Raw genomic sequence first — 134,108 nt, forward strand, 5'->3', positions numbered from 1 at the left:
AGTCCGCCAGGGTTAAGTGCTGTTAACACTACTCTTTAATGTCTACAGTGGAGTGATATTTAAAGAAGCTCTCTCAGATTCACTAAAAGGTATATCTATTAATGGAGAAGTTTTGAATAACTTGTGTTTTGCAGACGATACAGTAATAATGACGGATAACAAAAATGATTTGCAGAACGTGATACACCGACTTCATGAATGCTGTGATAAATACGGACTAACGATGAATTTGAAAAAAAAACAAGTTATCTAGAACATATTTACAAAGGAAAAAAATACAACTTCCTGCGACTGATAATGGAAGGAAAAGTGGAAGGAAGAAGAGGTCCAAGAAGAAGAAAATGCTCCTGGCTGAAAAATGTAAGAGGCTGGAAAGGCGTGGATACACATTCGACCTTAAGAACAGCTCAAGATAGAGAGCAATTTGCTGTAGTTATAGCCAACCTTCAGTAATGGAGAGGGCACCTTAAGAAGAAGAAAAATCACTGGAGGAAAAAATTTGACATAGCAAACTGGAACATTAAAAAATTTGATCCAGATAAAACATTGTTCTGCTTATTTATTGGCGCTAGTCTTGTATTTACCGTACTTACCAATAGCTGAAATTAAATCATTTTCAGTACTTTTTATTAGTTTGTGTCCTGAAATAGTAGTAATCACTTTTGGTACATCTTTTTTACACGTGCCCTTTTTTACAACAAACGGATAATCTGCTTCGGAGCTGATACCATGGTCTTTGATAAATTGGTATGCGTATTCTTTGTATCCACCCAGATGGCCTTTTGGATGGCAGTCAATAATATTTTGTATACTCAAAGGAATTCTTTGTTTTTTATGAATTGCTATTTGTCCTTCTACTGATCCAAGCTGAAAAAAATAATTTTACATTTAATTTTAAATTTCCTGACGTAAATTGACAATGCAAAATTTTTAGGTTTATAGGTTTAGGATTAGTAAAACAATTTAATATTTTTCATATGGTTCGTATTTTGTTTATTGGCATATCTTAAAATATTTCTCAAAATTCCAAAAAATTAATTTAAAAACTGCACAAATCAGAATTCTTAACAAAAAAAGACACTTTCTTAAAATAAAATCTATTATATTGAACGGTAGAGTAAACTAGAGGGTGTCGCCAATAGCTCAATTCCGGCTTTACGATTGGTCAAATTGCAACCATAATTGCAGCCAATGGTATTGCCCGAAATTGAGTATTAGCTGTTGTGCAAGCTCCAATGGCAGAGCGCCATGGAGCAGTTGACCTAATTAATTTCGTATAAGTATAGGTGCACAACGGCCAAAAATTCGTTCTGGTCTGGACAGGGCTCCGCAGAACCAACCTTCTTGGCATCAGAGACCTTCTGGTTGATTCAATTTCCAGAAACTCTGCTTTTTATTCCACCTAACCGCTATCCTTTTATTTCATGATTTTTTTAAGTTTTCAGCCTTTAAGTCTCTAAGTTTAAGAACTTTCAAGGAATTAGCTGGACTAAATCCACTTTTTAATGGGAAAAAAATCAGACACGAAGCTAAATACAAAGATCTCCTGGCATTGCTTGATTACATTCCACCTGTTAATCATGGAAAAGTAGCCCATCCCACAATAAAACTCTCATTTGCAGTAAAAATTAGCAAATAAACTCATTTTAGTATGCCTTAGTACAGACATAGATATGCATAAAAAATATATTATAGTAAATCCAGTTTGAGCTGTTCAAATTAATGTTCAAAAAGTGCGAGAATTAAAATAGTAGATATTTAATAAAAAAACTTACACTAGAAAATATCCAACACGCTTTAGAGTCTTCTTGAGATCTTACAGGTAATACTGCACCCTCCTTTCTCCAATCAACGGACGCTGGCAATTTTTGATTTGGATCCGCTTGATAAATTCCTAAACTATCTTTAAACAATAGTTTTGTTGAATCTTGTCCATGATATAGAGAGTGGAACTCTTCCTCGGTCCGATCGGCAAATGGAGTAATACCTTTAAACCACTCTACCTCCCCTCGTTCGTATTTTGCGTTGTGATCTTCAATCTCACGAAGACTATTTTGAAAAATTTGGAATCTAAGTTTGTTCTCTTCGTGTCCATAATGTCTAGAATATTGATCCTAAAAGGAGGTCAGAAATAAGTAGATTATCGTTTTCTTACTTCATATAAATATAGGCAATCTAAACAGGGGCAGCTGGGTAGCTGTATGAAAACAGCACTGTACAAAAAATTAACGCTTGGTATTTCCAAATGGGTAAATAAAAGGCTTACCTTGAAAGAAATCCATTGCTCGTAATCATCTAGCTTAGCGGTGATTTCCACAATAAGGCATGTAATAAACACGATTACTTTCATTATGCTATTACTACAAAATAAATGTTATTTAGTTTTATTTAAATTGAACAAAAGAAAACGTTCCCTCTTCTCTCGTTCTTTTAAAGAGAGGAGCGTCCTGATAAATTTGTGGATCCGTGTTTACCATCACTCATCTTTTATCATTTTCTCCACCATTTCTCTCACGGAATCAAACATTCTGCAGTTACACTTTCTTTCAAACTTCTCTTTTATCCGCCCAATGCTCACACTCCAACAACGTGTGTGTCACAGTACCCAAGAGACCACAGTAAAGGCACTGATCGGACTGAGCCCTCCTTAACCTAAAAACTTAGCTGCGGAAGCAACCATGGCCTGTTAGCATTTGCACCAGATAATATTCCAGCTGCCTATGTCCACAGTTCACCCAGCTTCGCAGGTTGGAATTAGTGACTTCGTTCACTTCGCCATAGTACGTGCTGTCTCCCACTCTTGGTGCCACTAACCGCTGTGAGCACATGTAAAAGAGTACAGCCGGTGATCACCCACAGAGCAGCAGCTGACACAGTCCTGTGGGTACATGCAACCTGCATGTAACTACTTTAAAGTTTGATTATATCAAGTTTAAAAATAGATACAAATATTGATAAGAAACTAAAACAAAGCATGGAAACATTCATGTCACAAGAACTGCAGGGGCAAAGACTGTTTATAGTTTTGAACAAGTAAGAATTTGAATACTTAGGAGCAACCATAACGAACACAGGAAAAGAAGAAAAAGGGACAGACAAAAGATTAATGAAGGGAAACAGGACAAAAGGGTCACTAAATTTATTACTGAAAGCAAAAAATGTGTCAAGAAAAACTAAACTGAGAGTCTAGAAGACAGTATTCAGACCCACAGTGATGTATGCCACTGAAACGTGGATTATGAACCAGAAGGAAGAAAAGAAAGTAGAGATCTGGGAAAAAAGGTGCTCAGAAAAATCTTCGGAGGAATAAAGATGACAGAGAATATTTGGAGAAGACGAACGAATAAATAAATAATGGGGATGTATGAAAATCCAGCAATCACGGCAAAAATTCGAGCCCAAAGAGCTAGATGGCTTTTTCACATACGAATGCCAGAGAATCGAAATGTTAAAACAATACGGAAGAAGGAAGAAATGTGGAAAAAAAGAAGAGGGCGTCCAAAGAACAAATGGTTGAAAGCTGTACGGCAAAACTTGTCAGAAATAGGCGTGAGAAATTGGAGAGAGAAAGCAAGGGACCGAAAAAATCCAAGTTTTTAGAAGCCAGTGGCCTACAAGGCTATATATATATATATATATATATATATATATATATATATATATATATATATATATATATATATATATATATATATAATTATATATTTAATAAGTAAATTAATATTTAATTCGACACCAAAGTGAATTGATAATACTGAAAATTTTTACTACTAGAAAAATTATATTGCACACGAGTGACGAGAATACTACATAACTTTTCACTCAAGATTCACCAATATATAAATAATTAAAAATTAAACATAATTTTAAACTAGTTAACTTGTTCAAAATGCTTACCCTTAATCTTGACCAAGTTCACAAAAAACTTTAAATGCTGTAACAAATTTCTGTATACTTATACCCAAAAATCATTGACGTAATTGGGGTGAATCGTGAGTCTGAAAAATAATTTATTATTTTCATAAACCACGATCTGGTTAGCCCACGATTTTAGGTAGTCTAAAATGTTGTTGTTTTCGAATTAATTTTTACCTTAATTGTTTTTTACTGTTGCTGAGCTTAGTGATCTGGTTTAAATAATTTATTGTCCTTTTACCTATTCCATGTTTTACTTAAATTGTTTGTCAAAAATATTGATTTTTTCTTTCTTATTTTTTGTAGTAATACTAATAGCCTCAGTTCATTTACTTATTGGGGTTAGTACGTACTTAGTCATTTATGTCATGAATTTTTGGTCTGAACTGCAGTGAATTTGGATACACCAAGCATTTAACTTCTACTCTGAAATATTCATCAGATCTTATGGTGTCTGAGTGTTCTGAGCCCCGAGATCACTTTACTTGTGATCGCTGTTCACTGCTAAGACACTAATACTTTAGGAAGAACGTCAAAAGTCCGATCTACCCAAATGGCACTTGGTTTATTTCGAAAACGAGGTAAGTTCCTGTTTCTTCTTCTTATAAGACAATGTCTTGTTTTTTATAATTGTAGCATTTAGGGAATCCAACTTTCAACCAGCGTCTGGGAGGTCATCTGGGTAGCTGATGGAGGTCAGTTTCTCATCTTTTGCAATTTTTGTATGTCTATTATCACCCATTTAATCAACGTGGTGTCTCCATGCTCTTTTTCTGACTCTAGACTATTTTACAACGTCTTGGATATTACACAGGGTCCTGATATCGCTGATCCTTATCATATCTCTATATGTTTTGTCAGTGGTTGATCTCACTTCACTTCTATCATTCTTAGTTGTTACTTAGTAGTGATTCTTTCTGCTCGTATTTCTGTGGTTGGGGTTATAATATTAAAGCCTTTGGGAAAATTCTTTTAGAGGGTTGGAAAACATTCTACATATAGCCAGCTTGTCCATGATGAAAGGTTACAATATCATAGATCTAATTTATTTTTTGTTGAACAAGATATTGTAAGTATTGAAGACTTGCTTTTCGATGTGATATCAAATTCTGATTTTGATCAAATTATTTTTAGTTTACATATAGTATATGAAAATTCATATATTAAACAAAGAGATATACATTTAAATAAATTTAATATTCTATTAGAACAAAACGGTACAGACACTTTGTAGCATTTGAAATTTATTGGAATCCCCTCGTATATGTATTAAATTAAAATCCCCTTATGTATGCATTATAATATTGAACAATTTTTTCAATGTTTCTTAGTTCGTATCCTTCAATTTAAAACCCAAATAATCTTTCGTTCTTTTTAGGTCGCCGCCGTCGATAATAAATTATTTTATTGTTTGTTTATGTCACAGGCGCAAATTTCTTCAATATTTCTTTGTTTAAACCGCCCGATATTGCGTTTTCAAATTAAGAATTTACGTCTTAATTTCCGTTGTGTCTTGTTTATGTGTCTTAAACCCAAAGTGTTTTGTTTATTCCAACATATGCGATCAATTTTTTAAGATAATTTCGTCACTTTCGTTGGAGCCGCGGTGAAGAGCGGTGATCTCTAGCGTCATGTCCAAATTCACGTCGAATTTGTAGTTTTCTGTTTTTATCCCTTTTCAGGAAAATCTTCGTCTTACGTTATGGAAATCAATTTTAGTAGCAGTTAATCGTCTAATTTTACCTGTTCCGGTTATTTAAGAGGCGGAGTCATAATTTTTGTGCTCAGTGCCGGCTTCGGCCTCAAATGGTCGATCCAATTTGCAGTGTGAGATCCAGTCCCTTTTGTTCGTGTGCTCGTGTCCAGAATTCACCTTCAGTTTCCAACCTCAGGAACTTGTTTTTGTGTTACTATGAAATCCAGGTAACATTTTTTTGTGTAAATTTAAAGTAAAGCAGACATTTAAAAAAAAAAGTAATAATTGCTTTCATAACAAAAAAGTATTTTTGTAATAATTAATAAATTGTAAATTTTATGGTTTAACTTAGCTGTCATTTTAATTTAATGTTAACATATGACAGCTAGCTTGATTATTTTTGATATTGATTTGTTTTGTTTTCTTTAAAAGAAAGGTTAACTTACATGTAAATTTTGTAAGTTTTTGTAGTATCTCCAACTCCTGGAAATTGTAAACAGATGACACGTCTTTTTTGTATTTTGTATTTTGCAGCTATTGTTATTATATTTTTGTATTGTCTTAATTTTGTAACTGTTTGTGGTGACACAAAAATAAATGTTAAATTTTGTTTCTTAACATTTTGTTTATTCTTTTTTTTAACTAACCCTTTTTTTTCTCGAGTTTCATTGGAAAAGATATGTTTTTTATGTTTAATAATTATATCTCAAGTTACAACTAGTTGTTGCAATAGTTATAATTAGGCACCTTGAAGTGGCGCTCTTTATAAATTACTAGAGGTGTTTCCTCCTTCTTTTAATTTTGTCAGAAGAGATTCATGACCGTTTATTTCATTTTTTTGTAGTTGCCCCAATCCAACCCCTTTATCTTTTACTTATCCACGACCCCAGCTCTCCTACCAAACCCTGAGTGCCGTTCGCATATGTTTCGATTATTTTGCTTGCCCTTCTCGTGTCCCAGTAATTTCTATCCCCAATCTTCTACCCCTTACAATAATACCCCATGTGGTAGGCAAAATATATCATTACAACTTTAGATAACCTCAATAGAAATTATCATAGTAATTCTGTTACCCTAACTACTTTTATTGCTTCTGTTTTTATTTCTTGTTAAAGATTTTTATTGCTCATAATATTAACTTCTTGATGTTTAAAGGACTTAATTTAAATTGCTAACTGACCCCTTGTGAGTTCTCTTGATATTATCATAGACAGCACTATCTTCAGAGATAACCATTTTTTTGCTACAATTTCAAACCTGTATAGTAGTATCTGTAGATGGTCCTGATCTTCAGATATTATCATCGCGTGGTCATCGTGATGCTGTGTATTGTCCGTCTTCAAAAATATCTCTGTACCTCGGAAGAATACAACACTATATCCATTTTCATAACTTAACAAGAGAGCAGTTTTAAACTGTTTCTTACAAAAAAGTGTTATTGCTGCAGCTATTTATTAAGATATTGAAACAATATTTTAATATAACATTCTATTTATTGTTATGTACATAATGCATTTATTATAATTACAAAACAATTTTTTTTCTTTAATTTTTAACCGTTTTAATGGCCATGGTGTTGTATCCCTCTAATAAAGTTATTATAGTGTAAGACTTACTTACGTACAAACCACTTAGTCATTTCCTACATCTAACGGTTCGTGAGAAAAATTTCCACTTGGATGTCTGTATTTGCTGAAAATTTCGTGAAAATTAAAAGTGAATATTTTGTTTAAAATTTGAATTATTTCGATTAAGGGTGACTTGCTGATTAAAAATATATTAACATGTGGCTAGAAATTATGCACCGTTTTGCCGGAAAATCGAAAAAACTGTAGACCATTGGATTTTTTTCAAATTTGGTTAATTTGGAAAACACATTTCCTACATAAAATTGGCCGCTCGTTCTTCTGCCATACTCAGAATTTTCCTACATCTAACGGTTCGTGAGAAAGGTTTCCACTTGGATGTATGTATTGGCTGAAAATTTCGAAAAAATTAAAAGTGTATATTTTGTTTGAAATTTGAATTATTTCGATTAAGGGTGACTTGCTGATTAAAAAAATCTATACATGTGGCTAAAACATATGCACCGTTTTGCCGGAAAATCGAAAAAACTGTAGATTTTTTAATCAGATTTTTCCTCTTTTCCGGCAAACTGGGGGTAAGGGATCAGAAAAAACCACATGTTTGGAATAAGCTGGACCAAGTGCATGTACCAGAACATTAAACAAATTTTTTTTTTTTTGGAAAATTTGGAAAATTTTTTCCAAGGGGGTACCCTTGGATTTTTATCAAATTTAGTTAATCGGCTATATTGGCGTCAATTTTGGTCCGAGAGTCAAGCGAAAACACATTTCCTACATAAAATTGGCCGCTCGTTCTTCTGCCATACTCAGAATTTTCCTACACCTAACGGTTCGTGAGAAAAATTTCCACTTGGATGTCTGTATTTGCTGAAAATTAAAAGTGAATATTTTGTTTGAAATTTGAATTATTTTGATTAAGGGTGACTTGCTGTTTAAAAATATATTAACATATGGCTAGAAATTATGAACCGTTTTGCCGAAAAATCGAAAAAACTGTAGACCATTGGATTTTTATCAAATTTCGTTAATCGGCTATATTGGCGTCAATTTTGGTCCGAGAGTCAAGCGAAAACACATTTCCTACATAAAATTGGCCGCTCGTTCTTCTGCCATACTCAGAATTTTCCTACATCTAACGGTTCGTGAGAAAAGTTTCCACTTGGATGTCTGTATTTGCTGAAAATTTCGTGAAAATTAAAAGTGAATATTTTGTTTGAAATTTGAATTATTTTGATTAAGAGTGACTTGTTGTTTAAAAATATATTAACATGTGGCTAGAAATTATGCACCGTTTTGCCGAAAAATCGAAAAAACTGTAGACCATTGGATTTTTATCAAATTTCGTTAATCGGCTATATTGGCGTCAATTTTGGTCCGAGAGTCAAGCGAAAACACATTTCCTACATAAAATTGGCAGCTCGTTCTTCTGCCATACTCAGAATTTTCCTACATCTAACGGTTCGTGAGAAAAATTTCCACTTGGATGTCTGTATTTGCTGAAAATTTCGTGAAAATTAAAAGTGAATATTTTGTTTGAAATTTGAATTATTTTGATTAAGGGTGACTTGCTGTTTAAAAATATATTAACATATGGCTAGAAATTATGAACCGTTTTGCCGAAAAATCGAAAAAACTGTAGACCATTGGATTTTTATCAAATTTCGTTAATCGGCTATATTGGCGTCAATTTTGGTCCGAGAGTCAAGCGAATGGACATTTCCTACATAAAATTAGCCCCTCGTTCTTCTGCCACACTCAGAATTTTCCTACATCTAACGGTTCGTGAGAAAAATTTCCACTTGGATGTATGTATTGGCTGAAAATTTCGAAAAAATTAAAAGTGCATATTTTGTTTGAAATTTGAATTATTTCGATTAAGGGTGACTTGCTGATTAAAAAAATCTATACATGTGGCTAAAAATTATGCACCGTTTTGCCGGAAAATCGAAAAAACTGTAGATTTTTTAATCAGATTTTTCCTCTTTTCCGGCAAACTGGGGGTAAGAGATCAGAAAAAACCACATGTTTGGAATAAGCTGGACCAAGTGCATGTACCAAAACATTAAACAAAATTTTTTTTTTTTGGAAAATTTGGAAAAATTTTTCCAAGGGACCCTTGGATTTTTATCAAATTTAGTTAATCGGCTATATTGGCGTCAATTTTGATCCGAGAGTCAAGCGAAAACACATTTCCTACATAAAATTGGCCGCTCGTTCTTCTGCCATACTCAGAATTTTCCTACACCTAACGGTTCGTGAGAAAAATTTCCACTTGGATGTCTGTATTTGCTGAAAATTTCGTGAAAATTAAAAGTGAATATTTTGTTTGAAATTTGAATTATTTTAATTAAGGGTGACTTGCTGTTTAAAAATATATTAACATGTGGCTAGAAATTATGCACCGTTTTGCCGAAAAATCGAAAAAACTGTAGACCATTGGATTTTTATCAAATTTCGTTAATCGGCTATATTGGCGTCAATTTTGGTCCGAGAGTCAAGCGAATGGACATTTCCTACATAAAATTGGCCCCTTGTTCTTCTGCCACACTCAGAATTTTCCTACATCTAACGGTTCGTGAGAAAAATTTCTACTTGGATGTATGTATTGGCTGAAAATTTCGAAAAAATTAAAAGTGTATAATTTGTTTGAAATTTGAATTATTTCGATTAAGGGTGACTTGCTGATTAAAAAAATTTATACATGTGGCTAAAAATTATGCACTGTTTTGCCGGAAAATCGAAAAAACTGTAGATTTTTTAATCAGATTTTTCCTCTTTTCCGTCAAACTGGGGGTAAAGGATCAGCAAAAACCACATGTTTGGAATAAGCTGGACCAAGTGCATGTACCAAAACATTAAACAAAATTTTTTTTTTTGGAAAATTTGGAAAAAATTTTCCAAGGGGGTACCCTTGGATTTTTATCAAATTTAGTTAATCGGCTATATTGGCGTCAATTTTGGTCCGAGAGTCAAGAGAAAACACATTTCCTACATAAAATTGGCCGCTCGTTCTTCTGCCATACTCAGAATTTTCCTACACCTAACGGTTCGTGAGAAAAATTTCCACTTGGATGTCTGTATTTGCTGAAAATTTCGTGAAAATTAAAAGTGAATATTTTGTTTGAAATTTGAATTATTTTAATTAAGGGTGACTTGCTGTTTAAAAATATATTAACATGTGGCTAGAAATTATGCACCGTTTTGCCGAAAAATCGAAAAAACTGTAGACCATTGGATTTTTGTCAAATTTCGTTAATCGGCTATATTGGCGTCAATTTTGGTCCGAGAGTCAAGCGAATGGACATTTCCTACATAAAATTGGCCCCTTGTTCTTCTGCCACACTCAGAATTTTCCTACATCTAACGGTTCGTGAGAAAAATTTCTACTTGGATGTATGTATTGGCTGAAAATTTCGAAAAAATTAAAAGTGTATAATTTGTTTGAAATTTGAATTATTTCGATTAAGGGTGACTTGCTGATTAAAAAAATTTATACATGTGGCTAAAAATTATGCACTGTTTTGCCGGAAAATCGAAAAAACTGTAGACCATTGGATTTTTATCAAATTTCGTTAATCGGCTATATTGGCGTCAATTTTGGTCCGAGAGTCAAGCAAATGGACATTTCCTACATAGAATTGGCTACTCGTTCTTCTGCCACACTCAGAATTTTACTACATCTAACGGTTCGTGAGAAAAATTTCCACTTGGATGTATGTATTGGCTGAAAATTTCGAAAAATTAAAAGTGCATATTTTGTTTGAAATTCTAATTATTTCGATTAAGGGTGACTTGCTGATTAAAAATATCTATACATGTGGCTAAAAATTATGCACTGTTTTGCCGGAAAATCGAAAAAACTGTAGATTTTTTAATCAGATTTTTCCTCTTTTCCAGCAAACTGGGGGTAAGGGATCAGAAAAAACCACATGTTTGGAATAAGCTGGACCAAGTGCATGTACCAAAACATTAAACAAAATTTTTTTTTTTGGAAAATTTGGAAAAATTTTTCCAAGGGGGTACCCTTGGATTTTTATCAAATTTAGTTAATCGGCTATATTGGCGTCAATTTTGGTCCTAGAGTCAAGCGAAAACACATTTCCTACATAAAATTGGCCGCTCGTTCTTCTGCCATACTCAGAATTTTCCTACATCTAACGGTTCGTGAGAAAAATTTCCACTTGGATGTCTGTATTTGCTGAAAATTTCGTGAAAATTAAAAGTGAATATTTTGTTTGAAATTTGAATTATTTTGATTAAGAGTGACTTGTTGTTTAAAAATATATTAACATGTGGCTAGAAATTATGCACCGTTTTGCCGAAAAATCGAAAAACCTGTAGACCATTGGATTTTTATCAAATTTCGTTAATCGGCTATATTGGCGTCAATTTTGGTCCGAGAGTCAAGCGAAAACACATTTCCTACATAAAATTGGCCGCTCGTTCTTCTGCCATACTCAGAATTTTCCTAATCTAACGGTTCGTGAGAAAAATTTCCACTTGGATGTCTGTATTTGCTGAAAATTTCGTGAAAATTAAAAGTGAATATTTTGTTTGAAATTTGAATTATTTTGATTAAGGGTGACTTGCTGTTTAAAAATATATTAACATATGGCTAGAAATTATAAACCGTTTTGCCGAAAAATCGAAAAAACTGTAGACCATTGGATTTTTATCAAATTTCGTTAATCGGCTATATTGGCGTCAATTTTGGTCCGAGAGTCAAGCGAATGGACATTTCCTACATAAAATTAGCCCCTCGTTCTTCTGCCACACTCAGAATTTTCCTACATCTAACGGTTAGTGAGAAAAATTTCCACTTGGATGTATGTATTGGCTGAAAATTTCGAAAAAATTAAAAGTGCATATTTTTTTTGAAATTTGAATTATTTCGATTAAGGGTGACTTGCTGATTAAAAAAATCTATACATGTGGCTAAAAATTATGCACTGTTTTGCCGGAAAATCGAAAAAACTGTAGATTTTTTAATCAGATTTTTCCTCTTTTCCAGCAAACTGGGGGTAAGGGATCAGAAAAAACCACATGTTTGGAATAAGCTGGACAAAGTGCATGTACCAAAACATTAAACAAAATTTTTTTTTTTTGGAAAATTTGGAAAAATTTTTCCAAGGGGGTACCCTTGGATTTTTATCAAATTTAGTTAATCGGCTATATTGGCGTCAATTTTGGTCCGAGAGTCAAGCGAAAACACATTTCCTACATAAAATTGGCCGCTCGTTCTTCTGCCATACTCAGAATTTTCCTACACCTAACGGTTCGTGAGAAAAATTTCCACTTGAATGTCTGTGCTGAAAATTTCGTGAAAATTAAAAGTGAATATTTTGTTTAAAATTTGAATTATTTTGACTAAGGGTGACTTGCTGTTTAAAAATATATTAACATGTGGCTAGAAATTATGCACCGTTTTGCCGAAAAATCGAAAAAACTGTAGACCATTGGATTTTTATCAAATTTCGTTAATCGGCTATATTGGCGTCAATTTTGGTCCGAGAGTCAAGCAAATGAACATTTCCTACATAAAATTGGCCCCTCGTTCTTCTGCCACACTCAGAATTTTCCTACATCTAACGGTTTGTGAGAAAAATTTCCACTTGGATGTATGTATTGGCTGAAAATTTCGAAAAAATTAAAAGTGTATATTTTGTTTGAAATTTGAATTATTTCGATTAAGGGTGACTTGCTGATTAAAAAAATCTATACATGTGGCTAAAAATTATGCACCGTTTTGCCGGAAAATCGAAAAAACTGTAGATTTTTTAATCAGATTTTTCCTCTTTTCCGGCAAACTGGGGGTAAGGGATCAGAAAAAACCACATGTTTGGAATAAGCTGGACCAAGTGCATGTACCAAAACATTAAACAAAATTTTTTTTTTTTGGAAAATTTGGAAAAATTTTTCCAAGGGGGTACCCTTGGATTTTTATCAAATTTAGTTAATCGGCTATATTGGCGTCAATTTTGGTCCGAGAGTCAAGCAAATGGACATTTCCTACATAGAATTGGCTACTCGTTCTTCTGCCGCACTCAGAATTTTACTACATCTAACGGTTCGTGAGAAAAATTTCCACTTGGATGTATGTATTGGCTGAAAATTTCGAAAAAATTAAAAGTGCATATTTTGTTTGAAATTTGAATTATTTCGATTAAGGGTGACTTGCTGATTAAAAAAATCTATACATGTGGCTGAAAATTATGCACTGTTTTGCCGGAAAATCGAAAAAACTGTAGATTTTTTAATCAGATTTTTCCTCTTTTCCAGCAAACTGGGGGTAAGGGATCAGAAAAAACCACATGTTTGGAATAAGCTGGACCAAGTGCATGTACCAAAACATTAAACAAAATTTTTTTTTTGGAAAATTTGGAAAAATTTTTCCAAGGGGGTACCCTTGGATTTTTATCAAATTTAGTTAATCGGCTATATTGGCGTCAATTTTGGTCCAAGAGTCAAGCGAAAACACATTTCCTACATAAAATTGGCCGATCGTTCTTCTGCCATACTCAGAATTTTCCTACACCTAACGGTTCGTGAGAAACATTTCCACTTGAATGTCTGTATTTGCTGAAAATTTCGTGAAAATTAAAAGTGAATATTTTGTTTGAAATTTGAATTATTTTGATTAAGGGTGACTTGCTGTTTAAAAATATATTAACATGTGGCTAGAAATTATGAACCGTTTTGCCGAAAAATCGAAAAAACTGTAGACCATTGGATTTTTATCAAATTTCGTTAATCGGCTATATTGGCGTCAATTTTGGTCCGAGAGTCAAGCGAATGGACATTTCCTACATAAAATTGGCCCCTCGTTCTTCTGCCACACTCAGAATTTTCCTACATCTAACGGTTTGTGAGAAAAATTTCCACTTGGATGTATGTATTGGCTGAAAATTTCAAAAAAATTAAAAGTGTATTTTGTTTGAAATTTGAATTATTTCGATTAAGGGTGACTTGCTAATTAAAAAAATCTATACATGTGGCTAAAAATTATGCACCGTTTTGCCGGAAAATCGAAAAAACTGTAGATTTTTTAATCAGATTTTTCCTCTTTTCCGGCAAACTGGGGGTAAGGGATCAGAAAAAACCACATGTTTGGAATACGCTGGACCAAGTGCATGTACCAAAACAATAAACAAAATTTTTTTTTTTGGAAAATTTGGAAAAATTTTTCCAAGGGGATGGGATGGGAAGGGGATTCCTTGGATTTTTATCAAATTTAGTTAATCGGCTATATTGGCGTCAATTTTGATCCGAGAGTCAAGCGAAAACACATTTCCTACATAAAATTGGCCGCTCGTTCTTCTGCCATACTCAGAATTTTCCTACATCTAACGGTTCGTGAGAAAAATTTCCACTTGGATGTCTGTATTTGCTGAAAATTTCGTGAAAATTAAAAGTGAATATTTTGTTTGAAATTTGAATTATTTTAATTAAGGGTGACTTGCTGTTTAAAAATATATTAACATGTGGCTAGAAATTATGCACCGTTTTGCCGAAAAATCGAAAAAACTGTAGACCATTGGATTTTTATCAAATTTCGTTAATCGGCTATATTGGCGTCAATTTTGGTCCGAGAGTCAAGCGAATGGACATTTCCTACATAAAATTGGCCCCTCGTTCTTCTGCCACACTCAGAAATTTCCTACATCTAACGGTTCGTGAGAAAAATTTCTACTTGGATGTATGTATTGGCTGAAAATTTCGAAAAAATTAAAAGTGTATATTTTGTTTGAAATTTGAATTATTTCGATTAAGGGTGACTTGCTAATTAAAAAAATCTATACATGTGGCTAAAAATTATGCACCGTTTTGCCGGAAAATCGAAAAAACTGTAGATTTTTTAATCAGATTTTTCCTCTTTTCCGGCAAACTGGGGGTAAGGGATCAGAAAAAACCACATGTTTGGAATACGCTGGACCAAGTGCATGTACCAAAACATTAAACAAAATTTTTTTTTTTGGAAAATTTGGAAAAATTTTTCCAAGGGGATACCCTTGGATTTTTATCAAATTTAGTTAATCGGCTATATTGGCGTCAATTTTGATCCGAGAGTCAAGCGAAAACACATTTCCTACATAAAATTGGCCGCTCGTTCTTCTGCCATACTCAGAATTTTCCTACACCTAACGGTTCGTGAGAAAAATTTCCACTTGGATGTCTGTATTTGCTGAAAATTTCGTGAAAATTAAAAGTGAATATTTTGTTTGAAATTTGAATTATTTTAATTAAGGGTGACTTGCTGTTTAAAAATATATTAACATGTGGCTAGAAATTATGCACCGTTTTGCCGAAAAATCGAAAAAACTGTAGACCATTGGATTTTTATCAAATTTCGTTAATCGGCTATATTGGCGTCAATTTTGGTCCGAGAGTCAAGCGAAAACACATTTCCTACATAAAATTGGCCGCTCGTTCTTCTGCCATACTCAGAATTTTCCTACATCTAACAATTCGTGAGAAAAATTTCCACTTGGATGTCTGTATTTGCTGAAAATTTCGTGAAAATTAAAAGTGAATATTTTGTTTGAAATTTGAATTATTTTGATTAAGGGTGACTTGCTCTTTAAAAATATATTAACATATGGCTAGAAATTATGAACCGTTTTGCCGAAAAATCGAAAAAACTGTAGACCATTGGATTTTTATCAAATTTCGTTAATCGGCTATATTGGCGTCAATTTTGGTCCGAGAGTCAAGCGAATGGACATTTCCTACATAAAATTAGCCCCTTGTTCTTCTGCCACACTCAGAATTTTCCTACATTTAACGGTTCGTGAGAAAAATTTCCACTTGGATGTATGTATTGGCTGAAAATTTCGAAAAAATTAAAAGTGCATATTTTGTTTGAAATTTGAATTATTTCGATTAAGGGTGACTTGCTGATTAAAAAAATCTATACATGTGGCTAAAAATTATGCACTGTTTTGCCGGAAAATCGAAAAAACTGTAGATTTTTTAATCAGATTTTTCCTCTTTTCCAGCAAACTGGGGGTAAGGGATCAGAAAAAACCACATGTTTGGAATAAGCTGGACCAAGTGCATGTACCAAAACATGAAACAAAATTTTTTTTTTTTGGAAAATTTGGAAAAATTTTTCCAAGGGGATACCCTTGGATTTTTATCAAATTTAGTTAATCGGCTATATTGGCGTCAATTTTGGTCCGAGAGTCAAGCGAAAACACATTTCCTACATAAAATTGGCCGCTCGTTCTTCTGCCATACCCAGAATTTTCCTACATCTAACGGTTCGTGAGAAAAGTTTCCACTTGGATGTCTGTATTTGCTGAAAATTTCGTGAAAATTAAAAGTGAATATTTTGTTTGAAATTTGAATTATTTTAATTAAGGGTGACTTGCTGTTTAAAAATATATTAACATGTGGCTAGAAATTATGCACCGTTTTGCCGAAAAATCGAAAAAACTGTAGACCATTGGATTTTTATCAAATGTCGTTAATCGGCTATATTGGCGTCAATTTTGGTCCGAGAGTCAAGCGAATGGACATTTCCTACATAAAATTGGCCCCTCGTTCTTCTGCCACACTCAGAATTTTCCTACATCTAACGGTTCGTGAGAAAAATTTCCACTTGGATGTATGTATTAGCTGAAAATTTCGAAAAAATTAAAAGTGTATATTTTGTTTGAAATTTGAATTATTTCGATTAAGGGTGACTTGCTGATTAAAAAAATCTATACATGTGGCTAAAAATTATGCACCGTTTTGCCGGAAAATCGAAAAAACTGTAGGATTTTTAATCCGATTTTACCTCTTTTCCGGCAAACTGGGGGTAAGGGATCAGAAAAAACCACATGTTTGGAATAAGCTGGACCAAGTGCATGTACCAAAACATTAAACAAAATTTTTTTTTTTTGGAAAATTTGGAAAAATATTTCCTAGGGGGTGCCCTTGGATTTTTATCAAATTTAGTTAATCGGCTATATTGGCGTCAATTTTGGTCCGAGAGTCAAGCGAAAACACATTTCCTACATAAAATTGGCCGCTCGTTCTTCTGCCATACTCAGAATTTTCTTACATCTAACGGTTCGTGAGAAAAGTTTCCACTTGGATGTCTGTATTTGCTGAAAATTTCGTGAAAATTAAAAGTGAATATTTTGTTTGAAATTTGAATTATTTTAATTAAGGGTGACTTGCTGTTTAAAAATATATTAACATGTGGCTAGAAATTATGCACCGTTTTGCCGAAAAATCGAAAAAACTGTAGACCATTGGATTTTTATCAAATTTCGTTAATCGGCTATATTGGTGTCAATTTTGGTCCGAGAGTCAAGCGAATGGACATTTCCTACATAAAATTGGCCCCTTGTTCTTCTGCCACACTCTGAATTTTCCTACATCTAACGGTTAGTGAGAAAAATTTCCACTTGGATGTATGTATTGGCTGAAAATTTCGAAAAAATTAAAAGTGTATATTTTGTTTGAAATTTGAATTATTTCGATTAAGGGTGACTTGCTGATTAAAAAAATCTATACATGTGGCTAAATTTATGCACCGTTTTGCCGGAAAATCGAAAAAACTGTAGATTTTTTAATCAGATTTTTCCTCTTTTCCGGCAAACTGGGGGTAAGGGATCAGAAAAAACCACATGTTTGAATAAGCTGGACCAAGTGCATGTACCAAAACATTAAACAAAATTTTTTTTTTGGAAAATTTGGAAAAATTTTTCCAAGGGGGTACCCTTGGATTTTTATCAAATTTAGTTAATCGGCTATATTGACGTCAATTTTGGTCCGAGAGTCAAGCGAAAACACATTTCCTACATAAAATTGGCCGCTCGTTCTTCTGCCATACTCAGAATTTTCTTACACCTAACGGTTCGTGAGAAAAATTTCCACTTGAATGTTTGTATTTGCTGAAAATTTCGTGAAAATTAAAAGTGAATATTTTGTTTGAAATTTGAATTATTTTGATTAAGGGTGACATGCTGTTTAAAAATATATTAACATGTGGCTAGAAATTATGCACCGTTTTGCCGAAAAATCGAAAAAACTGTAGACCATTGGATTCTTATTAAATTTCGTTAATCGGCTATATTGGCGTCAATTTTGGTCCGAGAGTCAAGCGAATGGACATTTCCTACATAAAATTGGCCCCTTGTTCTTCTGCCACACTCAGAATTTTCCTACATCTAACGGTTCGTGAGAAAAATTTCCACTTGGATGTATGTATTGGCTGAAAATTTCGAAAAAATTAAAAGTGTATATTTTGTTTGAAATTTGAATTATTTCGATTAAGGGTGACTTGCTGATTAAAAAAATCTATACATGTGGCTAAAAATTATGCACCGTTTTGCCGGAAAATCGAAAAAACTGTAGATTTTTTAATCAGATTTTTCCTCTTTTCCGGCAAACTGGGGGTAAGGGATCAGAAAAAACCACATGTTTGGAATAAGCTGGACCAAGTGCATGTACCAAAACATTAAACAAAATTTTTTTTTTTTGGAAAATTTGGAAAAATTTTTCCAAGGGGGTACCCTTGGATTTTTATCAAATTTAGTTAATCGGCTATATTGGCGTCAATTTTGGTCCGAGAGTCAAGCAAATGGACATTTCCTACATAGAATTGGCTACTCGTTCTTCTGCCGCACTCAGAATTTTACTACATCTAACGGTTCGTGAGAAAAATTTCCACTTGGATGTATGTATTGGCTGAAAATTTCGAAAAAATTAAAAGTGCATATTTTGTTTGAAATTTGAATTATTTCGATTAAGGGTGACTTGCTGATTAAAAAAATCTATACATGTGGCTGAAAATTATGCACTGTTTTGCCGGAAAATCGAAAAAACTGTAGATTTTTTAATCAGATTTTTCCTCTTTTCCAGCAAACTGGGGGTAAGGGATCAGAAAAAACCACATGTTTGGAATAAGCTGGACCAAGTGCATGTACCAAAACATTAAACAAAATTTTTTTTTTGGAAAATTTGGAAAAATTTTTCCAAGGGGGTACCCTTGGATTTTTATCAAATTTAGTTAATCGGCTATATTGGCGTCAATTTTGGTCCAAGAGTCAAGCGAAAACACATTTCCTACATAAAATTGGCCGATCGTTCTTCTGCCATACTCAGAATTTTCCTACACCTAACGGTTCGTGAGAAACATTTCCACTTGAATGTCTGTATTTGCTGAAAATTTCGTGAAAATTAAAAGTGAATATTTTGTTTGAAATTTGAATTATTTTGATTAAGGGTGACTTGCTGTTTAAAAATATATTAACATGTGGCTAGAAATTATGAACCGTTTTGCCGAAAAATCGAAAAAACTGTAGACCATTGGATTTTTATCAAATTTCGTTAATCGGCTATATTGGCGTCAATTTTGGTCCGAGAGTCAAGCGAATGGACATTTCCTACATAAAATTGGCCCCTCGTTCTTCTGCCACACTCAGAATTTTCCTACATCTAACGGTTTGTGAGAAAAATTTCCACTTGGATGTATGTATTGGCTGAAAATTTCAAAAAAATTAAAAGTGTATTTTGTTTGAAATTTGAATTATTTCGATTAAGGGTGACTTGCTAATTAAAAAAATCTATACATGTGGCTAAAAATTATGCACCGTTTTGCCGGAAAATCGAAAAAACTGTAGATTTTTTAATCAGATTTTTCCTCTTTTCCGGCAAACTGTGGGTAAGGGATCAGAAAAAACCACATGTTTGGAATACGCTGGACCAAGTGCATGTACCAAAACAATAAACAAAATTTTTTTTTTGGAAAATTTGGAAAGATTTTTCCAAGGGGATGGGATGGGAAGGGGATTCCCTTGGATTTTTATCAAATTTAGTTAATCGGCTATATTGGCGTCAATTTTGATCCGAGAGTCAAGCGAAAACACATTTCCTACATAAAATTGGCCGCTCGTTCTTCTGCCATACTCAGAATTTTCCTACATCTAACGGTTCGTGAGAAAAATTTCCACTTGGATGTCTGTATTTGCTGAAAATTTCGTGAAAATTAAAAGTGAATATTTTGTTTGAAATTTGAATTATTTTAATTAAGGGTGACTTGCTGTTTAAAAATATATTAACATGTGGCTAGAAATTATGCACCGTTTTGCCGAAAAATCGAAAAAACTGTAGACCATTGGATTTTTATCAAATTTCGTTAATCGGCTATATTGGCGTCAATTTTGGTCCGAGAGTCAAGCGAATGGACATTTCCTACATAAAATTGGCCCCTCGTTCTTCTGCCACACTCAGAAATTTCCTACATCTAACGGTTCGTGAGAAAAATTTCTACTTGGATGTATGTATTGGCTGAAAATTTCGAAAAAATTAAAAGTGTATATTTTGTTTGAAATTTGAATTATTTCGATTAAGGGTGACTTGCTAATTAAAAAAATCTATACATGTGGCTAAAAATTATGCACCGTTTTGCCGGAAAATCGAAAAAACTGTAGATTTTTTAATCAGATTTTTCCTCTTTTCCGGCAAACTGGGGGTAAGGGATCAGAAAAAACCACATGTTTGGAATACGCTGGACCAAGTGCATGTACCAAAACATTAAACAAAATTTTTTTTTTTGGAAAATTTGGAAAAATTTTTCCAAGGGGATACCCTTGGATTTTTATCAAATTTAGTTAATCGGCTATATTGGCGTCAATTTTGATCCGAGAGTCAAGCGAAAACACATTTCCTACATAAAATTGGCCGCTCGTTCTTCTGCCATACTCAGAATTTTCCTACACCTAACGGTTCGTGAGAAAAATTTCCACTTGGATGTCTGTATTTGCTGAAAATTTCGTGAAAATTAAAAGTGAATATTTTGTTTGAAATTTGAATTATTTTAATTAAGGGTGACTTGCTGTTTAAAAATATATTAACATGTGGCTAGAAATTATGCACCGTTTTGCCGAAAAATCGAAAAAACTGTAGACCATTGGATTTTTATCAAATTTCGTTAATCGGCTATATTGGCGTCAATTTTGGTCCGAGAGTCAAGCGAAAACACATTTCCTACATAAAATTGGCCGCTCGTTCTTCTGCCATACTCAGAATTTTCCTACATCTAACAATTCGTGAGAAAAATTTCCACTTGGATGTCTGTATTTGCTGAAAATTTCGTGAAAATTAAAAGTGAATATTTTGTTTGAAATTTGAATTATTTTGATTAAGGGTGACTTGCTCTTTAAAAATATATTAACATATGGCTAGAAATTATGAACCGTTTTGCCGAAAAATCGAAAAAAACTGTAGACCATTGGATTTTTATCAAATTTCGTTAATCGGCTATATTGGCGTCAATTTTGGTCCGAGAGTCAAGCGAATGGACATTTCCTACATAAAATTAGCCCCTTGTTCTTCTGCCACACTCAGAATTTTCCTACATCTAACGGTTCGTGAGAAAAATTTCCACTTGGATGTATGTATTGGCTGAAAATTTCGAAAAAATTAAAAGTGCATATTTTGTTTGAAATTTGAATTATTTCGATTAAGGGTGACTTGCTGATTAAAAAAATCTATACATGTGGCTAAAAATTATGCACTGTTTTGCCGGAAAATCGAAAAAACTGTAGATTTTTTAATCAGATTTTTCCTCTTTTCCAGCAAACTGGGGGTAAGGGATCAGAAAAAACCACATGTTTGGAATAAGCTGGACCAAGTGCATCTACCAAAACATGAAACAAAATTTTTTTTTTTTGGAAAATTTGGAAAAATTTTTCCAAGGGGATACCCTTGGATTTTTATCAAATTTAGTTAATCGGCTATATTGGCGTCAATTTTGGTCCGAGAGTCAAGCGAAAACACATTTCCTACATAAAATTGGCCGCTCGTTCTTCTGCCATACCCAGAATTTTCCTACATCTAACGGTTCGTGAGAAAAGTTTCCACTTGGATGTCTGTATTTGCTGAAAATTTCGTGAAAATTAAAAGTGAATATTTTGTTTGAAATTTGAATTATTTTAATTAAGGGTGACTTGCTGTTTAAAAATATATTAACATGTGGCTAGAAATTATGCACCGTTTTGCCGAAAAATCGAAAAAACTGTAGACCATTGGATTTTTATCAAATGTCGTTAATCGGCTATATTGGCGTCAATTTTGGTCCGAGAGTCAAGCGAATGGACATTTCCTACATAAAATTGGCCCCTCGTTCTTCTGCCACACTCAGAATTTTCCTACATCTAACGGTTCGTGAGAAAAATTTCCACTTGGATGTATGTATTGGCTGAAAATTTCGAAAAAATTAAAAGTGTATATTTTGTTTGAAATTTGAATTATTTCGATTAAGGGTGACTTGCTGATTAAAAAAATCTATACATGTGGCTAAAAATTATGCACCGTTTTGCGAAAATCGAAAAAACTGTAGATTTTTTAATCAGATTTTTCCTCTTTTCCGGCAAACTGGGGGTAAGGGATCAGAAAAAACCACATGTTTGGAATAAGCTGGACCAAGTGCATGTACCAAAACATTAAACAAAATTTTTTTTTTTGGAAAATTTGGAAAAATTTTTCCAAGGGGGTACCCTTGGATTTTTATCAAATTTAGTTAATCGGCTATATTGGCGTCAATTTTGGTCCGAGAGTCAAGCGAAAACACATTTCCTACATAAAATTGGCCGCTCGTTCTTCTGCCATACTCAGAATTTTCCTACACCTAACGGTTCGTGAGAAAAATTTCCACTTGAATGTCTGTATTTGCTGAAAATTTCGTGAAAATTAAAAGTGAATATTTTGTTTGAAATTTGAATTATTATGATTAAGGGTGACTTGCTGTTTAAAAATATATTAACATGTGGCTAGAAATTATGCACCGTTTTGCCGAAAAATCGAAAAAACTGTAGACCATTGGATTTTTATCAAATTTCGTTAATCGGCTATATTGGCGTCAATTTTGGTCGGAGAGTCAAGCGAATGGACATTTCCTACATAAAATTGGCCCCTCGTTCTTTTGCCACACTCAGAATTTTCCTACACCTAACGGTTCGTGAGAAAAATTTCCACTTGGATGTATGTATTGGCTGAAAATTTCGAAAAAATTAAAAGTGTATATTTTGTTTGAAATTTGAATTATTTCGATTAAGGGTGACTTGCTGTTTAAAAAAATTTATACATGTGGCTAAAAATTATGCACCGTTTTGCCGGAAAATCGAAAAAACTGTAGATTTTTTAATCAGATTTTTCCTCTTTTCCGGCAAACTGGGGGTAAGGGATCAGAAAAAACCACATGTTTGGAATAAGCTGGACCAAGTGCATGTACCGAAACATTAAACAAAATTTTTTTTTTTGGAAAATTTGGAAAAATTTTTCCAAGGGGGTACCCTTGGATTTTTATCAAATTTAGTTAATCGGCTATATTGGCGTCAATTTTGGTCCGAGAGTCAAGCGAAAACACATTTCCTACATAAAATTGGCCGCTCGTTCTTCTGCCATACTCAGAATTTTCTTACACCTAACGGTTCGTGAGAAAAATTTCCACTTGAATGTCTGTATTTGCTGAAAATTTCGTGAAAATTAAAAGTGAATATTTTGTTTGAAATTTGAATTATTTTGATTAAGGGTGACTTGCTGTTTAAAAATATATTAACATGTGGCTAGAAATTATGCACCGTTTTGCCGAAAAATCGAAAAAACTGTAGACCATTGGATTTTTATTAAATTTCGTTAATCGGCTATATTGGCGTCAATTTTGGTCCGAGAGTCAAGCGAATGGACATTTCCTACATAAAATTGGCCCCTTGTTCTTCTGCCTTACTCAGAATTTTCCTACATCTAACGGTTCGTGAGAAAAATTTCCACTTGGATGTATGTATTGGCTGAAAATTTCGAAAAAATTAAAAGTGTATATTTTGTTTGAAATTTGAATTATTTTGATTAAGGGTGACTTGCTGATTAAAAAAATCTATACATGTGGCTAAAAATTATGCACCGTTTTGCCGGAAAATCGAAAAAACTGTAGATTTTTTAATCAGATTTTTCCTCTTTTCCGGCAAACTGGGGGTAAGGGATCAGAAAAAACCACATGTTTGGAATAAGCTGGACCAAGTGCATGTACCAAAACATTAAACAAAATTTTTTTTTTGGAAAATTTGGAAAAATTTTTCCAAGGGGGTACCCTTGGATTTTTATCAAATTTAGTTAATCGGCTATATTGGCGTCAATTTTGGTCCGAGAGTCAAGCGAAAACACATTTCCTACATAAAATTGGCCGCTCGTTCTTCTGCCATACTCAGAATTTTCCTACACCTAACGGTTCGTGAGAAAAATTTCCACTTGAATGTCTGTATTTGCTGAAAATTTCGTGAAAATTAAAAGTGAATATTTTGTTTGAAATTTGAATTATTTTGATTAAGGGTGACTTGCTGTTTAAAAATATATTAACATGTGGCTAGAAATTATGCACCGTTTTGCCGAAAAATCGAAAAAACTGTAGACCATTGGATTTTTATCAAATTTCGTTAATCGGCTATATTGGCGTCAATTTTGGTCCGAGAGTCAAGCGAATGGACATTTCCTACATAAAATTGGCCCCTCGTTCTTCTGCCACACTCAGAATTTTCCTACATCTAACGGTTCGTGAGAAAAATTTCCACTTGGATGTATGTATTGGCTGAAAATTTCGAAAAAATTAAAAGTGTATATTTTGTTTGAAATTTGAATTATTTCGATTAAGGGTGACATGCTGATTAAAAAAATCTATACATGTGGCTAAAAATTATGCACCCTTTTGCCGGAAAATCGAAAAAACTGTAGATTTTTTAATCAGATTTTTCCTCTTTTCCGGCAAACTGGGGGTAAGGGATCAGAAAAAACCACATGTTTGGAATAAACTGGACCAAGTGCATGTACCAAAACATGAAACAAAATTTTTTTTTTTGGAAAATTTGGAAAAATTTTTCCAAGGGGGTACCCATGGATTTTTATCAAATTTAGTTAATCGGCTATATTAGCGTCAATTTTGGTCCGAGAGTCAAGCGAAAACACATTTCCTACATAAAATTGGCCGCTCGTTCTTCTGCCATACTTAGAATTTTCCTACGTCTATCGGTTCGTGAGAAAAGTTTCCACTTGGATGTCTGTATTTGCTGAAAATTTCGTGAAAATTAAAAGTGAATATTTTGTTTGAAATTTGAATTATTTTAATTAAGGGTGACTTGCTGTTTAAAAATATATTAACATGTGGCTAGAAATTATGCACCGTTTTGCCGAAAAATCGAAAAAACTGTAGACCATTGGATTTTTATCAAATTTCGTTAATCGGCTATATTGGCGTCAATTTTGGTCCGAGAGTCAAGCAAATGGACATTTCCTACATAAAATTGGCCCCTTGTTCTTCTGCCACACTCAGAATTTTCCTACATCTAACGGTTCGTGAGAAAAATTTCCACTTGGATGTATGTATTGGCTGAAAATTTCGAAAAAATTAAAAGTGTATATTTTGTTTGAAATTTGAATTATTTCGATTAAGGGTGACTTGCTGATTAAAAAAATCTATACATGTGGCTAAAAATTATGCACCGTTTTGCCGGAAAATCGAAAAAACTGTAGATTTTTTAATCAGATTTTTCCTCTTTTCCGGCAAACTGGGGGTAAGGGATCAGAAAAAACCACATGTTTGGAATAAGCTGGACCAAGTGCATGTACCAAAACATTAAACAAAATTTTTTTTTTGGAAAATTTGGAAAAATTTTTCCAAGAGGGTACCCTTGGATTTTTATCAAATTTAGTTAATCGGCTATATTGGCGTCAATTCTGGTCCGAGAGTCAAGCGAAAACACATTTCCCACATAAAATTGGCCGCTCGTTCTTCTGCCATACTCAGAATTTTCCTACACCTAACGGTTCGTGAGAAAAATTTCCACTTGGATGTATGTATTTGCTGAAAATTTCGTGAAAATTAAAAGTGAATATTTTGTTTAAAGTTTAAATTATTATGATTAAGGGTGACTTGCTGTTTAAAAATATATTAACATGTGGCTAGAAATTATGCACCGTTTTGCCGAAAAATCGAAAAAACTGTAGACCATTGGATTTTTATCAAATTTCGTTAATCGGCTATATTGGCGTCAATTTTGGTCGGAGAGTCAAGCGAATGGACATTTCCTACATAAAATTGGCCCCTCGTTCTTCTGCCACACTCAGAATTTTCCTACACCTAACGGTTCGTGAGAAAAATTTCCACTTGGATGTATGTATTGGCTGAAAATTTCGAAAAAATTAAAAGTGTATATTTTGTTTGAAATTTAAATTATTTCGATTAAGGGTGACTTGCTGATTAAAAAAATCTATACATGTGGCTAAAAATTATGCACCGTTTTGCCGGAAAATCGAAAAAACTGTAGATTTTTTAATCAGATTTTACCTCTTTTCCGGCAAACTGGGGGTAAGGGATCAGAAAAAACCACATGTTTGGAATAAGCTGGACCAAGTGCATGTACCAAAACATTAAACAAAATTTTTTTTTTTGGAAAATTTGGAAAAATATTTCCTAGGGGGTGCCCTTGGATTTTTATCAAATTTAGTTAATCGGCTATATTGGCGTCAATTTTGGTCCGAGAGTCAAGCGAAAACACATTTCCTACATAAAATTGGCCGCTCGTTCTTCTGCCATACTCAGAATTTTCCTACATCTATCGGTTCGTGAGAAAAGTTTCCACTTGCATGTCTGTATTTGCTGAAAATTTCGTGAAAATTAAAAGTGAATATTTTGTTTGAAATTTGAATTATTTTAATTAAGGGTGACTTGCTGTTTAAAAATATATTAACATGTGGCTAGAAATTATGCACCGTTTTGCCGAAAAATCGAAAAAACTGTAGACCATTGGAAATTTTATCAAATTTCGTTAATCGGCTATATTGGTGTCAATTTTGGTCCGAGAGTCAAGCGAATGGACATTTCCTACATAAAATTGGCCCCTTGTTCTTCTGCCACACTCTGAATTTTCCTACATCTAACGGTTCGTGAGAAAAATTTCCACTTGGATGTATGTATTGGCTGAAAATTTCGAAAAAATTAAAAGTGTATATTTTGTTTGAAATTTGAATTATTTCGATTAAGGATGACTTGCTGATTAAAAAAATCTATACATGTGGCTAAATTTATGCACCGTTTTGCCGGAAAATCGAAAAAACTGTAGATTTTTTAATCAGATTTTTCCTCTTTTCCGGCAAACTGGGGGTAAGGGATCAGAAAAAACCACATGTTTGGAATAAGCTGGACCAAGTGCATGTACCAAAACATTAAACAAAATTTTTTTTTTGGAAAATTTGGAAAAATTTTTCCAAGGGGGTACCCTTGGATTTTTATCAAATTTAGTTAATCGGCTATATTGGCGTCAATTTTGGTCCGAGAGTCAAGCGAAAACACATTTCCTACATAAAATTGGCCGCTCGTTCTTCTGCCATACTCAGAATTTTCCTACACCTAACGGTTCGTGAGAAAAATTTCCACTTGAATGTCTGTATTTGCTGAAAATTTCGTGAAAATTAAAAGTGAATATTTTGTTTGAAATTTGAATTATTATGATTAAGGGTGACTTGCTGTTTAAAAATATATTAACATGTGGCTAGAAATTATGCACCGTTTTGCCGAAAAATCGAAAAAACTGTAGACCATTGGATTTTTATCAAATTTCGTTAATCGGCTATATTGGCGTCAATTTTGGTCGGAGAGTCAAGCGAATGGACATTTCCTACATAAAATTGGCCCCTCGTTCTTTTGCCACACTCAGAATTTTCCTACACCTAACGGTTCGTGAGAAAAATTTCCACTTGGATGTATGTATTGGCTGAAAATTTCGAAAAAATTAAAAGTGTATATTTTGTTTGAAATTTGAATTATTTCGATTAAGGGTGACTTGCTGTTTAAAAAAATTTATACATGTGGCTAAAAATTATGCACCGTTTTGCCGGAAAATCGAAAAAACTGTAGATTTTTTAATCAGATTTTTCCTCTTTTCCGGCAAACTGGGGGTAAGGGATCAGAAAAAACCACATGTTTGGAATAAGCTGGACCAAGTGCATGTACCGAAACATTAAACAAAATTTTTTTTTTTGGAAAATTTGGAAAAATTTTTCCAAGGGGGTACCCTTGGATTTTTATCAAATTTAGTTAATCGGCTATATTGGCGTCAATTTTGGTCCGAGAGTCAAGCGAAAACACATTTCCTACATAAAATTGGCCGCTCGTTCTTCTGCCATACTCAGAATTTTCTTACACCTAACGGTTCGTGAGAAAAATTTCCACTTGAATGTCTGTATTTGCTGAAAATTTCGTGAAAATTAAAAGTGAATATTTTGTTTGAAATTTGAATTATTTTGATTAAGGGTGACTTGCTGTTTAAAAATATATTAACATGTGGCTAGAAATTATGCACCGTTTTGCCGAAAAATCGAAAAAACTGTAGACCATTGGATTTTTATTAAATTTCGTTAATCGGCTATATTGGCGTCAATTTTGGTCCGAGAGTCAAGCGAATGGACATTTCCTACATAAAATTGGCCCCTTGTTCTTCTGCCTTACTCAGAATTTTCCTACATCTAACGGTTCGTGAGAAAAATTTCCACTTGGATGTATGTATTGGCTGAAAATTTCGAAAAAATTAAAAGTGTATATTTTGTTTGAAATTTGAATTATTTTGATTAAGGGTGACTTGCTGATTAAAAAAATCTATACATGTGGCTAAAAATTATGCACCGTTTTGCCGGAAAATCGAAAAAACTGTAGATTTTTTAATCAGATTTTTCCTCTTTTCCGGCAAACTGGGGGTAAGGGATCAGAAAAAACCACATGTTTGGAATAAGCTGGACCAAGTGCATGTACCAAAACATTAAACAAAATTTTTTTTTTGGAAAATTTGGAAAAATTTTTCCAAGGGGGTACCCTTGGATTTTTATCAAATTTAGTTAATCGGCTATATTGGCGTCAATTTTGGTCCGAGAGTCAAGCGAAAACACATTTCCTACATAAAATTGGCCGCTCGTTCTTCTGCCATACTCAGAATTTTCCTACACCTAACGGTTCGTGAGAAAAATTTCCACTTGAATGTCTGTATTTGCTGAAAATTTCGTGAAAATTAAAAGTGAATATTTTGTTTGAAATTTGAATTATTTTGATTAAGGGTGACTTGCTGTTTAAAAATATATTAACATGTGGCTAGAAATTATGCACCGTTTTGCCGAAAAATCGAAAAAACTGTAGACCATTGGATTTTTATCAAATTTCGTTAATCGGCTATATTGGCGTCAATTTTGGTCCGAGAGTCAAGCGAATGGACATTTCCTACATAAAATTGGCCCCTCGTTCTTCTGCCACACTCAGAATTTTCCTACATCTAACGGTTCGTGAGAAAAATTTCCACTTGGATGTATGTATTGGCTGAAAATTTCGAAAAAATTAAAAGTGTATATTTTGTTTGAAATTTGAATTATTTCGATTAAGGGTGACATGCTGATTAAAAAAATCTATACATGTGGCTAAAAATTATGCACCCTTTTGCCGGAAAATCGAAAAAACTGTAGATTTTTTAATCAGATTTTTCCTCTTTTCCGGCAAACTGGGGGTAAGGGATCAGAAAAAACCACATGTTTGGAATAAACTGGACCAAGTGCATGTACCAAAACATGAAACAAAATTTTTTTTTTTGGAAAATTTGGAAAAATTTTTCCAAGGGGGTACCCATGGATTTTTATCAAATTTAGTTAATCGGCTATATTAGCGTCAATTTTGGTCCGAGAGTCAAGCGAAAACACATTTCCTACATAAAATTGGCCGCTCGTTCTTCTGCCATACTTAGAATTTTCCTACGTCTATCGGTTCGTGAGAAAAGTTTCCACTTGGATGTCTGTATTTGCTGAAAATTTCGTGAAAATTAAAAGTGAATATTTTGTTTGAAATTTGAATTATTTTAATTAAGGGTGACTTGCTGTTTAAAAATATATTAACATGTGGCTAGAAATTATGCACCGTTTTGCCGAAAAATCGAAAAAACTGTAGACCATTGGATTTTTATCAAATTTCGTTAATCGGCTATATTGGCGTCAATTTTGGTCCGAGAGTCAAGCAAATGGACATTTCCTACATAAAATTGGCCCCTTGTTCTTCTGCCACACTCAGAATTTTCCTACATCTAACGGTTAGTGAGAAAAATTTCCACTTGGATGTATGTATTGGCTGAAAATTTCGAAAAAATTAAAAGTGTATATTTTGTTTGAAATTTGAATTATTTCGATTAAGGGTGACTTGCTGATTAAAAAAATCTATACATGTGGCTAAAAATTATGCACCGTTTTGCCGGAAAATCGAAAAAACTGTAGATTTTTTAATCAGATTTTTCCTCTTTTCCGGCAAACTGGGGGTAAGGGATCAGAAAAAACCACATGTTTGGAATAAGCTGGACCAAGTGCATGTACCAAAACATTAAACAAAATTTTTTTTTTGGAAAATTTGGAAAAATTTTTCCAAGAGGGTACCCTTGGATTTTTATCAAATTTAGTTAATCGGCTATATTGGCGTCAATTCTGGTCCGAGAGTCAAGCGAAAACACATTTCCCACATAAAATTGGCCGCTCGTTCTTCTGCCATACTCAGAATTTTCCTACACCTAACGGTTCGTGAGAAAAATTTCCACTTGGATGTATGTATTTGCTGAAAATTTCGTGAAAATTAAAAGTGAATATTTTGTTTAAAGTTTAAATTATTATGATTAAGGGTGACTTGCTGTTTAAAAATATATTAACATGTGGCTAGAAATTATGCACCGTTTTGCCGAAAAATCGAAAAAACTGTAGACCATTGGATTTTTATCAAATTTCGTTAATCGGCTATATTGGCGTCAATTTTGGTCGGAGAGTCAAGCGAATGGACATTTCCTACATAAAATTGGCCCCTCGTTCTTCTGCCACACTCAGAATTTTCCTACACCTAACGGTTCGTGAGAAAAATTTCCACTTGGATGTATGTATTGGCTGAAAATTTCGAAAAAATTAAAAGTGTATATTTTGTTTGAAATTTAAATTATTTCGATTAAGGGTGACTTGCTGATTAAAAAAATCTATACATGTGGCTAAAAATTATGCACCGTTTTGCCGGAAAATCGAAAAAACTGTAGATTTTTTAATCAGATTTTACCTCTTTTCCGGCAAACTGGGGGTAAGGGATCAGAAAAAACCACATGTTTGGAATAAGCTGGACCAAGTGCATGTACCAAAACATTAAACAAGCATGTACCAAGCTTCGATTTACTGTTAAGGCTCTAATGCACAATTAATAATAAACAACAAATAGTATAGTTGTTATTGCCAGTTCCAACTATTCCAACTCCAACTATTTGAGTTCCTCTAGTACCTTGTATCACTATTTACCTTGTATTGCTATAATATACAGGTTAGTAGAAACTGAAATAAAAAGCTAACTACTAATGATAACTATATTTATTAATTTTTGTTAAACACAGTTTAAATAATTTACCTACATGTAAAAGAAAATTTAAAGATTATTTAAAAAACCGCATTAAATTTTCTACTTCCTTATTAAACAACCTATATAAACTTGAATTACCCCTTCCCTATTTATAAAAAAACTAGTAAGTTTACTTGATTATATGCATATAAGCAGTTTACACTGATTGTAAATCAAAACAAATATCAACAATTTAGGGTGCATTCATAACGGAAACCATCGCATGGTATCCTCGCCTAGATCATAGCACTGACACTGAATGCTCGCATTTAAAATAATGCATTTATTTTACCAGGCGATGATAATATATTAACATCCTATGGTCCGAGTAGCCAGAGGGCCATCATGTGGCACCGATCATCATTTGCTAAAAGTTAACACGATACTTCCAAACAGGTACGAAAAAGAAAAAGAGCACATCGAGTCAAATCAGTTAATAAAACAAGTACGCTACAACCTAGACAGTTTAAACCATGAGAGTGTAAAGCTACTGTATAAAAAACGATTAGACCAATAATTAGAAATGGGTAATTTCGAAAATACCGAAGAACACTACGAACACATCAAAAGGGCGATTCATTTAGCAGCAGAAGAAGCACTGAGGAAATGTGACGAAAATCATAAAGGAATAAAACCATACTGGTGGGATGAAGAAATAGAGAAGGAAATTAAAGATAAACGTCGGAAATACCAAACATTCTTAACAACAAAAACAGAAAACGATAAAACAATTTACAAAGAAGCACAAGCCAAAGTAAGAAAAAAGATCACTCAAAAAAAGAACGAATCATGGGAACAGAACTGCCAAAAGATCAACACCTACATAGGAGGTAGAAGAAGCACAGAGAGTTGGAGATTGATTAAAAGTATGAGAAATAATAAGAAAAAAGACGTTATATCACCAATAACAACAGAAAAATGGGAAGAATATTTCAAAAAATTACTAACAGAACAAAGACCAGAATTTGCTAACATGGAAGACAACACGATAGGTATACGTATAAATTCATCACCATTACAAATAAGTAAATCAGAGATGGAAGAAATAACCAAATCCCTGAAAAATGGAAAATCCCCTGGTCCTGGTGACATCCCTGCAGAATTAGTGAAAGCCGGTACAGACAAACTCCAGGAACAGTTAAGAAAATTCTTTCAAGACTGCTTGAATGGAGCCGAATTACCAAAAGAGTGGAAATTATCTATCATGTCAACTATCCACAAAAAGGGCAGCAAGGATCAGTGTGAAAATTACAGAGGAATTGCGGTAAACAGCACAACAAGTAGGAGGTATGGGAAACTTATTAAGAACAAAATAGAAAATGACTATAGAGATTACGAAGCAGAGGAAGAAGCTGGTTTTAGAGCTGGGCGATCCACAGTAGACCACCTGTACTCTATTACGCAAGTTATTGAAAAAAAAACAGCCGTCAATAAAGAAGTTCACCTGATGTACGTACACTTACAAAAAGCATATGACAGTGTACCCCTAAGTAAACTATGGTCAACCCTACAGCAAACCAACATTAAGTATGGTCTTATCAAAGCAGTCCAAAGTCTGTATAATGGAACGACTGCAAAAATTAAAACTGGATCAAGGATATCTGAAGGATTTAAGGTCACGAAGGGACTTAAGCAGGGTTGCTGTATTTCGCCTACCCTTTTCAAAATTTATCTGGAACAAGCACTCAAGCTGTGGAAAATAAAATGTAATGGCATGGGAATTCCTCTCAATGACGAGACTATACTGTACACCTTATGTTTCGCTGATGACCAAATACTGATTGCTCAGGATCATGACGACTTGAGTTACATGACTCGGAAGCTAATAGAAAAATATAACAAATGGGGTCTCGAAGTCAACATTAAGAAAACTGAAGCCATGTGTATTGGAGGGACAAAACTGTCCATTATATTAGACGATGGGGCAGAAATTAGAAACTGTGATGAATACAAGTACCTGGGTATGAAGATAACTCAAGATAGAACACTCGATGCTGCTATAAAAGACAGAAACATACAGGCTAGAAAAGCCATATCCATGATGAACGGAATTCTGTGAGACCAAACAATATCTAAAGCGAACAAACAACTCATATACAACACCATACTTAAAAGTGTAATCACATATGGCAGCGAAGTTTGGCAAATGAAACAAAGAACAGAGAAACTGTTACTAGCAACAGAAATGGACTTCTGGAGAAGAGCAGCAGGAAAATCAAGAAGAGATCGGATACCAAATGAGAGAATACGTGAAATGATGGGAGTCAAGCATACAATAGTTGATGACATAAAAACAAAACAGTTAATATGGTACGGCCATGTACAGAGAATGCCAGATGACAGGATTCCAAAACAGATTTTGACGTGGACACCACAAGGAAGAAGGAAAAGAGGAAGGCCGAGAAAAAGCTGGAGAGAGGGAATTGAAAAAGAACTAGAGGAAAGAGAAATCCCTCCAGGCCTATGGCTGAATAGAGAAGAATGGCGGTTAGGAGTCGGAAGGCGTCGGAGAACGCTGTAAACCGATAGTAGTAGTAGTGGTCCGAGCGAGGGTCGGCGCCTCGTTATAAGCGCACACTTAGAGATCTAAAACGATTAACAGGTATTTATATGAATTTAAAATTAATAAAAGCTTATCTGTTCCAACAGCTGGTTCCACAGAAAACAGGTCCACATAGGGTTTGACACTCTGGGTGCTACATCAAGAAAATTCCAATTGTTTCTAAGAATGGTTATACCAGTACATATTTACCCAGCTCGGACATTTTACCGTATTGGAAAAAAACTAGTGAATGAGGAACGATACATGTAACAATAAAAATGAAGGCCATATGAAATTATGTCATAAAAACGTTGATTCTATTTTGTTTCTTACAAAATGAATAACGATGTATATGGATAGTAATACAACCGATTTTATAAAATAAATAATTGAGATTGCTTACCTGAGACGAATACGTAGCTTTAGAACTTTAGAGCGACTGTCATGTGGCGTGGTTTGATATATAATTTATTAATTAAGTTTGAGTTGCTTTAATATTTAATGATGGTATTCACTAAAATTTCGACATATTTAAGAGACGCTCACTTCTCAAATTGGTCATAAATTCGCTACCAGAGATATGGAAAGTTGCTAAGCACTCTCCAGTCTTGACCCCAACTGACGACCAAACCAAAATTTCGCTTCTAGCTAACGACCTCTTACATTTTAATTTGGGCCATGGGCGTATCTAAAAATATTTTTAAGGGAACATCGTGGTAACTGCTACAAAGCCTTAACCTATCAAAAGCCCGCGTAAAGTCAATGAAACACATAAAGGCAGGTTTGTTATATTTAATAGCTTTTTTAGCTATTTGTTATTAATATCATTCATATTGCATGTGCACGGTGTTCTGGCAATGTCATTTAGAGGTTTAAAGAGTGTGAGGCCCAGCTATCTTCATTTTCTCCATCTTATTTACTTTAAATCATTTTTTGGTTGATTTGTTTCCATAAATTTTTATTCAAAATTCGATTAGGCCAAAATATAAGAAGGATTTTTCGTAAATTTCTATCGATGAAAATTTGTAATTGGTTTAATATGAGTGCTGATATCTTCCACGCTTCACAGCCATACAGTAATACAGATTTTACATTTGTGTTGAAGAATATTAATCCCGTTTAAGGCCGGGTAAAATTATTCTATGCATTACAAACCTTATTAATTTATTTTGGCCTGCACATTACACTCTTACCACCGTTGGAGTCAATTGCACTCCCCAGATATTCATCCAAATTCCACCAGTCTCTTGATTTCTTGGATGTTGATCACTTAATAGGCTAGTTTTTTTCGTGTCCAATCGTATTTCTTGTAATTGATTCTTGTAAATCAGCAAGTTCTTTTTTAACAAGTAAGGCTATAGGTTCTTAGTATACAGTTCACCAATTATGTTAACGAGTTTAGAAAATCTGTGATAATGACGGGGGTAGAATGGTTTTTACGTTTAATTTATGAATAAGGGCTTGGCTTGTAATAGTGCATATAATTCTGCTGTGTATATAGAAGTAACTGACATTAATTTAAATTGGAAAGAGAAATGTGGAGTGACAAATGCTGCTGCTAGGCCATTTTGCAGATTTGGAGGCATCTCTTTAAATGCAAAAGCTTTCCCCACAAGTTTCTTTTTCCACGAGTTCCTTTAAAAGTGACTGTCGGATTGTATTGGGTGCTGTCTCTGATTTGTGATATTGGAGTAGTGTCGTATTGATTTCGAGAATCATGATTAACCAGGAAGTGGGAGTTTTTACATTTGACGGAAAGGTCAGGAATTTGGAGTTACAGATCTTTTAAATTTCTTCGGACTCTTCCATAGAATGGTGAATCTAACTCACTTTTTTTATAAGTTTCTAGATAACGGTCCGTAAATGTATTTCAAAACACTCGGTGAAATTTGTTACTGGTGACTGAAGATACATGCGAGAGGCATAAATACTTACCTCGTAGGGTAAGAGGTGGTTCTCCTGTAAGACATTAGATATTCTTAACTGGTATGGTTCTCACTGTACCTGTGGCGATGCAAAGTTCTGTGTTTTGAATGATATTAAATTGCTTGGTAACATGTTTTTTGGAAAAAGTGTAAGACTTTTTTATTTCTAAATATGTTGTTTCTGTAGAGTTCTTTAATGAGACTCGTTATTTTTTTTGTATTCCTTTATCAAGCCATGAACGGCGATGACAAGTAATGTTTCATGGGGTCTCAGAAAACTGAAACGCCGACCTTAACAAGACTTCAGAGAGAAAGTCAAATATTACGGTTCAAACAGAAAATTTATTACATAATCGACTTACTACGTACTAAACCAAATAAGTAAATGAACTGAGGATATTATAAAACGATATTACAAATGGCAATTGTAGTTTTGGACTCTGCTGCGCGAAAGATTTCTGCGTATGAGCGGTCGAACCATCTCCTCAGGTCTTTCAGCAACGAGTTCTGGCGTCTTCCTACTGATTTTTTGCCCTGTACTTTTCCTTCCAGTATAACTTGAAGTAATTCATATCTTTCGCCTCTCAACACATGACCCAAGTATTGCATGTTCCTCTCTTTGATTATTCTTAGTAATTCTCTTTGTTTACACCCGCGACGAAGTACCTCAACATTAGTAACTCTTTGTACCCATGGAATTCTCGACATTTAATAATAATAATAATAATACTTTATTTCCTTTTTGACAAATACAATTTGTATAGGATCAGTCACAGTTTAGAAAACAAAATAAGTAAATATAAATGCAAATCTAAAATTACGCTAAACCTAACATTACAAGACAAACACAAATAGAAAATGTAAAATTACTAGTACATATATACTTAAAATAATGTCAACTACTAAAATATTCATCAACAGAATAAAACGTATTCTGCAATAAAAGTCTTTTAAAGTTAATTTAAATATTTTCATATTCTTACATTTTTTTATTGGCTCGGGTACCTAACTTATTATATATTCTTTGACCTATTATTGCAGGTGAGTAAAAATGCATATTTCCTTTAGAAAAAGGCACATGTAATTTTTGATTGTGCCTTGTACTTATATTGTGAATTTGACTATTAGTTTTAAATTTCTCAAGATTTGAATGAATAAAAACACAAACTTCAAAAATATATAAACACGGCACAGTTAAAAGTTTATATCTAGTAAAGTAACTCTTACAGCTAGTGATTCGAGAAATACCAGCAATACAACGGACTATTCTCTTTTGAGACAGAAAGACTTCACCGAATTTACAAGACCTACCCCAAAATACTATGCCATACCACAAACGAGACTCCACCTGAGCATAATACAGCATAATTAGCTGTTTTTCACTTAGTATATCTTTGAGGTTTCGAAGTAGGTAGCATGATGAGTTTATTTTGGAAATAATATCATCACATTGCCTTTTCCAATTGAGACATTCATCAACATACAAACCCAAAATCTTTAGGCAATGAACTTTTTCAATTTGTTTAGAATATATTGATAGTTCGATATCTAACAGATGTTTCTGTCTATTGTGGAAATGAATAGCATGCCTTTTATCCGCATTAAGATGTAAGTAATTCGAGGAAAACCAATTACTAAGATCACACAAAAGTTCGTTACATTTATTTAATCATCTGCATAAAGTGTAAACTGTACAACAGAATTTATTGAGACAATATCATTTAAGTAAATAAGAAATAATATTGGGCCAATTACAGAACCTTGTGGAACACCCATATGAATGTAAATGTAATCTGATCTGCAAATATTTACTGATTGTTGGGATACATCTGTTAAGGAGACATACTGACGACGTTCTGATAGGTAGGATTCTATCCATTTTAGAGAGAGATCTTTTATTCCAATATTTTCTAACTTATTAATGAGTAACGTATGATCGACACAGTCAAATGCCCTACTGGGATCACAAAAAATCCCGACAGGGCATTCATCCGCATCAATATAGTTAGTTAAAGTCTCATAAAATGAATGAACTGCTGTATTTGTAGACTTACCTGCCTGAAAGCCATGCTGATATTTACTAACAATACCTTTCTCCAATGAATAAGAGTTTAATCTGTTAAGATAACAGTATTCGAATATTTTTGAATACACTGAAGGGACAGTTATTGGGCGATAATTACTAATATTCTTTGGATCACCTTTCTTATGTACAGGAACGACTTTTCCCACCTTTAGATAATCCGGGAAAATACCATTTGTCTGTATATATACATCTCAAAGGCATCTATTCTTTTTTCTATTTCAGAGTCCATTGTCCAACTTTCACAGCCATACAGTAAGACAGAAAAACGTAACATCTGATTATTTGGATTCTAAGCTGTAGACTAAGGTCTGATCTTCTAAAAAATGTTTTCATGCTCATGAGTGTTTTCCTTGCTTGTTCGATTCTTGATAGGATTTCTTTTTTTGGATTACACTGACTATTAATATTTGCTCCCAAATATTTGACCCTTGGTATATACCTGTACGTTTATTGATGTCTTTGAAAATACTAAAGTTTTAGTTTTGGAAACGTTTAGATGTAAACCGAACATTTGGTTGTGGTGAACTACCGCATTTATTATATTTTGTAGTTCATATGCGTTGTTTGCTATTAAGACGGTATCATCAGCAAATCTGATGTTGTCTATGCTGATTCCGTTAATCTTAATTCCGCCTTGGACCTCGTCTAATGCTTCTCTGAATATAAACTCCGAATACAAATTAAACAGTAGCGGTGATAAGACGCAACTCTGTCTCACTCCTCGTCGGATGTGTATGTCTTCGGATGTTGTGTACTCTATTTCAATTGTTGCCGTTTGGTGCCAGTATAGATCTGAGATAATTTGCAAGTCTTGTTCATCAACACCAGTTGTTCTCAGAATTTCGATCATCTTTTGATGGTTAACGCAGTTAAATGCTTTTCGATAGTCAATAAAACATGCATATACATCTACATTTATGTCTCTGCATCGTTGCGTTAACACATTTAAAGCAAAAGAGCCTCTCGTGTTTTCAAACCTTTTCGAAATCCGAATTGAGTGTCACTCATCTGGAACTCGCACTTCTTGTAAATTCTTGTATGGATAATTTTTAGAAAAGTTTTAAAGACATGAGACATCAAGCTTAATATTTGATAATCATCGCATTGTGATGAATTCGATTTTTTTGGTAATGCTACGAATGTTGATTTTAGCCAGTCTATTGGTATTTTACCTGTGTCATATATCTTATTGAATAGTGCTGTTATTAAATCTAGGCTTTTACTTTAGTTATCTGCAATTAGTTTTAGTAATTGTTAAAGATTAAGTATTAAAGTAATTATAAAGATATTATTATACTAAAAGAAAATAGGAAAAAAATGAACATAAAATAGGTAAAAGAACAATAAATTATTTAAATCAGATCACTTATCTGGTTAACAGTAAAAAAAACAATTAAGATTAAAATTAATTCCCGAAGAATATAATTTAAATAAATTTTAAATTTTCTAATACCTAAAATCGTGCGCTAAGCAGATCGTGGCTCATAAAAATAGTTAATTATTTTTAAGGGGCACGATCCACCCCATTTACGTCATTGAGTTTAGGGTATAAGTGTACAGAAATTTGTTATAGCATTTAAAGTTTTTTGTGAACTTTTTGAGGATTAAAGGTAAGTGTCTCCTTGAACTCTTGAACACGTTGACTTGTATATATATATATATATATATATATATATATATATATATATATATATATATATATATATATATCAGTAGCTTGGTTCTAAAAGGGCCAAAGTCATAAAACGCTGTTTTTGGGAAACTGCTTTAGAAAATTCTTATACAAAATGATCTACAGTTATTGCTAATATTTTTTATATTGCAACACTGTTTTTTTGTCTTGTCATTCTTACATAGATTACGGAATGTTTGGCATCAGTAAAACTGACCCACATTTGTTTTTTTTTATTGGAAATATGACATTGGCCCTTTTAGAATAACAAAAAAATACTCCAAAATGTTACTTTGGCCCAATTAAGCAATAATAACATTGCAATAATTTGAAGAGATTAATGTTTATTTTATAAATACATAGTCACAATCAGTAGGTTTACAATGGTAATATTACTCTACGATCTTGATCGTACTCCCCATCTGCAATAAAATTATCCGTTGCAGATGGTGATGTAGTCAAAGTATTGAGAAACTGAAGGTAATATGGACGACTACTCTCCTCAACGTAAGGTAACATGTCTTTCAGATGTTGTGTTTTATTCGCTGGTATGCCCAATGGTTTATCAGAGATTGGTAACAAACGAGTAGTTCCAGAATTTCTAGTTCTTGTTCTTAATAAGCTCAATGTTTTATAAGGCTCATCGTCGGTAAAGGAGTTTTTGTATTTCATCACGCCAAGATTTTCACTTGAATAGTAAATAAGTCTTATTTTAGACCACACCACTGGTTGTCCTTGAGTATTGGTTTTTGCATGCTGAAATTTGCCAGATAATAAGATTTAAAACAAAGAAATTCTTCTTGTTTCATTTCTTGAACAAAAATTGGTGGTTTTCTGGGTATTAGACGAATAAGGTTAGCCCAGTCTCTAGGAATATCTATCCTGGCAGTAGTAGAATTTTTAGTTTTTTCTATTGCAGCATGTATAGTGTCTGCTTCCATGTGAGTGTGTCCGGGTACTAGAAATTTGTGATAAATATCAATCTTCCTTCCTTGGTGTTTGGAATGTTCAATAACGGTAAGAAGCATAACTGATAGTAAAATATTTCGATTTTGCCTAGGGCAGCAGTCGCTATACATAATGATTTTATTTATATGAGAGGGAATACTATTTAGGTAGGTGTATAGACAGGAAGCAATTTCTTGTCCACCTCTTTGAGCTATAGTTTCATTCCATAGGTAGCATTTAGCTGAGTTTGTAGTTCCTTGCGTCTCAAAAATGGTAAGGTTCAGAGTCCATAATTTTCTTTTATAGAATGAAATGCTGCTTTTTAAGTAGGGAGTGGGCAAACATTTTTGTAGGTCAAAACTGAATACCACCAAATTTGGATTAAGTTTGCAAGCCAGTCTATCTTTCTTTTTCTCTTCATAAGCAAACTCTGCTAAGTGTTGATGTTGTAATTTTTCACTTTCAAGTTGGGCTCTTTCATTTTCATCTGTAACGGATTTAAGGAGTAAAGAAAACTTATCGCAAGTAGTACACGTATCATTATACGGTTTTTTAAAACACAAGTTAAATTCTTTCACGAAAATTTGTCTGTACAGTGATTCGTTTCTAGGTGTTATGTTGTTTTCCTGGCAATACTCACAATATAGCCTATACATTTTTGAAATAGAAAGATCGGGAGGCAAATATTTCTTTGCAGTTTTCTCTCGAGCGTAGTGACTTTGAAACGAAGGAAACATCAGAATGTGTTGCCTTATCTTTCTCCTCTTCCTTTATTTTTGGATGGTTCGTATGTTTTCCACGACCATCGCTTGAGCAAATATTTGATGTTGAGGAACGCTTTTTGTTCATTATTACCCGAACTTTTTTTAAGGTTACATCTAACGTTGATAAAAACATAACTTGGCAAACCTCAATTCTCTCTGAGTTACAATCTAAATAATATTGCCTGCTATACTTTCTTCTACTTGTTTCATTACGGCCTCTTATTCTTTGTACTGCCTTCTCTCTTTCTTGAATGTGACTGGCAATAAACTGATTTTGAGCTTCCCAAGCAAGATTATAAAATTCACTAAAAATGGTCTGCCTTTCTTCATTTGATAATTTTTCAAAACATTTCTTTCGGCATTGACATGGATTTTTTAATGATTTCTCTGAAATCTTTTTACCTTGAATTGTAACATATTCTTTTCCAAGTGTTTTTAAGTTCTTTCTTTTATTCTTTTCCCAATTATTTGGATTACGCTTCCTTTTTCTAATTTGTTCTCCGTCCAGAACTTTTTTTCTTCCTCTTCTATAAGAAGTTTCATTCCAGACAGTCAGCGTATGTTCTGATTCTGCAGTAATATGATTGTCTTTTTGTATTTTACTAGGTTCTGAGTTGTCCGAGTCAGAAGAGTCACTATCATAAGGTTCAAATTCATCACTTGAACTTCCATCAAAAGTCTTAAATCGTTCTGAGTTATCATCTTCTTCTTTATATATCACAGAAGATTTCGATTTCAGTTTGTTCTTTATTGTATTTTTCGATGATGATTGTTCAGTTGTTATATCTTGTAATTTATTGTCTGAAACAAAGAGAGCAAAAAATTAATTATCTGAAACAAAGAACTATTTACATTGGTTTATCTACCTGGCGAAATGCTTAGTCCAGGATCATAGTTTTCTTGTAAAACAGTCGAATCATCCTGTTTTGGAGGCAGCGGCACATTATCTAAAATTTAAATAAAAATTGTTATTAAATTGCACTAAGTGATTTGAAAATAAGATTTATAGGACTGAAATGTCTTAGCATAAGTTACTAATATTCATACAGTCGGCCTAGTCACTAAATTTGTCCTACATGGTACATTTTTTGAGTATACAATTTTTTACTTAGTTATCATTTCGTCCTTACATCTAAATCTTGTAATATTACCAATTTTTAAAATAAAGTTAACCTATTTACTTACCGGCTTGTTTATTTGCTTCCATTTTGTCTAACTTACACAAGTTAACAAGTTTCTTTCCACGGTATAACTGCTCCATCACTTTTTGTATTTTAAAACACACACTCAGAGGCCTCAGAGCCACTGTCGATTTTTTAATACAAAGATTAGGTACTACATTTGCACTCACGATAATGTGTATAGACAGAAACCTAACCTAGAAATAAAGGGCCAATGTCAAATAAAATCGAAGAAGGTTTTGTTAAAAAAGGGCCAATGTCAACATTGGCCTGTATAGAAATAAAATTTTTAGAAGCATTGAGGCTGAAATCTACATTGGTCCTTTTTGCTTTAAAAATTAGTGTTGATTAGAGATTGACATTGGCCAAAAGTAATGCTGTAAGTCTGTTGTTACTCTATCTAGACATTGGCCCTTTTTACACAGTGTTGTTTATTTGAAATCTAAGACAAAAATGCACTTATGCCCAAACAGTCTAAAATTGACATTGGCCCTCTTAGAACCAAGCTACTGATATAAAAGTTGAGTAAAAGAATGTGAAAATTAATTTTATTAGTAGTAGAAGTAGTAGTATTATCAATTATGTTTGGTATTAAATTGAAGACTTTTTTTATTCAGTAAATGGCAATACATGGTACTACAAAACATTTAAAAAATATATAGGTACTGTGTAATTTTATGTTATATATTAAAATTAGATGATAAGTACATGAGCGTTTGGGCGTAGACTCCTCGACTAGATGCAAAATGAACTGGCTTGTAGCTCTACAGTGGCAGTTTCTGCGAGTACGGTTCAGGCTTTTGGAGAATGTAAGTGAAATCAAAACCGTTGGTCATTTCTGTTTGATCTACAGTACGTAACAGGGAGTGTTTTTGTTTCAAAATTCAAATTAAGCAGGGAGGACGTTCAGCGAGCCGTTTAGCAAGACGCCAGGTTTCGAGAGCCAGGTTGATAGACAGTTCATAATTTTAAAGTATTTGGTTATAAGTGCTTTCTGTATGCGCTTAGAGTGTGAAACTACATGGGTATGTTGGAAGATACCTGATACAAACTGTAATCATCCTCATTGTTCCATGTAGTTGTACGTTTATAAATTTATAACGGCGCCAATCAACCAAATTGATGCGCAGTGTTTAACTACGGAGTATACCAACTCATAGACAAAGTTTATAATGTATTTGGCAAAATTATCCAGAGCTTTTGAATAATGTAGGTGATTATTACCTTAAAAGAAGTATTTTCAATAAGATATTTGACAGATAGTTTTAAATTAAAAATAAAATGAAGCAAAAAAAAGAATTTTAATTAAAAAAAAACGGAGAGATCCCTTTCCTTAAATGTGATAATTGGGAAAAATTTAACAAAAACGAAAAGATGTTAAAATTTAAATGCATTAAAGCTAGGTAATAGTTTTAAAAAAGAAGAACTAGATTTTTTGGTAATAAATGTCAAGTAGAATTTAAACATATTCCTAAGCTAATCTATAAAAATTGAAAATTTGGAAATGATGCTGATGCTGCTGATGCTGCCTTATCAGCTATTGCCTTCAAGTAATCTGTTCGAAATTTCCATTGCACCAGAATGGAAAATGGGGGGAGCACGTGCGGGAGGTGGTGCGGAAGGCTGCGAATAGTGCGGCTGCGTTGGTGAGGGTAATGCCGAACATTGGAGGACCCAAATCCGAAAGGAGGAGGGTCTTACACGGTGTTGTACAATGGATCGTCCTCTACGCGGCACCAGTCTGGAGCAAGAAGGTAGAGATAACAACCTGTAGGAGTCTCATGACACGAGTAGACAGAACAAGTCTGTTGCGAGTGGCATACGCCTAGAGGATTGTGTCTGCGGCAGCCTTATGGACCATCACTGGATGTGTTCCGTTACATGTTTTTACGGTGGAAAGAAAAGAGCTTTATGAGAGAAGAAGTCCAAACCTTACTGTGGCCAAAAGAAGACAGGAAAGGGAAAGGTCAGTTGAAAGATGGCAAGAAGAATGGAACAAGACGGAAGATGTGGCACAGTGGACGAAAATGCTGATCCCAAACATAAGAGATTGGGTGGACTGTGGCCACAGGCGACTGGATTATTTCCTGACGCAGGTGCCCACAGGACACGTGTGTTTTAGGGCCTACCTCTATAGAATCGGAAAGGCTGATACAGATGAATCCCTATACTGAGGATACTCAGACACTGTGACACATACGATGTTAGATTGCAGCAGATGGATAGTGGAAAGGAACAGAATGAAGAGAGAGAGACAGGTGTCAATTTTGTTATAGTGAGAGAAATGATTGGGAGAATGATTAAAAATAAATTAGTTTGGACTAACATACACAGCTATATCCGTGCAGTGATCAAGAAAAGGAAAGAGAAAGAAAGACTGCTGGACCAACGCTAAAGGTAAGAGTGAATGATTCTGAAAGGTGAAGCTAGAAAAATGGGTCACACTGTATGAAAATGCGTGAGTCATACTGTGGGAAAGGAGGAAATGCCCATCTGGGAATGATGCCGAACTAGCAGCCATGAGTGTACGCTACCTGGAACGAGACAGGGAGCCTCCTTGCTGATTAATAGAATGTGGATGTGTATGATTGGAGAATGAATGAATAAAGGTACTGATTCGAAAGTAATGCCGGCCTTACAGCGGTCATTCCGCTTCCGGATCGCTGGATGACATAGAAGAGTCTGGTTTAGCAGGTAGGCGTTCGGCGTAGACTCGGCGACGAGAGAGCATTTTAAAGTACCTCGGGAACTATCGGCGAGAGTACGAAGAACTAATCCTGCACTAAAGTTAGTCAGGCAGCGTCCTGGACTGAGATGTCTTTTGAAGATTCCAGACCCCCCCTCTATAAAGACGAAAAAAAAATATATTCGAAAAAAGCCTAACAAGTGTACTTAATGCCTACTACAGAGTAGGAAACAATCTAATGTTTTCTAACCTCAGAAATAACGGTAATGATTATGATCTGCATGAAGTCAAAGCAATTGTTATAGAGGTGACTGGTCAACTTGTAGCAACATAAAAGTGTTTAGAGTGGGGAGCAAAAACAAAAAAACTTAATAAACTACAAAATAAACTTTTTCCCAATAAAACATAGCAAATAGTGTTAAGATCATACAGATCAGATCACAAGACCACAAGAAGGTAGCTTCAAAACAATATACAGTTATCTTATAAAAACATAGAAAGAACCTACGTTAAAACGATTCTCTTGATCATTTCCCAATATCCTTGGAAATTTTAAAGTAAAACCATTGTATTGTTTTAATAAAACTAATGATATTGATTTGATAATACCAGTAACATTGTACTATATGAACCACTAATTTTAAGATTCTCCATATGCAACAGACACAAAATGCATGCATCCACTCGCTTACTTCCTCTGAAATTGCAACTGATGTTCTTTTCAGATTAACTATTGCTACAATACTAATTTTGTATTACACAATTTAAATTAAGCTAAAAAAATATTTCTTTTGTAGGAACAGCATAATGAAAGTATTCGTTTTTATTGCATGTCTTATTATCACAATTACTGCAGAGCTGAATGATTACGAGCAATGGATATCTTTTAAGGTAAGCCTTGAAATAATGACTATACTATTTGGAAATAACAACCCGTGGTTCTTTGTAGAGAGCTTATACCCAGCTGTCCCTGTTCAGCTTGCCTGTATTTTTAATATGAAGTAAAAAAAAGATAACCTAGTGATTTTTTATCTATTTTTAGACTGAATATTCAAGACATTATGAACATACAGATGACAAATTAAGATTTGAAATTTTCCAAAACAGGCTTCGTGAGATTGAAGATCACAACGCAAAATACGAAAGAGGGGAGGTAGAATGGTTCACGGGTGTTAATCAATTTACTGATTGGACCGAGGAAGAGATCCAGTCTTTATCAAATGGACAAGCTTCAACAAAATCAATATTTAAAGATAGTTTAGGAATTTATCAAGCAGACTCAAATCAAAAATTGCCGGCGTCCGTTGATTGGAGAAAGAATGGCGCGGTTTTACCTGTAAGGCATCAGGGACAGACTTCAGCGTGTTGGATATTTGCTGGTGTAAGTGTATCACTATTTAAACATCTACTAACTTTGATTTTTATATATAGGTATATATATATATATATACAGATATGGCAAGTTTTCAGCTACCATATACGTTATTCAGTATGTGGAACAAAGATATCACTTAATTGTTTGAATACAAGTGAAACACAATCCACGAATGTGGGAGTCATCGAGCAAAAAGACAGAAGAAGGAATGTAAAAGGTAGTGAGTGGGGGCAAAAATATTGTTAGACGGGAAGTGCCATTTTGAGAGGCCACATTAAACAAAGAAAGAGAGTCTCTTTCCTTGTTTAAGAAATCAAATTTAGTTGGGTTATGTTATTGTTTGTCCCAACTATTTATATTGAAGTTTTTTAACAATTGTGTCTCATTTTAGACTATTATCGTTATTTATTTAAAACATTATTATGCTCTAGTGTTGGAAAAAGTATTTTAAGTGTTTGAAACATAGTGCATAAAATAATATTGGAACATAGTCTTAAATTTGGCGCCTTTGCATTTTCGGATATGACCGAAATATTAAGAGGTCACTTTTATGAATTTTGGTCTCCTTTTCCTAACGATTAGATTCCCTCTTCTGTCTTTTTGCTCGATGGTTGAAGTAGCGACTCTAACCTTTAAAGAGTGTTGCAAAATTTCTGTTACATCATTTCTTCTAAAATATCAGTCGAATACATGAGTGTAACATAATATTTAAATCCAGTACAGTTTATTGTAGAATGAAAATTAATATTGCCCCAAAAACACTTACATGACATAATCATGTAACTGTTATTTTTTAAACGATTATATTATTAATTAACAAAGAACAGTGAATTGAGAGATTGATATGTGACAACAGCGTGACTGACTAAATAACGCACTTCAGTAGACAGACAGATTATAGGACCATAAGCCTAATGAGCCATCTGCTGAAGATGTTTTTAAAAGTCTTCCACCAAAGAATTTACCGAAAATGCGAGAAGCCGTATTGTTTTATAAATTTAGAGATGTCAGCTATGATGGTTTTGCATGCCTGATCGACTATAAGAAGGAGTCAGGCATGAACAAATATTGGAAGTGCTGAAGAGGACAGGGATTGATGGAAAGACTTAAAAATAATAGCTAACTTGTATTGGAATCAATGAGCGGTGCTCCAAATAGATGTAGAATATACAGATCAGGTCAAAATCTTAAGGGGAGTGAGACAGGGGTGCATAATTTCACCACTAATATTTAATCTGTACTTGAAGCACATTTATGAAGAGGCTCTAAAAGATATTGATAAAGGCATCTTAATAAATGAAGTCAAGCTCAATAACCTGCGGTATGTAGATGATACAATAGTGTTTTTCACTACCATAGAAGGGCTGCAAAACTTAATGAACAAAATAACGGAAACAAGTAGAACCAAATAAAAATTAAACGTGTCTCGCAATACAACTACTTCAATGAGTCGTGGGACAATGCCCAAGAGATTAAATGTCGCATGGGAAAGGCAAAAGTGCATTCTTGACTATGAGCTCTATGTTCAAGAGCCATGACCTCACCCTAGAAACAAAAATAAGGCTCCTTAGATGTTACGTGTACTTAAAGCTTCTGTAGGGAGTAGAAACGTGGACATTGAAGGCAGAAACTCTTTCAAAACTTCAGGCTTTAGAGCTATGGTTATACAGCAGGATCCTGAAGATACCATGGATAGACAAAGTCAACAATGAACAAGTACTGCGGAGGATGAACACAACCGCGGATTTTGTCAACATCGTGAAGAGCCATAAGCTACAGTACTTGGAACATATAATGAGAAATCAAGGCAGATACGAGCTACTTCAATGCAATATGCAAGGTAAAATTGAAGGAAAAAGGGCCCCAGGACGAAGAAGAATATCCTGGCTTGCTAACCTGAGAGCACGGTATAGAAAGACCTCAACACAGCTATTCCGTATAGCAACCCAGAAAGTCATCATAGCCGCAATGATCGCCAGCGTTCGCAATGGACAGGCACCCTAAGAAGAAGAAGTTGGAATAGTCCGATAGCGGATTCATTATTGGATAGTTTTTTAACGGCTATTTTTATACCTCTTATTCCGTGAGGTTTTTTAAATTTGTCTAACCAGCTCCGATTTGCATTAAACTCGATATTGGAGTTTCTAATCTAGCGATGAAAAACAGTAGCTTTGTCACAAATCATATCACCATTTACAGGAACATGTAGTTCAATAATTTTACGAGGGAGTGGCCGTTAGGTATACAAATAGTCAAAACTCACCCTAATTTGTTATTTTTATTTTTGAAATGTTTTATAATTTTTTATACAGGATTTGATTCAAAATATTATGACCATGTAAAGAAAATAGTAAAAACAGCAAGTTTGTTGATTAATACACTTCTCCAAGAAATTAACGCACCACTTCAATAAATCAATTTTATTTGTAAACAGGCAAAGAGTAAAACATAAAACTTCACCAGATTATTCTACAATTTATTAGTAATTATAGCAATTTGTTTAATCATCAGAAAATGTTGAAGTACAGGAGAAAAAAAAATAAAACGGAAAATTCTAAAAAAATAATGATAAGAAAAGTAAACTATAATATGAAAAAAGTCTTAATAAAGAGTGTTTTCACCTCTACTACGTATAACAGCTTCACATCGTTGGCCCATACTTAAAATTAATTGCCGTATTTCATTTTGGTCTAGTTCTCTCCAAATCTGGATCAGCCTCTCTCCCACTTCCTTTAAGTTGTTTGGTTGGATCGGTGTCGCTCTTAATCGCCTACCAAGGATATTCCAGAGATTTTCAATAGGATTTAAATCAGGACTATGTGCTGGCCATTCCATAGTGTTAATTTCTACCTCTTCTAGAAAATTTCGGACGATCTGTGCAGCGTGAGGTCTGGCATTATCTTGCATTAGTAAGAAATTTTTACCGATATAAGGAGCGAAGGTACTACATGTTGCTCCAGGATCTCCAATATGTACCTTTCAGCTGTAACACTTCCATTTTGTATGACCACTAGGTCCGTACGTGCGGTCAAAGAAATACCACCCCACACCATAAAGGATCCTCCACCAAAAAATGTGGTGTGTGAGAAGTTACAGTGAGCATATCGTTCGTTAGGTCGTCGCAACACACGAACACGTCTGTCGTTATTGTACAAACAAAATTGGGATTCATCAGTAAATAGCACTCGGTCCCAGTCAGCCTTTAACCAATTAACGTGTTCTCTGGCAAAATGTAGTCTCCCTCTTCGATGCTCTGCAGTTAATAGAGGACCCCGAGTGGCAATCCTAGGTGTTAAGTTGTATTCCCTAAGTTGCTGGCGAACAGTTTCAGTACTAATTTGTATAGCATGCACGTCTCGAAGCTGAATTTGTAGACTTCGATGTGTTACAAAACGTTGTCGAAGAGCAGAAATTCTTAAAAATCGATCTTAAATAGGGGTAGTTACCCAGTTTCCTCCTTGCCCTGGTCTGCGAGTAAGATCCTCTGTTTTGAGGAATCTTTCTAACACCCGTGAGACAGATGTGTGGGACACATTAAACCGACGACCAATTCTTCGGTAACTCCAACCTTCTGCCGACAATATCACTGCTTGGGCACATTCATCTCGGGTTAAATTACGTGATTGACGCTCCATAATAAACACAATTAACAATACTCAACAATTAAACAGTAGCCGAATAAAATTCGTGAACACTTGGAAATTAGTATATTTATAGAATTAGTACATTTTTTGCTTCTTTTTTGTTTTGTTGCAAAAAAAAACTATAGCGATAAAACACAGTCAATAAATATAGAGTGTACAAATAGCATATACAAGGTCTTGCAAAATATAACATTACAATGGAAATTTTTATTAACGCTAATAAAATATTTTAATATTTCAAAGTGGTGCGTTAATTTCTTGGAGAAGTGTATAAACCTTCGCGTTAGTCTGCAGTACTTGAACTGAACCGTTATACTGAACCTTTTTTTATTGCAGCTCGGAGCAGTGGAGGGACAAATAGCAATTCACAAAAAACAAAAAATTTCTTTGAGTCCACAAAATATTATTGACTGCTATCCTACCGGTGACCAGACTGGTTACTTCGAGAACGCATATCAATTTGTTAAAGACCATGGTATAAGCTCCGAAGCGGATTATCCATTCGTTGCCAAAAGGGGCACGTGTAAAAAAGATCTACCAAAAGTAATAACTACTCTTTCAGGATACAAACAAATAAAACAATCTGAATATGATTTAATTTCAGCTATCGGTAAGTACTGTAAGCGCAATAATTCTTCTTCGTCTTATGGTGCCCTATCAAATTAGTGGACGTTAGCGACAATTCTGGCATACTCCTCTCGGTCTTGTGTGGCTCTAAAGAGTGCATGGGCATCGAGGTTTGTCCAATCCCTTATGTCTTTAAGTCATGAGTATTTCTTTCTTCCGATGCCCCATTTTCCTTCTATCTTCCGTTCCTTAATAAGCTTTAAGAACGTACTTGGAATTTCGAAATATATGACCCAGATAAGCAGTTTTTTTTTCGTTTTATTATTGGCAGCAATTCTCGTTCTCTGTCCATTCGATTTAATACTTCGACATTTGTTGGGTGATCTGTCCAGGGAATTTTAAGTGGTCTTCTAAATACCCACATTTCAAAGGCCTCCAATCGGTTCATCTCATTGGCCTTTATGGTCCAGGTTTCTACACCATATAGCAGTATGGAGTCAATGTAACATTTTACAAAGCGATATCGAAGCGTTAAGTTCAGGCTGCTGTTGCTTAGCAAGATTTTCATATTAGTAAATGCTGTTCTGAACTTGGGGACCCTTTGGATATTCTTATTGTTTACTATAATATTTAATTGCATATTTCATTAACTTCGTCTTGTCTATATTAATCTTTAAGCCCAGTCGTTCTCCTTTAGTGTTTATTCTATCTATTAGTCGTTGCAGAGCTTCTTGAATATCAGATATTATGACTGTATCATTAGCATAGCAAAGATTACTTATAGTCTGTCCATTGATTTTGATTCCATCTTTAGTGTCACTTAAGGCTCTATCGGAAATCGTTTCAGAGTAAAGATTAAAAAGGAGGGGTGATAGAACACAACCCTGTCGTGCATCTTTTTCGATTGAGAAATATGATGTAGATTCCAGTCCTACTCTCACAGATGCCACTTGATTTATATAAAGGTTCTTTATGATTTTCAGGTCATTCTCATCTATCGAACGTTCCTGGAGCAATCTTACTAATTCTGAACGATTAACACAATCAAACGCTTTCTGGTAATCTATAAAGCATAGGAAGACATATTTTTGCTAACCTCTGCATTTCTGAAGTACGATATTTAAGCTATAAAGTGCTTCTCTTGCGCCAAATCCTTGTCTGAAACCGAACTGTGTGGGGCTAATGTCTCTTTTACATCTGTTGTATATTCTTGTGTGAATTATCTTTAAGAAAGGTTTTAGGACCTGGCTCAATAAGCTGATCATTCGGAATTGGTCGCAACTATTAGCGTTTGGCTTTTTTGAGATTGGTATAAAGGTTGATTGAAGCCAATCCTGTGGTATTTGACCGGACCCATAAATGTCATTAAAAAAATCTACCAAAGCGTCTATAATATCTTCCCTCAACATCGATACAACCTCTATGTATATGTCGTCTGGGCCTGGTGCTTTTCCCTATTTGCTCTGTTTACTTGCTACTTCTGATTTCAATATTTTGGGGGAGGGTTCACTTTTATATTCACTTTCAGAGTTTCTTCTAGTGTTGTCTGAGTATAGTTGCTGTGTGTAGTTTCTCCAATGTTGGAGTAGATTCTTGTAATTAGTAATCAATTTATTGTCTTCCACAAGCTTTTGTATGACCTGTCACTTCTTTAATGAGTTTATGTATGTTAAAGTGGTCATATTTTTCTTCCAACTCCTCCATTTCTACACATCTGCCTAGCAGCCACTGTTCTTTAACTTTGCGATACGCTTTTCGTATTTGTCGGTTAATCTGCTGATGTTTGGTTCGGTCTTTGTTTTTAAATGATCTGCGATCGTCCATAATTTATAATATTTCGTCAGTCATCCAATTCTGTCAGTCATCCAATTCTTCTTGTTGTTGTTTTGGGAAGCGATCAGAGACTTATTGATGGTTACGATAGCTTTTTTAATACAGTTTCATTTGTCTTCTATACTGGCCGGTTGTTTATATCTTGCCGTGATATCCGCTATTGCCTTATTTAATTTTCTGTGACTTTTAGTTTAACGTTATGTTGTTTTAAGCTGTTTATATCAATTTTCTTTATAAATTTTCTTAATTAATTCTTAATTTTCAATTTTCCTACTACGGTGATTGTGATCAGATCCTGTATCTGTTCCAGGGTACGTTTTTACTCCTTGCAATCCATTTGTGTATCTCTGATTAACCAATAAAAAAATCAATTTGATTGCTTACGATGTTGTCATGCGTATGTTGTGGAGACTGCCAGGTGTAGAGTCTCCGAGGTGGCAGTTTTTACCAGGTATTGGCCTGATTAGATTGACTATTGCAATGACTAATTTTTATTCTTGACAGTACTGGATTAGCATATCACCTCTCTCGTTTCGATCTCCTAAGCCAAAGTAATCACACAGCCAAAGTTCCTTACTGATTTGCTTGAGGCTGTGTTAACTAGAAATCCAACTCCGTTATAATGATGGGGTAGGTTATTTCCTGAGTATTATAGTGTGGCTTTTTCTTTAGTACATTTACCACTGTTAGGCCATCTGATTTCGCTAAGTCCTATGATGTCTAGGTCGCATCGATTATTATCACTGAGTAATTAGAATCATGTTATCTGAATGTTATCTGAATATTATCTGAATCAATTCCAAAAACTGGATATAACAACAAAATATACCAGGATCCGGATATTATAACATTATAACATCCTAACGAAAAAGGCGAAATACCAAACAAAATATTCAACCAGATGCCAGTAGGAAAAAGAACAAGAGGAAGACCGAAGCTGAGATACTTAGAACAAATAGAAAATGATATAACAACCTTAAAAATAAAAAACCAGAGAAAAAAGCACGAAATAGATTAGAATGGAGAAGAATCCTGGAACAGGCCAAGACCCAAAAATAGTTGTCGAGCCAGTGATGATGATGATGAATTCCAAAAATCAAAGGTTTTGACTTGCCAATTTTTTCAAAATGCATCGATTCAATTAATTATTATAAACATTTCTTTTATTGTCCAATTATGTGTGTCGACACATTTATGTTCTGTGGTGCCTGTATATAAAAATACATTATTCTTGATTGAAACAAGAACCATTTTATAAATCATAAAAGAAAAACATGCTAAATTTTGTATTGCTCTCAAACAAAATAGGTTTAAAAAACATTGAAAAATTCCATTCCTCTTTACTGTGTTATAAACCGATTAAGGTGACTACACGGAGGAATTAGTTTATTAAACACAACACTGAAATTAACAACCAAAGTGATAACATATAAACTGAATGAAATTATAACACTAACAAAAAGAACAAGGTTTCAGGTCGGAAAGATCATGCACCGACTCTGTATTTATAATAAGGCAAATTAGAAGGCATTAGAATACAACAAACCGCCATATCTGTTTAGTGGACCTTAAGAAGGCATTTGACTGGATCAAATTAAAGGACGTTATCCACTGATTGTACGCAAGGAAGATACCTCTAGGAACAATCAAAACTATCAAAAATATTTACCAAAATAACACAATAAGAGTAAAAGTGGAAGAAGAACCAACCTACCTTATTAAAACTGGCAGTGGGATAAGACAGGGAGAGATTTCTTGCAACCTCTATTGTTCAATCTGATTATAGATGAAATAACAAAGAAAGTAAAAACTAAAAAGGATACCAAATGGGAGAAAAACAAGTTAAAATAATGTGCTATGTAGACGACGCAATACTACTCTCTCAAAGTGAAGACGATTTACAACATATGCTGCACTAATTTAATATATACCAGATATATGCACCAGATAATAGAACAAGTGATGGAGTTTAAATATCTAGGCATCACCTTATCTAACAACGAAAAGCTCGAAACTGAAGTGGAAGAAGAAGTGAATAGAGCAAACTGAGCCGCAGGCTACCTGAATAAGATGAGAATAAAGAAATAAAAATATCGGGGCAGCATTTACACAAACCAGTCATCAGACCAATAATGACATACGCAGCAGAGACACGACCAAACACAAAGAGAACAAAAAGGATGTTAGAAACAGCAAAGATGAGAACATTTAGAAAAATTGATGGCAAGATACTATGGACAGAGCTAGAAGTACTGATATACGACGAAATATTCCACTTTAAATGTATTGGTGGTGTGTTGCCTGGTAAACCCATTTAGGTATAAAACGCCCACAAATCTTTTCTGGTCATATTAACGAAAAAACGTATATACATTCAGGGATTCTAGAGTATTCACTGCCTTCCCTCGCTCAATCGTTTCCATCTCTCCCTGTTGTCCCATGCTTCATCGATTAGGCTTACTTTGTTCCTCCAGGATCTTCGGGGTCATTCTGTTTTCCTCCTTCCTATGGGGCACCATTAGGTTATTCTCGTTATCCATCAGCTGTCGCTAGTTTTTTTTACATGTTCATACCGCTTTAGTCATTTTTATTCTATATATGTTAGTATATAATAATATATTTCTATTAATGTTCTTTGCTTTATTTCGTCATTACTGTTCCTATCCATTCTTGTTACTCTGAAGCATCTTTGCAGGCATTCCATCTCTGTTGCTACTATCTTACTGCTGTTTTTTTTGTTTATATATGTTTACCATATGTCATAATACATCGCACTAATGTTTTATTAATATATGTTTTTGTCTTCATATTTAGGTGTCTATCCCACCACACTGAGTTAAGTTGTCAGATTGCTGTTCATGTTTGTCCTAATCTTTGCTTAACTTCTTCCTCTGTTGTTGCCTTTCTCGTTATTATAAACCACAAGTATTAGAAGTTATCCTGTCCTTTGATTGTTACGTTGTCGTCAACCTATATGTCTCCTTCACTTGTAGTTAGGTACTCTGTTTTCGCGAGGTTAGTTTCTAGACTAGCCTTGATATATTCTGTTTGTAGTTTCTTTATCATTTAACTAAGGTCTTCTCGGTCTTGTGCAATCATTACTTGATCGTCTGCAAAGCTTAACGTATATAGGTATTCGTTCCGTACCGGTACTCCCATGCCTTCGCATTTTCTTTTCCATGTAGTCAAGGCTTTCTCTACGTATATTTTGAATAGGGTTGGAGATGTGGAACAACCCTGCAGAAGCCCTTTTGTTGTAGTATAGTCTCTTATGATTCTTGTTCTCATTTTAATGGACAATTTATTTTCTTTATACAGAGCTTTTGTAGCTTCTATGAGTTCCGTCTGTATTTCTAATTTATACATTGCCTCTCATAGTTTTGACCTTGGTCAGAGTCATACGCCATTCTCAGGTCCACAAATGCCAAATGTATATCTCTATTTTTTGCTTTTTTCTTTTCCAACAGTTGTTCCAGTATGTCTATGTGGTCTATGCATGATCTTCCTGCTGTAAAGCCTGCCTGATCCTCCCCGATTTTGAATATTATCGCTTGCTCTATCTTTTCTCGCAGTATCTTCCCATATAATCTTTCTATTCTTTGTCCTGTATATTTCTAAATTTAATTTTTTCGTAACAATAAAACACTGAAAACTTTGTTTTCAAAACTTCCACAAATTTTTATTTTAACTTCTTATCACTACAGCTGTTTCGGCTGATTGCCTTTCTCAAGTGATCTGTTTTTGGCATGGGTTAACACTTTATAGTCTCTAATGAAATAAGTTGAGGAGGGGAGAACTGTTTGTCTCAAGCTGGTCATTCAGAATTATATCTGTGTTTTTTAATTTGTTAATTTCCATAGATTCTAACAAAGATAGTTTAAGGCCTTTATTTTGAATGTGTAGAATTTTAAATTCGTCATCAAAAGAATGATTATGATCTAGAAGGTGAAGTGCATATGTAGAATCTGTTTTTCTATTATTGAAAGCCCTTTTATGTTCTGCTATTCGTTTATTAAAATTTCTACCTGTTTGACCAATGTAAGTTTTTGGGCAGTCGCCACATTTAAGTTTGTACACACCACTGTGTAAGTGTTTTTTATGTTGGCTCTTATTGTTTTTAATGTATAAGAGCCAACATAAAAAACACTTACACAGTGGTGTGTACAAACTTAAATGTGGCGACTGCCCAAAAACTTACATTGGTCAAACAGGTAGAAATTTTAATAAACGAATAGCAGAACATAAAAGGGCTTTCAATAATAGAAAAACAGATTCTACATATGCACTTCACCTTCTAGATCATAATCATTCTTTTGATGACGAATTTAAAATTCTACACATTCAAAATAAAGGCCTTAAGCTATCTTTGTTAGAATCTATGGAAATTAACAAATTAAAAAACACAGATATAATTCTGAATGACCAGCTTGAGACAAACAGTTCTCCCCTCCTCAACTTATTTCATTAGAGACTATAAAGTGTTAACCCATGCCAAAAACAGATCACTTGAGAAAGGCAATCAGCCGAAACAGCTGTAGTGATAAGAAGTTAAAATAAAAATTTGTGGAAGTTTTGAAAACAAAGTTTTCAGTGTTTTATTGTTACATAAAATGAATTTCCATCAAGTAACGGTCGAATCCATCAATTATTTAATTTTTTCTTTTGAGTTTTGTTTCAATCCTCTCCGTACATTCCATGACTCCGAAGTTCTTGTACCTTCTATGTATGTTTCAATATTTAAACAGGTTCTTTCCCATTCTTCATTTTTTTGTTGTGTTATTTGTTTTTTCGCTTCTCTATATTTTTCTCTATATTCTTTATAAACTTCATCGTTGTTTGTAGTCAGCCTTTTTGTGTATAGTTGCTTTTTTCTTCAATTATTCTTTTTGTTTGTTCATTTATTTCATTATATTGTTGTTTATTTGTTATATGTTCTTTCTCTCTATGGGATTCGAATGCTGCTTGTTTTATACTCGCCTTTATATACTCGTATATTTCTTCAATGTTGCTGTATCTGAATTCTAATAATTTTTGGTCTAGACGTTGTTTGTACAGTTCTCTTTTTGATTGTTCTTGGAGTATTTCTATATTGTATTGTTTTTCTGTTGAAGTCAGTTCTTTTGCAGAGGGGGTCTTGTTATGTTTCCAATTAACGCCCGTTTTTGCTGTCAGTAGTTTATGGTCAGTTCCACATTCTACTCCTCTTCTGGCTCTCACATCTTTTATCTTTACTGTGGTATCTGGTTTGACTATTATGTAGTCTATTGTCGATTTCAGCTTTGGTGTCTCTTTCGTTCATCTATATTTATGAAGATTTTTATGTCTGAAAAATCCATTGGTGATTTTTAGGTTGTTTAGGTCGCATAAGTCAATCAGATGTTCTTCGTTATCGTTTTGTTCAATTTTGTATCATTAATGTGGCTTCAGATTTATAATTTTTTTTTTACCCAGGAAAAACTTACCATTATATCTATATTATATTTTTATTTTGCAAAACAATCAGGATTATAATTAATAATTTAAAATGTTTTCCCTTTTAGCTAACATTGGTCCGGTCGCTGTCAGTGTTTCTGTAAGGGACTGGATAACATATAAAGGGGGTGTTTTTAATAAGACAGATTGTGCTACAGAATTGACTACTCATGCCGTACTCGCTGTAGGATATACTGAAGATTACATTACCATCAAAAATACTTGGGGAGCAGGTTGGGGAGACAAAGGATTTATGAATATAGCTAGAGGACAGAATATATGTCGAATTAATGATAGAGGTGCATATCCAATTTTATAAATTGAATTTTCTGATGCACATTTAACCATTCAAATATCGACTGCCGGAAAATTGGGGATATTTAAAAAATAAATAAACTCAACTGTAAAAAATATCAATATATTAATAACATGTATAAATAAATATGATAATTAATAATAACTTGTTTCTGTCTCATTAAGTGCACTTTACGAAAACAAAGCTTGGAATTGTTGAATAATTGTAGGTATATATTACGAGGATATTCACTGTCCGGTCTCTCTTTGTCAACCATTTTCCATCCACTCCTGAATGTAGGTCTCTCTTAATGGCTTTCATCTTTCTTTATTTTGCGCCAATCTAATCCACTGTTTGCCTGCCATTGCTCTTATGTCATCTATCCATATTTTTTGAGATGTTCCCATGCTTCTTGTTGTCGTCCTTGGTCTCCATTCTATATAGAATTCTTCGTGTCCACCTGTTGTCATTATATCGGGCTACGTAACCTGCCCAGCGCACGCTACTACTGTCCGGAATTTGAAATATTGCTAAAGTAATTAATATTTAAATGGGAATAAGCCACAATAATAAGTATTGCAATATCTTCCAAGTTCGGAAAATACTTGACTAAGCGTTTTCATTATTTGTCGCTTTATTTGTGAGATTATAAATTGAGGTTGAACGCTTTTTAGCACGTAGTCTAATAACTAAAATATCCACATCATAAAGAAGTTTGAGGAAACACGAGAGCTCTTTCCAGACGGCAGATGGCATGGTGTATGGAGAGATGAAGGGGCTGAGCGGGCCGTACCCTTTACCATGAATGAACTTGTCGAGCCATTGGGTTTACTCAACATGCGTAGGTCCCCCGAACTGGATCAGATACCACCTGAGGCGGTGAAGGGTCTATGACGGGCGGAGCCTGCGGCTTCTGAAACACATGAATTCACTGCTGGAAGCACAAACCTTTCCTGAATCTTGGAAGACATCGAGCTTAATACTGCTCCCCAAGGCTAGTAAAAAGTATCGCCCCATCTGTCTTCTTCCATGCATCAGTAAGCTGTATGAAAGGATGCTGTGAGTACGCATAGACGACATGATTGAAAGGTCAGGTGGTCTATCTCAGAAGCAATTTGGTTTTTGTAAAGAGAAAATCATGATTGATGTAATTGTGAGTGTACTAGAAGCATTGCGCAACAGAGGGGATAAACATCGCTGGGCGGCTCTGCTGTTGTTTGATGTTAAGAATGCATTTAATACGCTGCAGTGGAACGATGTAATGAAGGCAATGGAGGAGAGAGAATGTCCTGGTTACCTGATGAATGTGGTGGCGGAGTATCTGTCTGAGAGAAGCATTATGGTGGAAAAGATGGTCCGTGACAGCGGATAACCTCGTTGTACTGGTAGTGGCCCGGGATGAGCCAGATCTCAAATACTGGGTTTAAAACGCAGGCCGCGTCGTAAAGAAATGAATGACATAACACGGACTGAAACTTGCGGCAGTGAAAACCGAAGCTGGAAAGGAACAAGAAAACTGTTAAAATACAATGTGTGGGATCATGTCTAACATCTAAAAAACACGTACAAACAGTAACAAAGTACCCAGGAGTGACATTGCAACATAATGGAAAATGGGGAGAGCACGTGCGGGAGATGGCCCGGAAGGCTGCGAATAGTGCGGCTGCGTTGGAAAGGGTGATGCCCAACATTGTGGGACCCAAATCCGAAAGAAGGAGGGTCTTTTACGGTGTACAGTCGATCGTCCTTTACGCGGTACCATTTTGGAGCGGGACAGTAGAGATAACGGCCTATAGGAGACTCATGATACGAGTGGACAGAACAAGTCTGTTGCGAGTGGCATGCGCCAACAGGACTGTGTCTGCGGCAGCCTTGTAGACCAGCATTGGATGTGTTCCGTTGCATATTTTGGCGGTCTAAAGAAAAGAGCTCTATGAAAGAAGAGGCCCAAACCTTACTATGGCCGAGAGAAGATAGGAAAGGGAAAGGTGAATTGAAAGATGGCAAGAAGAGTAGAGCAGCACGGAGGATGTGGTATAGTGGACGAAACTGCTGATCCCAAACATGAAAGATTGGGTGGACTGTGGCCACAGGCGACTGGATTATTTCCTGACGCAGGTGCTCAAACACGGGTGTTAGAGGGAGGCCTACCTCTCTAGGTTTGGAAAGGCTGACATAGATGAATGCCTAAAGTGTGGATATTCGGACACTGAGACACATACGATGTTAGATTGCAACAGATGGATAATAGAAAGGAACAGAATGGAAAAAGGAAAAGGTGTGAATTTTGTTACAGTGAAAGAAATGATTGAGGAAACGATTGAAAATAAACCAGGTTGGACAAGCGTACACAACTATATCCGTGCAGTGATCAATAAAAAAGAAGAGGAAGAAAGACAGCTGGACCAACGGCAAAGATAAGAGGCAAAGATGCTGGAAGTTGAAGCTAGAAAAATGGTCAGACTGTATGAGTTAGAATGTGTGAGTCAGATTGTTGGGAAGGAGGAAATGCCCGTCTGGGAGTGATGCCGTACTAGGAGCGATGAGGGTCTTCTACGCGCCACCTACAAGACAGGGAGTCTCCTTGCTGATGAATGGAGTGTGGATGTATATGAATGGAGAATTAATGAATGAAGGTAGTGCTTCGGAAGTGATGCCGGCCTTACAGCGGCCATTCTGCTTTCGGATCGCTGGATGACAGAGGAATGTCTGGTTTAGCAGGTAGACATTCGGCGTAGACTCGGCGACGAGAGGCATTTTAAAGTACCTCGGGAACTATCGACGGGAGTACGAAGAACGAATCCTGCACTAAGGTCGGTCAGGCGGCGTCCTGGACTGAGATGTTATTGAAGATTCCAAACCACCTCTCTATAAATACGAAAAAAAAATCATCATAAAGAAATGATTGTTTGGAGTTCAGTTGAATATAATTATTATCATCATTTTGGCTGCACAACCGTACGTTCTAGCCTCCCCAAGTATTTCACTCCAGTCGTCCCTATTCATCACCTTTATTCGCCAATCACGTATTCCCATATTTCTCTTGTCTTCATCGTTATTATCAAGGAACTTGTTCTTGATCTCTCTTCTCTGACCAATGGGTCTATAAAGAGCGTTTTGTTACATCCGCATGACATGTTCTATCCACCTCAGACATCCTATCTTAATATGTTTTATGATATTTGGTTCCTGGTATATTCTATAAAGTTCGAAGTTATATCGTCTTCTCCACAATCCATTGTCATTCACTACTTCATAGATTCGCCTTAGTCCTATTCTTTTGAAACATCCTAACATGTTTTCTTTTTTTTTGTTAAAGTCCAGGTCTTTGAACCATATTTTAGGACTGCGGATTTATGGGGGAACACTTGTCCCATTGCATACCTAAGAACGGCCAGAGGGTTTTTTCTGACCATCTCAAGAAGCACTTTCTATAGAGACAGCGTACCGAAAGCATATCGAGTTTATCAGAACGTCCCTTCTTTTGTGCCTCGGATCACGCCGCGACGGACAACGCTACAAATCTACTCCACTGGCTATAATAATTAATAAACCAATATTTCAAAAGGTGATTCTATTCTTTGTACAGATAACAGTAATGAGTCTTCTTCTTCAAGTGCCATCTCCGCGGCGGAAGTCGGCAATCATCATAGCTATTCGGACTTTTGAGACGGCTGCTTTGAAAAGTTCATTTGATGTACATCCGTATCACTCTCTCAAGTTGTACAGCCATGACATTCTACGCCTCCTTATGCTTCTCTTTCCTTGGGTAAATAGTAATGAGTAAAGCCAGTCAATTCTCGTAAGTTATTCGCAATTAATATTTTTCGCTAGCTATTTTCGCTAATTTATTTACGTTAAAATGTTGCATTTTTTCTTCCATTATTATTTTAATTTCGTTTAAACAACGACCTCTAAGTTCTACACAAAACAACATCAATATTTTTCAAATTCTTCTCCGTGGCTCTTCAGAATTGCAGATGTCTGAGAATTTCAGAACATACCTTCTTTTTAAATCTTTTAAGACTTGAATATTAGGGTATTTTTGGTTATATGTTGTAACGAAATAAATACATACTATTTAGGAAATAAATATATTTTACAAAAGTTTAAAACATTATTAATTATAAAGTATTTCCAAGACCGTAGTGTGCATGAATAACAGTAATGTGTCGCATATAGTAAAAATTATTTTATGACTGAGTCGTCTTACTAAAAACATACATATATGTAGGTGCATTAATTATTTTTATGACGTAAATATGTAACATTTACATCAACAAAATGAAGCAGGCCCTGTTTACTAATAGGTAGGGGAAAATAGAGTAGGTACAGTGTAACAAAGGGAACAGTGAGATATTTGAAAATATTTGGTAAATTGAATTTCGATTGTTCAATCAAATTTGGTTAATTTGTCAGCAATAGAAAGAAATTAAGAATCTTACCAACATGACGGTAAGACACTCAATTAGTACCATGGCCAGTGGCTAATATCTGGTAGAAATATTTTATGGAAGATGAATGGAAAATAAAGATAAATAGCTTCCACTTTTTCCTGATTTATCGCATTCAGACTTCTTCATTGGGGGGTTTATTATACAAAGAAGGCACTATTCGAGTAGAAAGAATTAGGAATAAATTTTTGTTACTAAAACGGGTGCAGATAGGAGAAACTATATCAAAATGGGTAGTATTATACAGAGCGTTAGTTTAAAATAAGGAAGTTTTGGTCAACTTCCTGTATATCAGGAAGTGATAGTAGGCCCTAAATATTTTATTTTAATTAGGTATATCTAAAAACCCTCTCTCTAAATTGTCAAATATTAATTATGTCAATTTATTCTAAAATGTCTAATTAGAACTTCTAACGAATCACTCTGTATAAACATTTTATAAATTTTTAGCATATGCTGTAAATTTCGATGGTCTTCGAAGGTTACTCTATTTGTTTCAGAAGTTTATACAAAAAAGTTGATTTAATAAAATCGTTTTAATTGCAACAGCCTTGAAAATGAAAATATTTACATTGACCCTTAACTGTCAGTTTTGATAAAACAATCGTCCAAAAAACTTTCCAAAGTATGATAGAGATGTGGACGGACGGATCCTAAGCTGTGGTCTTCATCAGGATAGCTCTAAAAAAAAATAACACACTAGTTAGAATCAATTATCGTTACATTAATTTAATAATTATTTAAATAGTTTTCACATACATTCTTTCTTCTTGATGTGCCTATCCGTTACGAATGTTGGCGATCATCATGGCAATCTTTATCTTATCTGCAGCAGCGCGGGAAAGCTGCACCTATGTTGTATTGAACCAGATTCTAAGGTTCTTTAACCAAGATGTTCTTCTTCTTCCTGGACCTCGTTTTTTAAATATTTTTTCTTGCAGGATGGCTTGAAGAGCATATTTGGATTCATTTCGCATAATATGTCTGAAGAACTGTACCTTTCGAGATTTGATGGTGGTCAGTACCTCTCGCTTCTTATTCATTCTTCTGAGGACCTCCTTATTTGTGACCTGATCAGTCCACGGGATCTTAAGCATACTTCGATATAGCCACATCTTAAATGTTTCCAGTTTTCTGCACATATCTTCGTTCAAGGTCCACGATTCAACACCATAAAAAAGTGCTCCTCCCTACCGGATTATATAGATTTTGCACATATTCGGTCTTCTCCCGCTGTTTTCCCGTTTTTAAGTTTACATATTTTTTCTTTCACTTTTGTATAGGCCAATTCTTCTTCTTAATAATCTTGTTATTTGTTTGTTATCGTTTCTCTTTCTTCTTCTCTGTGGATGGCCGTAGCTCAGCGGCAAGATAGTGGCTTTTTAAAAATGATATGAGCTGTTCACCGTGCTTCGAAGGGCACGTAAAGCCGTCGGTTCCCCTGGGCTAGTGTGCATCGCCACTAGCTACTTGAAACAGGGTTAAAGATGCAATTGGCGCCGGAAAAAGCCGAAAGGATCTTCCCGGCAAAAAAAGCCATACGATATTATTATTATTATTTCTTCTTCTCTATCTATTTCTTGATATAGTTCTTCGAAATATTTATGCCATTTTTCTGCTTCTATACCTATATTAGCTGTCCGTTTTCGGTTACCTAGTTTTAAGTATTGGTCTTCTTCTTCTCGTGCCACTCCTAGCGGAGATTGGAAATCATCATGGCCACTGCGACTTTGTTAGCAGCGCGCCTAAAAAGTTCAATCGAACTACACCCGAACCATTCACGTAGATTACGAAGCCACGATATTTTTCTTCTTCCCACACTTCTTTTGCCCTTAATTTTGCCCTGCATGATATTTCTTAAAAGTTCGTACTTTTCACCTCTCACAATGTGCCCCAAGTATTCCATCTTTCTAGTTTTTATCTCATTTAGAATTTCGCATCTTTTGTCTAAAGTTTGGAGTACTTGCGTGTTAGTGACGCGGTCCATCCATGATATTCTGAGAATGCGCCTATAGCACCACATCTCGAAAGCTTCGATGTTTTTTGTGGTCAACTGTTTTAGTGTCCAAGCCTCTACTCCATACAACAGGGTAGAAAAGACATAACACCGCAGCATTCGTATTCGTAACTTTATATTGATATCACGATTGTAAAAGAGTTTGCGCATTCTATTAAAGACTGATCTAGCGATTTCTATTCTACATCTAATCTCTTTTGTTTGATCAGTATCGTCTGTGATCCAAGCACCTAGATATTTATAACAGGACACACGCTCAATCGTTGTATTGTCTAATACAAGATTAGCTCTGATGTTCTTTGATTTCGTGATTACCATAAATTTAGTTTTTTTCAAATTAATTTTCAAACCGTAACTGTTACAGTATATATTGAGACTTTGAACGAGATGTTGTAGTTCTACTAGCGTTCCCGTTAGGAGAACCGTATCGTCAGCATACCTTATATTGTTGATCGTCTCACCATTTATTATCAGACCAAGATCTTCTTCCTCGAGTGCTTGTTCACAAATAGCTTCACTATACAGATTAAATAAAAGTGGCGACAAGATGCATCCCTGCCGGACTCCTCGACGGATTTGAATTTCTTCTGTTAGCCTACCCTCAACCTTCACATTTGCTGTTTGATTCCAATATAGGTTGCATATAATTCGAATATCTCGGCTGTCTATATTTTTCTTTATTAGAATTTGTCTTAGTGGTTCATGTTGTACTTTGTCAAAGGCCTTTTCGAAATCAATAAAGCAGGTGTAAATTTCTTGGTTCATGTCTAAGCATCTCTGTGAGAGAACGTTCATTGCAAACAGAGCCTCCCTTGTACCCAGCCCTTTTCTGAATCCCATCTGAGTGATACTGATGTCTACGTCTAATTTCCTATAGATCCTATTATGGATTATTTTCAGTAACAGTTTTAGAGCATGACTCATCAAAGCTATCGTACGATATTCGCTGCATTCCCTTGTATTTGCCTTTTTTGGCAGTAGTATAAAGGTCGAACGGAGCCATTCCCTAGGTATTATTCCAGTTCTATATATTGTGTTAAATAGATCTAGGAGTATTTTAATAGATTCATCGTCCATAAGTTTGAGCAGTTCTATAGGAATTTCATCAGGACCGGGGGCCTTACCACTTTTCGCTTGTTTGATTGCATAATCTATTTCTTCTCTGATTATATCAGGCCCTGTATCATCTGTATAGTCGTTTGAGATTTCTTGTCTATCTTTGTCATCAAAAAGTTGTGATATGTATTCTGTCCATCGATTCATTTTTTGTTGTAAATCTGTTATGAGTAAACCATCTGTATCTTTGATCTGTCCTGTCTGTGTTGTTCTTCTCCTTCCTGTCATTTCTTTAATCTTTTTGTGTACATTAAAAAAGTCATATTTTCGCTCCAGTTGTTCCATCTCCTGGCATTGCTCACTTAGCCATCTTTCTCTAGCTTCTCTTATTTTCTTTTTTATCAGTTTATCTGTTTCTTTGTATCTTATCGGATTATTTGTTTTGTGTACCCTTCTTTCACACATCGACTGTAGTATTTCCTCATTCATCCATTCTTTATGTTTCCTTTCTTTCGGTGTTAAATTTTCTCTCCCTGCCAGCATTACGGCATGTTTAATATTCTTCCATTTTTGGTCTATGTTATCAGTATTTCTATTCAGTTTCTCTATATTTTGTAAATTTTCTTTGATGTTCACTATTGTTTTCTCTTTTATATGTTGTTCACTCAGTCTTCTCAGGTCAATTTGTTTCTGTATGTGTTTTTGAATGATCTTTAGTTTTATTCTTAATGTGACTACTACAGGATTGTGATCCGAGCCTATATCTGCTCCTGGGTAGGTTTTAGCTGAGAGTATAGAGTTGCGGAATCTTTGTCTAACAAGGACAAAGCCAATTTGATTTACACCAAGTATTGGTGCAATGGCTTTAATACAAAGATCTGGTTGACTGAATGATAAGTCCAAAAAACACTAGGTATTTATACAATTTAAGAAAATATGCACTTACTTGTTGCCTAAATAAAATATCATTGAATTCGAGTATTTTTGACCATAACATTGACTGTTGATAATGAACGTTATCGTCGTGAGTTCCATGTATAAGAAAATACTTCTTGTTTCTTATGCCTTCGTAGTTTCGAAGCAACTGTGCCTTTTGGTAGCCTTCGAGATTATCGGATAGTGTCGGAAGGCCCATGTATCTTTCAGTGTAAATTGAATCTGTAATATACCATAAAAGTTGCTAAATATTGAAAGTCAAACTCAAAGTTTATCTAATATATACTATATAATATACATTAATCTATTAAAAGAATTATTTTGTCATAGTTGTAGTCAAAATAATTATGGGAGATTTAAATACGAACGTAGTAAATAAAGAAATAGGTAATACAGGAAACAGAATAATATAATTTTTATACCATAAAAAAGCTTCCACACTTGCATTTCAATATCTTTAACAAAATATAAACAGTCTAACAGTGAGCGGAGCGATTCCAAACTGGAGCTAAATATTCCGCTTCAAAGAACCACAAAGCTATAGCTGATATTTCTATTATATAAGGCCCTGGTATACGGCCCTGTTATATGAGCGATAATATCGTCGTGTTAGTAGCGCCGCTTTTGCGTCGACCCAACCTCATAATGACACTACAGCTTAGTTCGCACTATGCTAGCATTTTAATCGATTTGCGAGTAATTTAGTAACTAATGCACACTAATATTCTTTAGTACTTTTGACCATTCGATTTCCCTTCGTATGTATTAAAACATCGAAAAATATTTTTAATCTTTTTGCGTCGCTGAGATTAGTAATATAAACATTTTTAGTTTGTATATAATTACGACACAGTTATTATCGGAAATGACTGCAACGAGCTTCAAAGACTCATGCAAAGCATACACACAGCAAGTTAAGAATATGGTTTAGAACTCAATACAACCAAAACTAAATGCATGCTCATCAGCAGAACAAAACAACCTCCGATGCAATTGACATTAAACAACCGAAAAATAGAACAAGTGGAGACATACACATACCTTGGAACCACAGTCAACACAAAATGGGACCAGTCAACAGAAATAAGATCACGAATTGAAAAAGCGCGAAACGCGTTCAACAATATGAAAAAGTGGTTCACAAGCAAAATCTCAATGGAACTAAAATTAAGACTGGTGTTATGTCTTCCCGGTCTTGTTCTATGGAGCAGAGGCATGGACCACAACGGAAGCCACCCTGAAGAAACTAGAATCCTTTGAGCTGCGGATATATCGCCGTATTCTTCGGATATCCTGGACAGACCACATCACTAACGTGGAAGTAATGCAGAGAATAGGCAAAAGCAAAGAAATAATCTTCACCGTAAAGAAACGGAAGCTTGAGTACTTTGGACATGTCATGAGGCATACTAAGTACCGGCTGCTACAGTTAATAGTCCAAGGAAGAATCGACAGTAGGAGGGGACGGGGAAGAAGACGACACTCATGGATGCATAACCTGCGACAATGGTTCGGACTAACATCGACCGAACTGTTCAGAGGTGCCGTAAACAAAGTCAAAATAGCCTTGTTAATAGCCAACGTCCGAAACGGATAGGGCAAAGGAAGAAGAATATACACAGATTGGTATTTGTTTGATCTTATTTCGCTTAATATTGCGCGTCAAATAAATATCCACTTGAGTTGGTGGGAAAGTGATGCGGGGAGATTATGATGTCACTCTAAGATGGAACGCCAAAGCGTTTAGTTTCATTTCAGTGCCCTTTTATTTCCTTTCCAAACTGTGTCTTTGAGCTTATTAGTTGGGAGAGGAACGCCTAGGGCGATGAGTTTTGGATTCGTCCGCCAGGTAACCTGTTGAATTTTTAAGGAAGATAAGCATTAGTTTTCGCCTTTTGTATAATATACTCTTCTTTTTTACTCTTGTTATCAGTAAGTTTGAAATTTGTGTACCAAGTTTAATTCGATTAGGTTTTAGAAATGTTTTACTGTTCAACTTCTACTGTTGTATGGTTGGTATGTGTTACATTCAACATCACGAATTTTTTTAATATTGACGACGGACTGTAATATTTTTCTGTTCCTTTTGGAAGATTATGATGATGTTTCTGTTCCTTTGGAGCAATGTTATAACTTGTTTGTTGCTTTTGGAAATATAAGTATGAGTCTTAACTGTTTGTGTATCGATTATGGCTTGTAGATCATATACCCTTTTTCTTTCTTCTTTTCCAAGATTGTGTATTAACGTTTTGGATTTATGTTCTTTTTTTGTGGTTCTGGGAGTTTCCTGACTTAAACTTTTCGCTGTGATCGATCCCGGAGAATATTCCTATGGAACTATTGGCCATCCTACGATTCTTCTTTTTCTGTTATGTTCTGTTCTTGTTTGCCTCCTGTCAAAGTCAGTTTTATTAGTGTTTGATGCTATCTTGGTTATCTATATAGTGAATAACCATGGCGAAGCTTGTTTAAGCTACTTTGTTGGCCACCCGCCTTTGTTGAGCTGTTGAGCTACCTTTTTGGTTAGGCTAGACCCATGTTAATAGAAATCTACCATTGGTCGTTGTGCCTAAGAGCTAACGAACTGTAGGGGAGAGGGGGGCAAGTTGTTACATAATTGATTCTATTATTTATTTGGGCAATAGTAGATCTTTTATATGAAAACTAAAATCTGATTAAGGTAGTTGATACATTTACCTACACAAATAATGTTAATTTTAATTTATTTAAAAAATCATATTTAACATTTTGTTATTATCAATTTAACTCAACTTGTAAATTGTAACAACATACCCCACTATGAGGCAAATTGTTACAGTCCATGGGGTAAGATGTTACAATAGAAAAAAAAATTGTAAAAACTTCCCACAACATTATTTAGTGGTCACAGAAAGAACCCTTGCTTAGCTACAAAAAATATTATAAACATAACACAAAATGAAATAAAATAAAAAATGAAAATCTGAACAAACCTGTTTACAAGAATGTTAAACTAGTCACTATCGGACGAGCAGTGAATACAAATATAAAAATCATCGTCTTTTCCACAAGCAATATGTGCCCACTTTTGACACACAATGCACCGAATCCATTCTTCGTTTTTGGACTTCGAAAATGGAGCTAAACATACCAGACACGTCGATTCCTCATCCTCTTCCGAGCTTTCAGAATCTGATTTTTTGAAGGTGTTTTTGGTAATGACGGTCCGTTTCTTACATTTTTAACAGTAGTTTTTACCTTGTTTCTTGATTCACCTGATATGTTTTTTTGGTTGCCCCCACATTTTTTTTTCTTTGTCTTGCCTTTTCTTCCTCCTCCAAAGCTGATTTAATGGGAGTATCAGTCAAAACAGCGGAAGTTCTTTTCTTCCGACCCCCTTTGGATTTCCTTGGCATTGCTTTTGGATAAGGCTTCAACTCCTGGGGCGTTATATGAGTAGGTGAATCGACAGGTTCATTTATCGCCAAGTTAAAATCTGTGCTTGTAGAAGGTTGCTGTTGGGAAGGAGTTCTATGTGTTTCGGTGCCAATAGGTGCCGGATCTATGACTACTGTTGCGTTTATATTTTCTGTTATTGGCCTATTTGTTACCTCTGCAGGCAAGAATTCATCATCATGAAAAATTTCTCTGTTGTATGGCCAAATTCCTGTCACACTAAATCCTTTTTGTATATTGAGAGGTGTAACAGCAAGAGGAAATGAATCTTTAAGAACGATAGGTATATCGTAAATGTTCATTACTTTACCGGGATTAGATCTTAACCATGCATCTGCAGCACTATTAAAATATCTTTTAAGTGGGCCAAATACCGTCCTATCAAGCGGCTGCAACTTGTGTGATGTATGTGGCGGGAAACTTAAAAGAACCACTCCATTTTCTTTGCAAAAATTCAACACCGGAATAGACAAATGAGACTCGTGATTATCTAATACCATCAAAACGGGTTTTTTTTTGCTACATCGTACAAACTGGACGAAATGTTTCATAAACAACAAAAAGTTATCACATGTCATCCATTCAGAGGAATGAGACGCACCTACACAACCAGGAGGTCCATTGGCTACCATAACATCTTTGAATTTCTTTCTCGGAAATATTAAAAATGGAGGTACAAAATTTCCAGTTGCGTTGACAGCTAATGCCAAAGTAACAAGTTGACCTCTTTCTCCAGATGTGATAGCACCTACCTGCTTAGTTCCCCTTTTTGCAATGATTTTTGTAGGCCTTTGGACAGTTGTAAGTCCAGTTTCGTCCATATTGTACACTTCTTGGAGCTCAAATTTATATTTATCATAAACTTCGCCGAGATTGTTAAAAAACTGTGACACATTATGACGATTAAACGCGGTAGCTCGACCCATACTAGTAGCTTCAGGTGTCCGGACTGATAAAGTTCGATGCTTCTTCAAAAATCCATATAGCCAGTCTCTGGAAGCTATTTCATTAGCCTTCCAATTTTCCGGAACAGATATTTGGTTGGCTGTTGCATATTGAAATGCAAATTTTCGCAAATCAGAAGTTGTAAGACCGTAATAAATTTTAGCAGAATGCTCAGTATATTCGGCAAGTTCCTCTTCTTCAGCATTGTTAAATATTTTTCTGGCCGTAGCGTAGCCGACTAAGTTCTTGTTACTGTTTTCAGCACCTAAGTTTGATTTTCTTTTCATATAGCGGTGCAATGTCATAAAATTAACTCCACAGCGAGTAGCAGCATCCCTAATTGACAAGTGTTCTTGTAAAACCGATTGCGCCGCCCTTTCAAATTGTTCGGTTGGAATAATACCCCTTGTGGTTTTCTTGGTATACGTTCGCACCATGTAAAGCTATCTGAAAACAACCAAAACAATTTCATGATAGAAAAATTTAATAAAACCTAATCTGTGTTTCTAACATGCTTATGCTATTCATTACAAACAAATTACTATCTACAAAATATGTCTGATCATAATATTGGATTTTTAGTGAAATCATAAATTATGGTAACCATATTGTAACCATTGTAGGTATTTCGATATATTCTTACATTAACGTGTTCGAGGCAAGTTGTTACAGTAACAACCTGGCCCCAGATTATTGTAATAACTGGCCTCACGTGTACGAAATGAGGTTAAGTCAACGTTTTTTGGTAAATATTGAGAATCAATTACTAACAATAGCATGCCAATAACGAGAAATATATACGCTTCAAAACTATATAATACACATATTTATACTACTTACCAATTTCTCACAAATAAAAACAAAAGCCACCTGACAACGGTACAGTCAAAGAATATAGACGCTTAGCGTCTATATTCTTTGGTACAGTTTTAGACCCGAAACCACATTCTAAGCAATAACACTATGATGGATGTCTGACTTGAGTATCAATATCCGTTCACAGATGACGGGTCGGTTGACCCAACTTTCCATATCCATAAAATATCGGCAACTCATGATACTTGCTGCGTTTTAAAATAATTGTGTAACAACTTGCCCGTGTAACAACTTGCCCCCCTCTCCCCTACCTGGTGCCTATTCATCAAGTTGAGCATCCAGTTTTATTTTGAATGTAAATATGTTAATAACATAGCAGTAATAACAAATAGTTTTTGGTTTTATAACAAATAGTTTTTTTTTGTTTGATTCACTGGAGTCGTGATGCACTGTTACAATAGTTAGAAAATTAGTAAATGCTACTGTTGTTCTTACCTGAATTCTGTTTACCCTAAACGAAAACTGTTCGTGTTTATCCAGTTTTCGCTCTTTTAAAATTCAAAAATCAAATTAAACCGTTACAAGTGGCGTAGACGGTCTCGTTACTAGTACAGCTCGTCAAGAATTGCAATGTCTCTGAGTTTTGATAAGAATATAAATTTGGAGGGGAGGATCCGTCAGTAGCCCGAATATACTCAGTTCAATTTTGTTAGCAGAAGCAAACAGATCAGACGCATATCAATTACACTGGTGTAGGACTTATTAATCCGGTTCCGTTACAATGGAATTTAAATCAAAAGTTCATCGTTAAGTTTTGAGTGGTCAATCTCATGAAATTATAGCAAATGTGATATATTTTATGAGACGAAAAGCGGAGGCTAAACATCCGACAATAGAACTAACGAAAATTCAAGAACGTATTTCGCGCGTAACTGGTGTTAGTGTTGGTTCTGTAAAGCAAATTTCAAATGAAATGAGATCAGTTGAAGACGGTGAAAGTGATTCGTTCCATACACCTAATATTAAAAGACAAAAAAGTGCGACCAAAACTAAGTTGAATAATATGGGTAAGGAAATTCTTCGGATATTTGTAATAAATTTTCACGTCCACGAAAAAAAAGTTCCTACGTTGAGAGGCATACACAGGAAATTTGTCAATAAAATTAATTACACAGGATCGTATGGAAGTTTACGAAAAGTATTACATAAAATTGGTTTCTGTTGACAAAGAAAAAATTTCTTATGGAAAAACCTGGCATCCAATAAAAAAGGATAGCTTTTTTGCGAAGTATTAAGAGTTACAGAAACGAAAATCGTCCTATAGTATACATGGACGAAACATACATCCACTCTTATCGCACATTCAATAAAAGTTGGAATGATGATTCTCACGATGGTTGGCGTAAGCCTATCTCTAAGGGACAGAGGTTAATAATAGTTCATGCAGGGGGAGAAATGGGGTTCATAAAAAATTCCTACTTAAAATTTAAATCAAATTTAAAAACTGGTGATTACCATAGTCAGATGAACTTTCAAAATTATAAAAAGTAGCTAGTGGAAATGTTGATACCGAATTTACCAGCACAAAGTGTATTAGTGATTAATAATGCCCCATACCATAATGTTCAAAGTGAAAAAATATAAAGGCTGCATCAAAAAAAGATGAAATAAAAGAGTGGCTAAGAAAGAGAAATATACCATTTACAGATGATATGTTAAGAGCCGAGCTATACACTTTAGCAAAATTTTATCAACGTCATCATAAATCATATGAAATAGATAAACTTCTAGAGGAAAATGGACATTCGGTATTAAGACTACCACCTTACCATTCCGAGTTAAACCCCATTGAGTTAGTTTAGGCATCCATAAAAAACTATGTTGCACAACGGAATGTAAGTTTTAACTTTAAAGATGTGGAGGTTTTATGTAATCAATTTTTTGAGACATTTTCAGAGGATGAATGGAAATCACGGTGTGAAAATGCCAAACAGACAGAACAGTTTTTTATGAAAAGCGCACCGGCAGTGGACTTAGTTACGGAGAAAGTGATAATTAACTTGGATGATGATGATGATGACAACGATGACGCTGATAGTGATAATAAGTGATTGTAAGTTAGAATACGGAGGTTTTAGAGGAAAAAAAGAACGATTAAACAATTTATTTTATTTTTATATTTCAATATGATGTATACAATGCTATAATGATTATATAAAAAAAAGATGATGGTCGACGGAGATGGTTTTTTAATTTAAAAATGAACTAGTTATGTTATTAATAAAATTCTGGTTTTGGAAGATTAACTTGATTATAAAATTAAATGACCATTTATATATTATAAACTTTCTAACAGTCAGTTTACTTTCTCTTGTTTTGTTAAGGACATACCTAGAATTACTTAGCTATGTATTTCTTTGCAATTTTGTGCAATATCTGTATGTGAACTTTTTTATTGCTTTTAGTTTTCAAACATGTTAAATTATGTTAAAATGATTTTATTAATAATTTGATATCTAAATATCAATTTTTTATAATATATTTCATCTTTAAAAACAATAAAAATCAATAATTTTTATCACATAATATTACGTGGAATAATTACTCCTAATTATTTAAATTTCAATACCTATTGAGTTCAATTGACCCTCCCCCAGTCGTAGTTCCATAATAAAATAATTTTAAAATCCGAACGCATTTGCTATCTTCTTTACTCCGAATGCGTTCTCTGTTTATTTTTCGCAGCGCTAGAGTTTAAACTGAAAGACAGAGCTAACTTTGACGAACGTACGTACGTGCGCAGTTCACGCTTTACACTTAGCACATATTAATTTATACGTAGCGCTGACAATGCGAACAAAGTAATCTCAATACGGCGTAACTGCAGTCACGTATAATTTGGAAATTATGCATCCTGCTTTCCACGGCATTAGCGCTCGTATACTAAGTATATATTTATTCAATTGTTACATGTTCTAGATGTAATTGACGCAATTTTTAATAACTCCGCGCTGAAGGGTTTGTGACTATTGAAAATCTTTAGTGCAATTTTACATCGAATTGTTTTTTAAGAACTTGAATTCCAAGAAGATCTATACAAATTAACTAAACTTTAATACATACTACACTATTACAATTAACATTATAAGATTATACAAACGCAAAAGCTTACCATAAAGAGTCCAATCAGTTACAGGAGCCACTGATATCGCGCATTTAAAAATACCTTCTGTATCCTTTGCTAGAGCCATACCTGAAGCATATCCTCCATAACTCCAGCCCCAAATGGCGGTTCTTGAGGAATCAACGTAAGGTAATGTTTTTTGTAACAGTCTAAAAGAATAGCATAACATGTAAAAGAGATGAGAACGCAATATAAAAATATACATGGAATTAGGGATATATTTAATTCAAAAATATATTTAAAATTTTGAATGAGTTTGAAAAGAAAAAAGCAAAAAATAGAAATATACGTTTGGCATTTGTAGACCTGAGAAAGGTGTATGACTCTGTACCAAGGTCAGAACTATGGAAGGCAATGTACAAATTAGAAATACAGATGGAACTCGTAGAAGCTACAAAAGCTCCAAGTATATAAAGAAAATAAAGTGTCCATTAATTAAAATGGGAACAAGAATCATAGGAGACTTTACCACGACAAAAGGGCTCCTGCATGGTTGTTCCACATCTCCAACTCTATTCAAAATATACTTAGAGAAAGCCTTGACCACATGGAAAAGAAAATGTGAAAGCATGGAAGCATGAAAGTAGAGTACCAGTACGAAACAAATACATATATATGTTAGGCTTTGCAGACTATCAAGTAGTGATTGCACAAGATCAAGAAAACGTCAGTTACATCATAAAGAAACAACAAGAAGAATCTACCAAGGCTGGCCTAGATATTAACCTCGCGAAAACAGATTACCTATCTACAAGTGAAGAAGACATAGAAGATCTACAGATTGACGACAACGTAACAATCAAAGGAAAGTATAAATTCAAATACTTGGGGTTTATAATCACGAAAAAGGCAACAACGGAGGAAGAAATTAAGCAAAGATTAGGACAAACAAGAACAGCAATCCGACAAGTTAACTCAGTATGGTGGAATAGACACCTAAATATGAAGACAAAAACACAGATTTATAAAACATTAGTGCGAAGTATTATGATATATGTGGCTGAAAATTGGATTATAAACAAGAAAAACAGCCTGCGATGAAATGCCTGCGAAGATGCTGCAGAGTAACAAGAATGGATAGGAGAAGTAATGACGAAATAAAGCAAAGAACATCAATAAAAACAGACATATTAACATATATAGAACAAAAAAGACCAAAGTGGTATGGACATGTATGAAAAATTAGCGACAGCAGATGCATAAAGTGAATAACCGAATGGAGCCCCATAGGAAGGAGGAAAAGACGACGGCCCCGAAGATCCTGGAGGAACGAAGTAGACGACACCAGTAAGAGAGGCCTAAGCGATGGAGAATGTCACAACAGAGAGATGGAAATGGTTGAGCGAGGGAAGGCAGTGAATACTATAGAATCACTGAAAAAATATATATATCAAGAGGCTTTTTAATTGTCATTCAATGCAATACAGACCGGACATTTCATGCGGATACTTTCTCCTTTCTGGTCATGCGCATCTGGCTAAAATTTGACCCACAAAGATTTAATAATAATAGGAAAATAGCAGACAAAAATTAGAAGGAACATAAAATTCTTTTTTTATTTACAAACACTCCCGCATTAACCTCTGAGGTTATTAGCAAGGAACATAAAATTGAATCCTAATACAATTAGGAGAAATATGGAGAAATATATAACATAATATAATAACAAGACAAAATTGTAAAGTACTGCAACTATTATCACTTACTTTGTAACATTAATTTGGTCAATAACTTCAACAGTTCCCAAGTTTCTATATCCTGCAAATAATAGATTATCGCCACGTAAACCAGAGCCTCGAGCATCTATAGCTGCATAGATCACGCTTTTATTTGCCGCTAAGTAACTACCCCAGTCTAAGACGAATTTATCCACAACTTGGTAGGTATCTGGTCCCCCGTATCTGGAAAGAAAAAAATATAAACCAAAAATTAGTTATACCACTTTATTTATATACAAAGATAAACTTGCTAAAACTGGTATCCTATTGAAGCAAGTGCCACAGGGAGTTCAGCATGCACAATGGTCTAAAATGTTTACACAGAAGATACTTAATGACAAAGAAAACGATGATTCTAGCATCTGTGTCGGTTCGTTTTCTTCCTCTTTTATCTCCTTTCCAGGAATCGCCGCGTATTTTATACCACAGCGTTTTTCTACATTCAAAGCGAAGAAAGCTTTATAAATAATAAAATACTCTTATAGTGTTTTATTCAGGAAACGTAAACAAGGACACTACTTCTACCAGTGACAAAATTAAAGAGGATAACAATAAATGAGCTTCCATGTTTGTTTTGCCATAAGCCAGTTGATTCTGTTAGGATAAAATCATCATCGTTTATACGTATTTAAAAACCAGCAGATTCAAAAATATACAAGATCTGGGTCAATGACTGCTTCATTATATGTTTAAAATCAATATTGACGAAGTTTTCTCTTCATATCTTGTCATAAAATCTGACTTGATACTCTTATGCTTTTTCTTTTCAGTCAGTTTGCAACTACTCCTGGACAAAGTCCTCCCCATGAGTTCTTCACTCTTCCCTGTTTTGTGCTATTTGATGCCAGTTTCTCCCGACTTTGGCTTTTTATGTCGTCTAGCGACTGTTTTTGTGGCCTTCCTGTACTACGACTGTGATCTCGTGGTCTTCTTTGCACAATGGTTCTCGTCTGTCTTTCGTTTTCTGGTTATGCCACGTATTTCACCCAGTTCTATTTCATTTGCTCAATTTTTCCAATTAGACTTTTCACTTACCACCTTATAACTCTATAAGTATCACGATCTCCATTTCTATATCAGAACGTCTTGTTTCCGTCTAGGTCCAATTCCAAATAAACTAGATATAATAAACATCTGTTCCACATTTTTAAGAAAAGCAAAGATTCACACAAATATTGAAATATACATAAAAAATATCGGCTGCTTGTTTTTAAATGAAACTGTTTTATTCGTAGGTAATAAAAATACCGCCTATTAAAACTAAACTGTAAAATAGGTGTTAAATACCCATAAAATATTTTATTTATTATAAATAGTTTTATCAGGTTATTTAATCTTTTTACACTAAACTGAAAGGTCTATTTTTTAGTGAGTTAAGTTGTTATCAATTTGTAACAGATAAAACAAACCAATAAAAACTAATTTAATGATAGTAATTAGTCATCGTAAATTTTAATTTATAAAAGGCTCTTTAATAGTCTAGTTAAAATAAAGAAATAAATAAAAGTGAACCGAGAATTACAACCGAATTTTGTCCGAGTCAGAAAAGGAGCAAAATGTGAAACTGACCATAAACTACTGACAGCAAAAATTGGCACTAATTGGAAAATAATAAGACCCCTTCTATGGAAGAACCGTTGAACACTATAAGAGAAAAACAATACAATATAGAACTACTCCAAGAACAATCAATAAGAGAACTATACAAACAACGTCTAGACCAAAAATTAATATAATTCAGACACGGCAACATCGAAGAAATATACGAGCATATAAAGGCGAGTATAAAACAAGCAGCATCGGAAGCCATTGGAGAGAAAACAAAATATAACAGATAATCAGCACTATTATGAAATAAAGGAACCAACAAAAAGAATAATTAAAGAAAAAAGCAGCTATACAGACAATGGCTGACTACAAACAACGATGAAGTTTATGAAGAATATAGAGAAAAAGATAGAGAAGTGAAAAACAAATAACACAACAAAAGAATGAAGAATAGGAAAAAACGTGCTTAAATATTATAACATACATAGGAGGTACAAGAGTTTGGAGTCGTGGAAAGTACTGAGAGGATTGAAACAAAACTCAAAAGAAAAAATTAAATTGGGAAATATACAGGACAAAGAATGGAAGGACTATTACAAGAAACTGTTAAGAAAACAAAGACCACAAAAGAAAACAGGCGAAGACAAAGCAGATCCCCACAACAAGAAATGGAAATAACAGATAGGGAAATGAAAAAAGCAATCAAAAATAAGAAAGCACCTGGAAGCGTCTCGCCTGAGCTTATAAAGTACGACTCAAAAAAATTACACCGGGTGATAAAATGGATATTTCAGAAAGCCACAAATGGAGAACAGTCCCCAAAGGAATGGACGGAGTCATTTATGATATCTATATTTAAGAGAGGAGATAGAAACGATGCAAAAACTACAGAGGAATAAGCGTAATATCATCAATAGGAAGATTATATGGGAAGATACTGCGAAAAAAGATAGAGCGGGGAGGATCAGGCAGGCTTCACGGCAGGAAGATCATGCATAGGCTACATACACACACTGGAACAACTGTTGGAAAAGAAAAAAGGAAAAAATAGATATATACATTTGGTATTTGTGGACCTGAGAAAGGTGTATGACTCTGTACCAAGATCAGAACTATGGGAGGCAATGTACAAATTAGAAATACAGACGGAACTAATAGAAGCTACAAAAGCTTTTTATAAAGAAAATAAAGTGTCCATTAAAATGGGAACAAGAATCATAGCAGACTTCACCACAACAAAAGGGCTCCAAAAATATACCAAGGCTGACCTAGATATTAATCTCGCGAAAACAGAGTACCTATATAGGAGTCAAGAAGACATAGAAGATCTACAGATTGACGACAACGTAAAAATCAAAGAAAAGGTTAATTCAAATACTTGGGATTTATAATCACGACAAAGGCAACAACAGAGGAAGAAATTTAGCAAAGATTAGGACAAACAAGAGCAGCAATCCGACAACTTAACTCAGTATGGTGGAATAAACACCTAAATATGAAGACAAAAACACAAATTTATTACATTAGTGCAAAGTATTAAAACATATGGGGCTGAAAATTGGATTATAAACAAGAAAAACAACAGTAAGATAGTAGCAACAGAGGTGGAATACCTGCGAAGATGCTGCAGAGTAACAAGAATGGATAGGAGAAGTAATGATGAAATAAAGCAAAGAACATCAATAGAAACAGACATACTAACATATATAAAACAAAAAAACTAAAGTGGTATGGACATGTAGGAGGAACTAGCGACAGCAAATGGATAAAGAGAACGGAGCCCCCCGAAAGGAGCCCCATAGGAAGGAGGAAAAGAGAACGATCCTGGAGGAACGAAGTAGACGACGCCATGAGTAAAAGAGGCCTAAACGATGGAGAATGGGACAACAGAGACGGATGAAAACGGTTGAGCAAGAAAAGGCAGTGAATACTGTAGAATCCCTGACTTTTACGACCGTTGCACCTCTCCATCGCCTGGTTACATGTAATATCCATTTAAGGCATGCTACCTTAATGAATTTTACAATGTCAGGTTCTCCGAAACTTCTTTATAACTTAAAGTTGCAACTACTGCGCCACAAACCTTTTTTTTTGTCATCCTAATCATCTTAGGATTTTTCGCATTTTCGATTTCAGAAGTAGAATGCTTAATTACAAAAAAGTTGGAAAACAGAGCCCTGCAGTGGTACGGGTATGTACAAAGAATTCCAGAGCACAGGTGGCCGAAAAGAATATGGGACTGGGACCTGGCGGAAAGAAGACAGAGGAAGACCTGTTACAAGATCGAGAACATACATAGGAAATGCTATGAAAGATCAACTCTGAGAAAGTGACTGGGAAAATAGAGTGCTGTAGAAGATGAAAACGGCGAACTCATAATGGGAAAAAGCCGAAGAAAAAGGATTTTTAGCTCGAAATATTTAGGCAGTTCTTGGTCCTTCTGTGTAAGTGACCACGTTTCTGTTATCGTTTCATATTATCACTTTTTGGTCTTATTAGGGTGGCCGCACACAGAAAGAGCAAAACTGTTTTAGTCAAAAACGGTTTTGACTAAACGAGTCTGATGCTGATGTTTCCATATAAATGAAATGAGCTGACGCACACTGATTAGTCGTGTGTCTAAAGCATGTTTAGGCTCATTTAGTTTTAGTCAGTCTGTTTGATGTTCATTACCGAATCGTCGTTTTGCATCGAAACATTTCAATGTACGCAGGCGCAACGTGTTTTTGGAATTTCTCTCTTGAAACCGCTCGAGTAGTCAACAAGAAACACATGTGGAAACAGCGATATTTTGCTTGTTTACATTGTGTGTATCATGGAAGTGGACGCAGAAAAATTAATTGTACTGATTGAGGCCAGATTCTTTTCTCATTTATAGGATGCACCCAAAATTATCTTTTATTTTGCGTTTTTTGTCCTGTAGAAGGAACCACTGCCAGAAAACTAGTGAAATTTCGTCGTTATCTGTTGACATCTTTAATAAAACTGATTGCAGTATGGTTTGTGCAAAAATTTTGTTTTTCTTGAAAACAAAGTGTTTCTTGTGGAAACAAAAACGTTTTCGTTTCAAACAAAAACGTTTTTGACTAAAACAGTTTTGCTCTTTCTGTGTGCGGCCACCCTTAGTGTTTTATAGAATGTTTAATTTGTTTAATTGAACTGTTTAATTTTTCTGTCTATTAATTAATATTCAATTCAGTCAATTATTATTCGTCTACGTATTTGGTTGCTTGGCCCAGTACAACCCACATTTTGGTCTTTTGGACATTTACGTTTTATTCCATTTTCTGTGCAGATGACTGGAATTCATCCATCAGAGACTCTGTGGACGTATTAATATCTGAGCCCTTATGTATAGAGCGTATCCACGCATGAGAAATACTGTATATTTTCTGTTATTTTTAACTAATTAATTTAATTAAAATCTACTTTCGGGTTTGTAGGTTTGTACTCCTCGAAAATTAGATGCCAAATTTGATGCCGAAACAATCAAGAAATGCCTAATCTCTGTAACGAAGAACAAGAAGAAGAGACTATTATAACAAAATAACATTCATATTTTTAATAACACACCACTTATTTATGAGTTTTCTACAAACTATTATTGTAATAAAAATACAATTGTCAACACCGCACAATCCTAAATGTTCAGTTAAGTTGATTGATCATAAATACTAGTTTTGCCATTTTATGTGTGTTTCAAATCTGAAATACCAATCACAGCGAAATATTGAAATAAACTGGAATTTTACGTTTAGAGCTGTGACTAATCAGAACAATTTTAATAAGGCGAACCCTAAAAGTGGGTGTAATATTTAACACTGATAAACCGATAGCAACTGCTGAAATACGTAGGCGGGTCGAAACAATTAGGTAGCACCTAAGAAACTTGTCTGGATTTTTTTGTTGACTGGTTGGTATTGCAAGATAATAAAATCGTATACAACAAATGAATTAGTTTTTATGTTTTAGGAACAAAAAAAAACTAGTTAATTGTCGAGTATATCGGCTTGTATAAATGTGTTTTGATAATTTATGCCTAAAATTGATATATTTTTATAAACAGGCTAATAAAATAAGGATATTATACCGTTCCTTTTAGTAGTAGTGTTAGCAATAGATACCATACAAGTTTATCTTGGAACGACAGTCACGGAAAATTGAGCGTTACATACTTCACTTGATCGAGTATATCAGAAAACAGGTGGTTGGTGCTTCTCTTCTTATAGTGCCGTGCACCTACAGTGCGTTGGCGAATTATCAGACGAATGGCCAGACGTCTGTCTTTTGCGGCATGCAAAAGATCGCCAGTGTTATTTATGCCTGTCCAGTTCTTTATGTTCCGTAGCCACGACATTTGTTTGCGACCTACTCCTCTCTTGCCATCAATCTTTCCCTGGATGATTAGTTGAGGGAATGCGTATTTTTTTCCACTCAGAATATGGCCGAGGTATCCAATTTTTCGTACCTTGATCAAACTAAGTAGTTCTCTCTCAGTATTTGCCTTTCTTAAGACTTCCTCGTTTCTCATTCTATCTGTCTATGGTATGCGGAACATTCTTCGCAACGCCACATTTCGAAGGCTTAATAGGCTTATTAGACTTAATAATGGAAGGTGCTCTTAACGTCCATGTTTCCATGGCCTATAACAATATGGACCATACATAGCATTTAACCATCCTGTAGCGGAGATTGAAGGAAAAATTGCGGTTACATAGTAGCGGTTTAAATTTAATAAAAGTTTGTCTTGCTTGTTCGGTACGGCATTTTATTTCTTGTTGAGGATCCCATTGGTCATTCATCATCATTCCCAAGTATTTAAATGTTTTCACTTGATAGATTGGAGCATTATCTACTTGCAGTTGTATTCTTAAAAGTTCGTTTTTTCTTACTGCCATGCAATTAGTTTTTCCAGCATTTATCTTCAAGCCATATATTTTTCCTGCCGTGTTTATTTTATTTATATCATGTTCGTTGTCTGTTATTATCACTGTGTCGTCGGCGTAACAAATGTTATTTATCGGGATTCCATTTACCTTTATTCCACACTCAGAGCCTTCCAGTGCCTCTGCAAAAATGTTCTCCACATAGAGATTGAAGAGCATAGGATACACCCCTGTCGCACCCCTCTTAAAATTTTAAATTCTTCTGTGTTGGTTGATTTGTTCAGTCTCACTCGTGCTTTTTGATTCCAATAGAGATTCTGGATAACTTTTATTTATATATTTCTCGTCAATGTTAGCGTTGTGTAGCATTTTTATCATTGCGTCATATTTTACGGTGTCAAACGCTTTTTCATGATTGACGAATGTTATGACTATATCCTTTCGTTGATCCATGCAGTTTTGTACAAGCGTATTCAAGCAAAAAGCTGTTTCACGTCTACCCAGTCCGCTCTTGAAACCAAATTGTGTCTTACCGCTTAGATCTTCCAGCTTTCTAAACATTCTTGTGTGAAGGATGCGAAGAAACACCTTAAGCAAATGGCCCATTAAACTTATCAGCCTGTGGTCTTTGCATTTTGTCGCTCTTTGTAATTTAGGGATCATTATAAAGGTTGAATAAAGCCAATCCGTTGGAATGTGGCCGGTGTTATATATGGCATTGAAACTTGTTACCAGCATTCGATGTTATCATCTTCCAACATTTTTATGACTTCCGTAGTAATTCCATCCGGTCCAGGGGCCTTACTTAGTTTTGCTACTTTTATAGCGTACTCCGCCTCGTCGCGAATAATGGGAGGGCCGGATAAATTTTTCGTGGGTAAGTTAGTAGTTGGCAGATTTGGTCTATTATCCGCAAAGAGGGACGAAGCATAGTTTGCCCAGATTTTAGCTAGTTCTTCCTGGGTATGAACGTCGTTTCCTTGATCATTCTTCAGGCGACTCCCATTCTGTTTCTTGTACATACTCGAAATTTTTTTGACCTTTTATGTAGTCCAAAGCTGTCTCCCTTTTCTTGTAGTGATTCCAATTCTTTACAACGTTCTTTCATCCAGCTTTCCTTTGCGTTTTTAATATTTGCCCTTATCGTACGTTGGATTTCCTTGTATTCCTGTTGATTCTGATGTATTTTGTACTGTCTACTTTGCTCCATTAGATCAAGTATCTGTTCCGTTATCCACTCGTTTTTTTGATTTCTTTTTATTTGGCTTGCGATTATTTCGTCAGCCTCGACTATTCCCACAGGTTTCCTCTATGCAATTGTCTTGTATGTTTCTCAAGTTCTCGTTGATGTGCTTACTGTATGAAGATCTAAGCCTTCATCTCTCATTAATTCTCTAGTGTTTATGTATTTATTATTAATGGCTTTTTAACCTTTGTCAATCGAAGCCTTACATTCGCGATTAGGGGGTTGTGGTCAGACGAAATGTCCGCACCAGGGTAAGCGGCCACTCTTTTTATATAGTTGCGGAGTCTTTTGTTTATCAAGATGTAATCAAATTGATTTCGTATCATATGACCTGGAAGATCTCCTAGTGCTCGCCATGTATACAATCTTCTTGGTGGGAGTTGATACCACGTATTGGATATCACGAAATCGTGGTCATTACAAAATTCGATTAGTAACTCTCCTCGCTCATTTTTGTTTACCCAGACTGGTCTTAGTTGAAAAAAAGATTTTATTCCAAAATATACCAAATTATCGAATACCTTTGAATTGAAAAAAATTAAACTTACACATTAACCAACATTGGATATTTTACTTGTCCACTGGTGTCCATGTTAGGCGGAAGTCGCAACATAACGTTGGCTTTAAATCCTCCAGCTACATCGAAAGACATTTTCTTTATTACTGGGTGTTGTTTTTTGTGTAAATATGCGGCGAGTTCTTTGTTTTCATTCCAAAGAAGTGTTTGTTTGTCTAAAAACCAATTTATGGCTAAAGTAAATATTAAATTTAAATTGCTGGGTAAAATAAACGTAACAAATTAATGACACTTGATTATTTAGCATTATTAATAGTATTTTTAAATTAATGTTATAAAGCCATAAAAAACAATATTAAAGAATGTCTGTGTTGCAAAATAATGCAGGTTGGGATATTATCCACTTACTCAGAGTGATATATCCATAACCTAATTTATTGTTTACATTTTTTAGTAAAAATTTATGTACAATCTGTTTAAAAACAATGTTTGTATCAAAAATTTATAATATATAGACTAAACCACTGGTGCTGTTATCTATTTTTACAGTGTTTAAAACCACTTAAGTGTTTAAAGGTTTACACGATTTCTTATAAAAGATAAAACTTAAAATTACAGATTAAGAGATTTAATTACAGAGCTAGATATATTAATTAGAGATTTTTATGTAATCAGTTAATAGCTTTAACGTCTTAATTATTATTTTAATTTCAATCTTAAAGAGAGAAAATTTAACAATATTTAAAAGTACCTAATAGGTTAGACCAAATTTTAATCAAACTGGTTAGTCAAAACAATGAAAGACCTGGTAGTTAAGAAGATAAATGATCCGATTAGTAAAATAGCACATTAATGTTGAGATTTGGATCAGACTATCAAATACTTTACCATTTTTATCAAAAATTATTGTTTGTGGAACATCCGGACCAGCGCAAGTTAGTACGTAATAAGATCCATTTGTACTAAAATCAGCCGTATTATAAGAACATGGTAGGGAAGAATTATGTAGTGATTTTAGTTCGCAGGACAAACATGTGACGTGTTTTGTAAGAGGAGAAACCGTATACAGATGTTGGACTGTGGAATCTTCTTCGGTATTTGCGAGGAAGTATCTAAAACAGAATAATGATTTTTTTAGTAAGTCTTTTTATATAGAGTGGTGTTAAAAAGTCCTGCATCGCTTAAGCGCCTTATAGTTTTTGAGGTTTAACACAAGTTTTTTGTATATTTTCGCTAATTTATTTTAAGTTTGTTCTTGTAATTAGCATCATCGGTATACTTACTAATGTTTTTTAACTACTAGCTCAAAATTCTACAGAAAAGATTAAAATAATCTGATTGAAGGGATTTCCCATAATCCGAGAAAATTATGAGGTGATTATTAAGTCGTTAAAGTACTATTAAATTGAATCTTAATGAGAAATTTGCCACATATTTTGACTATATAAACACTGTAGTTACCCTAACATACATATTCGCTCTTTGACTTTTGATAAAAAGGTCAAAATTTCATCCCAGACCAAACAAACTAAATTATAGGACGAAAAGCGTTTTGAAATTATTTTATTAATTATTTTTCACCATAAAAACGACAAATCTAGTCGAGAAATAGCATCCGCAGTAAACTGTAATCAATGTACAGTAATTAGAGTCATTAAGAAGTATGCCGAATAAGGAAAAATCTACGGTAGACCGCGTAGTGGTCGACCAAAGAAAACTTCTGTTCGGTAACGCTGGTGACGCTGGAATCTACAGGTGTAAGCGTGTAATATGTTGTTTACCTTCTTAATTAAAATGAATACTTATTTAATTATGCCCTTTTTATATACAGTGTTACTTTGCACATTTAAAGTAGAAAGTCCCACCTCTATTTTATCAAAATTTAAATAATTCAAGACGTGTAAGAGCGGTTGCCTATAATATATTATAAGCAAGGTGGCGAAAATAAAATTAGTAATTTTCAAATAGGGGTAATGTCTGGCAAATTGTGCTGAAGTTAAGGGAAAACGTCCTCTTTGTTGTGAAGAAACTAATTTAGATCGTTCTTTCTAGAGTCATCATGGAAGAATTGGGATCATAAAATTGAAATGTTTGAATCTCGGTATTATTCGGTGACCTCCGTGTGTCAAGTTGTCAAGTGTTCGGAAAGACGACGGAAAGGGAGTGATTCTAGGGGATTCTAGGTTTGACGGTGTTACTGAAAGGTTGGGCTAGATTAAAAACTGCATTTTGTTTTTTCGCTGCTGTTCCATGTGGGATCTGGACTAGTCCGAACCGTGTGGATATTTAAGGGGATTTGCTGCCTTCGTGGAACGGTTTTTTTTTTGGAATATCCACAATTTCGCTAAAAAAAATCGGATCTACAGTACACGTGAATACCGGGAGTCGCATTTAGATCAAGAAATTAGCCTTAATCACGAGTCCAAATATCCGACTACGTTTCGGTCCAATTTGGGATATTTCAAACCCCTAATCTGGCCAAGAAGGGTGAGTGTTAGAACATTTCGTTTTTAATTAATTAAAAAGTTGTAGTTATTTTTTTTATCCCATTTCTAAAAAGCTATTCACATTTTTATCAGTTTTCATACATTCAAGATCGGAGACAAGTTTTTTTTTGTATTGCTCCATTATCGCCAAAAGGCAGATAAACAAAGTGTTAAAATCAATATATTTATTTCCAAACAATTATTTTAGACACAAATGGTAATTAATGTTTTCTTGCTTCAGGGTTTGTTTATTGTTTTTCTGCTTCTTCTTCGTATTTTTCCGTCTGGCTGTAATTTTCAACTTTTCAACATTGTCAAACAAGTCTATGTACATCGGCAATCATATGGGATTTTGGATTGAAGACACGCTGAACTGTAACTGGAATTCCACGCGGTGAAGTATATGAAAATTCGAGGTATGGATCGATAATTAATTTTCAACGGAAGATTTAAGCGCCGTCTAATTTGTTTACGGAATACAATAGTTTTTTTTTAAAGATTATTTGCGATTTATTTTATTAATTAAATATTTACACATACCTATTTTAATTTTTTAAACTGCGTCCAAGGGGGGGTTATATATTTGAGATTTATTTTTTTTATATTATTTTCTGCGCACGCACTTGAGCTCACGTGGTGTCCTATTTGCGTTAATTATTTTTTTTTATGAATTTTTGTTAGGCAAGTAGAAGCCGCATTTTTATATTATTTTTTTATTAAGCCTATGGTAAAGGTAAATAATATTGTAATATGTATTTATTTTCAACTATCTTGGGAATCTATTTATTAAAATTGACTAAATTCTAATCTGACAATTTCATTTATTTTTTTATTTATTCAGGTTGTATACTGTTACTTAGTATTTTAGTAGTAAACCTATTGGTAAGTTGGTGGTTTATTGAATAGTAACGTAGGTAAGGCTGTGGGCCAATTTACTTGGCGCCCTTGATATAACTTCGGATTTTTTTTGTTTTGTGGACCGCACGACCATGTCCACTGTTTTGTCTAGCCGCGAGCCATTCCCAGACTGTCACCGTATAGTACTTTTCTTTCCGGGTGTACGTCTGATTTATATGTGGTACATTTTGTAACTTTTTTATATAGATTCGGTTTTGTACGCCACAACAGTGTGTTAATTAAATAAATAAGTATTATTACAGGTATTATTATAGATAATCCAACTGGAATACTATGGACAACTTTAGGAAAGGAATTAAAGATAAAAAAGATTATAAGACTGTTAATTACTTCCCTGAATTAAAAAAATTTTATTGGTTACGTGACAAAAAACTAATATTCCAATAATTATCTAAAATTGCCTGTTAAATTTGTTAAATTACCGCTAACTCACAACAAACGTGTTTAAACTCAGATACTTTAAGCAGTTGTGCGAAACATATCGTATCGAACAGTAACATTTATAATCCTCCGTACAAATCTCTCAGTCTTATTTTTAATAATAATAAAAAAATCTATTACCTACATCAAGTCTTTCTCATAATTCCACCCCACAATGCCTGTAACAACAAATTTTCCTGAAGTCAGCACTTGTGCTTCTGCATTTTCTGTTATAGGGTATAAAAAAATATGCCTGTAACCTCCAGAGTTGTTCCTCTGATCTTGAGAAAGAATAATTACAAAACTGTCCCCATTTTTGGAAAATACAGGTGGCGTAAATAGTTCCAACCAACCGTGCTGCGACTTCAATTGCTTTATCTACATAAATAGAAAGGTTAATGATTATTTTATTGTACAGTAGACTCCCTCATAACCGGTACCGCATTAACCGGCCGTCGTATTAACCAACCACTTCCAGTTACTATTGTTTTGCGTACGAGACGATCATCAAGCGCCGCTTGATGATCGTCTCTCGCCCTCGTTTGTCACTTCTGTTTTTGCTTTCGAGGAGAATTGAATTCGTCTTGTGAGAAAATGAGTGAGAAGCGTAAACGTGTGGTAGTGACGATGGAAAAAGGTCTAAGTGTGCTTAAATGGGTCGACAAAGGTGAATCGGTAAAGAAAATTTGTTCAGAGTTGAATGTGGGGAAAAGTATAGTGAATGGCTGGTGAAGGGACGGCGTTCAATCGAGGATTTCTGCGCCTAAATGGAATCAGATAAAAATCTAAAAACTAGATGCACTAAAAAAAACGAAATTTGAGATAGTAGCTGAAGCTCTTTGGTTGTGGTTCCTTCAAGAACGGCGAAGGGGCACACCTATTAGCGGTCCGTTAGGATTTATTTATATACAGCAAAATTATAGACGGAGGCGAATTTATTGCAAGTGAAGGTTAGCTGACTCACTGAAAGGCACGTCACGGAGTTAATTATGCACACGTAAGTGCAGACAAAATGTCCGCGGACACTTCAGGTGCAACTGATTTTACCTCCAAGTTTGTAGAAATTATAAAAATGGACAACTTAAAACCCGAACAAGTATATATAATGGATGAAACGGGTCTCAATTTTAAAATGCTTCCAGAAAAAACATTTTTGGGAAGTCATGAAAAATCTGCTTCTGGATTTAAAAATATTCTGGATTCTACAGATCACAAAAATCAGCATGGATGAGCGCTGATCTATTCAAAGAATGGTTTGAGGGTGAATTTGCTCCGAGAGTAACGTGCCATTTTAAGAGCGCAAATCTTCGCACTAAAGGAGTCCTACTTCTGGATAATGCTCCAACTCATCCTGGAAACCTAACATGTGAGACAGATGACATAAAAATTATCTTTCTTCCTTCTAATGTGGCAAGATTGGTGCAACCGATGGATCAAGGGGTGATTGAAAGGTTTAAAAGACAATACAGACGTTAATTACTGTCCGAAATTTTACAATGCGCAGAAAGTGAAGATCTCAATCTTATTCATATCATCAACAAAATTAACTTAAAAGATGTAATTTACATGTTAGCTTTTGCCTTCTAAGAAATTCCTGCTTCTACTTTCGTTAAGTCTTGGCGAAAACTTTGGGCCAACATTGAAGAACTTGTTGAGTGTCAACAATCACACGAAGAAGATAATTCTACCACCATTCTTTACGATCTCCAAACGTTAGCCGGAAATGTCAATTCGAAGCCGAAGATATTAAAGAATGGATGAACTGTGACGAAGAACTTGAAAACTAATTTTTGACAGACGACGAAATAATTACACTAGCAAATGAAGAGCCCTATGAAAATGAGGAGACTGTTGATGATGATCTTGACGGAGAGGAAAAGCCGGTCACACCGAAGCGAGGGCTGCAATGGAGGTGGCATTGAACTATATTCAACAACAACCTGGGTCATCTTCAATGGGCGTTTTGGCTTTTTAAAAAATGGAGAGATATAGCTTTTAAAAATTTACTTAATGTCAAGAAATAGAAGAAAGTTACCGATTTTTTTAAAACAAGTTTGTCAAATATTTAAATATGTATACATATAATTAGGTATACATAGAAATAAATAGTATTTTTCAACTGTATACTCCGTGATCTTTATTAATATACACCTTCCTGTACATGTATTTGATATATGTATGTACTTGATTTATCTCATGAAAATGCCTGGACATTGGATTAACCGGCCAGGCTCTGGTCTCGAGGTGGCCGGTTAAGAGGGAGTCTACTGTATTAAAAGTAAGTCACTTTACCGTAGTTGTGGTGGGTGAAGTTGTTGTAGTATTATATGCAACAATAACTGCTTCGTTCTGTACTCTGTTCATCCAAATGGCTGTTACAACGTCATCGTTGGCCCATTGTACCGCAGACAAGATGTTCTCGCTAAAAAATATTTTTATACAGCAAGTAATAAAAGTCAAAAAGTTTTGACTTACTTGCTAAAATTATCAGGTGTAGTAAGCTCGTATGTAATGCTTGTATCTTCTAAATTAACGAAATACAGGCTAACAACTGGATTATGTGTGCCACTCTGAAAAATATAATATAAGTAAATAACATTACTACAATCTATCTTCATTAAAACAGTCATTCATAACATAAAATTCTCTGCAAAATTATTTTGGTTTCTTTTAGATGATTTTGTACATACACTGCCTGTATGTCTCTCTGTGTAGCTTCACAACATGTGTGAGTCTTCGTTTCCTGTACGATTACCCTCCATTTACTTCGGTTCATCATGTCTTTAAATTTGAAGCATGTTCAAAGTATTTCACCATTTCCTCCAAGTATTTTCACCCAAATTTTTTTGCTACGCTCATGTCTAACAATCCCAAGCGTCATGCATCGATTTCTTAATTACTGAAAGCGGCATTACATTGTATCCTTAAAGCCCTTATCTTTCGAGAATTTACTTAATAAGTTTTTTGTCAATTTAAGAAATATATATTTCTTAAACCCTTTCACGTTGCTGTGCTGTGCTTTCTCTGAGTGGCGAGTATGTAAAAAAAAAGAAAGTACCGTTCCACTTTTCGAAAGAAATGGTTCTCTGTGAGTAACCTATATTTAGGCCTATTCTTGCATACATTTGAAACTCCCCCTTCTTAGATGAACATTTAAGTCCTAAAGAGAATACCTCAAAGTTTACTTCACTTGTGTGCCAGTTCCGAATAAGTCAGTTCAACTTGGCGGGTAAGTCATTTACTTATATCATTTTTCTTACTCTCCGTGGATAGGATTTTTACAATCGGAAAATCGAAATAGTGCCCTGTTGTATAAACATGTGTGGCTAGAAAACATCTATCAGGGTGTAACCTAATATCATTCTTGAGAAAAGTCAAACAGCTGGCAACTTTTTGGGAGGTGTGACCTATATAATAACCTTCACAGCCTAAACAACTAAGTTTATATACAACATCACTTTTATCTGAGTTTGGTGCTTTGTCTTTTAATGACTTGTACAAAGATCCCACAACTAGAGTGCTTTTATAAGCAATTTTTACATTTGGTAAGTATTGAGCAAAAATTCTGGTCAATTTGGAGATACATCCTTAATAAATGGTAGTGATACAAAGGAGATTTTAGGAATATTGTTAGTCCGTGAATAGGAATCAGAGCCAACTTTCATAGCACCTGCATTTTGGGGAGAGTTCACTTGTGTATTGAGTATAACAAAGGATGTGTTGAAAATGATTTTCCTGAGTAAGGATTCGGGGTAAGAATTATCTAAGAACAATTGAAAATGGATGTTGAGATTCTTCTTTCTAAAAACAAGGTAACACAGGTTTACAAACTCTTATTTGGTCATTGGTTTTACTAGATTAACTTTCATGCTTGACTTGTGGTAAAAATGGTAGTTGAGGTATCTCCTAGAGTTACATTTTTATTCTACCAATCAATTGTAATGATGTTATCTAGTTCTGTAGTAAACATCGTGTCAAGAAAAGTAAAAAGAAAAAGAAAACCCGGCAACATGTGATCTTTTTCTCTAGGAACAATTAAGTAATATGATAGTGCTTCCATCAAAGAACTATGATATCCAATACCTATTATACGGAACAATTAATGAAAACTTAAACCTACCAATGGATATTACAATGCTACATTGTTACCTTTGGGTATTTAATGACATTTGCTCTGGGATATTGAAATATTAGCTTTCCAGGTTCACCATATATTGGTATTACCATAAGAGGAACTTCCGTATCGTTATATCTACCATACGCAATTTTTTTGCCATCATTTGAAAACCATATCGCTGAGTTGGAACTTAGCACTTCCTCTAAAAGTAAAGAACATTAGATACGATATAAAATTAGTTTACTTGAGTTAGCTTGTACATATACACTGTGTATTAAAGTGGGATTAATTAAATTATTAATAAAACAAGAAGTATTCAATCAAATTCTCGGCAATGTTGATTGTGTTTTTATTTTAGATTTTCTTGATTTTTTTTCAACAAAAACTTTCTTGTGTAATAGTGGGCATCGGGTGTGGACATAGGGTGTATTATGTAACAGTGGGGGATACCAACTTTCTTATTTTACAGACTATCTTAAATTCTTCTTTTTCTTCTGATGACTTTACTCCTCTTTCTCTCTCTTAGAGTATTTCATGTAATTCTTCTCAGTATTGTTATCTCCTATGTTTCTTATAGCCTTTGTGTTTCTTCTTCTTCTTTGTATGTCATTATTATTTCTAAGCGTTGGCTATCGTCGTACTAACAAGCTGATGAAAAGGACAATCGTTTTCTTTCGACCCAGCGTTTTCTTTTTTTCGATTTTACCCTGAATTCTCAACCGGAGTAAGCGATAGTCACATTTTCTCATTATATGACCAAAGTATTGGAAATTTCTCCTTTTGATGATGTTGATCAATTCTGATTTTTTGAACATGGTCTGTAGCACACGATCGTTATATATGTGTGCTGTCCACGGGATTTTGAGCCTGCGATGGTAACACCACAACTCGAACGCTGCTAATTTTTATATTTTGTTGTCCGGGTTTCAAATCCATACATATAAAGACAGCGGACCAGAACATAATACTTCAATACTCTTACACGTATGGTCAATGACAGACTTCTACTGCGCAATACAGGCGAACAGTTACTAAAGATTTTTCGTAAAATTTCTATTCTGATCGAAATTTTTCGTCACTTTCAACCCTGCAGTGAATCCGGCTACCCAGATAGCTAAACTGTTCATCCCTTTCCAGGATTTTGTTATCTAATTTTAGTACTGAGTCTTCGATATTCATTTTTGAGACGATCATCTATTTTGTTTTCTTTGCTTTGATTGTTAAGCCCTTTTCAGTGCATTCAGCGGTTTAGTGGTTCAGTGGTTTACAGAGTTCAACAGGGTTTAAAGGTCTTCTAGACTATTTGCCAATATGGTGGTGTCATACCGATTTTAAATCCTTCGCGACGAATATTTAAGGCTATCCCAAAAACTGGTTCAGCGTAGGCATTAAACAGCATCGGTGACATAATACATCCCTGTCTGACACAACACTTAATAGAAACTTTAGCTCAAACCTCTTGATCAACCCTAATACAAGCGATGTGATTGTAGTACAGATTTTTGAGCATTTTAATGTTCGTATAACTTGGTCTAAACATTGAAATAGTAATGTATGTGGTACTATATCAAAGATTTTTCGAAATCTATAAAACATACGTAAATATTTTTTTTTAAATTCAATGCTATTTTTAAGAGCATGCAAAAACTTCCCGAGTTCTTATACCGGTTTCGGCAACCAAACTGCTCATTATCAGTTATTCCCCCACAAAGTTTATATTATATGTGCTACTATGCAATATTTTCATAACAATTTTGAGCGTGTGACTCTGTAACTAATAATTCGATAGTCATTATACTGGCATTCCTTTTCTTGAAAATAGTTATAAATATTGATTCTAACCAATTGTCTATGTTGTTAAAGATGGAAGTGATAATCACAATACTCTCATTATCTAATAGTTGTAAGAATTCGGCAGGTGTTTTCTCAGGACTAGAAGCCTTCCTTCGTTTCGCTTGGTCACTGGTCTTCTGAACTTCTGTTTTCCCATTAGGTACAGCATTCTTTAAGATAACTGAAAATTCTACCACCAGAGTCATGTAATATATTTTGTCTGTAAATTCTGATTTTCCCTGTTAATTCTTTTGTACTAACGGATTACAATCGGAGCTTACATTTTGTAAATGTAAGCTCCGAACGTCCATTAGATTTATGATGTCTTGTGTCATCCAGTCACTTTTAACGGTTCATTGCCTTAGAAGATTTTTCCGAGATTCAGTGACCTGAATAATGAAATAAAGATACCAAAAATACAATACCTTGGTCACGTGATGAAAGGAACAAAATACCAGCTTCAACAGAATATCATGCAGGAAAAGATTTTGTAAGATGATTAGGATGTCATGGCTGCACAATCTTTGAGAAATGTTTAATTGTTTGTCTAAGCAGCTTTTTAGAATAACAGTGAACAGAGTTCAAATTATCATGATCGCCGACCTTCGAAAAACGTCAAAAAATTGTGGAATTTCGAAAAAAAAAAAAAGAAGAAATTGTGTGTTTTGAATTACCTTGTGCATTAAACATTAGATAATTCACAAAATGTTGAAGTTTAAATAGGGAAGTTTTATTTAACTTCCGGTGTAACCAGAAATTGTAACACTTTAACTAATTTAAAATATTTACTTATAATTATAGTAATTATGTCAAGTTTCTTTAAAACCTTTAAATTTAAACTCCCAAAGAAGCACCCTGTATAATTTTGTTTTTGATATAACCAATGAGGTAATTATTGGAAAAATTTATACTTGCAAATTCTAATTCCAAATATCCGATTATAAACTAAGAATATCGCAAAATTATTATTATATAAGACATTTAAAAAAGTATAATTTTACAGGATATTGCTTTTTTTATATACCTACTGTAGTGTAGATTACATTGCTAAAACACGTAGTATATTTAATAACAATAATTAATATACCACAAATAAATAGTTTCTAGGCAGTCGTAGACAAGGTCAAACGCCTAGTTAAATATACCTACAAATATTACAATAATATAAACTACAAACTCACCTTCGTAAACCCAATCCGGGACTCCGTTCGAAATATATCCAGTTGTCGAAGTAATTTGAACAGTTTTACCATCCTTAGCTGATTCTTTATAATAAATGTTATTTTCTTTAACGTACACAAAACCATTTCCCATTGGCGACCAAAGAACTAATTGTGCAGGTAAATTATCTTTAATTGCTTCAATTTTTGTTCCTGTACTTAACTCAATAATGACGTAATTGGCGATAAAGCTATGTCGAAATAACTAAAAACAGAGTTCACAATAAAAAAGTTAAGAGGTAAAAATCAATTTGATTATCTCATGCTATATTTGCATATAAATTGTAAATAAACTTATGTTGATGCAAATGTAAAGTTTCGATCAAAAAACCGAATTAATAACAAAAGCTTAATGAAATATTTTAAGGAATACGTCAAGATTGAAATATTTCTCCATTACTACTAATATTAATTTTAAATCATATATTTACCTTTTGGTAATTTAGAGCCACTAATAAATAAAGACCATCTGCAGATAGTCTGAAGTCAAAAGCAGTAAGAAGAATCTAAAAATTAAATTAAAAATAAATAGTACATATATAAACGACGACCTCCCAGAACTGGAAACAGTTGCTAAGAGGGACAGAAAAACAAAGAACCTGATGGGGGCTAGATAAAGGACACTTGGGCGGAACGCGAAAGTGAGTCTAAGTCTGAACCTTGCACTTCCGTCCAAGTTTTGTACACCGAGGTATTTTGACTCCATAGAGTCGGTAAGCTGCTGAGTTGCCCACTGGATTTATGTGGGATAGCTTTGGATTCCTCTTGGCGGTCTAAGGCTGAAAACAAGTTAGGAATGGCACATTTGGGCTGCAAGAGGGTGATTATTATTAATAACCATTAAGGGATTCATTTAAAAATCTCCCACAAGATGCTTCTAATGCGTCTAAAACTAATATAGTATCGAAGATGCTCAAATCCATTGTGTCAGCGGCCGACTATCTACAACAGTGATTCAAAAGCTCATTTAATGTGGTTTGTGATGGGATCGGAGGCTCATACTCTAGAACAGCAAAATTTTCACACGATTATTCAGAAAGGGCATGAGGCTTACGAGCTCATACAGTTTTGCAACAAGGTGGCTTATTTATTGAATTCCACACTTCCAGGACGAGGGTCTATGTGGTAACCCCTGTAATCGTATGGTCTGTTTATCAAATCCAGCCCTAAGAAGGAATGTGATTAGCGATTAAGGTTTCCCCTATACAAATTTTTCATGCCTCTATATACATACTGATAAGATATCATCAGGACACCAGCGATACTTTGGTGAACCTAAATCCTCGGACGATCCTGAGTATGTCAAGGGTTTTCAAAATACGGAGGTTCACCAAGACTGTAGAGGTTAAATTCATTGTCCCTAGAAGTATGAGATACTCGTATAGGTGGCTCCTGTATGGGTTGTAGAGGTGGTAGATATCTACTGTTGAGATAGTGGACTCTGACGTTTTGTTCCTTATGATAATGTGAACCTCTAATGGAGCTAATTTTACTATTCTATCAGATCAGTCCTCACCAGTCGATTCCGCTGTGACAACGAGAAGAAAGTGAGCTCAGATAATTGATTCCACTCTCTCCCCCGATTAAAGATCTCCCCTACCATGGTTTCCATTCTCCTTCAAGTGCCATCTCCACGGCGGAGGTCGGCAATCATCATAGCTAATCGAAGTTTTGAGACCGCTGCTCTAAAAAATTCATTTGATGTACATCCGTACCACTCTCTCAGATTGCGCAGCCATGACATTATACGCCTCCCTATGCTTCTCTTTTTCTTTGGATCTTTCCCTGCATAATCAGTTGGAGCAAGGTGTATTTCTGTCTATGTGCAATATGTCTATGTGCAATTGTACTTAACATTTCTATTTCTTTATTCATCCTTCTCAAAACCTCTTTGTTTGTGACGTGTTGTGTCCACGATAATTTTAGAATTCTTCTATAGACCCACAGCTCGAGTGATTCCAGTTTTTTCATTGATGTCGCATTCAAGGTCCAAGATTCCATTCCATAAAACAAAGTCGAAAAAATATAGCACCTCGCCAACCTAACTCTTAGTTCCAGTTTTAAATCCCTTGTACATAGCATAGCATAGCAATCTCATTTTGTTAAAATTTGCTCTAGCCTTTTCTATTCTGAGTTTAATCTGAATGTAATCATTTGCGGAGTTAATCAATGTTCCCAGATATGAATATTTGTCCACTTGTTCGACGTTGGTTCCGTTTATTAGAAGATTCTCGTTATTTTTTGAGTTTTCGATATTCTCATAAATTTCGTCTTCTTGACGTTCATTTTTAGACCGTACTCTTTTCCATACTCCGCTATTCTGGTCACCAGTCTCTGAAGATCTTCAATATTTTCGCCTAAGATCACAGTGTCTTCCGCATATCTAATGTTGTTAATGGGAACTCCATTTACCTTTATTCCAGCTGTTTCACATGGTTTCCATGGTATTCCATGGTTTCTATGGTTTTGATTAAATGCTGGGTATTGCTGGGTGTATTGTCTCAAATAAAGGAAAAGATTGTCCAAGTGGGTATAAGTATAGCCCTCCAGAAGTACTGATTAGTACAAAGAGCTATTACGGACTTTATACTGCTTCTATATGTTATTGAATAACACAAAACCATAATAACCACCTACCGATTCAACAGTTCTGAGTAGTGGTTGAAAGAAACGGGTCGGACTGGTTATTGTGATTCCAGGAAGTGGGGTAGCTGGGTCCCCAATTTTAAGTTTATCCTTACTTCGTAGGTTTACTTTGATCATCGTTAACTTTGATCATCGATCCTCGTGTAATAACAGAGGAAACTATTCCATTGAGTTGGCTGATCTTGTTTAAACATCGAGGATGAACGAGGAAGCAGGCTCAACAGTTCTAAGTAGTGTTTGAAAGGAACGGGTTGGACTGCGTATTGTGATAGCAAGATAGGAAAGCAAGATAGCTGGGCCACCCACTTTCTGGCTGAGATTGTGCGATCTATGCTCTAGTTAATGGAGCTTGATTTACTAGAACTATCTATAGCTATTGCAGATCTAGTGGCAAACTATTTCTGGGATATCTTCTTCTTCTTCAAGTTCCGCTCCTATTGGAGATAATAGTTTAATAGTTCAATTCACGGAGATTGCGTAGCCACGAGATTTTACGTCTTCCTATGCTCCTTCTGCCTTCTTCTTCTGAGATACCAAATGATCTTAACTGCCACTCTCCGGTGACCAACAAAGTCATCTTAATATTGATACCGTAATAAGGACTCAGGTGTAGATTTGAACAAGCGGGCGATGGGGTTGTAAGACGGGCTCATTAGTTCTGCATCTGGCTTTCGAATCTGTAATTAAAGTGCTCTTAAATACTTACCGGAATAGATTCATGAAGCTTCACCCATAGGGTACTCTTATACTAGCTTTGGAGTAGTTTTAGTTTTTCCTTTTGTACAAGACTAGTTTTAATCTTGTAGAAGGTATAAGACAGGCTAGACTCTATGTTAGAAGTCTTTTTAAGAAACTCACAAATAAACTAGTTCAACGGTAGTAGTACTCTTTTCTGGTTAGTATGCTCACTGTAGAATTTAACGACACTTACATTTAATTCAATTAGTAAGTAACCTAAGACACAATCTATATGACAACTAAAAGTCTTCCTCTTATGTTCTGCGTAAGTGGCAAGCACTGCCCTGATGTGGCAACACCTTTTTTTTCGAATGGGTTTCAGGCTGGATAAAAAAACGTGGTAAAAATAATGATGAGAGAAGAAAGAATGGGAAGTGAAATACACTGTCTGATCTCTCGTGTGATGAAGAAGAAGGAGTACATAGGAGGAAATTAAACCAGGGATCTAAAATCTTGTTTCTTTTTTCTCGAAAATTAACGGTATTTTGTATCTGTTAATGTTGAATGGTATTTTGTATCTTTCTATGTTTGATGTGACTTACACTATCTGTAGAGTTCAGCAACAACGTAGAAGTGTTGGTTCTTAAATCCAGAAGGACTACGTTGCCGTTATCACTATATATTAATTGATCATCTAAAAACAAAACATATTTAAAATATGAGGACATACTATACATTTCTAAAACTATCTACTAGAGCTATATATATATATATATATATATATATATATATATATATTCTGTTATATATATTTAAAAATAAAGCCAAAATAATATTTAACACTTACTTGATGTCCATGTAGCATTAAATGGTCTAGGTTGAAACTTTCCGTTAAGATAGTCTTCCAAAGTAAGCGCAGCTGCGACACTATTAAGTTTGCTAGTTTTAATATCATCCTTTGAAAATAAAATAACGGCGATGACCGCCAAAACAATAATCAATACTACTATAAATCCAGATATGAGATATTTTCTTCTTTTCGTTCTTTTATTGAAAATTATGAGATCCTGAAAAAAATATATAGATTACATTTGAAGTATTTTAAATTTTTAATTAAAATATTTAACAATAAGTTATGAATAAGTGAAGTAATAAACACCACACTAAAATTAACAACCAAAGTGATAACAAATAAACTGAATAAAACTATAACAATAGCAGAAGAACAACAAGGTTTCAAGCCGGGAAGATCATGCACCGACGCTAGGTTTATAATGAGGCAAGTGCAAGAGAAATCATTAGAATACAACAAACTGACATTTCTATGTTTCGTGGATCTTAAGAAGGCATTTGACCAGGTCAAATTAAAGGATGTTATAAAAAGTAAGAACTAAAAAAGAATTCAAAATGGGAGAAAAACAACTTAAAATAATCAGCAAATTTACTAACATGTAAATTGGAGCTGGAAGGTCAGATAATAGAACAAATGATAGAGTTTACATATCTAGGAGTCACATTGTCTAGCTACGGAAATCTCGAAATTGAAGTGCAAGATCAAGTGAATAGAGCAAACAGAGATGCAGACTGCCTGAATGAAACAATATGGAGAAATCAAAACATCGGAAAAGAAATGAAAAGCAAAATAATAACATACAGGGCAGAAACACGACCTAACATAGAGAGGACAAAAAGGATGTTAGAAACAGCAGAGATGAAAACACTTAGAAAAATTGATGGCAAGACACTATGGGACAGATCTCGAAGTACAGATATACGACGTAGATGCAAGGTGGAGAACATCAAGAACTGGGTAAGAAGTAGAAGAGTAGAATAGAACGATCATATAAGCCGAATGATAACAGAGTAGTAAAGACGCCAAGAGAAGGTTCCCCAATAGGAAGACGATCAGTAGGAAGACCACGAAAACGATGGAACGACAACTTACTGGAGGCACATTGAGAAACATACTGAGTCATGTCTACATAAAAAGAAGAAGAAGAAGAAGAAGTTTATTGGAATGTAAAATTTGAAAAGAGTATGAAGTAGGGTATAGATGCGTGCTATTTTTTATGATTTAAATTTAGATCTAAAGTTTTACATCGAACCTGTTCGGGAGTTTCATTAATTTTCAGGCAATATTTACGTTAATAAAATTTTGAATATTGACTTTGAAGAGGTTTTTATTTGATTTTTGATTTGACTATATAGAAGATATATATTTATGCATATTACATCGAATAATATGGTGTGGTCTGAAGAAAGGTCAAGGATGGTCTTATATTTATGCAGCTGTTAGAAATTCTTTTTAAATATCAAAAGCGACGACGTTGGCTATTTTGTTCCTATCAGTAAGCCGATATATTGGTTGTCAAGTGGAAAACGGTGACACATAATTTTCATTCATGCTCTTAGTAAACCCATTTCCACGTGTTTTTATTTATCTATCACTCCATCTCATATGACCAAAGGTGTTGAAATTAATAGTAAAATGTTTCTCTGTTATTATAAAACCTCAATAAAAATGCAGAAATATCATTATTCATCATTATTATAATAGCCCAATGACCATGCTAAATGATCTACCGATTACTGTTGACCGTTAGGCCTATATTTTAAAAAATATTTTTGGAAATATTAAGTACAGCTTGTCAAATTTAAGGTGATACTTAACAAATTTGTCCACTTGCGTAGAAAATTAAGTGAGAACGCATTCGGAGGAAAAGAGACACATAATGCGCTCGGTCTCTTCGTCTCGTTGGTACACTCCATACTACAAGTTTACAGAGAGTGGCCTTATTTATTAATGGAACTTCTATGATATATTGTATGCATCGTATGTTATTTTGACTTTTCAATTTTTCCTTCGGAAATTTTTCTCAAGATACAAAATATTTTGTTTTTGTTGCTTGGTAAAAAAATTCTTGGTATAAATGTCTTGTTTTGTAATTTTATAAGAGGAATATTGGCAGAGATTAAAGCTTTACATTTGCGTTACAGTAAACTGTATAAGAATAAAAGAACAGTAGTTCTAAATTTTAGTAAGTCATAAATATTTTAATCTGTTGTTTATTTCTTTACAATAGAATAATACCAGCCCCGTTGGGATGGCTGTCAACATCCGGTATTGAGGTACTAAACTGTATAACTTTATTAACTTTCCCGAATATTTTATTAAGGAGATTTTGTAGAAATATATCGTATAAAATATATCTCAAATAGTGACTGAGTTTTCAATATGAATAAGTCAGATAAAATAAAATTATTAGAAGAATTTTTTTACCAAGTAACAAAAACACAATTTGTTTAATTTATTGGTATTTTGTATTTTGAGTTAACGATTTCCAAAGTGGAACTCGAAACTTCAAAATAAACTTATTTTAAACTAAAATTGTGGCTTATTCCCAATAAAAATAGTAAATTACATTATTATGCCACAAGAAAATAGCCTAAGAATAATTTTTATTTTAAATAAAAACACACATACAGAAGCGTACAACCCAGCTCCTACAGAGATATGTGTGTTAACCAATCCTTCATTTTGTCTTTTCTACACCCCATAGTGGGACATTTTTGCACTTGGACATTGTGGTATGATGCATTGTCTATAACCAATACACTACGGGCTGGTATATTAGGAAAGTTTTTCATGAATCCATTTTTTATAATTATTATAGTTCATTTTGCTATGATAATCTCCAGACTTCGTACCAGATTTAAATGTCAAACATGCGTTTTTTATGAACCCCATTTGGCCGCCGGCGTGAAGAATAATTAGCCTTTGCCCTTTGGACACTGGCTTGTGCAAACCTTCGGTGGTATTGTCTCCCCAGTATCTGTCATGGGTATGACAGGAATGAATATTTAGAATGAAGTTTCATTCATGTAAATTATGGGCCAATTTTCTTCCCTATATTGTTTAATATTTCTGAGAAACTTCCTCCGGAGCACTTGTATGTAGGGTTTTTCCATTAGGATTTTCCTGTTATTCTTCGCTTTCTTCCATCGAAATCCCATATCTCTCATCACTTTTCTCAAAGTTTCATGCAACCCTGTATTAATATTGTCTTCATTAATTTTTTTTGTTATATGTCGCAATGTAGGAACTCGTTTTTCCGTGACATAATAATTTATTATTATACGCCGAAGTAAACCTTTTAAAATCGCCCAAGTTGGATTTTGGAGCAGATCTCATTCTTTTGTTGGGCGTCGAAAATGATGTAGAAGCACCTTCTTCTGTATTTTTCATTTCACGAAAGATCCATTTTATAGTGGCTATACTTACTCCCGTTGCTAAGGAAGCACGCTCTTGATCTTTTTTAAAATCTTTAACATGCGGATTTTGCATTGCTTCTCTCTGCATAAAAATAATTACATTTGCTATTACCTCCCTCGTTTGTCCAGACAAGACTGCCTTCTAATTTTGAATGAAAATCCATGTTTATAATTTAAAATACTTAACAATAATTATTTAAAAAGTCAAATCTATTGTAATACGATATGTCTTCAACACACACTAACTTTAAACATAAGTAAAATAAAAAAAACTTTGTCGCAGACTATACAAGTACCTCGCACTTCGAAGGGCCAAGAAATAATAAGGACGAATTGTGTTGTGGTCGAATGCGCATCGTGGGTGGAGCCTACTTTCAAATCGGCCAAGTATCACGTTAAATTTGACAAGCAATAAAAATGATATTCAAGACATTAAGAATTGCAACATGGAACATCGAATCTTTATATAGACCAGGATATCTCGAAAATCTATCAATGAATTAGATAGATATATACTAGATATAATAGCTCTGCAAGAAATTATATGAACCGGGACTTGCACTATAGAAAAAAGAGGCAACATAATATTCTAGTTGTGATGAAACTGAAATCTAAAAAAAGATTTTTTTTATTTATAGCCTTCTAAATGTGTATGCCCCTTCTTCTTCTTTTGGTGCCTATTCGTTTCGAATATTGGCGATCATTCTGGCTATAATTATTTTATTAACTGACGCTTTAAATAGATTAGCTGTTGTTGTGGAGAACCACAACAGATATTTAAGAGCCACGACCTACCCTTCAAAACGAAAATCCGAGATGCTACGTGTTTACAGTGCTGCTCTATTTGGTTGAATCATGTACACTAACCGAGGCATCCATGGGAAAACTCGAGGCGTTTGAGATGTGGTGTTATAGACGGATACTGGGGATCTCCTGGGTGGACCGAATAACAAACATTGAGGTTGTACGTCAGATGGATAAAACATGTAAAATTATATCCACAGTGAAACAGCGCAAGCTAGAATATCTTGGACATATAATGCGAAACGATCATAGATATAACTTGCTGCAACTTATATTACATGGAAAGGTCTACGGAGAGAGGGGACCAGGAAGAAAAAGAATATCTTGGCTCCAGAACTTACGAAAATGGTTTTCCTTGACCACTTCAGGCATTACTTTAGTATTTTTTTGCATTTTACTTCGATTTATACAAACATGAGCAAAAAGTTTACTAGTTGCTCCGTGCATATTTCCCTAAATTTGCTTATCAGTGATACTGTTTGGTGACTTCCTTGCTCTTTGAAAAAGCTTTGTATTTAGATGTTGGCCAGTTGTGTGGGTGAGTTCTCTTTTCATGTATGACCTCAAAAAGGTAGATTATATTTTTGCTTTTTTGATAGTTTTGATAGATAAATCTATAACGTACAAAGGTAATTGATTACATATTAACAATTACATAATATTATTATATCTGTCTTTGTATTAATTCATCTATATTAAAAAATTTATGTAATATTTCCCCACAACTTGTCGCGTATAGGGTTAGTTTTTATTTGATGTTATTTTTTTACTCTATTCTATTCTTATTTGATCTATTATAGTACAATACGATTTGATATCTACTTTGTAACAATAGATACATACTTAGATTGAATTGTCTATAACATAAGTCCGCTATATCACAATAGAAGCCCGCCAGTGACCTTTCCTTTTGTAGCCGTATAATGTTCGTAAGTGTTTCATCTTACAATTTCAAAGAATAGCAAACTCTAACTAGTGATATTAAATTTGAATGAATACTTGCATAATATACAAAGGACCACTTTAAATTTTGTGGGATAACTCTTAAATGTAATTAATAAATTTTAGCGTTTAGGAATTAAAATAAATCATACACATAGGTTGGCAAACATTTTTCACAAAAGAAACTTAAAATAATACTACAATGTTCTGTTTTTCTACGAGAAAACGCCAAATATTATAAGTATCATATTTTTCCATCATGTGCCTCATATGAAATACCATTCTCCTTCTTTTGGTGCTGTAAAAAATGGTCCAAATATGACATCTTTTGCTATTTAAACAAATCTAGCAGTTTTCTTTGGATATTAGCTTTTCTCAGGACTTCTTTATTTTTAACGCAGTCCACCCATGGCATGTTGAGTAATCTAAGACACCAGCCTCATTTAGAACCCATTTAGAAAGCCTCTAATAATTTTAATACATCAAAAATGTTTATACGTTCCATGTCGGTATTCTATTCATCGAATTCACTGTATCGAGCTGGGGATTCTTAACCCGGTATCCGATAAATGGGTTCTGAGAAACTCCAGAGTTCAAATTTCACTCCAAACGCCAACATCTCTTCAGTGGCTTTCGAATACATGTTTGTCTACAATCTGATACAGTCAGATCAGTCGGTAACTAGATATACCGTGAGTGATGTCGCTTTTACGTTGTCTGGGGTTTGTTACACCCCACGTGTTTATTTTCGTTTCTATTTCGTACTTTTTTTTTCGATTTTTAGAGGTAAGCCATCTTATACATACTATTTATATTGAATAATTCATAATTTCACTCTCGTAGATGTGGAAATAATGGACGACTATGAAAAAGAGCAGACTCATCTCATGCGTATGTGGGAAGAGTGTGAAAATAAAGACGAATTTACTAATCAAGATGATTCAGAGACAGAAGAAAATATTGACAATGTAAGTACCAACAACAATTATCCCGATATGGAACAAGAAACCGAAGAAGAAATTGGAAATCAGCAAGCTGTTGTAGAAAGTATAAGACAAGGTTGTTATTATTATTCCGGAAAGAATGGAATAAACTGGAGTATATAACCCAATAACCGAAATGTTCGAACAAGAGCAGAAAACTTAATTACACATTTATCGGGAGTCAAAAATCACGCAAAGCATGCCAGGACACCAATTGAGTGCTTCCTGCTATTTATTGATGGAGAAATGATTACTGCCTTGGTGAAGCATACTAAACCACGAATTGGAGAAAAATCTGGAAGTTGGAAGAACTCTCCACATTATGGAAATACATCTGTGACAGAAATCAAGGCTGCATTGGGGCTCCTTTATGTATCTGGTGCATTCAGAAATAACCATCGTCATTTATATGAATTGTAAAACACTGAAGAAACAGGAATGAACGTCTTTCGTTGCACAATGAGCCAACGTCGATTCGAATTTTTAATTTCACGTCTAAGATTCCCAAAGAAAACCGTGAAGATAGAGTCAAATTAGAAAAACTAGCTCGTACTAGGTTTGTGGAAAATTGCAAATCTGCATATTCTCCCTTTGAAGTTTTGACAATTGACGAAAAGCTTGGATCATTCAAAGGGAGATGTGCTTTCAGGCAATATATGTCAAATAAGCCATCGAAATATGGAATCAAGGTACGTGCATTAGTTGACGCTCGTACGAACTACCTACTCGATATGGATGTGTATGTGGGACAACAGCTGGAAGGTCCATTCCGAGGTAGCAATTCCCCGAAAGAAATTGTGGAAATATTGGTTGTTCCCGTGTCCGGGACCAAACACAATATAACGTTTGATAACTGATACACTGAAAAATAAACCTGATTTGCCCATAGAATTCCTAAAAGGGAAAGGAAGAGAAGTTTTTCTAGTATATTATTTAAATTTCAGAACGGATGCACTATGCTTTCGTATGTACCAAAGAAAGGAAAAGTTGTTTTACTTATATCTTCTCTTCACCATGATGCAACAGCAACAGATACTCATAATAAGCTGCCTAAAATTATTTCCTTTTATAATTCGACCAAAGGCAGATTGACGTAGTAGACGAGCAATCTGCAACGTATAATGTATCACGCAACAGTCGTCGCTGGCCTATGACAATTTTTTTTTTCTCTAATGAACACTGCAGGAATCAATAGTCAAATCATTGACAGACAAAACAACGATAGTTCTAACATTGCTAGGAGGCTTTTCTTGAAGAAACTGGGTTTCCGATTGATCGAAGAACATCAAAGAGAAATAATGAGTAACCCAAGATTATCTAGAGGGCTGAGAAGCAGTATCCGAAAGATTTTATATGAAAATTCCGAATCGCCTGTGTTTTAGATAAAACTTCGCACTAAAAACAGAGGTCGCTGTTTAAATGAATTTAGAAATAATAATGAAGAAAAAATGCAATATTTTAACTGTAAATAAATTAGCGAAAAATAGCAAATAAAATTGTAAATAAGTTACGAAATTAACTAGCTTTAACTCATACTGTTGTCTTTACAAAGAATATAGGCTCACCTTTTGAAATATTGATATATTCGTAGCAGGCAGAAGAATTGGTCGCGGTACGTCACGACGTTAAGGGACGCCCGGCGCCGAGGCTTAAAAGAGGACTTAACCGATACACTCATATGCTTACTGTACGTTGCCTCGTGATGAAGTATTTCGCAATCGTCGTCTTGAGATGGTCGGAAACCACCCTCTGGCCACGCTTCGAGGTAGTCCGTAGGAAGAGGGTATACTAATAAATCAGTCTATTGTATTGCGGTTTTCAATGGCGATAATTTAAGTTAATTGTCGATTTTGTGTTAATTATGTTAATAAGATACGTTACACGTTTTGTGCGTATTGGCGACACAAAATATCAAAAGAGAAAGTCAAATTCTCCGAACTTAAAACAGAATAAATGAGCTAGCCAGTTTAAGTGTAAAGACACACACATCGGTTTTAACCGAAGCACCGATGCATCATCTATTGAATTATAATGGTGTAAAACATACACAGCGGTTCTGACCGCCTCGTTTTCCAAAGCGGTTTTAAAACAGAGTCGGTTGGTGGTAGATGTCTGGAATCGCATCTGTTTTAAAAACAAGATGCATTGGGTTCTTAGTGTGTTTTGGTAGCTCTGTACACACACCCTCGCGTTTTTGTCTCAATATTTTAATTTTAGAAATGGTTGGAGAAAAAATTTGATGTAGAAAAGCCTATAACCGAAGTAAAAAACCGACCAGCACTTTGGGATATGAGGAAGAGTGAATATAGTGATAGAGTGCTAAGAAGTTATTTGCTTACTGGATAGTTATTACCAATTTTCCTCTGGTGTTATTGATTTTCTCCTACGTGTATCTCTCTTTGTTAGCCCTTCTTGGCAAATTGCGAGCAACTCATCAAAAATATCTCGCGACATCCTAGTAAAGTTAAATAAATTTTCAACGTCTCGTTGCACTTCAGCAAACAGCGTATGAAAATGGCCTTTTGTTACCTTTTTTTTTGATAATTGGATGTCCTATCCACATTCTACGTTTTTGTTGTTTTTTTTTGTAAAATTTTCAACGCATGTAGAATACTGACAAATACAATACGTCGTCCATCTCGAAAACCCTATCGAACTCTACACAAATCGTGTTTAAAACCACTACCGACTCGTTAAACGCTTCGGTTAGAAACGCTGTGTCTGTCTTTACACGAAGCTACCGACGTGTTAAACGCTTCGGTTAATACGGCTGTGTGTGTCTTTACCCTAACAATGCGATTTTACAAAATAACAGGAATATGCCATTGAATTAGATCACATTATAGTACAGTAAAAGAATATTAACTGTAAAAATATGAAAATAAATACTACATACTTTCCCAAACAGCCTGCAAAGAAGAGGAAACCTAATCAACAGAGACGATGTTTTAAATGTCCCAGAATAGAGGCAGGAAAACTAGATATGTGTGTGAGGCATTTGAATTTTTTTTGTGTTTAGAACACTATGTGTACTGCGAAAATTGCTCCAACTTTTAGAACTGATAACTCAATAATTAATCTGTAGAATTTGATTCCGTTTTTTTTCTTTGATAAGCTAGATAATCGTTCTATTGTAGTATCCTGTTTTAATACTATTAATTTCGATATAAATGTATTGATTCTACGGTCATAAAACACATTTTTTTCTCGAAAAAAAAAATGCTATTTTATATAATTGGTTATATGTTCAATAGAAAACTATTATTAGCAAATGCTCTTCTGGAATTTATTACCGTAATGTATCCTGAAGCTAAAGTATTACATATTATTATGAAAATCTACTAGATGTCGGAATGAGTATATTTTCAACTTGGAGATTGTCACACCCCACCCCAGTAGCACCAACTCGAGAATTCATTTGTTTTTAATTTTTTTTTTCGTCATATTTAAATTAAAGTAGAAACAAAAATAAGAAGGTTCGATCAATGTGGAATCATATTATTATTAATGATATTGTAAATTAAGTATTGAAACAATTTGCTACGATTTTTTCTTTACAGATGCAAATGAGAGTATAAATAATTTATAATCAATTAAAATTTACATTTTTACTAATTAATATTATTTTCTAATTGATTGTAAATAATTAATAATAATATTTACCCTAATTAATTTATATTTAAAAGCAATTCCTTTATATTCTGCATAATCATGATTCATGATTTTAACTTTATCATATTTATGATTCATGTTTTCAATTTTAATAAAAATTTTGAAACGTTTTTTTGTTATTTAATTTCTCACCAATATGAATAAAAATAGAAATGTGTATCAAGGTAAAATCCATCAATTACCATAACCAGTTCATCATTAGATAATAGTTCTGTGTAATATAGAAAACTTATTGAAAATAAATTTAGTACTTCAGCATAGACTATACTTTTTTATGAATTATAGTATGTTTTTAATCGAATTTAAGGTACCGTGAAACGGAGTGATATTGATCAATTTTAACTTAATTTTTTCCTATATTTTAAACATTTTTCTATTTGTCTTAGCTTTAAACTCTTCACGTTATATTAATATCTAAAGAGTAATGATCAAACAGTCATCATCATCATCATCATCCATACATTTATCACGTCCACTGCTGTTTATAAGCCTTCCCTAAACTCCTCCATTCTTTACGATTTAGTGCTCTTTGTTGGGAATTTTTGGTGATGTGATTTGGTCAGCCCAATGTGTAGGTGGTCTTCCTCTACTACGTATGTCTGCTCTTGGCGTCCAATTTGTAACGTTGTTCGTCCATCGTGAGTCGTGCATTCTCACTTTATGGCCTGCCCAGTTTCATTTCAGTTCTGAAATGCGTTCTACAACATCAGCAATACTCGTCCTTCTTCGCAGTTCTTCGTTTCTTATTCGGTATCGCAACGTCACTCCCAGGATAGACCGTTCCATTCGTCTCTGAGGCTCTGTGTTACTCTGAATTTCAAAGCCGTAGTCTTGGTTAGAGTCATATTTTCCGCCCCATAAATCATGACCGGTAATACGCATTGGTCAGATACTTTTCTTTTGAGGCTAATTGGTATGTTGACACTAAGTGTGTCTCGCAGTTTTCCAAAGGATGCTCACGCTAAGGTAATTCGTCTTTGGATTTCACTTGTTTGGTTATCCCTGCTGATTATTTTATGACTGTAGTTCAGTTCTACCACTTTTTCTCGGATAGTTAAATAGCTATTGGGGACCATATTTGTCATAAACTTCGTTTTAGTCAAGTTCATTCTGAAGGTCGCCTTCGAACATGCAAAGTCCAATTCATTTAACATATCTCTGGCTTCTCCTAACTTATCTGTGATAATGACAATGTCATCTGCGAAACGGAGATGGTTAAGCTTTTTGCCGTTTATTGTTACTCCTTTTTGGTCCCAATTAACCATGTTAAAGGCATACTCTACGAAAGGGACGAATTCAAAGAGGCAACGGTGAAGACAATGTAGAACGTTTCGTGCAAACTATTGCAAGAAAAGTACTATAATGACTATAATATTATGATTGATCCTTTTAACAATATAGTGTTTAAACCAGCCCGAGATGCCCGCGATGCAATCAGGAAGAAACTACAAGCAGATCCATGTAAACGTAAGGCCAGTTCAGTTTCGTTAAATTGGTCTGAAATTAACAAAATAATATTGCTTTGGGATGAAGATACCCCTGAAGGTCTTATGCGTAAATTTTACCATATTGCTGCTGTAGAATTAGCGTGGCGAGGAGGAAAGGCAGTTGCTTGCCTGGTGGATTTTTTTCAAATCGAGAAAAATGACGATGACACTCCAACAAATCGCATTGAATACAATCAGGTATTCAGTAAAACGTGCCAAGGTGGTTCTAAAATCTGTGCAAGCAGTAAATGGTTGGTTATCAATAGTGAGAGACAAAGATGCCCTGTACGTCTTTTTCATAAACTGATATCAAAACGAGGCGACAATATTACCTCACCACGACTGTTCTTAAAACCAAATCGACACTGGAAAAATGAAACTGACAAATGGTACGATAATGTACCTGTTGGAAGAAATACAATGAATGGATGGACTAAATCTTCTGCTGAAGCAATTGGCTTGAATGTAAAGGAGAAAAAGATAACAAATCACTCGAATAGATCAACTGCTGTTAGCTAATTAGCAAAAAGTGGTATAGAAGAACAACAATTGCTAAAAATTACTGGTCATGGCAATCAGAATTCTATAAAACCATACTTGAATCTCGATCAAGAACACCACAAGATTATAAATATTATGCGTGGTAATAGATCTTCTATAGTAGAGAACAGCAACGAATCTAATGTTAACTTAAATTTTAATAATTGTACTTTCACTAACTGTACTTTTAATAAATAAATATTTCGTTATGTTGAGCTATGATTTTTTTTTTCGAAAAATTATCCGCCGAATATCCCTCGGACATTGATGAATGCATCATAATTTGATGACAAATTTCTCAAGCTCGTTGCTTCGTAACAGCACTCAGCCTTCGGCTTCGTGCTGTTACCAAGGAACGAACTTTCGATTGTCATGAAATTATCTCGTCTGTTATCAATGTCTTAGGGATATTACTACTGATAATTTTTCGACTGTTCTAACAACCATTCAAATTTCGTCATTTTGTGTCATGTGGAACAATTTGACCCAATCATGTCAACATTAGACTGATAATTGCATTCAGTGCAATTTTCAATCCCTATGACAACATGATCGAGTTTGACAACTTTATCCAAATAAATTTCAAAATGTCACGTTTCGGCAATGAGAATGTTCAAAGTATAAATGCGCTAATCAAAGAAAAAATTCCCAGAATCACAAGAGAATATTACAATACAATTTTATGTTGAGTTATGATTTTTTTTTTTCGAAAAATTATCCGCCGAATATCCCTCGGACATTAATGAATGCCTCATAATTTCATGACAAATTTCTCAAGCTCGTTGCTTGGTAACAGCACTCAGCCAAGGAACGAGCTTTCGATTGTCATGAAATTATCTCGTCTGTTATCAATGTCCTAGGGATATTACTACTGACAATATACCTCCTTGCCTTATCCCACGTTTTATTTTTATTGGTCGCATTTTATCGTGTACCTTAACAGTCATAGTGGTGTTTTTCACTAGATCAAACGCTTTTTCGTAGTGGATAAAACAAAGAAACACGTCTTTTAGTTGATCTCAGCATTTTTGTAGTAATATTTGGAAGCCAAATAATGTCTTACTCGTACCAAGCCCCATACGAAATCCAAATTGATTGTCGCTCAGATTTCTTTCGCATTCTCTGTTTATACGTTGATGTACAATTTTGAGTAAAATTTTCGGGAAATGGCTCATCAGGCTAATTAATCTGAACTGTAATGAGGGTGATACCTTATAAATTTATTGCTACTAAGAATAAAGCGTCTTGCTGGGCGTCCATATTACAATAGCTACGCGTTTTAAGGTCCGTAAGTTTAATTCCTTATACTGATATTTGCATTTGCCTCTATCATACTTTATTATTTGCATTGGTTTTGGTGAGCAGTAATATTTTAGATTATTTGAATTACTTTTGTGTAAGTTAAAATTTCGTTTATGTTTATGTATTGTTTGGTTTAGAAGGAAATGTCACCTTTTGCAATGACACGTTAGTTCAAACATTCAATGCAAATATCTTATGCACAGTAATTTGGTCTCGAATTGTTTTAAATGACCTTTCAACTGTATTCAAGTATCACGACAATTCAAAAATATAACGAATGTTTTAAAAATCGAATAACAAGTTGATAAAAAAGTGCCAACATTAAAAATATTGTATATAAAGAGTGAATAACTACAAATATCTGGGAGCCTGGATAAATGAAAACAGTGACCAAGGTAGAGAAATAAGGACACGCATTAAAATTGCAAGACAAGCATTTATTATTATTAAAAAAAAACAATGTTTGTTAATCGAGACCTTCTTCTGGAGCTGAGGATAAGAGCCTTAAGATGCTGCGTGTTCTCGACTTTGTTGTATGGAATGAAAAGTTGGACACTAAAAGCGGATAATATAAATAAGTTAAAATCATTTGAAATGTGGTGCTATAGAAGAATTTTGAAAATACCATGGACCCAACGAGTTACAAATGCAAAAGAAAGGCAGTTAAGAAGGCTACAAAAGGATTGCGAAGTCATAAAGCACATCAAAACAAGAAAACTGGAATATTTAGGCCATATTACCATAGGTGCGAAATATGAGATATTAAGGCAAATAATGCAAAGTAAAATCAAGAGTAAAAGATCCATAGGAAGACGAACAATTTCCTGCTAAGAAACCTAAGAGAGTGGTATAGTTACAGCTCACTAGATATTTTCAGAACACCCGCCAATAAGATACGGATAGTTGTGATGATAGCCAACCTCCGATAGGAGAAGGAACTATATATATATATATATATATATATATATATATATATATATATATATATATATATATATATATATATTAAATATACATTTTAATGTATACACTTTATTCTTTATACAGAGCTTTTGTAGCTTCTATAAGTTCCGTCTGTATTTCTAATTGGGCCTTTCTCAGGTCCACAAATGCCAAATGTATATCTCTATTTTTTGCTTTTTTCTATTCCAACAGTTGTTCCAGTGTGTATATGTGGTCTATGCATGATCTTCCTGCCGTGAAGCCTGCCTGATCCTCCCCGATTTTGCCTTTTATCGCTTGGTCTATCTTTTCTCGCAGTATCTTCCCATATAATCTTCCTATTGATGATATTACGCTTATTCCTTTGTAGTTTTCGCATCGTTTTCTATCTACTTTCTTAAATATAGATGTCATATATGCCGCCGTCCATTCCTTTGGGAGCTGTTCTCCATTTATGGCTTTCTGAAATATCCATTGTATCATCCGGTGTAATTTTTTTGATCCGTATTTTATAAGCTCAGGTGAGATGTCTCCAGGTCCCGGTGCTTTCTTATTTTTGATTGCTTTTACGGCCGTTCTCATTTCCCTATGTGTTATTTCTATTTCTTGTTGTGGGGATCTGCTTCGTCTTCGAAGTTGCTTTTTTTCTTGAATTATTTTTTTTGTTGGTTCTTTTATTTCATAATAGTGCTGTTTTTTTTTTGTTATATGTTCTTTTTCTCCAAGGGCTTCGAATGCTGCTTGTTTTATACTCGACTTTATATGCTTGTATATTTCTTCTATGTTGCCGTATCTAAATTCTATTAATTTTTGGTCTAGACGTTGATGGTATAATTCTCTTATTGATTGTTCTCTGAGTAGTTCTATATTGTATTGTTTTTCTCTTATAGTGTTTAACGTTTCTTCTGTATAGGGGGTCTTGTTATGTTTCCAATTAATGCCCTTTTTTGCTGTCAGTAGTTTATCGTCGTTAGTATATGTTAAACGATTTAGAAACTCTATAACATCTGTTAAAGCGTACCCGGGATCCGATATAAATTCGGACCACAATCCACTTATCGCCACAATGAAACTTAGTTTAAAGAATTAATTAATATTTAAATGGGAATAAGCCACAATTAAAGGTTAAAATACATTTATTGACGTTTCAATTTCCACTTCGGAAATCGTTCTCAAAATACAAACATTAGTAAATTAAACAAATTTTGTTTTTGTTACTTAGTGAAAAATTCTTCTAATAATTTAATTTTATCTGACTCATCTATATTGACAATTCAGACATACATTATACATTTTAAAGTAGACGACTTTAAAATGATATTGCCAATATTGTTGAGTTGCGTTCCTGGGACGACTTTACTTATAAGATAGTTCATTCGATTACATGAAATCAACTTTAACGTGAGAATATCCGTCAGAAAAAATCATAACATGTAATTCGTCTTTAAAAAGACAAATACATGCCATGATGACAGTAAAATTCTCCCGTTAGTGATTCCATAGTAAATTATGAGGGAAAAACCAGGAAAAAACCTCATAATACTATCCCGACATGGTAAGTATTTGATCTTGCATTTAGTTTACCTTCAATAAATACCAAATTCCGATTTTATATGTTTGTTATTTAAAAAATATAAATGATGTATTCTCTATATGTTACTGACTTACCAATACTGGTATTTTCCTTTTAATAACTTCCTCTTTCAATATGGGTAACCAAATCCTACTACATTCTGCCGAGGAATTCGCTTATTAATCATTAAATCCTTATACGATAGAGCCAAAATTACTTGTTCTAACGAAAATTCGTTCTTGGAGGAGAAACATTTGTTAACAACTGTTTTATTAAAAAATGATTATCCTTTATCGTTTATAAATAAGGAATTTTCAACAATCGATCGAATAGAACAAAACAACTTAGAACGAGATCCTACAGCATATACAAGGAATAATACGAGGAAAATAACAATACCATACATAAAAGGATTATCGGAAAAGCTTAAAAGGATAGGAAATAAATTCAACATTTCAACAACATTCAAAACAACAAACACGTTGAGATCTATTTTGTCCAAAACCAAACCTAACAATGAACAAGAAAGGACAAAGAATTGCATTTATAAAATACCTTGTGAATGCGATCAGTTTTATTTAGGTGAAACATCAAGGCCATTAAATGTTAGAATAAGTGAACATCAATCCTATATTAAAAATAGAGAATTTGATAGATCTCAAATATGTAAACATGCATGGGATAATGAACATAGGGTTCAATGGAATGATTCAAATATAGTCCTAAAAGAAACTGATGGTAAAAAGAGAAAAATCAAAGAAGCGGCTCTAATTATGCTAAATGAGACCAATTGCGTCGCGAATTCCTCGGCAGAATGTAGTAGGATCTGGTTACCCATATTGAAAGAGGAAGTTATTAAAAGGAAAATACCAGTATTGGTAAGTCAGTAACATATAGAGAATACATCATTTATATTTTTTAAATAACAAACATATAAAATCGGAATTTGGTATTTATTGAAGGTAAACTAAATGCAAGATCAAATACTTACCATGTCGGGATAGTATTATGAGGTTTTTTCCTGGTTTTTCCCTCATAATTTACTATGGAATCACTAACGGGAGAATTTTACTGTCTTCATGGCATGTATTTGTCTTTTTAAAGACGAATTAGATGTTATGATTTTTTCTGACGGATATTCTCACGTTAAAGTTGATTTCATGTAATCGAATGAACTATCTTATAAGTAAAGTCGTCCCAGGAACGCAACTCAACAATATTGGCAATATCATTTTAAAGTCGTCTACTTTAAAATGTATAATGTATGTCTGAATTGTCAATATAGATGAGTCAGATAAAATTAAATTATTAGAAGAATTTTTCACTAAGTAACAAAAACAAAATTTGTTTAATTTACTAATGTTTGTATTTTGAGAACGATTTCCGAAGTGGAAATTGAAACGTCAATAAATGTATTTTAACCTTTAATTGTGGGTTATTCCCATTTAAATATTAATTAATTTAAAATGCCACAAGAAAATAGCTTCAGAACAATATTAGTTTAAAGAAAGTTCAAAGACCAAAAATTATGAAGTACGATATTAACCAACTGAAAAATAAAACAGTAAAGGAAAAGGTACAAAAACGCCTAAAAGAAAAAACGTGGGCTCGTACAGAAAAACCATGGGCCCGTACAGAAACAGATAACACAGATAAAGAACTAGAAAATTTGCACAAAGTAAGTCAAGAAATAACAGAGAAATACTTAAAACCTGAAAGAACAAATAAAAAGGAATGGATGACGGAGGAGATTCTATGTATGATGGAAGACAGAAGAAACGCTAAAGATAATAAGAATTACTACAACCACATAAATAACGAAATAAAAAGGGCTATTAAAATAGCAAAAGAAAATTGGTTTAGCTCGAAGTGTACAGAGATAGAGTCATTACAACAAAAACATGATCCATTTAACCTCCATAAAAAGATTAAAGAAGCGGCAGGCTTATATAAACACAAGAACACTGGATTCCTGACAGATAATCAGGGAAACATAGTACTGGAAATAGAGCATAAAAGAGATATTTGGATTAAATACGTAGAAAAAACTTTTGAAGATATACGAAGTAACACTGGTATTACAACAAACACCAATTGCGAATCTGGACCACCATTTACAGTCGAAGAAGTAAAATATGCCATCAAAAGCACCAAAGATGGTAAAGCAGTAGGCCCTGATAATTTTCACTCAGAATTCTTAAAACTTATGGACTATGATGGCATAAAATGGTTGACAAATATATTTAACAGTATATATGATACGGGCGTGGTTCCCCAAGAGTGGTTAGTGTCAACTTTTATAAATCTTCCAAAAAAACCCAATGCGAGAAAGTCCGAAGACTATAGAATTATAAGCCTTATGAGCCATTTACTTAAAACATTTCTAAAGGTCATTCACAAAAGAATATATACAAAATGTGAGGAACAACTAACAAGAACACAATTCGGATTTCGTGATGCTCTGGGAACACGGGAGGCCCTTTTTTCTGTACAGGTGCTATTTCAGAGATGCAGGGATGTGAATTGTGACATATACGTATGCTTTATAGATTACCAGAAGGCATTTGACAGAGTAAAACATGACAAATTAATGACTCTAATGCAAGAAATTGGAATTGACAACAAAGATCTTAGAATTATCAGAAACATTTACTACAATCAAACGGCCAAAATCAAAATAGAAGACCAGTTAACTGATAAAATTGCAATAGAACGTGGAGTACGACAGGGCTGTATTTTGTCTCCATTGTTGTTCAACATTTATTCTGAATGGGTATTTAAGGAAGCTTTAGACGGTTGTGCGAAAGGAATACTAATAAACGGTGAATGATTGAATAACATTAGATATGCAGATGACACTATAGTTTTTGCCGATAATCTGAATGACTTACAGATATTAACAAATCGCATAACAGAAGTCAGCAACAGATACGGACTAGCTCTTAACATAAAGAAAACCAAATTTATGACAATTAGTAAAAAACCAATACTAAACGCTCAACTTACAATCAACCAACAGAATATCGAAAGAGTCGAGCAATATACATATCTAGGCACCAATTTAAATAGCCAATGGGACCACTCAACAGAAATTAAACAGCGAATAATAAAAGCAAAAGCAGCATTCGTTAGAATGAGAACCATTTTCAACAGTCGAGACATATCATTAAAAACAAAATGCCGTCTATTGAACTGCTACATATTCACAGTTCTGCTCTACGGAATGGAAGCATGGACACTGACTGTTGCATCTATGAATCGGCTCGAAGCTTTCGAAATGTGGTGTTATAGGCGCATCTTACGTATATCCTGGGTTGACAGAGTTACTAATGTGGAGGTCCTGCATAGAATGAGGAAAGAATGTGAAATTCTCATGACCGTCAAAACTAAAAAGTTGGAATATCTAGGACATGTAATGAGAAATCAAGAACGTTACGGCCTTCTCCAACTGATTCTCCAAGGGAAAGTAAATGGTAAGAGAGGACCGGGAAGAAGACGCATTTCCTGGCTTCAAAATTTACGAAAGTGGTATAACACGACTACCACTGAACTGTTCCGCGCTGCAATAAATAAAGTAAAGATAGCCGTGATGATCGCCAACATCCGGAACGGATATGCACTTTAAGAAGAAGAAGTTTATCGTCCGTTCCACATTCTGCTCCTCTTCTGACTCGCATGTCTTTGATCTTTATTGTGGTATCTTGTTTGATTGTTATTGTAGTCTATTATCGATTTTAGCTTTCGTGATTCTTGCGTCCATGTATATTTATGAACATTTTTATGTCTGAAGAATCCGTTGTTGATTTTTAGGTTGTTTAGTTCGCATAATTCAATCAGACGTTTTCCGTTATCGTTTTGTTCATCCTCTCCAGATCTCCCCACTACTTTATCCTTTTCTTTCCTTCCGGTTCTGCCGTGTAGGTCTCCTGGTCTTCTTAATTAGCTCTATTTGATGTTGAAGTTGTTCCGTGAAATGTTTTTTTCTTCTCTCAGGAAATCGTCTATTGGTGCATATACTCCGAGTATCACTGTTTCTTTACCGTATATGTCTATATGCATTTTAATTATTCTTTCGTTGATTGGTTCCCATGGTCTAACCCTGTTCTTCCACTTATTTTTGATTAGTATTCCCACTCCTGCCTTTGCTCTACATTCTTTATATTCCTTATACTAGGTATTATTTTTTGACTTGCTGCAAACAATATTTAAATAAATAAACTCCAACTCTACTTCATTTACTAAAAAAAAAAAAACAAAAATTTTTATACGACAGCTCTTTTCACCTTCAAAACTCATTTTGATTATTGTCGATAGGACACATTTTTTAATGTCGATTTAATACAATTTTACTTAAAAAAATTTATTTCGCGCGTATAACTGACATTTACAATCGCTGGTGGCTTTAATCCTTGTTTATGAGAGAACGGTTCATTCTATACAAAAAGTGCTAATAAATATTTTTATTCAAAATTATCTTAGCTACATATCTTAGCTTGGTAAATTGATGTGTTTTGTTTCCTTTCCCCATACGAGGAGTGGTTTTAGGGGAATGACCAGGAGTAGCAGTGGCAAACTTTTTTGCCTTTTTTAAGGTCCCAAAATGGACATTCTCAGTAAAATTCAGCTTGTTCGTATGATTTTTAGAAGTCAAATCTCTAATGACTGGACTATATGTAGAATTGTAGATAACATTATGGTTTTATAAAAGTATTTATACTGGATTTGAAAATTTATGTTAAATATATCCAAAAATATAGAATAATTTACTTTTATTCTGGAATTTTAACGGGCTTTTAAACAGAGGGGAAATATAAACGTTGTAATAAAATGGTATAAAGCCGAAGATCACTGTAATCTTTTGACACAAAAGCTATGCTACCATACATTTCCAAATCCAGTATAAATACTTTTATTAAACTAAGTTGTTATCTTTATGGATATGTATCAAATTTTGCGGTCTTGCAGTAATTGTAGAAAATTTGCTGTCGGGGATTTTGTGATGTGCGTCATACAGCACAGTGGAGATGAAATAAATAAATAATTTAGTATTTTACAAGGTAAAAATGTAAATACCCATCGAGAATTATTGATATTATCATTTTTTAATTACTTAATAAGATAAAATAGACTTTTCGGCAACTGTTTAGAGAATTTAAAGGAAATATGTTACTTCCGGAACTCAAAATATATTGATTTTTATTTGTATATTACATGCAGTTACTGACCTGGTTACTATGTTCAAAATCCATATTGTTAGAACTACCATTAACAGTAGAACTTGCTGTTTCAGTCATTGTAAGTGATAATTAAATTCTGGCACTCAACAAACACATTATACAAGGTTGGTTTAAACAGCAATGGCTTAAGAGAAAGTTGGAAAGTGAAATTTGCGTGTCCTCTCGCGTAACCCGATCACACTCTCAGTCAGTATGTCTCGTTGCCGCGATGAGAATGTGAATGAGATTGAAATTGAAATGGAAATATTACTACAGCAAGTACACGATATTTTAATTGAGTAGAAGTAGGAGAGCCAACAGCGCAGCAATGGTTTAGTATACAGGGTGTTTCATGTGGACCGTACATTAGTCCTATGTCAAAAAATATTCAAATTACAAGCCTCAAAATTTGCATTCTCTCATAACTATAGCTGATCTACTCGTCTAAAATATTTACAATTTACTATCACTTACGACAAAACCGGAAGTCTCCATCAATTTTGTTATTTTTAACGGAACATCCTGTATATTAATGTATTTTTAAATTGTGCGTATGATTTTATATATTGTCTAAAATTATAGAGAGTATATTCTATGTGAGAAACGTGGGTACACTGAGACGAAAAAAGTTAGGTCTTCATTTTTTTTTCAAAATGTTTTAATTTACTAAGTATGGCAAAAAGACATGACTAGGTTAATTGGTAATACATATGTACACTTAAAGTACCAAAAATATCGTACAGAAAAAGTTTCAAAAAAGTTGTTGATAACATTAACACTCCTGTCCAAATTGGTTTATATGCAGATGACCTTGTTCTTTATGTAAGCAATAAAAATAGCCGGATAGCTGCAACTATTCTGCAAGAGTCCATCAAATCTTTAGAAAAGTGATCAGAGAGAACAGGTCTTCGTTTTTCTACAAACAAAACAAAAGCAATATGTTTTTTAAGAAACAAACAAACAAGTTGGCCAAAATTAACACTATATAATCAAATTTTGCAGTTTGTAGAAGAACATCGATTTTTGGGAATAATATTAGATACAAAACTCACTTAATGTTACAAAATTCTCAAACTTAAAAAATCTTGCATGCAAAACATGAACATTCTCAAAGTATTAGCCAATCAAAATTGAGGAGCTGATACCACACCATTACTAATATGGATCAATAGTATACAGTTCAGCTAAAGATAGTTTATTAAAGCAATTGAACATCATACAAAATACTGCATTAAGGCTTGCACTTGGAGCCTACGGGACCAGTCCAGTAGGAAGTCTGTATGAAGAAACTAATGAACCACCTCTTTCAATTAGAAGACACAGACTAAGCCTACAATATGCAGCTAAAATTGGAGAAAACTCTAATAACCCTGCTTACTCCTACACATTTTCTGACAATTTTCATTTAATTTTTGAACAAAAACCCTTTCTTTGTGGATCATTTAGTAAAAGAATCACAGGTTTCAATTTTCCGAAAGAACTACCCTCCTCCTTGGACCATAAAAATCCCCAAATGTAATACAAATCTTCTACTGTATCCTAAATCTGATACTTCATCACATATAATTCTACAACGGTTTCAAGCGGTGCAAAAGATATTAACAAATATATACAGATGCGTCAAAAACTTCTGAAATGGAAACGGTAGGCGCAGCTTTACTGTTGACGAAACAATTAAACATCAGTTCCATCTACCTAAGGAGTACTCCATATATTCCGCCAAATTGTATGCCACATCTAAAGCCCTACAACATCTATCAAACCAGCCCAAATTGGAAGCAGTCATTTTCACAGATTCTTTAAGCGCAGTCCAAGGAATATTAAGGGTTTACCCAAACCATCTAATACTATGCCAAATTAAAATTGATCTAGAAGAACTTTACAGTAAGAATAAAAGGGTAGAATTTGTTTGGATTTCATCTCATGTAGGTATAATAGGTAATGAAAAAGCTGATTGGGAAGCTAAAGAAGCCTGCTATACGAATAGACCAGATAAAGAGCTCCTAGAAATTCCTCATTCCGACATTTAAAACACCATCAAATAATTTTCAATGAGAATATGGCTCGAAAGATGGAAAAAACTTGACGACAACAAACTACAACGCATCAACCCAAATTTGTCACCAAAAGGGATAACGCCACAAAAACGACGAGATCAAGTCATACAACACCGCTTGAGAATAGGACATGCCAGGTTAACTCACCAGTACCTAATAAAGAAAGAACAACAAAAACTGTGCTGTGTTTGTGATATTCCTTATGTGACAATCGAACACATTATTGTTAGTTGCCCACTCTTATCACCAGGAACGACTTCAAAGTGATTTACCAAGTGATCTAAAAGTTTCTAAAACTAACTAAATTGTACAATCTAATATAAAATGGCTCTAATAGACTTAAGTTCTTAATATTGTAATTCGTTGTTATAAGCAAACATCTGATTTTATGTACAACTCTTCCCCGCCAATAACCTTTCATGGTTGACGCGGTTTACTTAATAAAAAAAAGTTTCACTCAAACAAAATAATAGGTGCAATTGTCTCACTGTACCCTTCCTTGGGAAAACTTGGGAAAACAGTGAGACAACAGTATCTTTTTGATTTTTTATTGTTCAAACTAATAGTCAGTCTTCTTAAATCGAAATTTATTGCTATTTTTTAAGACTTGTTACAAAAAGAGAAAAAAAAAACACATTTTGGATCACTCATACATACATTAAGAAATAGTATCAATTATTAAATTAACTAAAAAATTACACTCTCTCTCTCTCTGTAACATGCGGTTCAGAGAACCGTTAAACAGTTAAAATCCAGAAACCAACTTATAGCCCTTAATATAAACAGTTTGTAGCTCATTAGGTACAAGCCAGTGTCCATTAAGACACAAACAATCACTTAAAATATCATTCAGCAGTACTTCACGGGTTACGCAATGATTGAACTTATAATGAATGATTTTAAACAATTTTTAACTTTAAAAACTTAATATTCCTGTAAACAATGAAAATTTGTTGATAAGTAAAAATATATCAAGCGCCTGCATATCAAATCTGTCAGATTTTCTGGAAATATATACCGATGCATCAAAACAAAATAATGGTACGGGATGTGCATTCTATATACCATCAACACACGTTCAAGAAAAATTCAAACTGAACAATAATACTTCCATTTTTTCTGCAGAAGCGATTGGTAATATTAAAGCCTGCGATTATGTCGAAAAAAACAAGTTAAAAAAAATACATTTTTTGAGTGACTCCTTATCTGTTCTTAAATGTATCGGTAACCCAATTAATGTGATGGCTACTGATACAAATCCTTTTATTAGAGAATTAAAAGCAAGAATTCATAAATTAAAAAAAGTCAATACGAATTAAAATTCACTTGGGTAAAAGCTCATATAGGACTTCGTGGCAATGAAGTTGCAGACTCCTTAGCCAAAGAAAGCGTTACAACTGGAGAGCATATCAGCAACAATTTAGGTGGTCAAGAATATTTAATGACATCTAAGAGTAATTTTAAAGCAAAATGGGAATTGCATTGGAAAAACTATTGCTCTAATAACCTCACACGATATACACTATTACATCCAAGTATTCCGACACATTTGTGGCACCAAGAATTTGATTTTACAAAAAATTATATTGTGACCATTTGTAGGCTAAAATTCGGACATGCAAGCTTTCCTCAACAAAATATAAAATCGGTGTAGTCAACACTGAACTTTGTGAAACTTGCAGCGTGGTTTGCGACTTAGATCACATTTTTTATGCCTGTAGTAAATTTGAAATACAAAGACAAGAACTTATTAATAGTTTATTATTGCAAAAATTATACCCCCCTTTCAATCTACTTTATTGGATATCATTAAATATGTACAAAGTATATAAAATTATTCTTAAGTTTATTAAAATGTGTAACTTAAAACTTTAGGGTAGGTGTTAAGCTCGTTGCCTCTGTTGAATCGCCAAATATTTTACCTTTTTACTTATACTTTCCGTGGTCTACACTTTCTGTCTGTGAGTCACCTTAAATGACCCCTAGGTGCGAAAAGTAATCCTAGTTCCTGTCCCATCGTAGTCTTCTTTTAATTTCCAGAATTGTAGTGTATGTAGTTTAGTTAGAATAGGTTAATTTAAGTGAACGTTATTACACATTTGCTGCTGGCTGGATGGGCACTTAACCCGATTGCCAAGAAAAAAAAACTTTAAAAACTTTTTTAAATAGGATCTAGTCACATTGGCATTCTCTTCTTCACAAAAGACTTTCTATTATTTACTACTACTACTGCACCTTCTGGATAGATATCTTTGTTACAGGTTCTATTTAGGTTTTCTTGGTTAAGTGACCTACATGGAACTATATGCTTTTGGCATTTTTGATTTGTGGCTCATACATTGGAGGTAGATGCACCGGAGATAAAACATCTTAAAAGAATAGCAGATATAACAAAATTCATTAGAATTGGAAATGAGGAGATACATGCATACAGGAGGACATGCATGAGGAGATACAACTGTAATAGAACAGGAATATTATTATAAATACTATGGAAAATAACCAACTAAGTTCGCACCGACACATTTGCAGAATGGAAAATAGTAGACTGGTCAAAAGGGTATACGAAACAATAAGAACAAATAGCAGAAAGAATAGGAACCTAAAAGAACGTGGTTTAAAACAATACTCAAAATTAGCAGAAAAAAAACATAAGAGAAATGAAATAATTGACCAGAAACCGGAAGGAGTAAAAAAGTGGATAAAGATTTAAAAAAGAAGACATTTGATAGTGATCGATTGGAAAAATATCATCAATTAACTTTCGTGTATAAAAATTTTAGTTTAACATTATACCAATTTTCCATCACATCCTGTAGAAATTTATCATGTAAGTGAATGTATTTGAATGATGGTTCATTGTTTTCCCGCATATTACACAATTACATTATGTATTTGAATTTGATAATAATTATTGTTTGATAAATAATAGTTTTTGTTTTAAAATAAAATTTATTGACAGTAATTTTCTCACAGATGAATATTATTCCATAATTTATTTGGTTTGGGTGATTATATATAGTTATATCGTTTTTAAATTATCAAAAAATTACAATGACTTTGATTTTTAGTACTTGAACATGGGATTACAGTAAGTACTTCAAGTATCTTTAATATTTGGTTTACGAAAATACCCTTTTTTTATTACATCACGAATTGGGAAAGAAAACTTTTTATTATTTCTCAATGACATTTAAGTATGTCTGAAACTTATCATTAAATTGTGTAATTTGTATAATATATATTTCTGACCAGCGTCCTTACTTCTGTCCATGTTGTTCCCGTTCTTTCGATAATGTTTCTTAGGGTTTTATCCAATGTTTGTCGTGGTCTATCTTTCTTCTTTCTTCTTTGAGTTTTTGCCTGCCAAATTTCTTTCACCGGTTTTGTATTCTCTATTCTCTGAAGATGAGTCCACCAACTCAGTTGCCGTTTTTCTGTAAATTCTAATTTTGACTATATTAGCTAATCTTCTCTTATTTGAGTGTTCCCTAGTCTATCTCTTTTGGTAACTCCTGTAACTCGTCTCAAAGGTTAATACAGGCCTATATATTGATTTGAATACATTAATTTTTGTTTTTCTTGTAATTTTAGTCTTATTTATGAATTTATTATTTATTCCATAGTTTAGGTTCAGCGTTTTTTAAATTCAATTATTAATATCTGTTTAAAAAAATGTTAAAGTATTATTTATGTTACGTTCGTGTTTGTTCTATATTTACTTCTTCTTCTATTTTTATATTTATCTTTGCATAAATGGAACCGGGCAGGACATGTTGCAGGAGTTAGAGATGGAAGATGGACCAAAAATTTTTAGAATGGAGACTATGCTCATCGTAATAGAGAACGTCCTCCAACAACTGGATTCAAGGTACTCAATATTGGATGTAATGGAATTATTTACGGGAGGTCTATGTTCAGCAGAAGACTTAAAAAGGCTAATGATGACGAAATCTATCATTCAAATTAAAATTGGTTTGAATCATTTTAATCGATGCACTTCACCTGCTATTTTGTATAGCTCAAGCACTAGCACATTATCATGATTAAAGCTCGGATTATAGGCAAAATGTCTTTTTTGACTATTTTGCCTATTATAATTGTTTTTTGCACTTTTTGCCTTTTTTCGTAAATTCCGCCTATTTGTGCCTTTTTTAAAATTTCATGGTACCACCCATGATATTATTCTATTACTAAACCATTCTATAATAAAATTTTGGGTCAATAATAAAATATCAATGGTTTGTTTATATAACAGATTTCTAGGAAAATGTACCTGATCGAGACTTAAGGGTTAACTATTTGGAAATCCCTAAGCTTTATTAGTTTATTATCAGTTGTACAGTCGGTTACTGTATCAGAGTTTAGTCACAAATTGCTATACTTGTCCTAGTTTAATTTTGTTGCGTATACCGAAAAGCAAAGAACACGTTTTAAAACGTTTTAGACATTTGTGTGAAAAGATGACATCTAAATTAAGGCTATGGATCGCACCTTATTCGGAACTTTCTCTAGAAGGAGACGGAGAATTTTGTAAACCATGCGACAAATCGGTAAGTTTTATTTTTTCTCTTTTTTTCTCGTCCCACAACATACCTAAATTCTAAAGCGGTTTTAGAATTCTAATTATTTTTTTTTTAATTCTCAGATTTCAAGTAGAAAAAAGTACTTTATTGACCAGCATTGTGGAACCCCACTTCATAAACGTAATTTGGAAAAATTAAATTCCTCTAAGTTAGCCCAAATATCTAGTAAGGGATAGTTTAAGCAGTTCAAAAAAAAGGAGGAAGACGCATTTAAATTTGATTTATGCCAGATGATGATTGCATCCAACATTCCTCTATATAAAGTTAATAACCCTAGTTTTAAATGCTTTTTCGAAAAATATCTTAATAAATCCTTACCGGACGAGAGTACATTGAGAAAACATACTGTGGAAAAATGTTATGTGGAATGTATTTCAAAAATTAAGCGGGAGTTAGAGGGCAATTTTTCGTATATTATGATGCTGATTATTTCAGATGCTGCGGCATATATGTTAAAAGCTGCTGTTAATTTAAAGATTTTTTCTCCTAATTTAATTCATTGCACTGGTGTAGCTCGCAGGGTAAATAGAATTGCTGAAAAAATAAGAAATCTGTTTCCGTTGGTAAATAATTTTATAAATTTTATGAAAAAAGTTTTTGTAAAGGCTTCATTGAGGGTGCAAATATATAAAGAAAGACTTCCCGGTGTCCCTTTGCCACCTAAACCAGTAATTACAAGGTGGGGAACCTGACTCGAAGTTTTTTTTTACTTTGGACACTGCAATGAAATAGAATTAGTTATGTCAGAATTTGATGATGATATTTCCAAAGCCATTCGAGAAGCAAAAAAAATATTAAAAAATCCCAAATTGAAACAGGAACTCGCTTATATCAATGACAATTATAAATTAATAGTTACCACAATTACCTTATTAGAAAAACAAGAGATAAATTTATGTGAGTCAGTAAAATTAATAGATAATTTAAAGACGAAAATTAAATCGGCACCTGGAAGTAAGGGTTAATTAATTTAAAAAAAAATTAAATATGTTTTCGACCAGAATGAAGGTTTTTCGTTTTTATCTAATCTTGCTAAAGTTTTGAATGGGACATTTTCCGAGGAATTTCAAATTATGGCAGATTTATTATCCGCTCTGAAATATGCTTCAATTATATCTGTCGATGTCGAACGTTCGTTTTCAATGTGCAAATTAATTTTAAGTGATCGAAGACATAGTTTTAAGACCGAAAATATTGAAAAACATTTAGTTGTTTCTATGGATGATAAAATTTTAAGTGGTTACAATGTTTAATTATTAATTTACTTACAGTTATTTAGTTACTAGTTTATTTATACTAATGTTATGATTATGATGTGTAAATATACCTGCCTTAAGTAAATATTATGTTAATTCACTTTGTATAATAAATAATAAGTTATATTCCTTTATTGCCTATATTTTGCCTAAATGTTAATATTCCTGCCTTTTTTAATAAAAATCTTTGCCTATATAGGCGCCTTTTTCTTCAATTTTTGTTGCCTATAAATCCGAGCTTTAATCATAATCACTGGTTTATGTTTATCACTATAACGTAATATTTCTGTTTTTACGGGTGATATTTTAAAGTCTCTCTCGCTTAGATAATTAAACGCGTACCACGGAGCATTTTTTATTTATTATTTTCAAATTTTTGGAGGATCTCAAGGTTTAAGTTACTAGCACAGCGGTTGCTAAATGGTGGTCCGCAGAATCCTGTGGTTCCGTAGAAGGGGCGCAGGGGTTCCGCGTCCGTCCGACAGTTAAATAAAACATTCGTAGAAAAGACTCATAACTACATCTAATTACGACTTTTCGCTTAATAGATCAGTTACTGAGGGTTTTTACCTTCGAATTCTTTATAACTGAATCGATTCATTTGAAATTTTGTGTGTGATAAATAATTACTCAAGGAACAAAAGTTATATAGTGCCGATGTGCGCTTCCACCCTGGGGGTGTTTGCCACCCCTTTTCGAGGGTAGTAAATTTTTTACTCAAAATAACTACTCTATTCGATAGAAGGACAAATTTCAAACAAAAAATGTAGTAAACATTTTTTTCGCTAGATCAATACTTTTTGAGTTATTCGCTGTTGAAAAGTGCCATTTTTCGTTAAAAAAACATGTTTTTCAAAGGTTTTTTAAGAATAGCTCTGAAATTAAGAGTTTTATCAAAAAAAGTGTAACGACTAAAATTAAAGCTCATAAAAATACAAAAAGATTGGCGTTTTAATGAATATTTTCAGTTCAATATTAACTGAGTTATAGCTGTTCAAAAAAGGTTTATTTTTGTTTTTGTCTTCAAATACGAGTATTTAACGTTAAATAACGGAAAACGGGTACATTTTTCGACAAAACTCATATAATATTTTGAAAAGAACTTGAAAAGACCTTTAAAATAAGTGGTGATAAAAGTCCTTTGCACCAACTGTACGTGAGATACGATCAAAAAAACGATGGGTTTCTCAAATTTTTGTAAAAAAAAACGCAATAAAACTAATGTCATGTTCACTAGGATTGAAATAAATTGTTTTCCTTATAGAATTCACTTTATTTTAGTGTATTTTATATGATCCAAAAGTTAAGCTACTTTAGAATACCCAGTTTTTGAAAAAAGTATGATTACATTTTTTTTTGTAAATATTAATTTAGAATTTTACTTTTTTTTATAATAACTTCAAAACTATAAAAGATACGTAAATGATGGCAAAATACAAAAAAATAGGTTTTTCTTCATCAAAAATTTTCGTTTTTTAGTATTTTTTTTGTAGCTTAAAAAATAACAGAGATATAGTTGTTTAATGTTTGCTTTATAGCGCGTGAACCACTGGTCTCCGACCCTTTGACCCTTCACCCTTTAAACATGAAGGACTTTAGAATGTTTTAACATTCCTATACTTATAGGCCGTTAGATTACATATAAAATCGTATTTTTTATGCATGTTGTAGCATCAAATTTAAACGAGTTATTGTAAAAAACCAATAGTGCTTTTAAGAATAAATTTTGGAGCATGGAAAAATTTTGTAATTTGGAGCATTGGAGCATTTCGATGCTGTGCTGTGGTGACAATTGCCAAAATTGTCCTCCAGTAAACGAAGACCAATTGGACGGTGAAAATTATGATGAATAGATATTCATTTATTTTATACCTCGTTTTATATATTATTTATTTTTAGTTTTTTGGAAAAAAAAAATTGTAATAAATTATAAACTAAATTTTTTCTATTTATGTCCATGTCTAAGTTAAGGATTTAAGGATTTTATTTTCATCAAAAGGGGTGCTTGTAAGGGTTGAAAAAAGTAGGCTCATTTTATAAGTAAAAAATTAATTTTTGTCTACAAACAATGCACTCTAAAAATGTTTCAAATTGTTAAAAATATTTTTTAATTCATTTTTGACAAAGGGGGTAGTTGTGAGGGTTGAAATGTTGAAATTATAATAAAATGTTATTTTATAAGCAAAAAATTAATTTTTGTTTAATAAAATGCACTCAAGAAATGTTTCAGAGCAGTAAAAATATATTAAATTAATTTTTTAAAAAAGGGGTTGGTTAAATTGTGAGGGTTGAAATGTTGAAATTATAATAAAATGTTATTTTATATGCAAAAAATTAATTTTCGTTAAATAAAATGCACCCAAGAAATGTTTCAAACCGATAAAAATATTTTTAATTCATTTTAGTCATAAGGGTGGTTGTAAGGGTTGAAAATTTCCAATAAATAAAATATTATTGTATAGCTAGGGTATTAATTTTTATTTGTATTTAAATACATAATTGAAATGTCTCAAGCTGCTACGACTATTTTTATAAAAAGTATTAGCTTTTAAGGGTTTTTAAAGGGTTTTAAGGGTTGAAAATTGTGAATAATTAATTTTTATATTAGAGAACACATTACAATATTTACCTTATGCGAATAAACAAGATTTAAGTGCACAAAATAATTAAATCCGTGTTTTTCCCAGTTTCTTCAATAAGGGGTAGTTTTCACCCCTTAAAAACAAAAAGCGCACCTAGAGCGTATATAACTTTTGAAGTGGAGGGTAAGATAAGCTTAATTAAAAATTTTCAAAAAAATCGATGCAGTTATAAAAAATACGGAGGTATTACCATATTTTAAGCCTCAGTAATTGGACTATAAACCCCGGTATGGTGCGCTGCAAACATCTTAAACCATTTGGTTGAGTGGTGAGAGTAAGCCACTGGCTACCCACCTTTACCTATCAGCCCGCGCGCAACACAGAACACGCGTTCTTTGTTTTTAAAAGATAGGCCATAAACTTTTATTATCGGGCTGGTCGTTATATTAATTTCGTTTCCCATTAATGCAACGCACTCAAAATGTATAATTAAAGTGTCGAGCATATCTAATATCTGTAGTAAATAAACATATTGAAAAAACATATTTCTATTTCTTATGTATATATAAACCATTTGCGAAAATGTAAATTTTAATATGAGATTCTTTATTTAATTTTTGAATACAAAAATTTAATTCGTAATTAGCTTGTCGCTATAAACTCCCATAGTTGATTGAGGTATTATTTTATAATAGTAGTAGTAATTTATAATAATTACAATTCTCTTTGGTAGTCTTATCGTTACAGTATGCTTCTGGCTTCTTTGGTATATTCCAAACAACGCGTTTGCAAATGTTTATCGTCTTTGCTTTTTTGTAAGTTAGTTAATTAGTTAGTTAGTTAGTTAGTTATAGTACTCTAGCTTCTATTGGTGTGTAATCGCTTCCTATTAATAGTTTATTAAAATAGTTTTTTAAGAACGTTTTTTAGTTTATTAAATAATGTTTAGTTGTAAAATATGTAAAATATTTTTTTTAATACTTGTGATCTCTACAAATTCTATACCTTCGTTTTAACTAATATCTCCTTTTAATATTCAAGTCTTTGGATTCTGTAAGACGTAGTTTATCTTTATTTTATTTACCCGTGCAACGTCCATACCCTTTTTAGATAGGAATTTTCAGTCTCTTTACCAAAAGTCTTAAACAAGTAATTGGTATGTTCCAATATAAAAATGGTAAACTCTTAAAAATATTTATTATATATTACAAATTCTTAACAAATATGTTGTATTATTACTTGTTTATAAATTTACATTTGCAAGGTTTGCAAATCCAATGCGATCTTTGCCGAAATCGAATTCGGTGTAAACAGTTCTCAGGAACGTATCTCCTACCAGCCATATATTTCCTAAATTCAATGACTCTCGTATACGGAAACTGGTTACGCAGTTATGGCTCTCCTAAAATATAAAGAAGAATATTTGTTAGTCAATTATGCCGAACACAATTTTTGGTGGGTTTATTTTGATTTGAAACATTTTCAATATTTACCCCCTTTTAGGATAGTAAAACAGTAAATTTTTATATTTTATAGTGCATTTTTAGAGAGCATGTCGGTGAGGAGGATAGATTTTCGCATGACCGAAAATAGTGTAGAAAATTCAGTATATCAGTACCTTCCAGTGTAAAAAATAATAATGATAATAAAAGAAGAAAAAATAGGAATTTGTCAGCTTTCAGCTTTTTAGGCATTTTTAAAAGATGTTTTGTTGTAGTTTTTTGCGTCTAGTGCACAGCTTTTAATAAAGTTAGTATTTAACATGCAAGATTATTGATGCATCGGACTTTTCGAATATCCGTATGTTTAAAATTGGAGTAAAAAATCGAAATTTACAGAAAACGGTTTGTCACAAATAGCAAAGAAAGTGATTCAGAGTTTAACAAATATGAGGGCGACAACTGGTAGCCGATTGAAAGCGACAACTTGGGTAGAAGGTATCGGCATAGCTCGTAACAAAGGAAAAAAATATAATAATATATGTGTATAAGATGGAAGACAACCGTATATTCATATTTCTATTGGTCGCCTTCAGTACGGTGTAGCCAAGTTAGAAAATAGGAATGTTAGCTTGAGACAGGATCATTGCAGGAGCAAGTTTTTCTTGTTGCAGGAGCTTTTTCTTTTTGTTTAAACGTTCTAAACGTTTGGCATTATTTTCCTTAGGTAGCTTAGCTTCTTCCGTGAATGAGTTAGTTGTTGCT

At 34.0% G+C, this 134,108-nt stretch overlaps 4 protein-coding genes across 5 annotated transcripts in view; 1 reads left to right on the plus strand and 3 right to left on the minus strand.

The window, feature by feature from the left end:
* LOC140451410 (cathepsin L-like proteinase) overlaps window positions 1-3,920 on the minus strand; it is a 6,627-nt gene extending 2,707 nt beyond the window's left edge. The window contains exons 1-4 of the mRNA XM_072545199.1: window positions 3,898-3,920; window positions 2,267-2,360; window positions 1,776-2,114; window positions 594-867 (exon numbers count right to left, since the gene is read on the minus strand). Coding sequence (XP_072401300.1) covers window positions 594-867; window positions 1,776-2,114; window positions 2,267-2,350 — 697 coding nt within the window. The 5' untranslated portion in view covers window positions 2,351-2,360; window positions 3,898-3,920. The remainder of the gene's footprint in view (window positions 1-593; window positions 868-1,775; window positions 2,115-2,266; window positions 2,361-3,897) is intronic.
* A 42,309-nt stretch (window positions 3,921-46,229) lies between these two features.
* LOC140451310 (cathepsin L-like proteinase) lies at window positions 46,230-58,638 on the plus strand. The gene is made up of 4 exons (XM_072545058.1): window positions 46,230-46,319; window positions 46,471-46,809; window positions 50,784-51,057; window positions 58,388-58,638. Exons 1-4 carry the CDS (start codon window positions 46,236-46,238, stop codon window positions 58,636-58,638), a joined length of 948 nt encoding a protein of 315 aa, XP_072401159.1. The 5' UTR covers window positions 46,230-46,235.
* Window positions 58,639-62,694: 4,056 nt separating this feature from the next.
* On the minus strand, window positions 62,695-121,677 carry ome (dipeptidyl peptidase 4 omega). The gene is made up of 15 exons (XM_072545200.1): window positions 121,433-121,677; window positions 100,538-100,757; window positions 100,293-100,384; window positions 96,798-96,872; window positions 96,328-96,571; window positions 93,346-93,515; window positions 91,672-91,766; window positions 91,489-91,618; window positions 89,342-89,574; window positions 86,261-86,484; window positions 85,404-85,587; window positions 77,164-77,358; window positions 75,446-75,606; window positions 67,088-67,299; window positions 62,695-63,749 (listed from the first exon to the last, which is right to left on the minus strand). The coding sequence occupies exons 1-15, from the start codon at window positions 121,499-121,501 to the stop codon at window positions 63,648-63,650; spliced, it is 2,406 nt and encodes an 801-aa protein (XP_072401301.1). The 5' UTR covers window positions 121,502-121,677; the 3' UTR covers window positions 62,695-63,647.
* Window positions 121,678-133,095: 11,418 nt separating this feature from the next.
* LOC140449994 (lysosomal aspartic protease-like) overlaps window positions 133,096-134,108 on the minus strand; it is a 37,375-nt gene continuing 36,362 nt past the window's right edge. For both annotated transcript variants that reach the window (XM_072543412.1, XM_072543411.1), the window contains exon 9: window positions 133,096-133,306. In XM_072543412.1, the coding sequence (XP_072399513.1) occupies window positions 133,148-133,306 (159 nt within the window). In that variant the 3' untranslated portion in view covers window positions 133,096-133,147. The remainder of the gene's footprint in view (window positions 133,307-134,108) is intronic.

This window comes from Diabrotica undecimpunctata, chromosome 9 (assembly GCF_040954645.1).
Source record: "Diabrotica undecimpunctata isolate CICGRU chromosome 9, icDiaUnde3, whole genome shotgun sequence".
NCBI lineage: Eukaryota > Metazoa > Arthropoda > Insecta > Coleoptera > Chrysomelidae > Diabrotica > Diabrotica undecimpunctata.

Coding starts and splice junctions, on each gene's coding strand:
- ome (XM_072545200.1), bottom strand. CDS start 121,501: ATGACTGAAACAGCAAGTTCTACTGTTAATGGTAGTTCTAACAATATG. Junction 96,873..100,292: donor TGCTGAACTCTACAGATAGT/GTAAGTCACATC, acceptor TTTAATTTTTAG/ATTCTTCTTACTGCTTTTGA. Junction 96,572..96,797: donor TGGCTCTAAATTACCAAAAG/GTAAATATATGA, acceptor CTCTGTTTTTAG/TTATTTCGACATAGCTTTAT.
- LOC140451310 (XM_072545058.1), top strand. CDS start 46,236: ATGAAAGTATTCGTTTTTATTGCATGTCTTATTATCACAATTACTGCA. Junction 46,810..50,783: donor CGTGTTGGATATTTGCTGGT/GTAAGTGTATCA, acceptor TTTTTATTGCAG/CTCGGAGCAGTGGAGGGACA. Junction 51,058..58,387: donor TGATTTAATTTCAGCTATCG/GTAAGTACTGTA, acceptor TTTCCCTTTTAG/CTAACATTGGTCCGGTCGCT.